Raw genomic sequence first — 121,896 nt, forward strand, 5'->3', positions numbered from 1 at the left:
ATAATGGTTAGAAATCCTTACAGTTAACCTTAACTCCCTTTTCCCACTCTAGGAATTAGGCCCAGTTTTCCTTTGGGCCAAGTCAGAAATCCACTTACATGTCATTGCCCCAGAATATGCTCAGAACCTCTTCTCCTGGTCAAGCCCTAGTCAGTATCTCTGAAAGTCTGCACAAAGTTATGCTCTCTGCTTATGGTGAATTCTTCATCCAGTCTAATTGAGTGCCTAGAAGTTGGTTTTTCGCTACTAAGGGATGCTTAAGGCAAGCCTTCAGCTTCAGGCATTTGCTCATTAGGTCCCAAACATCTTCCCTATTAGCCTCCCAGATATGTCTGAGTCCTTAGTGGGTGGCCATCATCTAGGTTCTTGTCGGGGGAGCTTCCTGTTCTTATCTGTGAAATGAGAATGGTTAAGCCATAGGGCAAAATGCTCAAGCTGGAAGATACCAGTACTAAAGCTTTCTTGTTCACTGTTTTTCAGACTGCTGTTCGTGGCCTTAGTCCCCCAGATCAATTTGGTGGCTGCCAACCAGCATTTCTAAAATAAATTATCTGGAGTTTAAAAACGAATGAACAAAAAAGACAGTACAAAGTACATTGTAAGGCAGCCTCAGTTATTATCTGGGAACTCATTACAAATACAAATTTGAGCCTAGTCCCAAGTGAATGGGAACCTCTAGAGGTGGGGTCTGGGTATCTGTGTTTTTAAAAGCCTCCGGGTAATTCTGAAACAACTGTTTGAAAACCACTGGGCTCTACGTAACTTAGTTTTTCTCAATCCCAAGAGAGTTTTGAGCACTGAGAAAACGATTTCAGTGACTCTTTTCTCATTTTTCCCAAGTATCGTACATTGATAGCTAGCATTTTAGATGCATAGGAGAGAACCTAATTATTACAGACAATGGATGCCTTAGGGCATTAGGGCTTAATTCTCTCTTGGAAGTGCCAAAAAGGGCTGGTCTAGAATAATGTCCCAAGGTTCTCTTCAGGGTCAAATTTATGGGACTTCCCAACTTCTCCAAAGAAAGTAATCCAACACAAGGATTTAAATACAATTGTTTCTGCTTGAAACATATTTTCTTTTTCTCTCTATTGTGTTTATAAACAATGATCCTATTGCAATAATACATAAATTAAGTATATAACTGTTACCAAGAATTGAAAACTAAGATTTGCTGAAGACATTCAAAATCCATCTAATCATAATGGTCCCATTGACAAGCTCTCCCTAGAACTGTGATTTACAGCCTTCACTCTGCTCAAGCCTGTGTTGTTCACAGCTCACTCCCAGTCAGTAGCATCTCTTGTCACACAATTCTATGCTTCTCATGGGGACCCTTGGAGGGTAGAGCTTGAAAAGTCTCCCCGAGGATTCTAACTGCCCACCATAAAGGATCACTGTGCTAGGATAAAATACAAAGTTGCTAAAAACAATCTAAGTCAGCAGAGAACGATCATCCTACCAAAATAGCCTAGTTTTAAATAGGCATTGACTGAGTTCCAGGATGATCCAAGAGCTCAAAGCATAGCTTGTTACTGTGTACTCATTCATTCCCTGCAAAGCATAGCTTTATTCTTTCAGAAGAAAACAAAGTCTGGTCAGGAGAAAGAGATTTTCTTGTCAATCAACTAATCATCATTTTTTACAGCTATTGTATAGGTATCAATGTACTAAGCAACATGTAGAAAATGCATGTTTTTATACCAACTGGATAGAAAAGATCAGAACATATTAAATAAGCAACATAAAAATACAACATTAATAAATATTAAATTATGGAGGGCTAATTATAGAACCATCTGAAGTGCTTTTAAGAAAAACAGATTCCTAAACTGAATCCCAGGAAGGTTAACATAAGACTTATCAGAGGCAGGGCCCAGGCACCTGAATTCCAGAAAAAAATTTTTTTTAAAATAATTTTTTTATTTAGAGAGGGGAAGTGTGGGAGAAAGGGAGAGAAACATCAATGTGTGGATGCCTTTCATGCTCCCCCGCACTGGGAACCTGGCCCGCAACCCAGGCTTGTGCCCTGACTGGGAATCGAACCAATGACCCTTGAATTCGCAGGCAGGCACTCAGCCCACTGAGCCACACCAGCCAGGGCACAGAAAATTAATTTTAACAGTACAGTCAGGGAACACCTTCTCTGTGGAGCAGTGAACTGAGCCAAGCCTTGAGGAAGGGCTAGAATGTAAACAAAGCTGAAGAGACAGCAGAAGGCATCTGTAGGCTTGTCTGGAGCAGGAATGTTATCTGGGACAAAGTGCTAAGGAAGCTTGGGGAGATAGAGAATGAGTACCCAAGGCAGTCAGAGAAGGCTTTTCTCCAAACTAACTCTTCAAGATTGGTCAATACGAATCTGCCAGATGGAGAATGAGGCAAAGGGGATTTCAAGTATAGAATAACTTGTACAAAATTATACAGGCATAAAAGGGCAAAGTGTGTTAAGTGAATTGAAGTTCTATGTGACTAGTGAAGGGGACCAGGATATCCATCCAAAACATATCACTTTGGCATGTAGATTTTGAGCTGGCGGTAACTGAAAATCAGCAGGTTCACAAAGGAGTCTCAGAGCTTCCTATCTGATTAAAAGCAGAAACTTCTAAGAGACAAGGAATGCCATCAATCCCCCTCCGGGGGAGTGATACGGCCATGAAGAAAAAAAAGGTAGTTGGTTTTGAAATAAGTCCAAACAGACAAACTTTACAAAAATAACCCTTATCTTCCATTATTTTCCAATATATTTACCTTCCCACAAATTACCACCCTTAGAAGCTCAAACCTCTTTCCCTTTATTTAGTCTCTTTTCCACAACTTATCACTGTTTGTTAAAATGGTTTATAAACTCTCAAGCCTAACTGACTCTGGGGTTTTCACATCGTTTCTGTGAAGTACCATAAACATAAAAAATCATAATAAAAACATCAATAAAAAATTGTATGCCTTTTCTTCAGTTAATCTGTCTCTGTCGGTTTAATTTGCAGGGCCCATTCATCAACCTAAGAGTGTAGATGAAAAATGCCCTTCCCCAACAGTAGACTAGGCAGAGGAGGAAGGAGGAGAAGCCTATGGGTGTTAAAGGAGAAGTGACCAACATGAACAAGAAGTAAAAGAATAGAAGAAATGGGAAATCTCAAATCCACAAGGGGTCAGAACAATTGCTGGCTGTACGTGCATATGATGTATGTATGGTATGAGTGACAGGATTCAGACACCACAGAGACCATGTCCTCTAGAAGAAGGCAGCCTTCTCAAACCAAGACAATCATTGCCTTGGCAGACAATAAGAGTTTTATGCTACCAAGTCATCTGATTTATTTCTTCAAGAAAACCCAATAATACCTCTGAACTTTTAAATGACTCAAATTTTTTAAAATTATATTTTATTGATTATGCGATTACAGTTGTCCTGAATTTTTCCCCCTTTGCCCCCCTCCATCCAGCACCCCTTACCCCTCCGGCAATCCCCCCAACATTGTTCATGTCCATGGGTCATGTGTATAAGTTCTTTGGCTACTCTATTTCCCACACTGTACTTTACATCCCCATGGCTATTCTATAACTACCTATTTGTACTTTTTTAATCCCCTTTCCTCTTTACCCATTCTTCTCCCCTCCCCTCTGACAACCATCTAGAAACTAACTTCTTTTCTCTTGCTGCTTTTAAGAGTCTCTCTTTATCTTTAACCTTTGGCCTTTTAATTATGATGTGTCTTGGTGTGGACCTCTTTGCATCCACCATAATTGGGACTTCCTCTGCTTCATGGATTTGCATGTTTATTTCCTTTACCAAATTAGGGAAGTTTTCTTTCACTATTTTTTCAGGTAGGTTCCCAATTTCTTGCTCTTTCTCTTCTCCTTCTGGCACCCCTATCATGTGGCTGTTGGATCTCTTGAAGTTGTCCCAGAGGCTATGTATACTATCCTCATTTTTTTTGGATTCTTTTTCTTCTTGTTGTTCTGCGTGGTTGTTTTTTGCCTCCTTATATTCCAAATCATTAATTTGATTCTTGGCTTCATCCATCCTACCGCTGTTTCCCTGTAAATTGTTCTTTATTTCAATAAGTGTATCCTTTGTTTCTGACTGGGTCTTTTTTATGCTGCTGAGGATCTCACTGAGTTCCTTGAGCATCCTTATAAACAGCGTTTTGAACTCTGCGTCTGATAGATTGCTTATCTCCATTTCATTTAGTTCTTTTTCTGGAGTTTTGATCTGTTCTTTCATTTGGACCGTGTTTCTTTGTCTCCTTGTTTTGGCAGTCTCCCTGTGTTTGTTTCTATGTATGAGGTAGAGCTGCTTTGACTCCATTTCTTGATAGTCACCTAATGTAGTAGGTGTCCTGTAGGGTCCAGTGACACAGCCTCCTCTATCACCCAACCTGGGTATTCAAGGTGTGTCCTTCATGTGGACTTGGTGCACCCTCCTCTTACAGATGACCCTTAGTTGCTGTTGGCAGATCAATGGGAGAGATTTACCCAAGCCAGTCTGCTGCAAGGATTAGCTATGACCACTGACCACTATCCTCCACTGTCCGTAGAGGATTAGCTGTGCAGGGGCAAGGTGGTGGTGTCCAACGTGGTCTGTAGCTGTCCACTGGGTGTGCTGGCCCTGGGGTTTCCTGGGAGATGCAGGCCAAGGCCAGCCCCAACCTGTGTTTTGCCTGGAGCCACCCTGCCTGAGCTTTAAGCAATCTGAGATGGCTGCTCCTTGTGCTGGGCTTGGAGATTCCCAGGTGAAGCCAAGCTATGAATCTAATCTGGCTGCCACTAGGGCTCTCTGAAGCCAGCTATTCCTTGTTTGATAGGATTTAGGAGCCAAGACCAGCCATTCTTACAGAAAAGCAACTCAGGTGAGCCCATAAGTTAGGTGGGGCAGAACCTCTGGGGATCTTGAAGGCCTGTCAAACTGTGTTAGCCTGGTTGTTGGAGTCTCAGATTTACCAACAGTTTACAGGCCCTGTGTGGGGAGGGGTTAGCAATGGGACAATAGCCTCTGCTCACCTTGGTGGCAGACACTCCAGTTTCTTCCTGTATGCCACTGGTGTCTTTCAAGCTGCTACCCTGGTGCTAGAGCTCAGAGAAAGTCTGAGTAGATAAGTCCACGTGTGAATTCTTTAAGAGGAACTTTTGGGGTTCTCCCAACTCAATCCCTGCTGGTTTTTGCAGCCAGAAGTTGTGGGGACTTTTCTTCCTGGCACTGGAATCCTAGGCTAGGGGGCCTGGTGTGGATCTAGGATTCCTCACTCCTGAGACATCCCTCCCAAATTTTTATCCACGTGGGTGTGGGACCAGCCCATTCTGTGTCTGGGCACCTCCTACCAGTCTGGATGGATGTGGTTTCTTTAATTCCGTAGTTGTGGCACTTCCATTCAGTTCAATTTCTGATGTTCCTGAGTGACGGTTGTTCCATAGTTTAGTTGTAATTTTGATGTGGTTGTGCGAAGAGGTGAGCCATGTCTGCCTACACCACCATCTTGAACCAGAAGTCCCCAAATTCTTTAAATTACTAGTTAGGCCAAATAAAACACAACTCTTGGCCTGACATGGATGCTAGCTTATCACCTCTGGGAGAGTCTAATAAACTCTTACTACATCCAAATTAAATCAGTGTCTATCTGGTTCATTATGTGTCTGATTCACAGGTTGGCAGATCATGGCAACTAGGCTTTAGCTGTCCTGAAAAACAACAGAAATCAAGTCTGGAGGTATTATCTTGGAAAGACATTTGTATCTATTTCCCATATCCATATCTATACCTCTTCCTCAATTTAAACATAGGCCAGATATTGTTGTCTAACTTTGTGCAAGTATCTAAAAATTGTCCTGGTTCAGAGATAATACTAACATAGCCAGGGGCATGATTTCAAAAAGAGCATTATTTAGTAATATGAGTATTTTAGATCCTACAAGATTAATTCTACATGTTCATATTTAGAGGAGAAAAAAGCAGTTTTCCCTATGCAAGCTGAAAAGAACTTTATTTAGTAGCATATATAATTATCATTTCATAAGCAACATGAGCAAATTTATGGTCTTTCTCATTTTCTCCTTGTTGGAGACATTCTGAATGCAAATTCATTAAAACTAGAAAATCTAGGCTCTTTTATTTGAGGAAAAAAAAGTATTTATTTTAGATGTTTAATCAAGCCTTAGAAACTGTTCTTTGGTAAATGACAAAACTTATATTCTTTTATACCTACTTCATTGCCATTATCAAAATTACCCTAATAAACACTTCGCCAAAGGGGACATGCACATGGCCAATAGACATAAGGAAAAGGTGCTCAATGTCATTAATCATCAGGGAAATGCAAATTAAAACCACAATGAGGTATCACCTCATACCTGTCAGAATGGCTATCATCAATAAATCAACAAACGACAACTGTTGGCAAAGATGTGGAGAAAAGGGAGCCCTCATGAGCTTTTGGAGGGAATGCAGATTGGTGCAGCTGCTGTGGAAAGCAGTATGGAGTTAGCTCAAAAAATTGGAAATGTCCCTGGTTGGTGTGGCTCAGGGGGTTGAGTGCCAGCCTGCAAACCAAAATGTCACCAGTTTGATTCCTGGTCAGGGCACAAGCCCAGGTTGCAGGCCAGGTCCCTGATTGGGAGTATGTGTGAGGCAATCAATCATTTTTTCACATATCAATTGTTTCTCTCTCTCTTGCTCGCTCTCTCCCTGAAAATAAACAAAATAAAAAAAATTAAAAACGGAACTGCTTTATGACCTAGCAATTCTACTTCTGCGAATTTATCCAAAGAAAACCAAAACACTAATTCAAAAGAATATATGCACCTCTGCGTTCATTGCAGCATTATACACAGCCAAGATCTAGAAGCAGCTCAGAGGATAAAAAAGCTGTGGTGTGCTTACACAATGGAATATTACTCAGCCGTAAAAAACAAACAAAAAAAAAACATGGAGGAAATCTTACCCTTTGCGATAGCTTGGATGGACCTGGAGACCATTATGCCAAGTGAAATAAGCCAGTCAGAAAAAGACAAGTACCATATGATTTCACTTGTAAGTAGAATCTAGAAAATAAACTAACAAAATACAAACAGACTCAGATACAGAGAACAGGCGGACAGCTGTAAGAGAGGAGGGGGATTGCGGGTCAAGGTGAAGGGATTAAGTCCCCCTCCCCTCCCCCCAAAAAACCTCATAGACACAGAAAACAGTATGATGATTACCAGAGGGAAAGGGGTGGGGTAAGTAAAAGAGGATAAAGGAGATGGAAGATGACTTCAAGTGGAACACCTTCTACACGGAAAACTCATCTCTCAAAAACACATGATGGACTTCAGACAACTGTGTTAGAAAATTCTTTTTTATCATGATCTGAGGAAAAAAACAGGATTCACTAACTCCCTAATCAGTGTTATTTTCATTTTATTGAATTTCATTTTGAATGAGGTCTTTAGATATTCAGGTTACAGTATAAACAATTGCAAAATAAAATGCAAAGATTTTTAGTTGGTCTCATAGAGAATATTTACTTTTAAAAAGCATTGTTTTTATTGGAGTAAAATCCATTATAGATTTATTTTAAATAATATATGAGGTCTGTCTGGGAAAAGTCCAGCCATTGTTAATAGTAAGTAGAGCAACGAATCTGCAACAAATTTTGTATTAACTACTTGGATGATTCAGAAGGCCACAGCTATGGGCAACTGGTGATTGGCAGCTTCATCACAACAATGCACCCACTCATTCATCACGTCTCATGCAGAGTTTTTTGGTGAAACATCAAATCACCCAGGTGACTCGGTCCCCCGACAGCCCAGATTTGGCACAATGCGACTTCTGGCTTTTTCCAAAACTAAAACCACCTTTGAAAAAGATTTCAGACCATCATTGAGATTCAGGAAAATATGACCAGGCAACTGATGACAATCAGGAGAATTGTCTGAGGTCCCAAGGTGCCCACTTTGAAGGGGACTGAGGCATCATTGTCCTATGTACAATGTTCTTGTATCTTGTATCTTCTTCAATAAATGTCTTCATTTTTCACAGTACATGGCTGGATAACTTCTGTACTGATCTTGTATTTTTAAAACCCTTTGTGTTGGTTACCCTCCATTTAATCTAACAATTTGCATTAGAAAAATAAATTTAGAGGAGCCATCTCTTGTTCACTAATTGTATGTATTACAACTTAAATGGAAACTGATTTTTGCATTAAGCATTACTTTTTATTTAGCACCTTCAACAACCCTAGGAGAGCAAATGATTATTCCATTTTTATCATAGTGTAATCATGCACCATGTATGCAAATTTAAATAAATCAAACTAGTTTGATCTTCCTATCTTTTCATGTCCTGCTTATAAGTTCTTATTTAAATAGGAAGGAGTATAGATTCAGAGATGCCTCAAAATCAAGTCCTCACTGTTTTAGCATTTTAACAGGTCATTAAGCCACTAAGCTCTAGAATCCTCATCTGTACAATAACAGTAATACACAGCCTTATGATGATTGCATAAAATAATACCAGGGGAGTAATACCATGTCAAGCACACATTAGCTGCATGATAAATGTTAACTTCTTTCCCCAAATCCAGATGATGCAAGTTAAGGAATTTAAAATAAAGTACAGGGGGCACTTATCCATTAAACACAAAAATGAGAACTACAAAATAAAATCTGTTACCAATTATAAAACTCCTTAATTAAATGCCTAGCCAATGCAACACTATGCCAATTTATTGTTAAATATAATTTTCAAAATATGCAATCATTTTGAAAACAACTTTTTTTATTTTTGAGTAATTTCTAAGCATATACCCAACCAATAACTGTCAAGAAATCATAGCCCATTGTGAACTGAATGGTACACTAAGCCAAATAATGTCAAAAGCCACTGCATTACAGCAAAAAAAAAAAAAAAGTTTCATTGCCTAAAGTGCTGGGATTTAAATATATTCGATTACTTTTGATACAGAGTGAAGCCTCCCTCTGCCCCACCCTTTAAAATAAGATTCTTGGTCTAGAAAGGGCTTAAAAAGTCTGAGAATGCGAAAGAGGAATGCAACAACTTGATCAGCATGCCCACGGCAAAGAAAAGTTGACTCCTCCCTAATCCTGAAATACACCTACGGCAGCCACAAGGAAATTGAAACGCATTTATCAGCATTTGTCCCGTCTATCCTTCAGGAGCTTACGAATTTCCCCTTTTTCCATGACCCAGGGCTATGGCTAGAACACGCTGGCAGGGTGCAGACAACCACTCCCGCCACTCCCTGGGATCCAGAGACTGTTACACAAGCAACCCCCCCCCCGCCCCCAAAATCTAGGGAGCACCCCCCTCTGCCAGCTCCTCCCTTGCCCGCCTCGCCCCAAGATTCGCAACTGCGTAAGCTGAATTAAGAAAGGGTAGAACGCTCCCCCACCCTCGCTGGGGCCCCACACCCAGCTGCCACGCAGCCAGTCCTCCTGCCCTTCTTTGGACTGCCGGCTTCACTATTCAGTAGTACGCATGTGCGAAACTGTGGCGCCCGGCAATCCTTCAGCCAGCAGGGGTGGAGCGGTAGGAGGGACCAAGTTTCTTGCGCACGCTCGGGACATGCGCAGTGCGGGGTCTGAGGCGCCAGACGTCGATTTGGAAGTTCCGGGGCAGCAGCGCATGCGCTAGTGTACGCGTTGCCGGCGAAGAGGGGACCCAGACGACTCGGAAATTTGAATACCACTAGCATGGAGTGCGACCTCATGGAGACTGACATCTTGGAGTCGTTGGAAGATCTAGGGTAAGAGTACCAGGGCTTGGGTCTCCCAGTTCGCACACTGCCAGTCCCCCGGGAACACCTCACAAGTCCCAGTCAGAGACACCTGCCTCTCCATGCCGCACCCCCTGGCTTTCGGCTGTCGCCTCCCTAAGGCTCCGGGACCCTAATGCCACATCCACTGTGTGCCCTACCCGGTCGGGACCCTCCAAATGGGATGCCCGTAGGCCTGCCCTGTGCTCTTTGCAGCCGAGTTACCCGCAGTGTTTGTCAGTCGTGCGTGTCATTGTCTGGGCATTGGTTCTCGCCAACCCCCTTTCTGAGCTTCTCTCCTTGCTCACCATCCTCCTGCCCTACCCCCTCATTCTAAAGGTTGCCAAAGTTGGTTCTCTGATTTCCTACGTGTCCTCCAAACTTTCTTCTCCCGTCTTGAGCCCCTACTCATACCCCACCCCACTTCTCTCAAAAAATCGCCTTTGCCCAGTCATCTCTGCACGCACCCCGGCTTCCCAAAGCCACATGTCTGTGCGCTGCGTCCGTTCCGCTAGCCAGCTCTCTTGTGCCCCTGGCCTGTCACTACCTCCATGGAACCCCCGGCAGTTTCTCTTGACTTTGACGCTCCTTTGAGTCATTATTAGCCCTTACTTACCTGTAGAATCACCTTCACCCACCAGATCCGTGCATGTTTGTTGTGCGTTTTGTCTCCCGTCCTGACAGTTAACGAATCATGATTCATCTTATCTACAAGTTGGAAATAAGGTTCGTACCTCACCGGGTCACCCAGATCAGTGTACTGTATTAAAACTGGAAAACTTAGAATCCCTTGGGCTAAATGTGGTTCCAGGAACAAATCATATGATTAAATATTTGCCTACAGGTACGGTGTCCAAAAATTTTTTTACAGATTTAGCTAACTGTATTTATAAAGAAACAAATCCTTTCTCAAAACCTTCCCCGAGGACTTTGTAACATGGAAACATCTGGAGAAAACCTTTCTTTAAAAAAGGACACCGTGAGGGTTCCCAGAGTCCGCCCACCTAAGTAACTTGCGGTCCTGACAGAAGTTTTTAGGGAAGAAAGTGGCAGTGCTTACCACCGTTCTTTGTCGAAGTGAATTACCGTTGTTTTTTTTTTCCCCCCCTTTTTCTTTTAACTTGCCGTGAATTTTCTTGAATACTCTAGACTTGAGGGGGCTTATTTATTTATGTTCCTTCAGTAGAGCATAAGTAAAAGTCGTTCAACAAAGTGGACTCCTTTGGTAGACATCTCACACGAAATCGCTTGCTCACACCTGAAGCCCTTCGTTCAGTAAACGTCGTTGAGAAACACTTGTCCCGGAGCAGGGTTGGGCTGAGCGCCTAAGGGTACAGAGTGAGGCGGAGGCCGAGTTCCCACTGTAAGAATAGGCTGTGAGGAGATACGTGGAGGGTCCCTGTGCTGCAGAAGGAAATGAAGTCCTAGGAGCCTTAGAAGTGACACTTCAGATCAGTGTTGAAGAGCAGTAGGATGAGAGGACAAGGTAGACCTTATTTAAACGTAGTTATTCTGCATGGATAGAGGTCACCTAAGAATTGGTGATGGATGCTGTTTCTTCCCTTTATTCTTTTACTCTCTCTTAGCTGTATTTTTGTTCATAAAAGGAATTGTTACTGTAATAATTGTAATCAAATAATTAAGATGGGCGGTAATGTAAACCATGGGATTTTCTGAAAACCTTGCATAAATTTCAACCATAACTGCTTAGTTTGGTGGCATTCAAACATTAAAATTTAACCTTGATTGAGGTATAGTTTTAAAGGATTCACTGAGAAATACTAGAATTAAAGGACTTTTATCTTTAATTTGACACATGGTAGGAATTCAGTAATTATTTGTATAATGAAAGAACAAAATCTGAAATTTCTAGGCCTAGTCTCCTTATTCGTGTCTAATATGTGGTTTTAAATCTAGATGCCAGAGTACATAGAGTCTCATTTTTTGTGTAACACTTCTTTCATTCCCTTCAATGTATATACATGTAATTGTATTTTAAAGGATGGAGTATTGTCATTTCTCTAAAATCTCTATGCCACTAAACATCAAATTATCTTAAGCATATTGTGCATATTTAATATACCATCTTTAATAATGGTTTTCATTAATATTTAAAGGAAGGTAAAATCTTCTGAAGAATATATATTTTAAAGTCAATTTGGGAATGACAAAATCTTTAATTCTAGCTATATTCTAGATTGGAGTTCATTATTACTATTGCCTTTTATGTTTGAACATTTAGTAATTTTTTAGAATTACATTTGCATCACTTACAAAGGATTATATTTCAGTTGTACATTTCATTCAAACAACTCACCAACAATTATTAAATTAAACTTGACATTTCACTGGTACTGGTAGGTCTTACCTGGTCTTAATTGTCATTAAATATATATAGAAAAAGAAAATAAATGATTAATTGGAAACATTTTTGCTTTGAAAGTCATTAAAAACCTAACCTAATTGATTTGTCGAAAAATATCTAGAAAAGATAACATAAGTTTCATTTATAAACTATAGTATAATAGCTATCACTTATTAGTCTGGTTTTAATACTCAAATCAGTGAAAGTAAGAAAATGTACAGTAAGTGATTTCAGAAATGTATAGAAGTTTATATAATTTAATAGCGTATTATATGTGATTCTATTAAATATTCACCTATACTTTGAATGTAGCTTAGTACTAATTTTATTTATATTTGCAAGTGTAGAAATTGGTCATCATAACTTATTTTTATTAATGTTTCATTATACAAATAATACATAAATCTAGTGTGTCCATAATACATTAGGTGTGATTTTATATTCTTCTGAAGTATGATTTCTTAACTCACCAGTTACAAGGGTCCATTGTTAGAAGATGGCGCTCTGTCTCAGGCAGTCTCTGCTGGAGCCACTTCCCCTGAGTTTACCAAACTCTGCGCTTGGCTGGTGTCTGAATTGAGAGTACTCTGTAAACTGGAGGAAAATGTGCAAGCAACTAACAGTAAGTAAACAGTTTTATGTGTGAAATAAGAAAAATAAAATCCAGGTATTGTCAGTTAAACATTATCAGTCCTAAAGCTAAAATTTTACGTTCTTTGTAAATAGAAAAAAAGTTTGTAAAGCAACTAAAGACTTTGACTCCATTGTTTTTAGAGAAAGGTGATGCAGAAGTTGGAAAACCAAAATGTAGTCATGCAACTATTAAAGATTTGTGGAAGTTGAAAAGACCCTATTACTAAGATTCAGAAAAATGGAGGCAACTAATAGTATACAAGGTCTGACCAGAAAGTATCCAGCCATGTAGCCAAAATAGAGGCATTTGTTGAAGAAGATACAAGAAACATTGTACATTGAGGACAATAACACCTCAGTCCCCTTCAAAGTAGACATCTTGGGACCTCACACAGTTCTCCCCATCAGTATCACCTGCCCCCTCATATTTTCCTGATTATCATCAGCAGTCTGAAATCTCCCTTTCAAAGCTGATTTTAGTTTTGGGAAAAGCCAGAAGTCACAGGGCGCCAAATCTGGGCTGTAGAGGGGCCAAGTCACCTGGGCAATTTGATGTTTCACCAAAAAACTCTGCACAAGACATGCTACCTGAGCAGGTGCATTGTCATGATGAAGCTGCCAAACACCAGCTGCCCATAGTTGTGGCTTTCTGAATTATCCCAGTAATTCATGCTTAACACAAAATTTTATTTTAAAGATTTTATTTATTTATCTTTTTTTAGAGAGAGAGAAAAGGAGGGAGAAAGAGGGAAAGAAACATCCGTGTGCAGTTGCCTCTTGCATGCCCGTTACTGGGGACCTGGCACACAAGCCAGGCATGTGCCCTGACTGGGAATTGAACCAGTGACCCTTTGCAGACTGGCACTCAGTCCAATGAGCCACACCAGCCAGGGCTTAACACAAAATTTGATGAAGGTTTGCTCTACTTGCTCAGTCATTTTGAGGGCAACAGCCAGACAGTACACATGCTCACTTAGAGGCATCTACTACCCCTACTTATTAGTACAGTGAAGTCATCATTGTTCACACACATGCATTCCAGTCTACTCTCCTTGGCTGCCAGGTTACATCAATGTTGCACTAACAGTTCTCATAGTATTAACAATGGCTTGTCTTTTTCCAGACAGACTCTACTATATGAACTTTCCATTCTTTGTAAAACATGACTTGTGAGATCATAAATAGGTGGCTAGCACTGGAATTTAGGATGTTTTTCTTTTTGGACTACCAGATTCCAGAAGCATGTATAGTATATACAGTAAAAGCTCTCTACTATGTAGGAAGAAAGAGAAGACTTTATTAAGAAGCTTTCTGTATAAGAATATACCATTAGGTATACCACAGCCAGATCCAGCATCATCAGATTTATGGCCTTGAGAGCTGTTTTATATTTACTAATTTTGTTATTGTTTTAGCACTAGTTTGTTGATTCTACAGAAGAGATAGGCTTGGAACCTGACACTCTACGATCTGTTTCCCTCCTGCCATAGGTAAACCTATAATAGGAGCCAAAAAAATGCCCACCTCTTAACCTACCCTTATGGAGAACTATACACATAATCCCATTTTCTTTTTCACAGAATCCTATTGTGAAGAACTCTTGCCAGTTTAGTATATTTAATACTATTACTACTGTTAATACTATTTAATATATTTAATGTGTACATGTTAGTTGCATTCAGTTCTAATTTTTGGAGAATATAGTACAACAGTAATGATAGCAGCAGCTTATGTTTATTGGGCACTTACTGTGTTCTAAGTACTTTACATGTGTTAACTCTTTAAACCTCAGGACAATCCTATAAGGCAGGTTTTATTACTCTTATGCATTAAACAAGGAAGCACAACGAGGTTAAATACATTTGCCTGAGATCACACAACCAGTAAATGATGAAGCCTGGATTCAACCACAGCAGTCAAATCTGGGAGCCAGTGCTCTTAACATTGCCCCTTGACCTAATGTTTCAGAGGTTGTAAGAACTTTGAACCAACACCTGTGCTAGATGCTAACTATTTACAACCTGGAACCCCTTTGTTCATATGAAAACATTTTATAGAAGCCAACACACACAACAGGTAAAAGCATAGCTCTTCTAGTTGAAGTTGAGAGGGAGTACTTTTAGCACAACTCTCGCCTCATCCTCTCAGCTGCCTCTAAAGGAGTTCTGTGAAACTCTGGAGCTCACAGAACACAGTTTTCAAAACCTTGGTTGTTCAGTCTGCCTGTTTCATAGGTGAGAAGGACAACTCAGGTCAAGTGACTCTCAGATATTGTTGGTCAATTTTTGCCCCTCTGTGATATTGAATAGAGAACCATCAAAATAGTAAGGAAGAAAGAGCATCGTTTTTCATTGGTTCACCTAGTGAACTCTGGATTTTACACATTATGGGAACTACAAGTCATGCTCACTACCTTCAGATTTTATTGGAAACTAGAAATATTTGGCACAAATGAAACAACTGGATATTAGTAGTAATTAAATGCTTCACTCTGTGGCTCACAGGGGAGGAAATCGGTTAGTGTGATAGTACTTGGGGATGGTTTCATCAAGGAGCTAGACCACAGGACTTTGATGGATGGGTGGGATTTGATAGAAAAGGAGAGGGTAGAGGACATATCCATCACAGGGAGTAATTTAAATGAAGGCACAGATTTGGAAATACGACTGACCTAGGACAGGAGGTAGATTGCCCCGGCACAAACAGAAGGAATATTTGTCGAAGTAGTCGATAGTTACTACAACAGTAACCTGCTGGGAAGGGCAAAGCAGAGAAGCTAGGGAGAATCTTTAAATATAGAAAAATTAGGTGAGGTAGAAATTAGAAAGCCATTAAAGAGTCTCAGGTAAAGGAATAACCTAATGAAAGTGTTAAAGAAAATTAGTGGTGTGAGACAGGAAGAATTAGAAAAAAAAGAAACTTGTATTTGGAAAATCTTACTATTTCAATTTTTATGTGTGTGTGCACATACACATATCTAGGTGCTGTGTGAAAAACAGTCACTTTTATTAAATGAGATTATTTTAATTCTTAAAAGGCCCAAATGAAGCTGAAGAATTCCAGCTTGAGGTGAGTGGGCTACTAGGGGAGATGAACTGTCCGTATCTCTCACTGACATCTGGGGATGTGACCAAGCGCCTTCTCGTTCAGAAGAACTGCCTCCTTTTGCTCAGTAAGTCCATGACTACTAGGATATAGCTATTATTTTCTATTTGTGTTTTCCATGACTAATAAACTAGTGATTGTTTTGTTTCATTATGGATTTAACTTAGAATACTGCTTATTTTAAAGAAAACTTTATTAAGTTTCCGACTTAGAAGCTATTGGTAGGTCTGTGCACTGGTAGCCTTGATGTTTTATAATTACTGCTCCTTCATCATTTAGCTGGTGGCACTCAGGCTGTTGTGCTTCACCTAATGTGACCAAAGGTGGTGCTGGTGTGTTGTTCAAATGTGTGGTCATTAAACCTTAGCATTCTAGACTGGAAGCACATTTTAAAATAGACTGGTTTTAATTAAAATATTTTGTCTTGTTGATGTTTCTTTGTGTGGGTAACTGTTTAGGGGTGTTGGTTTTGTTTGTAAATGTAAAATTTTCTGCAGAATATTTGCTTTGTTCCTATACTTACTGATCATTGTGGGGAATATTATTATAAAAAGTTCTTTCCTTCTATGTTTTTTCTGTACTAACTACTATTTCTCTCTTCACCTGAAGAACAGTAAGTAGACTTACAAATTTTGTTGCCTTAAATAAACTCTCTAATAAACTCAACTAGTAGTCTTAACTCAGACTTTTCGTAGCATTCTGAGACATTTAGATTAAGCTTTGGTTAATTGAATAGTATAGTTCTTATTATGACAAACATAATTCAGAATTTTAAAAACACTTGTTTTTACAACCTTACTGTGGTTTCTAGAAAATACTGCAACTCTAATTGTGAAGATTTAATTTTTTTTAAAAACTGTGTTCATACCCATTATACTTAGGTACTAATTATTCCAGAATCATTTTCTTAATTTCCCCTTTGTCAAATGATTGTTACTGGGGGATATGCTCATCAGATTAGATACTGCTTTAGATACTGATGTTGCTGCATATAGTTCTTGTGCATACATTCAGTAACCTTCAAATTGTACAGTTTCTGTAACTGGCTCAGCCACAGTGTACTCAGTGATTCTTCCTTGGTAGCACTGTTTATCTCGACCAATACCTCATATTTGGCACTTAGAATATGTTATCTTACTTAGGAAGACAACAGCTGTGTGGAAAGGTTAGCAATAACCTGAATAGCTAATTCTTCCAAAGAGCCTAGAGTTTTGCCGTTTTAGTGCTGATACTTACAAAAACTACTTTGAATATAAATATTTGTAAAATACCTTTAACTTTTTCTCTTTCTTAAGCAGACTGCACAGAACATGATTATTTTGGACTTGGGCAATATTAATAGATTATTTTATTTTAATGTGCTATTACCTCAAAAGCTCTTCAAGAATATGCAGCTATTAATATTTGCTCCTCAACTAAATGACTAAGTCAACTAAAGGTTACTCTGCTCTGAGTTCTTCGTACACACACACTGCTCACATCCCTCCTCTTTATCTTTGCTTTTTGCTGTTTCTCATTCCCTTAGCCTGTTTCCTCTCCTTCATGCTAATGTTTATGTACATGTACTCATCCTCTGCTCGTTCTGTATGGATATTTCTCATCCTTCAAGTATCAGTTGTCAGTCTTGATGTTATAATTTTACTTACTTTTTCCAGCACCCTTACCTTACTTATTTGAATCTTGTATAATACATCGTGTTTTGAGGGGGGAAAATAAACCAACCTCATCAGAATTGTTAGTAAAATAGACAAGCCTTTGAATGAATGGCTGAAAAACTCCATTATCAGGTTAAGAACTATTGTGGCTGTTCATTGGCCTTTCTGGTTGTCAGAATGTTTCCTTAGGTAAAAATAAGTTAGATATCTAAGTTTCTAGTAGCTGAAGAACTGTTGATCTTTTTATGCCTTTATTCCTCACTAGATTGTCAGTAGAGGTGATCTTTTCTGTTTTTGTATTTATAGCCAGTCAGTGCCTTTCCTAGTACTTTGAATACATCAGCTACAGTTAATGCTTTTTGATGGTAATTGTGTTGGTGAATTAATTCTGTGAGAATACCTGAGCTACATTGTCCTAAATTTAGAGAAAAATTTTATTAAATCATATAATATGTGATTTTCTAGAACAAGGGTTGGCAAATTCTTAAAGGGACAGATAATAAATACCCTTGGCTTCATGGGCCACAAAATCTCTGTCGCAGCTCTTAACTCCGGGGTTGTTTGTCAGCAGGCGTAGACTGTATGGAAACGGGTGAATGTGGCAATGTTCCGATAAAACCTTATTTATAAAAACAGTGACTATTTCCTAACAGTGGAGTTTTACTGGCTTCATCTTTCAGCTCATAAAATTTGCTGTATGGAACATGTTGAGATTTTATCAAACCCATATAGAATGGCCTTCCTGAAACTTAGCTATATTTATTGTTCTACAACAGGTGTTGGCAGCTTTTCAGAAATGATCTGCCAAAATTATAATCCCTATACTAATAGCATTACACCTTGGGTATAGGAAATGAGATATTCAAACTGATCATTGTTTTGTAATTGTAAACTTTAAGAGCCCAGAAAATGTCTTTTCAAAGCTATCTTTCTAACATTATCAGAAGTTTCTCGCTTTGTCACGTACCTGAAATCCTGAGATCCAAAGGATTACTAATCTTTTATGAAAATGTAAATGTCCTTGGGAAGGTTAAAGGAATAAGATTGAATATTTATACCTTCATCTTAATTACCTGAAGCAGATTGCATCCCTCACTATACCCAAGGAAAGCAGCACACACGAGATGAGACTGATAGAAAAGGGCTCTGCCAAGAAATTATTTGGAAGTTTTGTTATTGCTGTTTCCATAGGAGGGGAGGAGAAAGAAGAAAGTAGGGGAAAGGGAATACTGAGAAGAACATAGATGGAAGAGGGAGTGTTTTTTTTTAACAGGCAGAGGGTGACATTAGACTACGTGGAGATATAAGAAAGGAACTTTTAGGAAGTAGTTTAGTGCCTTCCCTCTTCTCCTGTACGTTAAACTTTGACTGCTTACAAATGTTTCACACCAGTTCTATACAGACTTCCTAAGTTTGAAAGGTAAGAGGAACAGATAGTTGTTATATCACTGGTGTATGTCAGTGGCGAGAAGTCTAAATAAATAAATAAATAAATAAGTAGCCAGCCAACCTTTTTAACTCACTAAAAATTTGCCACCTGCTACCTTTTGCAAATTTGGTAACAGATGCCAACCCCTGTTCTGTAGATTCCTTAATAATGGAACATAAGAATCCAGATTTTTAGATGTAATCTATCTTGATCTCTTGGTTTCAAATAGGATGGCTTATTTTTAAATCAACCTTTAAATATATATTGGTTAAATACCTGAATTACAGAACCCGTTTATATGTTATGTCATTTGAGGTAAAAATGGTTTTCCTTTCTTGTTTTTATCCATTCTTGCAGCTTTAAAACTTACATATCATTAGGTCTATAGAGTTGTGACTCCAGACTTATGACTATTAACTGTAGCTGTATCTCATTTTGAAATCTTATTTTGTTTACTTCAGCATACCTCATCTCAGAACTAGAAGCTGCCAGAATGCTCTGTGTGAATACTCCTCCAAAAAAAGCTCAAGAAGGAGGCGGTAGTGAGGTCTTTCAAGAGTTGAAAGGCATATGTATTGCTCTAGGAATGTCCAAACCTCCAGCCAATATAACTATGTTCCAATTCTTCAGCGGGATTGAAAAAAAAGTAAGACCTTTAGTACCAGATTGTAGTGTATTAAAGGCATAGTCCTACATTTGTTTGAAATGAAGCAAGTTAATTTCTCTTAATGGGAACCTAATGTGCATATTATTAAGTTATTGTTACTAAATGAGTTTTGGGTTTTAAATCCTAGATGCCTTAAACAGAAATTATTATTTTAGTGTTTTTTAACATGTTAACATGTTTCTTTTTCAAAAAGGAAACTACACTTTGATTTATAAGCTGAAATAAGATAGATGTAATGTAAAAAGAACTAAGTCCTTTTAAAAATTCTTTTATCATTGAAATTTAGTGCAATTAATTTTTAAAGTCTTTGTCATTAAATGTTACCTTCTCCCCATTGACTGGACAGAAAAAGACATTAATGTTCTTGGTTTTTAATCCAGTCACTTCAAATCTTGAAAGTTTGAATTGGCAAACTAGATTTGTTGACTGCTAACATAATCTAGTATGTGCAAATAATTCATGCCATACATTATCAACAATGAAGAGGGTTTTTTTAATCATTTGTTAGGAACGAGCAATTTTAATTTAAAAATTAAAAAAATTAATAGACAAGAATGATATTTGTTATAGCAGAGTTATTCTCTGTGTGCATATCTGGTGGACTCTAAGAATTGGTACATTTGCATTGTGGGGCAGGTGGACAGACACCATGATGCATAAATCTGGCTGAACTCTACAGGGGAGCAGCAGTATATCCATAGTCCCTATTTTTCTGTGTGTTCATTCATCCATTCAGCAAATACCCATTAAGTGCCTACCGTTGTCAGGCACTGTTGTAGGTGCACTGAAGGAATCATGCTTCCATAGGCACGTGAGGAATGGGCAAGTGAGTGTCTTTATTGTGTGGGTCTTGTACATTTCAAAACATCCTCCACCTTTGCCTCTGTCAGGAATCTTCTTTTGATGGCAAGATATGATGGGACTTGGGAAGATGAGGAGGCTATGTGTTACTTTTAGATTTGTTTATTCATTCATTTATGTTTTTGTGTCAGTTAAAGGAAACATTAGCAAAAGTTCCACCTAATCATGTGGGAAAGCCTTTATTGAAGAAGTCAATGGGACCAGCCCACTGGGTGAGTAGCAATCATCTGAAGTAAATTTGTAAGGAACCCCATCTATCTATCTTATATTTATATTGACACAGTTGGCACTTTGTGGACATCTTTAGAATCTACTCTGTGAATGTTAAGATTCATGCAACAGAATTTTATTTGCGTAAGAGTAGAAACACTTATCTCATAATTTATAAATATTTCACACAGCTGATTAAAGTAAACAGAAGTTCGATATGATGCATGTTTCTAATTGCCAAATGGGTTGTCTTCAAGCCAAAGACTTCATTGGGCTGAGCTTCACACAGTGAATTACGGAAAAGCTAAATGAATGACTTTTGTACTTTACATGTTTTTTATTATGTTTTGAGACACTGTTTGGCATATCATTTCCTTAATTTATTGTTACAACTTTTATTATTACATTTATTAAATAACTATTTTGTGCTAAGTTCTGGAATTCAGTTATGAAAGAAGCAGACACAGTTAATGCCCTTTTGGAACAGAGGTCAAACAGATTTAAATTCTAACTTTTTAAAAAAAATTTGTTTCAGGAAAAGATAGAAGCGATTAACCAAGCCATAGCCAACGAATATGAAGTTCGGAGAAAGCTGCTAATAAAACGTTTGGATGTCACTGTCCAGTCTTTTGGTTGGTCTGACCGAGCTAAGGTACACATTAAATAATTTAAAAGAGCAGGTTATTTATAGACTTGATCCTGAAGCATTCCTAGCGCAGCTTAGATACAGTGGAGACTACAAGAGATATACATAGTGAGTTGCTGAGTAGCAATTCTTTTAGCTATTCAGCAGTCATGAAAACATTTGTTTTTCAATTATTTAATATTGTTCAACAAAACTGTATGTTATGTTATAGACCCTACTGAAAGTACCCATTTGTGAGAGAGATGGACAAAGTATTTGAAAATTAATAAAATAAAATTTTAAATAATTTTACTATACTTCAAGCTAACCATTTAATTTGATTGGATTTAGGAAGACTAAATACTATGGACTATTTATAAAGAATTGGAGAATCTGGTAAGACTTACTATGTCAGCTTAAATGAGTCAGGTGAAGGTCTTGATCATTTAACAGATAATTATTAAGTATCTACTATATGATCATTAAGTGGGAATTAATAGGCACAATTGATTGATGTGACCTTCTTAAGACCCTGAAATGGAACTAAATATTGAGTTTGTGTGGAAGTTGGTCCAGATGTTACTATGAGATTTCCCTTAATAGTACATTCATTTTTGAAAATAGATTTTTCTCTGAATTTTAGTGAAGTGGCTCAGAAAATGTTTTTATTTAGTTCTGCAATAATCTTGCTACTAGGTTAGTTTCACAAAAATCTTTAAACCTCAGCAAAGTCCTATTTGACTACTAAATTGTTGGAGTAGATATTTACTAGGTTACAATATTTTTAGTGTTGGGAAGGGGTCTTAGAGATCAGTCCCAACTCCCCTCCTTTTGCAACTAAAAAAAATAGAGACCTAGGTAAATGGGAGACTTTACATAATATCTCACAGCTAGTCAATAGTAGCAGGAGTAAATTGTTCTCTTCTGTGATTGCTGTTTAAGAAATGTAAGTCTTCTCATAAATTATCTTCGATAAAAACTATTATTTCACCTTCAGCATAGTAGATATCATTCAAAAACAATAACGTGCAACTTTCAGCTAGAAAACACAATGATGGAAGTGCACTGACCCAGTCACGAGCACTGTGCTGCTGGCCTGCCTTGGCGTGCCATCAGTGGACTTCGCAGCCGGCGCCCTGATGCTCGGAGCCACCGTTTACCCTCATTGTTGTCATCTTTAAAGGGCCGTGTTTAATCTAGATGATGTTTAAGATTCTTTTGAACTATAATACACAATGATTGTATGAAATATATAAATATATTGAGGATAAGAAAGAACTATATATATTAGTTTGCACAAACCTATTTTTTCATTTAGTGAAATTTATGTAGTGATATCTTCCTTTGAAACTGTGTTTTAAATAAATTTATAGAAACTGCTTTCATATGCACAAAGTGAACTTTTATTTTACTCACAAAATTTATGCATTTATATCTCACTTTGAAATTGTATTTTCAATCAGTTTTATTTGAAACATATGAAACCATTTTCTCAAAGGTATTTGTTTTCAGTCAACAAACATTAGGCACTTATTTAGATGCAATAGTGACTCTAAAAAAAATAAATATAAAACAGATTCAGGAAACATTCCCCAAACTATGGAATGACCAAAATCACAGATCATGCCATTGTCTTAACCACAATGGCTGTTTTCGTTTTTAGTGTTGTTGTCTTCTTTTTGTGGGTATACAGAATCCTAGTAAACATGTCATTTCACATTCTATTTTATCGTGTAATGTAACCTAAACATTTAGCATCAGTGTTTGAGTACCTGCATGTAACCAAAAGACTTGCCAAATATTTCTTTTCTTGTGCCGATTTACTGTATATTGTAGTTGTAGCTGTTGCTTCCAGAATTTAGTAGCTAGGTGATTGCTGCTATTTCCCCAAATTTAGGTTACTTTAATTTGCATTTATTGATTTCTGTCTGGAATAATTGTTTTATATTTGTTCGAATTTATATTCTCTTTTGTGAACTTTATATTTTTTGTTTATCTTTTGTGGTCTGGTGTTTGAAATAGATTTAAATGACTAGGCCAAGTTTCTAATTTCCCAGTGATTTGTCTTTCTTGTTAGAGCTAACAACCTTAATTATTAACTTACACTTCTACTAAGTAGTTAAGGTAGACCCTTTGTTTTTATTTTTTATAATAATAGAGGAAAGTGTTAAATAGGGGATGACTTTTGTAAGAAATGTATCATATTATCATATTAAGAACATTTTAGTACAATTAGAGCTACTAACATTTTTGATCTCATAGTAAGCAAAAATAGGAAAATGAAAAAGCAAATGATCTGAGACCCATGGCGGAGGGACCGTCTTAGCTTTTTTTAGTAGCCCCACAGTCCAAAAGGGCCCCACTACCCGTGGGATCTCTCCTCCCCTTTACTTTGAAAACACAATCATTTCTTGCTGTGCTGTAATACAGTTCTTGACTAGGTAGGAGCAGTGGTGAGTATATATAACTTTCTCCCTCCCATCTAGAGCCTAGTAAATATCATTATCAGACATTTTGGAAATCTTTTAACTTATTTAATATAAGTGTTCCTGTGTCATTTTGAAAACTGACATTGTCTCTGAACACTTTCTTTCAACAGAGTCAGACAGAGAGATTAGCAAAGGTTTACCAACCAAAACGTTCAGTCTTATCTCCTAAAAGTACTATTTCTGTTGCCCATCTTTTGGCTGCAAGACAAGACTTGTCAAAGATTTTGAGAACAAGCAGTGGCTCTATAAGAGAAAAAACCGCCTGCGCCATTAATAAGGTGATTAGAGTACCTTTAATTTTCTTTCAAATACATTTATTTCTGTTTACAAAATAAAATAATTTAAAATGTCTCTCTTACCCCGCAGGTGTTGATGGGCAGGGTGCCTGACAGAGGCGGTAGACCCAATGAAATTGAGCCTCCACCCCCAGAGATGCCGCCATGGCAGAAAAGGCAAGACGGCCCCCAGCAACAGGCAGGGGGCCGAGGAGGAGGGAGAGGTGGCTATGAACATTCCTCATACGGAGGACGAGGAGGTCATGAACCAGGAGGAGGGAGAGGTGGACGTGGTGGCTACGACCACGGTGGCCGAGGGGGAGGAAGAGGAAATAAGCATCAAGGAGGCTGGACAGATGGAGGGAGTGGAGGAGGAGGTGGCTACCAAGATGGTGGTTATCGAGATTCGGGCTTCCAGCCAGGTGGCTATCACGGTGGCCACAGTGGTGGCTATCAAGGCAGTGGTTACAGTGGCTTCCAAACATCTACTTACACAGGAAGTGGCTACCAGGGTGGTGGATACCAGCAGGACAATAGGTACCAAGATGGTGGGCACCATGGCGATCGAGGCAGCGGTCGCGGAGGGAGAGGCGGTCGTGGAGGCCGAGGTGGACGCGGAGGGCAGGGAGGAGGTTGGGGAGGGAGGGGGGGCCAGAATTATCACCAAGGGGGGCAATTTGAACAGCACTTCCAGCAGGGAGGTTATCAGTATAACCACTCTGGATTTGGACAGGGAAGACATTACACTAGTTGAGGCTACAGAACCTTACATTTTGCTAGAGCTCAAGTAATAGAAACTTAGTTTCAGAACCCCGAGTCCAGTGTGGATTTTGAATGTGAGACCACAGGTGGCAAGCAGATCCCTGCTTGGCACAAGCATTGTGGGTCTTCATTCAATTCTGTTGGTTTTTTTTAAAATGGACTTACACAATGCTGTTTATTTGAGAAACACATACAACATCTCTCCTTTGTATGAAGAATTTTTAAAGGTAATTAAAATTGCCTTTAATTGACCAGTAGACTAATTCCACAGTCAGAACATGCATACTTTTTTGAAGAAATTACTTGAATAAGTAGTTTTCATATTTTCAATATACAGTTTGAAAATGAGGATTCTCCTAGATTTTTTTAGCTTTACAACTAGGAAGGTTTCCTCATAGTAACAACCCATTTATATGTGTTTTCCTTATACTATTCTAATGTCTATTTTCCAAGCACAGTTTCTGCCCTGACTGACTTTTTATTTGGAGAGGTTATGCCACATTTGCTTCATGACAGAACTTCTAAGTCAGTTCCTATTAAATGAGCTCTTCTGCAGATAGCACATTCAGTAGCCTTATCCTCTTGATGGAATATTATACCACAAGCTGAACTCTGAAAACCTTGAACATGGCCAAAATTCATCAAGATTATAAAAGCAAACTAAGTTGTGAATCTATAGTATATATATATATATATATGTAGGCATTTAGTTAAGTATAGCGATTCAAACTGACCTGCATTCATTCAAAACGAGTTCCTCCTTCAACCTTATTTTTACTTGAAATCTGCTAGAAGAAACAGCAAACTTAAATTTGTTTTATGCACGAGTTAATACCACTGGCTCAGCAAATACAAGTTAGTTTGCTTTGAGCAGGAGACTTTTTGTAACGGAAGAAATGCACTACAGAGAAAGAGGACAGATTTTTGCTTAGTGCAGGAGGCCCTTTATTATTGCTGCAGAAAACAAAAGCCTGGCTGAGTTGATGTTTTACATTCTCCTTTACTGAAATCTACATGATACTTCTTGCTGGGTTTTTGTATACTTACATTGTCAAGCTGTGAAAGAAAATGGCTGCAGGTGTGCTTTGTGTGAAAGGTGAGCAATAAAGTATCTGTACATTCTCTCTGGTTTGAGTTTTATTTTAGCTGCTTTTCAAATGAAATTATTTTGAATACTTGCTTCAAGCTTGTGAGCTGAGTCCGGTGTCTGCCCCACCCCGAAGATTCTTGAGTGTCCCCTTAAAACATAATTTGTAGTGCAAGATCGCCTTTACTCTAGAACCTTAAATAAATCGAAAAATAGCTTTTTCTAAATTTACCTTTTAGTATGTTATATACCTAGAAAAATTCCCTACTCATATGTGGCCACTGGGTGTAGCTGTTGCTACACAATGTATTAGGCAAAGGTAAATTATGGCCCCAGTCTTTTAGGGGTTTTGTGTTTTACATGCTTTCTCCATTCTTCCTATGAATGAGGGACATTTTTCTTAAAAGAATGGATTGAAAAATACATGTTTGTAAAAAGAGAAAAAGTTTTTTTCTACTAAATTGGGGTGTAGGAGGGGGCGGTTAGGGTGGGGAATCATCGTGTCATACCATTAAAAATACTACCGGTATTTGCTATTGAGATGAACACATTGTTTTGGAAGTTAAAATGATTTTTGAAAACCTTTGATCATTTTGTTAATTTTACATGTTCATTAGATTTTTTTGGCTAGCATTTGCCATTCTAAAATATTCAGACATGAAGGCAATTTGAAATACTTTTATCAAATTGTTAAAAAGATTTTGCCCTGACTGGTGTGGCTTAGCAGATTGGGCATCTGCAAACCAAAAGGTCATTGGTTTGATTCCCAATTGAGGCACATGCCTGGGTTGCAGGCTAGGTCCCCGATTTTGGGTGTGCAGTAGGCAACCGCTCACTGTTTCTCTCTCACATCCATGTTTGTCTCCCTCTCCCCAAATAACTAAAATCTTTTTTAAAAAATCATTAAAAACTTTTAAGTTCTGTCTTGAAAGTTTTAAGTTTTGGTCTTTTATGCTGTTACAAATTTTAGTATGTATAGCAGTTTCTTACTAAAAATAAAATTGTCAAGGTTTCATATCTTAAAATACCGCATTTACCTTAGCCTTTGCTTGAATTTGTTTTATAGCCTCCAACTCTATTCCTAGTGACTTTCATTCTTTTGACAAGTGATTTTTTACTTATTTTTATGGTTAATAGATTGCTCTTTAAATATGAGCATATAAGAAAGTAAGTGATACGTTTCTCCATGATGACTCTAAAATTTGTATCTTCATTTTCTGTTTGAAACTAGAAATTTTTCATATAACGAAACCATAAAAGAGTTGTCTCTTAGTTTCTGTGACACAGATACCATTCTCTAGAAATAGTATATTTCAAAACACCAGTTTTGTTATATTAAAATAATAAAGTTAATAGAGTTTTAAAATAGAGCATGTCTGTTGATCTTACACACATTCTTAACCTTGTAGTAAATTATGATTTCACCAGAATCTGGTATGTGGGAGTTCCTTGGAGAAATGAGAAACAAAGTTTTTAGGGGGAAATTTTTAATCTGAAATATGAAAATACTGTCTTATGCAGACACACTGAAACAAACAGTACCTTTTGTTAGTGTTTTGTTTCCTCCCTGTACCAGGAACCAGAACAGGATGTCAACACTATGAAAATTGTCAAGGATGTGCCACTGTCATTTTCATTTTCTTGCTCTAGATCCAAAAACCGAGCTCGTGTCGAACTGTGCAGGCATAGAGTTAAGTAAATCCCTGCTAATGCATTGGAAATCATTTCTATATACACTTTCCTCACTGCCCAATTCATTTATATTATTATACATGGATTTTTTTAATAAGTTGTGCCCATTCTACCTTTTTAGATACTTTACCTATTCTTTTGAAAATAAATTTTAAATGTACATAATCATTGCCCCTTTAAATAATTTGGATGGTATTTCATTTAATTTTTTAACAGAGAAGTCCTTTTATTTAGGTTTATCTAAAGAGAATAACAGTCATCACAAAATAACATTAAATAACACTTTTTCTGTGCTTGTTTCTCTTCAGTAATGTGATTCTAAGTCACTAGAAATGTTCATTGTATTCAGCACTGCATTTCTACATTTGTATACATTAAAGTGTTCTGAGGGTTCAAATGACTAACTGAAGCAGGTATGCATGTTTGAACTGACATTCACCTCAGTTCTTACTACAACTTCAAAACAGTCTAAAATATCTTGATTACTCACACATACAAAACCTATGATGGGCAATCTGTTATGCATAGTTTTGCTTTTTAACTCTAGGGTTTTTTCTAATATGAAAATCTTTCATTGTATTTAGTTGGCAAAATTATGTGGGTAAGAAAGGTATGCCCTGCCGGGTGGCTTAGTTGAAACATCATCCTATACAGCAAAAGGTTGTAGGTTCAATTCCCGATCAGGGCACATACCTAGGTTGCAGGTTCAATCCCCAGTTGGGTGGGTAGGGGGAGGGTACAGGAGCTGTATGGATGGAGGTACTGATCATTAAAGTTTCATAAATATAACTTGGCATGAGAACTTGCACAGTAAGTCATTCATTGCCCTATGTGTAAATGAAGAAGGCTTGAGTAGAAGTAGAAAAATGTAATATGTTCCCTAGAAATGGAGGGAAACTCTTGAAAAAAAAAGTGTATTGGAATGACCAGGATTTGTTAAATTACGTTATACTTTAAGGAGAAGATAAAAGTCCACAGTTCAGGTCAATAAACATGACTGCCTGTTATATTCCAGGCAGTGGCAGAGTCAGAAACAGATAATAATTGTAGCATAATATGATTAAATAAAGAAGAAAAGGAAGACACCAGGGCATTAGGATGGCACAGTGTTCAGTATTGCTTAAAACAATAGGCACTTACGGTTTCTGTGGATTAAATAAATGAACAAATTCATTTCTTAGAGAAAGTTTTCATATGCTCAGTAACAGTGTTTACTTGGGTTTTGTTGTGTGTTTTTTTTTCAGGTGAGAGGTCTGACATTTGTTTAACTGGTTTTTTTGGGGGGGGGGGTTCCCCCCTGGTATGCCCTGGGCTTTTGCTTTGTCTTCACTCTAATTTTGAGCTTTTGTCCAAAATTTGTGGGGAGCTTATTTAGTAAAGGAGCCAGGATAGTGTCTAAGACAAATGAAATTAATCTTATATCCTAACCTTTACATCTTGGCAGGATTTGCAACTGTAGGATATACCCACCACCCCCTACCCACCCCCCACCCCCCGCTGCCGCCACACCCATCAAAAAGACTCTGGCACTCTACTCTCCTAGAGACAGATCACTTCTTACAAAATATTCCCTGCCTGTGTGTTCTGACTCTTCTCAGAACCAAACCAGGGTCAGGAAGAGAGAGCCTGCGTCCAGCTAGGATCTCCATTCCTTCTGTTGTAAATAAAGGATTGAAGATACACACTTCAGAGTGTGCCCCTTTGCTCTGAGGAGGGTGATTGTCCTGCATGTATTTTGTTGGTTGTGTTGCAGCCAGCGAATCCCACTCTACTGCAGCAACTTCTCCATGCCCTCCTGCAAGCCTCTCTGAGCAATCTGATACTTCGGGCCATTTTCTGCCTGTTGGGCCTAGGGCTTCCGATCTCCCCTAGTTTCTGCAAATGGAATTGGTTTTGTTTTTATTCTCATTTTCACTTTTTAAGTGATTTCCAGTCAGAAAAGAAGTAATGGTTTCTTTTTTTCAACTTCTTTAAAAAGGATTTTATTTATTTTTAGAGAGACGGGAAGGGAGGGAGAAAGAAATGTTAATGTGTGGTTGCCTCTCATATGCCCCCAGCTGGAGACCTGGCCCATGACCCAGGCATGTGCCCTGACTGGAATTGAACCAGTGACCCTTTGGTTCTCAGGCCTGCTCTCAATCCACTAAGCCATACTAGCCAGGGCCCAACTTTTTTTTTAACAAAACTTCCGAAGAGTTTTAAAACTAGTATAACAATTATCCATGTACTCCACCTACGTTCAGAACTGTACATCTTGCTACATGTACTTTATGCAAAAAATAATTTTTTTAACCATTTGAAAGGACAGATATTGATGCTTCATTCCCTAACTACACCAACAGGCATCTCCTAAAAAATGCTCTCCTGAATAACCATGAAGTCACTATCAATGGAAGTGAATTAACATTCGTTCAATACATCATTTAATGTACAGACCATATTTAGATTTTCCCAATTGCTCCCGCAAAGTGTCTACTTTGTTTATTCCTCAATCCAGAATCCAATCAAGGTTTACAACATTGCATTTAGTGGTTGTGTTTCATTTGGTTAATATGTTTTATCTGATCCAAAATTGTTCTCTTTTCCTGGTTTTCATGACATTTTATTTTTGAAGTGTTCAGTCCAGCTGCCTCAGCAAAGCTTTCCTTATTTTATATATAAACTGCAAGTCACTAAATGTGAATTCCCACATGCTTGCCATTAACATTTCAAAAAGAAAATATTTTTGTTTGTGGTCCAAGTACTCGATAGACTTCAGCAAGCTGGTTTGGATGCAGCTGGAGAAAGCTATTTCCTGATGAACCTTAAATTCCAAGGTTTCCTATCATTACCACCTTGAATGGTTGTAAAATAAATGACGTACTTTTTATGTTAAAAGTTAATTTTTGTTTTCTTGTCTCCCTGTAGTAAACTAAGTTTTTTCAAGGGGCAGGCTCAACCAGATTTATGTTTTGCCCTATTTTTCTCTAAGCTCATTTACTTTTTATCCATTTGGTTTCTGTATCTTGCCTACCTGTTTTCAAACAGCGAGAATAACTGGTGTTAGAAAACAGACCAGAACTAACTCTATACTCTTGAATATTTTTCTTTGATACTTTGTTTAAATAAGCCTTATTTTACACAAAATTTACTTAAATGTATTTAGAGCCTCCAAAGTACGTAGTCATATAACACACAGAGTCTGAGATCTTAAAGACAACTTAGAGAATAACCCTGCTTAATTGCAAAATAATCTTCACTTACTTAAAAGGTCTTTACAATGTACTTTTACACATATTATTTGACTTGACTTGGCCTTTATAACAACTCTATACAATAGGTGGGGAAGATGGTGAGACCTTTTTTTCAAATAATGAAATTGAGGCTCAAATAGATGGGCTTGACTTGCCCAGGATCTCATGACTCTAACAGACAAAGATGGGATTTAAATCTGGTTGTGGACTGCATGCCAAAGGTATATTCTGGTGATCTCATTTAACTGAAATTTCTCCTCAGTCATACTAGAGTTTTGTATATTTTGGCAAAATCAATGTGTTTATGTTAGGAATACCACGCTCCTACCATCAATAACAGCTCCCTTCTGTAGGAGTCCTGTATTATTAAATAGCAAACACCTCTAACTTTGGGAAAAACTCTTACCATAGAAATCTGTGGATATTATTAATTTAGGAGGCAGCCACTCAACCTAAATCGTTCAAATACCAATTAGGGCCACCTTCTGGTTTAGGCAGATCTAAGAAAGCATCAACCCAATTTGTACATCCTTCAGTGAAGGTTCTATTGCATCCTCTAACATATCCCCTCCCGGTACCTAATAATATTCACCATCAAGAGGTTTGTTTTTGCTTTTCACCTAAAAGGTGACCATGATCAAAACCACAAAAGAAGGGTCTGGAGGGATGTATTTCTGCTCCATCATGGGTTTTCCTATTTTGTTTATTTTACTGATTATGGGAAATTGGTAGATTGGAAACATCAGTCACCATTGTCATGAATAAATGATATCAAAATTATAAACTTACTCATTATGGTCTCAAACTTCTGCAAGTAATAGTACTGTGTGTATATACATTTTTATATACATATACACATGTACCATATTTTGCCAGTATAATGCACACTTTTTTTTTGAGCAAAAAATAAGAATGTGCATTATACATGGGTATAATGATTACATACCATGGGTACAACAGTGGGCATAATAATCCTGTGTATAATGCACACAGAATGTGGGTGTACGTTATGCATGGCAAAATACAGCAGTTTAGAGGGGGGCAAGATGGCGGAGGAGTGAATAGAAGTAACACTGACCTCATCCCTGGACCAATCTGGAATTACAACTAAATTATGGAGAAATCACCTGAACCAAACAACTGAACAATAGCGACAGAGTAGCCTTATAACTTCTGACAGACAGAGGAATCAGCTTTAGCACAACCTAACTGGTAAGCAGTGTGGTGAGACTTGAGAAGGCTAGCTGGGCGCCTACAGGCAGCAGCTCCAGAGGGATATTGAAAAGCCCAGTCGGATCCCCCTGAGAAGAGGGGTTTAAACCATAAGCAGGGATCCCCAGACTACAGCACAGAGCCCAAAAAGTACACAGATATCAGCCAGCTGCAAAAAGTGGCAGGGTTACTCTCTATCGGAGACAGGTGGCTGGAGATGCAGAAATCTTTTTAAAGGACCAACACATAAATTTTTATTTGCAGCCACTTACCCTGGTCTCTGGCAAAGGCTGGGGCAGAGTGGGCTGGAGACGCCTGAGGAGAGACTGGGGAAGGAGGCTTTGGAGAAAGACCTGTGGGAATAGCTGGCAGGATCCTGGTGCTGACTCACCACCCAGGCGGCAGCAGCCATCTTGCTCAGACAGACCACTCCCTTGAGCTGCAGCAAAGTGAAAGGACACGATAGCCCCTCCCCCAAGAAGGACTTTGCCCTGCTCTCTGGTGCCTAAGCCTGACTGCTGAGTGCAGAGAGACTAGATTAACAACTGAAAAAGACAGCTACAGAGAGTAAATCCCTGGAAGTCTTGAGCAGACTGCCTAAGGTCAGACGGGGTCAACATCTGACATCACCAGAGGAGGATCCAGAAAGAAGAAACAGCTGTAAATACTAGAGGCTACTGAGACAAAATCTTCTGTGGTCTTCTCCATGATTTGTGATTCTTTCTTTCTTACATAGCTTTTTAAAGTTCATTTCAGGTCCATCAAATTTGTGCATATTAAGTCATTGGATTTTATACTAATAGTTTATTTCTCCTCTTTCTTATAATAGCCTTAATCTCTTTACAGCCTTATTAATACTGGTTCATTTGCTGTTGATAGTGGGATTGCAGGGGGAGTTATTTTTGTGGATGTGGGTTTGTTTCTTGGGCTTTATGGCTTTGTTCTAGCAGCACCTGCACAAAAAACATTAGACATGGTGGACAGAGTGACCCTCAGTTAGGATCCACCAAAGAATGACCAAACAACAATCAAAACCCAACTACTTCCAGAGAGCCAACATAAATGTCATAAAAAGCATCCAAAGAGCATCAAGTTCAGGAGATCAGGGAGACTGCACCACTGAATCTCACAGGTCTCCTACCATAGGAGTTCACACCATAAAGTCAGGTGTGAAGTCAAAACAGATGATTTTAAGAAGTAGAAGCGAAGAAGAAGAGTCTCACAAATAAGGGGAAGACAAAGAAACAACTCTCAATGAAAGGAAAGGAGGATTCCCCAAAAAGAGAACTAAATGAAATAGAGTGAAGTGAACTATTAGATATTGAGTTCAAAACAATGGTTATAAGAAAGCTCAATGTGCTCAGCGAGCTTAGGGAGAATTACCAAAAACTACAGGGAAACTATGAGGAACTTACTGCAAACTACATCAGCATCAAAAAGACATAGAAACTAACAACAAGGTACACCAGGAAATGAAGAATACAATTTCTGAACTGAAGAACACAGTAGAAGGAATCAAAAGCAGGCTAGATGAAGCAGAGGATTGAATAAACGACCTGGAAGACAAGGTAGAAAAAAGCTCCCAGAAAGAGCAAGAAACTGAAAAAAGACTCAAACAGAATGAAGAGGCATTTAGGGAAATGTAGGACAACCTGAAACATGATAATATCCATATAATAGAGACATCAGAAGGAGAAGGGGAGGAGCAAGGGATAGAGAACCTGTTTGAAAAAGTAGTGATGGAAAACTTCCCTACTTTGAGAGAAAAAGTCACGCAAGTTAAGAGGAACCCGATGAGGCCCACTCCAAGACACATCATAATTAAATGGCAAATATCAAAGACAAACAGAGAATCCTAAAGGAAACAAGGACGAAAGAGGCGGTAACATATAAGGGACCCCCAATAAGGCCAGCAGCAGACTTCTCAGCAGAAACACTGCAAGCCAGAAGGGAATGGCAAGAAATATTCCAAGTAATGAAAAGCAAAGGCCTGCAACCAAGACTGCTCTACCCGGCAAGGCTCTCAATTAAAATGGAAGGCGAAATAAGGAGTTTCCCAGACAAAAGAAGGCTAAAGAATATATCTCCACCAAACCAGCATTGCAAGATATGCTAAAGGGACTGCTCTGAGAAGACAAAGAGTCTATTAATACCCAGTTTCTTTCACAGTCATCAATACTTGATATTACCAATATTTTTAATACTTATTAATCTGATTGTGACAATGATGTGTTATTTTAATTGTTACTTTATTATTTGTTGAAACTAAACCTATTTTTGTATATTTCTTGCCTATTTCTATTATTTTTAAAAAACTTTAAATGACTTTTTGGTATTCTTTATCCATTTTTTGATTAAAGGTTTGTAGAATGTTTTCCCTAAAAGAAAACAACTACTAATGCTTTTTTTAGATGTGTTGCAAATACTTTCCTGTTCTATTACTTGTCCTTTAACTTATTTTATATGTATATTACTATATAGTCTTAAATGTTTAATATAGTCATATTGTCAATATTTACTTTATAACTTCTGGGTTTGAATATTTTACTTCAGGTAAGAAAAATATTATTTCGTATTTTCTCCTAAAACTCCTTAGATTTTGCATATTGATTTTTAACTCACCTCAATATTTTTTGTATAATGTGTGATATAGGGCTCTATATTTGTTTTATTTCAAGTAAAAGTGGTCCATGCACCTTTTTTGTTGAATAAGCCTTATTTTTTCCCATTGATTTGAAATATTAATTTAATCATATGTTAATTAGATATATACATTTGTTTCTAGAATGCTCATTTTATTTCATTGACCTACTTGATTATTTCTCTGCTGGTGTCATGTTGTTTCAGTTGCTGAGACTTTTTAATGTATTTAAATTTTTTAATATTTTATAATGGATTTTGACATTAAAAAAATAAATATATAAAATCAGTCTGCATTTATGAAAAAAAAAGGAAGGAACGCCTACCTTTTGTGACAACATGGATGGAACTGGAGAATATTATGCTAAGTGAAATAAGCAGTTGGTAAAAGACAAAAACCATATGATCTCACCTGAAAGTGAAATCTATTCAACAAAATAAACTAATGAACAAAATAAACCACAAGCATGGAAACATGGAGCAGACTGAAAGTGACCAGAGGGGATGGGGAACGGGGACAATGGTGGAAAGAATGAGAAAGGGCTAAACAAAGAACATGTGTGAATGACCCATGGACATTGACAACAGTGTGGGAACTGTCTGTGGGAGCAAGAGGTGAGATGGGCGGAGGAGGGCAAAGGGGGAAAAATTGAGACAACTGTAATAGAATAAACGATTTAAAAATAAAAAAATTATTCACAAAGCAAAAAAAAGAAGCAAAAACTGATAGTTACAAAATAGTCACAGGGATGTTAAGTACAGCATAAGAAATATAGTCAATAATATTCTAATAAATATGTATGGTGTGAAATGGGTACTATATTTATCAGGGTGATCATTTCATAGATTATGTAAATTTCTAATCACTGGGTTGTACACCTGAAATTAACATAATATTGTACATCAACTGTATTTGAAAAATAAAAAATTATTTTTTATAAAAAGGAAAAACAAAAATCACATGATCATATCAATAGATGGGAAAAAGCATTTGATCAGGTAAAGTATCCATTTATGATAAAAACACTCAGTAAAGTGGGAATAAAGGGGGCATACCTCAACATAATAAAGGCCATATATGAAAAACCTACAGCCAACATCATACTCAACTGGCAAAAACTAAAAGCTTTCCCACTAAGATCAGGAACAAGACAAGGATGTCTGCTTTCACCACTTCTATTCAACATAGTATTGGAAGTCTGAGCCTTAGTGATCAGACAAGAAAAAGAAATAAAAGGCATACAAATTGGAAAGGAGGAAATAAAACTGTCATTGTTTGCAGATGACATGATAGTGTACATAGAAAACCCTATAGACTCCACCAAAAAACTGCTTGACCTAATAAGTGAATTTGGCAAAATGGCAGGATAACACAGAAATCGAAGGCATTTTTGTACAACAATGAAATATTAGAATCAGAAATCAAGAAAATAATCCCATTTGCTATAGCAACAAGAAAAATAAAGTACCTAGGAATAAATTTAACCAAGGAAGTAAAAGGCCTGTACTCAGAAAACTATGTAACACTGAAGAAAGACATTAAAGAAGACAAAAATAAATGGAAGCATATTCCATGTTCATAGATTGGAAGGATTAACATCATCAAAATATCCATACAACCCAAAGCAATTTATAGATTCAACGCAATCCCTATTAAAACACCAATGATGTATTTCACAGATATAGAACAAACATTTCAAAAATTTATGTGGAACCATAAACAACCCCAAATAGCTGCAGCAATTTTGAGAAAGAACAAAGTAGCAGGGATCACAATACCTGACATCAAACTATATTACAAAACAGTCTGGTACTGGCATAAGAACAGACACATAGATCGATGGAACAGAATAGAGAGCCCAGAAGTAAACCCATGTCCCTATGGTCAATTAGTATTTGACAAAGGGGGCAGAAGCATAAAATGAAGTAAAAATAGCCTCTCTTTAACAAATGGTGTTGGGAGATCTGGACAGCTACATGCAAAAAAAAAAAAAAAAAAATGAAATTCAGCCATCAACTTGCACCATACACGAAAATAAACTCAAGATGGATAAAAGACTTCAATATAAGTCACGACACCATAAAAGTCATAGAAAAGAACATAGGCAGGAAAATCTCAGATATTCCATGCAGCAATATTTTCACTGATATGTCTCCTAGAGCAAGGGACATAAAGGAAAGAATATACAAATGGGACTTCATCAAAATAAGAAGCTTCTTCATGGCTAAAGAAAACATCAGCAAAATGAAAAGGGAATCAACCATATAGGAAAATATATTTGCCAATGATATATGCCCTTGGACAAGGACTTGATCTCCAAAATATATAAAGATCTCACATGACTACAGTCCAGGAAGACAAACAATCCACTTAAAAAATGGGCAAAGGACCCAAACAGACACTTCTCCAAGGAGGACATACAGAGGGCCCAGAGACATACGAAAAGATGCTCAGCATCACTAGCCATCAGAGAAATGCAAATTAAAACCACAATGAGGTATCCCTTCACACCAGTCAGAATGGCCATCATAAACAGATCAACAAACAACAAGTTCTGGCAAGGTTGTGGAGAAAAGGGAACCCTCGTGAACTGTTGGTGGGAATGCAGGCTGGGGCAGCCACTGCGGAAAACAGTTTGGAATTTCCTCAAAAAGCTAAAAATGGAACTGCCGTTTGACCCAGCAATTCCACTGCTGGGATTATACCCTAAGCAACCCAAAACACCAATTTGAAAGAACCTATACACCCCAATGTTCATAGCAGTGCAATTTACAATAGCCAAGTGCTGGAAGCAACCTAAGTACCCATCAGTAAATGAGAGGATCAAAAAACTATGGTACATTTACACAATGGAATAATACACAGCAGAAAGAAAGAAGAAACTCCTACCCTTTGCAACAGCATGGATGGAACTGGAGAGTATTATGCTAAGTATAATAAGCCCGGCAGTGAAAGACAAATACCATATGATCTCACTTGTAAGTGGAACCTAATCAACAAAACAAACAAGCAAGAAAAGTATAACCAGCAACATTGAAAGAAAAAACAAACTGACAGTAACCAGAGGGGAAGAGAGAGGAGGACAACGGGGAAAAGATGGGTAAGGGTCAAGTCAAGGACCATGTATAAAGGACGTGTATAATGGACAAAGCCAAAGTGGGGAAGGATTGAGGGTGGAAGGTGGGGGTGGGTGGGGCAGGGGAAAGTGGTGGCAGGAAAATGGGGACAACTGTACTTAAACAATAAAAATTTTTTTAAAAACAAAAAATGAAATAAAAATTAAAATAAGCAAATGACTGGAACTAGCCAGCAAGAGAAGAAAAAGTATATATACATTTTCAAAATATAACGATGCTAGTAATCAAGGAACTAACAAATTTAAAATATGATAGTATTTATCAAATGTTAAATTGTGAGACTAAAAGTGTTTATTTCCAATGTTATCAAAGATACAGTGAAACAGATACTCTTACACAATGTGCTGTGATAATGTTTTAAAACCATTCGATAATCTGTGTCAAGAACTTGCACATTAGGTGTCCCCTCAGGAGCATAAAATATTTGCCATTCAAAAAAATACAAAAAAAATACAGTGGTTTATAGACATATGTACACACAAATGTTTGTTTTATTTTCTTTTTTGTTTGCGTTTGGTTTTTATTCAAGATACATTTAGTATCTTTGTCACAAGAACTCTTCTTATACGTGAAAACTCAAAAATAACTCATACTGAGTGGCAAGTGGTAATTGCTCTGAAAAGAAAAAGAACGGTTCAGCATTTATTAACAAGTTTCTTCCCAAATTTTCTTAAATTAAAAAAAAACACAAGAAAAGTTGCTTGCACTTAAGTTGCCAGTTTGTTTTTAATTTTATTAACATGTATTTTCATTGCATTAATGAAAAGGAATAGATAATGTACATACATAGAACCAACGCTTGGGGGTGGCTGTTTGCCTTCTGAGGTGCTTCCATATGGTGAGTTCTCTTATTACCTGGCTTAATCACAGCTCTCTCAACTAATAACTTCATTTAATTTGCAATCTCTCTGCAAACTGATATCTGATTCACACAATTATGTCAGTTCGAGCAAATCTGGAACAGTATTTTAAGCGGCCATCTTGCCTAAATGCCCTCAGGCCCTCAGCTTCTGAGAGCAGAGATGAAGCATTGCTTCTCTGTGCACCTAGCAGGGGCCTGCCCAGAGCAGGTGCTCAACCAGTGTTTGCTGAGCCGAAGTGTCCTCGATTAGCTAACGGAAAAAAGAAAGGCATTTCTTTACTGAGATGACTGCCCAAAGTAGAAGTGAATTCAGCCTTGCATGGAATATATACACTTAAACTCCCACATGCAGACCAGTGCACCTCCCTGGGAACGGTTTCTGACCGGTCACTTGGGAGCAGGTCATTGTCCTCACCCACAGGCTCAATCCCATCTCTACTTTTAAACATCTTGAAGCAAGTTCTCTCTCCTCTCATCATGTAACAAACAGGCCCACGTGTAGTTGCTTTGGGTCAAAGGGAGATATTGAAAATATTGATACTTTAAATTTTTTAATGAAATATTAATCAAAGGTGGTTTGTGATTATTTGCTTTTTATGACTGTTCTTTAACTACGGATGGCAATTTCTTAGGAAGACCACAAGAGTGTTCTTTCACAAGCAAAATTTTCCTTTTTTAACAAACAAAATTCTTAGAACTATTGTGAATTTTTAAAAATTACTGCTTGTTTTGCATTTCCCTAAGTGTTTTTTTTCCTCCTAAATTTTATTTCCGAAGACGAATTGATCTTTTAATTGTTATTTGCATTTCTTGATAGCCGTCTTTTTATTTTTTAAGTACGTTCATTAAAACTGGGGACAGTGAAACCAGGAAGGGCTTAGGATAGCAATGGGAGGGAGCCCAGGCGGGGCTGCTTTGGCTCACTGGGAAGTCAGAGAAAAGGGGGCCTTGGGGACTGGTTCAGGGGGTCAGCCCGAGAGGAGCTGCTGCCGCCCACTGCTCCCCTGGTTGTGAGTCTCTTGGGGACCCTCAAGTTCAGGAGATGCACCTCTGAGATGGAAGAAAGGTATAGGCATGTTCTCAGGAGGAAGAGAGTCAATAGCCGTCTTAATAAAAGTCTTAAGAAGATGGCTAATCTATATCAGTTAGGACGAGGATAGTTAATTTTCAAATTATAACATTTATGATTTATGGCAATTATAAATATTAGGAGAGTTTTCATGGCTGAGTCCTAGCTTCTTAGTGACACAAAATTGGTAAGACTAATGTGATATATACATGTGTGACTTATTACACATCCTAATAACAATCATGTTATAAAAACAATGTAAACAGCTCCTTCTTGCAACAGATCATCGTTAGAAGAATCACTGCATTCCAGGATCTGAAGAGTGTCCTTATCCTTCAAGAAAATGTTAAGTCCTGGTCCCATCCAAAAATCCCACAAACAAACCCTCAAAATCAACTCCTCATTAAACACCCCCCCCAAAAAAAAGGTTTATGAAAATACTGAAATAACATTTTCACAAAAAAGCAAAGCCTGAGTTTAGAGAATAAGTATCAAGTACATGCAAAAAGCTTTCATTTCACCCCTATACGAATGACTCTAGAGAAAGATACATGAGAAAACCACCAACTACATAACACAGTCTTTGTGGCACCTATCCAGGGGCAGGGAAGGAGGAAATAAATAGTTCATAGGATAAATCTTCTGTCCCAGGGTCCAACCAGGGACATCCCACAGTGTCACAAGCCAACAAACGTCCGGATATCTTTTCAGGTAACTTCCTGAGAGTTGAGCTGTTCTGAGTTTTCATGTTGCTGTTCCAAATGCCAATACTATTGCCTTTGGTGCCCTCAGCCTGAAGTCAGCCATCCTGCAATATGAATCAGAGCCTGTTGTATGGTTGCATTTCATTTAACAAAACAAAACAAAACAGTGTTTCTAGAAAGTGGTTTATTTGATGGATCATCTCAAATAATTAGTACTTTCAAGATTTGGAGGATATGCCCTGGCTGGTGTGGCAGTGGACTGAGTGCCAGCCTGAGAACCAAAAGGTCACCAATTTGATTCCCATTCAGAGCACATGCCTAGGTTATGGGCCAGGTCCCCAGTTGGGGGCATGTGAGAGGCAATGGATGGATGTTTCTCTCTCACAATGATGTTTCTTTCCCTCTCTTTCTCTCTCCCTTCCCCCCTCTCTAAAAATAAATAAATAAAATCTATTAAAGATTTAGATGGTATTGAAAGATCATATGCACTGAATACATGAAATCTTAAAGATTCCCATACAAAGTCCAATAAGGATGCTTACTGCACTTCTCCCTAAAGGGTGATCCACAAAGCCTTGGTCCCTGAAATACCCATTGTTGAGGTTTCCCTCTTAGAAATTCACAATATAAATTAGTATAAGGACATTAAGAAAGGTTATAAAAGAAAACAATATATATCTATACTAGTATATATAGGTGTATATACAAGGAAAGTTTATACTAGTATATATAGGTGTATATATGAGGAAAAATTCCAGCTATGGTTAATATAACAAGAACAGTTTGTGTGTCATTGATGTAACCTGGCAGCCAAGGAGAGTGGACTGGAATGTGCATGAGTGAACAATGACGACTTCACTATATTAGTCAGTGGGTGCAGTAGATGCTATTGAGTGAGCATGTGTACTGTGTGGCCATCACATTCGAAATGACTGAGCAAGTAGAGCAAAGAATCTGCCTCAAATTTTGTGTTATGCTGGAGCATTCCTCCACAGAAACTATTCAGATGGTTCAGAAGGCCACAACTATGGACAACTAACTGGTGATTGGGCAGCTTCATCACAACAACGTGCTCACTCATGCATCACGTCTCATGCAGTTTTTTTTATGAAACATCTAATTACCCAGGTGACTGATCCCCCTACAGTCCAGATTTGGTGCCCTGTGACTTCTGGCTTTTCCCAAAATTGAAATCACCTTTGAAAGGGAAAAAATTTCAGACTGTCTATGAGATTTAGGAAAGTACAACAGGGCAGCTGATGGCTCTGGGAGAACTGTGTGAGGTCCCAAGGTGCCTATTTTGAAGAGGACTGAGGCATCATTGTCCTATGTACAATGTTTCTCCTTCAATAAATGTCTCTATTTTTCGTATTACATGGCTGGATACCTTCTGGACAGACCTTGTATAGATAAACATATTTAACTTTGTTTAGTCCAGCATTTCCCAGCCCTTCTATATTTGTCATTATTTTAAGTTAGCAAAAGATAATATGAAAAAAGAAGAATTATAAAGAAAATACACATCTTCTTACTGACAAGAGAGTGACCTTGACCTTTTCTTGCCATCCATGGGTTCACTGATCACTGGTGAAATGATATCCACCATGACAGAAGATGTCTCTGCCCTTATATTTTAAAATGAATGTAAATGCTGGAATTCCAAGGAAGGAAATACACAGATTGTAAACACAACCACCTTGTTTATTATTTTTAAGTATAGGACTCGTAAACATGATTTAAACCTAAATAATAAATGTGCAGATCCTTTCTCCTAAAGCCATTCACCGGTCTTGCCTGGCAGGAAAACTCTTAAATTTGAAAACTCCTTTGTCTACATTTTTAACTCTTGGAATAATTTTGTCACATTTTTTCCTTCTTGCCTTTTCCCTAACAAAGGGTAAATGTCTTCTCCTTTGCTGATTGATGGATGAGGGTAAAACTGTATACCATATGCATTTTACATAAGAACATATTGTCTTCTTTAATTAGCACAAATGAAATTGAATACTAATAGTCAGTGAACCACCTCTTTGACTTATGAGATCAGAAAATTGAAAGGTTAATGGAACACCTGAATATAAAGTTCCAATTTTTAGAGAATAAAATAAAATTTTAAACAACAGATCTTTGTTTTTATTTCTGTATAGAGATTTAAGATCAGGAACTCTTACCCATGGAAACGATTATCCTACACTAATAGCCTGTGAATTTCTCCTAACTTGGGGGCGAGGTTTAAGTAACTTGAACAGTGCTGGTCAACAGAAGTGAGCTCATGGCTAGTTTCACTATTTGTTCAACATGCACAGGTACTCATCCAAATTCAAAGATGGTGCATGAGGTATGCACCATCTGACAGCTCTCGTTGGACATCCTGTTACTCTGCCCATAGAAGCTCTTTTTCCGAGATTTCAGTGACAGCCACGTTGCTCATAGAAATCACCTCCGCAGGCTGAGCTGGTATTTGGGGTGACTAGCGCAATTTCAGGCATTGGACAAAAAAATCTAACACAGTGATTCCTCACTATTTTTGGTTTGCTAACCCCCTTAAGACAGTCTCCTCCCAAAATGAGTATATATGTCCATAAATAATTTTACAGAAAAGGGGATGTACTTTCATGAGCTCCCTGAAGCCCTTCTTTAGGCCCCAAGTTAAGATCCCTCGCCCTAGGATATCTTCCTTTGTCACCAAATCATGAAATTTTCTTATTCATCTTTATATTCCCAGCTTGAACTATGTTAGACCATTAAAAAATGTGGCGGATAGCACTAAGATATTTGCCTAGATGATCAGTAGGAGGAACATTAAAAATAAAGTTGGTATTGTAAATCTATAGGTACAGGAAATAGATTAGTCGGTTGCCTAGAGCTAGGGTAGGTGGGGGAAATGAAAAGTGACTTCCGGTGGGCACAGGGCGTGTTTTTTTTGGAATGATATAATGTTTTAAAGTGAGGTCATAGTCATGGTTGTGCAACAATGTGAATATACTAAAAACCATTGAATGATACATTTTAAAGGGGTAAATTTGCTAGTATATAAATTATATATGGATGAAGTTGTGTTTTAAAAGTTGGTGTTATAAGAAAGGGGAAAAGTGGCCCAGGAGGAACTTGCAATAAACCTCATATGACCGAAGATAATGTGTGGCCTCCTTATTAATTGTTTTCAATGACAAAAGAACTAGAGGAATTTCAGTTAAAGGTCATTGGAGTTTTTCTCATCATGGGAAACTATGGAGACTGAGCATTTAGGTCTCCTGAAGAGTGTGGAATGCAGAGGACCACCCACAAGAATAAAGGGCACTGGCCTGATCCAATAGGATCTCTGCCTAACCCAATATTTGTTTATGAGACTGATTCAGCAGGGAGACAATGGCTGCCCTCCATGACATTGCTTTGAAGGTCGGGAATATGACACCAATCTCCCCAAATCTTTTTCCTTAATACACTATGAACTGTTGACTAATAAATGCATCTAAGTCCATCTTGAATCAATTTATATTTTCCGCTTATTCTAACAAATTCCATATGCTTCCCAATTTGCTTTGGACGATTTGAGTGGAATTTTTGTGTGGAGGCAGAGCCTGGCGTATAGAACCTTGAGGTCCCCATGTCTCTGATTCTCACCACTCCCTTCTCCACAAGGCTGTCAAAGCCTCTTTTTTTAATAGGGAGGAAAGTTTCCAACTCCCCTTTATCTACCAGTCTTGTGCTTCCACTGCCTCCTGATTCTAACTTGGAAAACAAAGTAGATCGGTATAGCACACTGATATAATGAAGGCGCACGATGGTCATGGGTCCTTGGGACATCATTTCAGTACACCAACGTGGCCACCTTCACTAAGTTTTAGAACTTATCCAGTTTAATTTTATGATGGATAAAACTGAGGTCCAAAGAGAAAAAACCATTTTGCCCAGGGTCATGTCGCTAGCCAGTGGCAAAACTAAAAAAGTGGTATGTCTTGATTCCCGACCATTCTGCTTTCAAAGCTGCTTTTAAAATGCCTCCTGGACGCACTGTAACACTCATCTCAGTCCCTGTCAGCTTCTCTTCTGGTTTTATTCGCGGTTTGACCCAGCACTGACCTCACCATCCTGTCTGGTCTCACCCATGTCTGCTTCATCCTGGTCAGATTCAAACTCAGTGCCCCGGTCCACAACATCCACGCCAGCTTGGACCCTGGGCTTTTCATTTTCCCACTTGGCGAAGCCTTTGTCCTTTGCTGCTTTGTCATGGAACTTGGATTTCATTTTGGGGAAGGTGTGGGACCCTGAGTTCCCCCAGCCAGCCTCTGACCATACAGGCTCGGTCTGGGTGGCCTGGCTGGTGGTGGCCCGCTGCAGCCTCACGGAGATCTTGCGAGAGGAGCCTGTTACCAGTGTGATGGCTCTGCTGTCCAGGTCTCGGTGTCCAGCAGCAACGCTAGGGAACTCGAACACCTCATCCTGCACTGGAAGGGGAAAGATTATTGGGATGATTTGGCATCTGACTGCATCATAGCAAACCATCAGCCCTGACTGGTGTGTTTCAATTGGTTGGGCATTGTCCTGCAAAGCAAAAGGCCGCTGGTTCGATTCCCAGTCAGGGCACATGCCTGGGTTGCAGGGTCAGTCCCCAGTCCAGGCACCTACAAGAAGCAACCAATCGATGTTTCTCTTTCACATCAATGTGCTCCCACTCTCCTGCTCTCTCCCTTTCCCTCTCTCTAAAAATAAATAAATAAAATCCCTAAAAACGACCATCAAAGTTGGTGCAAACGGTAGGAGTCCCACAGGTAAGGTCCCAGAGAAAGAGGCCAAAGGCAGAATGAAATTGGCTGCAGGTGAGTTGTATGTTAGTGAGACCTGAAAGCAGAGAGAAGTGAAGGGAACTCAAGGGTGTATTCCAGCTCTTCACCCCGAGGTAGGCCTTCATGTTTATAATGACCCCGAGAAGGTTTAGATCCAGGACCCGGCAAATACCGCGTTAGGAAAGAAAGTAGAGGACATTACCTGGAGGCAAGGAGGGGCTTCCAGGCAGCGACCCGTTCCCATTGCCCAAGGAGGGGGCCCAGGCAAACCTCCTGCAGGCCAGAACCAGGAGGTCTTTGCACTGCTTGTGACAATTGGCTCCACAGTCTGAAAAATCCCAAAGTATGACAGGTGATTAGTGTGAACCACATGCCTCTGGGCTTCTGGGGTGGCGCTTGAGTGGTTTGCGCTCCTGGCCCCACCCCATCCTACATTCTGTATCGAATCTCAGAGCCCTGCTCAGGCCCACCGGGTGGGGCTCGGGGCTGGAGAAGGGCCCGTGGGACTCTCTTGCCTTTCGGGAGTTCCCAAAGTTCTCTTACATGTCTTCAGCTTCTTTATCTACACAATTTATTGATGTGCTGGGGAGCCAACAAGCAAGGGATGAGCTGAGGGGGAAGCTGCTTTTGCCCCAGGCTAAATGCAAGTCACATGGGTCTGGGGTTCTTTCCCAGGCCCAGATGGATTCCTCACAAATTCCCCTGAGCCTGAGTGAGGACGAGAAGCCTCAGCTTCTGTCTCCCCGAGGACCAACTGGCTAGGCTGATCATCCACAGCGAGGTGTCCCCCCATTCAGTATTTGTCTGCATTTCCTATTTTTCATTTCACAGCCCTTTTCCAGGGAAACCGATTAGATCTCCTGCCTTCTTTCTTTGCATAGAAACAAAAAACAAGGTGGGCAAAAGCTCACTAGACATGTTCCAAATTTGACTATGGCTCTGAAATGGCACACAGCAGATTCTGTGAAGTTTCCCACTAGGATGTTTTACTTTAGAAAGTAGATTGATTATTAATTGCTACTTGGCATAGAAAATGTTGGCCACTTTGGAAGACAGCCACATGATTGTTTCATCTGATGAGAGTCCTACATTTCCCTTAGGTTCCCTGTGCAGATATGATCATTTTAAAGAGTATATTCCTCTCTTATCATCGGAAGACCTAATAATTTCCAACACCTATTTTCCCTCAAATGGTCTTGTTTCAAATGGTTGTGTAATGACATCACAGAAAGGTCAAGTTACAATATGTTCAGTCTATTTTAGTTTTTCTTTTACTCTCTGTACCTTTAAGAGAAAATACCATATGTACAAAAATGATCCAAGAGTTTAATTGTTATACATCTTCATAAATTGTGTGTGTGTGTCTTTTAAGGTACAAGGGAGAGCAACCAGGATAAAACTAATGGGCAATAAGATATTGCAATGTTTGCTGCTTAAAAGTAAAAATCCAAGTTAGACTAAGACACTGGTACAAAGAACTACAAGGCAGAATCTAGTTTGGAGCACAAGAATGTAGCTCCCACTGAGACTCAGGAAAGTGTTCTATTCCTGCAAAATGGGCTTCAAACACTGAAAGGCCAGAGAACAAAAGGGATCCATGTTAATCTGAAGGCAGTTTCATGATATTTTTCAAGAGCATTATCAGATTCTTCAGAGAACCAGTATAAACAGTATAAAATATTCAGCCATTTCTTAAATCAACTAGGTGTAATAATCACATATGTACAAGTAGAAACACAGACCTAAGTACCTAATGATTCTCATGTGTATTGCATGCATCACATCTGTAATTATTTAGTTGTTTATAAATGTTAATGAAATAGGGAAGCTAGATGAATGAATTCATTGAAAGGGACAAGAGTAAGTTTTAAGGTTTCTCCTCTTTTCCCATCATCATCTGTGACTTAATAGGGAAAGGAATAGCGACGTGAGAGCAGAAAGCGATGCATATGTATTACAAAAAGAAGTATGTGTGTGTTTTTCCCCAAAGGATAAAGTTCTTATAATATAGCATTTTAGTTAGGCCTGTCCAACTTCAGAATTCCCACCTCCTCTGTGTGTTGATGATTATTTGCACGACATCTTAGAGAGTGGGGCTAGATATACGAGGGCTGATAGAGGTGATTTGCTTCCTCATCTAACAAGCTGTAAAAATCCAGTCTGGTATCTCAAAAACTCCAGGGAGTCCTCTCCGAACATGTTAACCCTTCAGTTGCCGGTGGCCCAAAAGACCCAAGTTCTTCATGATCCCAAGAACCTTTGCGGTTTCATCAGACAGATTTGGTTTTTGTCCCGAATGTCACATTTAAAAATTTTAACACAGTAACATTTATTTACCTTTGCATTTGTATCCTTGCTTGATTATTCCCCAGAGCTGTAACAAAAGACAAAGGGATGTCAGGGAATCTGAAGAAAAATCTGGAAAGAAAACAAGGCCACAGGAGAAGGAAGTCCTGGGAAGCTGATGACTAAGGGAGCACAAACAGGATGTAGCTGCTCCTGACACCCTTCCTGTCCTATAGAAGAGCCCTCCCCCAACCTCTTCCAGCTGCGGTGATAACAGGAATTTTGCTTCCCTTTTCTATCTGGGAGCCAAACGGGAGCTGGGATGGGACACAGACCGACATGGGTGCATTTATTGGACTTTAGCATCATGCCCTCTCAGCAAAATTCATAGAGGAGAGTTTCTCTCTCTTTGGTTTTATTTTTAATCACACACTGCTCCTGGTGCCCATGGCAGGAAATGAAGCAACCTCAGCGGCGTACTTCCCAGTACAGCATTCGTATTTTGCGGGGTTATTTTCTGAGTGGCATTAGTCTTAGAAAGCATACAGAAGAGGAAAGGATCTAGCATTTATTTGTGCACTCATTCTCCACATTCGCTCAGTGTTTTGAGCTGTGACAGGGCTTGCGGGGGACATAGAAGAGGTTCAGACTCTGCCAATCAAGGAGGAAGTAGGATGGAGGAAGTGACAAACGTCTCTGGAGAGATGTGAGGGTATTTGCCTGGGCGGTTCAGGGACACGGTCCTGGTGGTGGTGTCTTTGCACTCGTGACACAATGGAAACTGTGAAGAAGGGGCCTTCCCATGTCCTTTCTCATGCCTTTTGTAGCACTTACATGTGGGTACCAGGGACACCGGAAACATACAGTGTGGGTGAATTAAATGGGCTTAGCTCAAGTTGGAGAAGCTCCTCTCCTACCCTTTTGATGCTTAGGTTAGGTACCTGGTGTCTACTTAATGAAATAATTTTGAAAGATGCAGGTCTGGTGGCCTACTGGGGCTGACAGAGGTGTCATTCACAGTGCAATAGGGGAGCAACACCCGGAGTGTGGGCATTATGGCCGGAGGAGAAGAATAAGTAGCTGCCAGCATGAAGTGACTCAAGGACATTATAAAGGCTGCTCCTCGCCCTCCTTCTGATAAGAAAATTCCCCCAGGGAAGAGGGATTCCTTTGAGCCTTAAAAGTTATTGGGTTCTTCAGAATGCACTAGTAAGATGCAAATGCCTCCTCAGACAGGGCAATGTTTTACCTAGGGGACAAGAAGGATTATTAAGACAACTGACTGGAAGCCAGGCCTCAGGTGCCTCGGATGACTGGAAGAGGGGAGGGAAGTCCCAAGTCAGGGCAATGGCGTCATGTCAGAACCACAAGGGCCTTCAAGATAATCTTGTTTGCTGCTTTTTTTTCTTTCTTTTTTTTAAATAAAAAGTAAGTGTGATGATCCAGGAAATTAAATAATTTGGAAGGTCCCATGTCTGGGAAACTTTGTAGTGCTAAGAAATTGTTTCTTCACTGAGAACTTGGTAATAGTCATAACAATAATAACTGTGATAGCTAAGGTTTATTCAACTCTTGCAATGGGAGAAGCATGGTTTGAAGCTCTCTGTGTGCATTAACTCATTGAATCTTCACGATATCCTTATGGGATAGGAGATAATAATTTCCTCATTTTTTCAGATGAAGAGACTGAGGTACAGCGCAGTGGAGTCCCTTGGCAAGGCCTCATAGCGAATAAGTAGGGAGACACGAACATGTCACTTGAGATGAAGACAGGAAGCCATCGCTCCCGAGTGCGTGTGTGTGTGTGAGCAAAAGCCACTGATCTAAGACAAGAAAAGATAAGGTTTAGGGAGCATCCTAGTATCCAAATATGGCACATTATTAGCAAAGCAGCAGGAATTGCTGAAAAAGATATGGTCAAGCGAGAGTCTTCTGAGGAGGGGGAGCCAGGGCGCTGCCTGCGGAAGCTCACTGAGTAACGAGGAGACAACATGGGGCAGGAAGAGGCTGCCGGCCAAGGGCAGGGGAGGGTGGCCTCACGTAAATGTGTGTGCAGGAGGGCTTCCCACTGCCCTCTGTTTGGAAACCTGGGGTCACTGTAACACTTGGGGGGCCGACTGTGGTGTAAGGAGCACTGGACTGGGGGTCAGGAGACCTGAATATGAGTCACAGACCTGTTGCTAAAGATCCATGTGACCTTAGGGAAGTCGTTTAACTTCTCCTGACCTTGAAATAAGGGAATTAACAAAACTCTTTCAGTTCTGGAATTCTAATTTTAAAATAAATGTGTTTCACATAGTGTCTGTTTGTCTTCCTTATCCTTGAAATGGAATTTATTTCAAAAGCAGGTCGTCCAGGCACTGAAAAATGGTTCCTTGCATTCCCCTACAATGCCTTTCAATGATACATCTAGAGAGTTATATTTATAAATCCCTTTGAAACCAATGGACTTTTTTAAATGTTTGTGAGTAGTGATCAAAACAGAGTGTACCAATGATTAAATATATTGTGAGTAGTGATCAAAACAGAGTGTACCAATGATTAAATATATTTTACACAAAAAAGGGCTATTAAAACTTTAAGAGAGTTAATTTCCATTAAACTCCAAAAGTATCAAAGAACACTAAAAAAAGAAGAAATATTTACTCTGAGCTATGTGACGTGCAATATGTCTTATGTCATTTAATCATCATAACAACATGACAGGTAAGTATTAACCACCTTTACTGAAAACAGAGAGATGGTCAATAGCTTGGATCAGGACAAAGAGTTAGTATAGGGGGCAGAACTGAGATTCAAAGCCAGGGTTCCAGACTCCAAGCCCAGAGCTTTCTACCTCCGCAGAGCTGCACCAAGAGCCTAGTGCCAGCAAATGTGCTCTGATGAGTTGGGGAGAGGAGTATGGATGCTCCCCAGCAACACTGCCTTGCTGCTTCTATAGAGCAGATGCCTCCACAAAAGGGAGAGGCATCCAGAAGGCCTGGAGAGCAGAGATAAGCCCCTGAGATTTGATAATGGCCTTCCAACTCTCACAGCACAAGACAGGCGTTGCAACCGGACTTGCCCCTGGCTGTGCCATGGCCTGACGGGTTCGCTGGGCACCCCCCTCTGCAGTAGAGAGCTACCCCTGGCCTTGTCCCACCTCAGCGTTTTCAGGTCTGGATACATGCAAAAGTTCCCATCAGGAGACAGAAACATCGAAAAGGAGATATTTATTTTATGACAAAATGGTCAGGTGATGCAGTCCCAGTGGTGAAGCTGATAGAAGCAGCTCTCCTGCCCCAGGGCGGGCGAAGCGAGCCAGTGAGGCTGGCCTTGCCCCCCGACCACATCGGCTGCTGGGCGCACTGGGAGGGCAACCACTGGCTCTTCTTTACCCATTGCCGGAGGGGTGTGTGCTTAAACACAGACTCCTGCATTTGGGGCCCCTCGAAAGGAATGGAATGGGAAAAATTAATTTACGAGTAGCCTGGATTATCAGCAGTGAATTCAGTATGGGTCAAAGGTGGGACAGGACCACTGAATGAAGCTGACATGACTGAGCTCTGGCTTCCAGTAGGGAGCAGTAGTTATAGTCCCTTGGCCACTGGGCCACTCTCACCTGGAGTGCCACAGTCTCCATCTTATTATAACTTAGGTGTCAACTAGAAGATACCCAGGGCCCAAGAGTCTTTATTTAACACCAGGACCAAGCTGACCTTAGTCGCCAAAGAATTATCAAATGTGGGGAAATAAAGTGTGCAATCTTCGTTGTGGCAGTGGTGTAGGTAGAGCACAGGATTCAGAGTCAGGACGCCTGCATTTGAGTCCTGGCTCCGGCCACCGTTGGCTGTGTAATCCTGGGGAACTTGGGTTATCCTCCCTGGACCTCTGGGCCTTCACAGACAAATGGGGAGAGTAAAATGTTCATGAGGCTTCCATAGACATTAGTGTAATTAATCCCGATTACCAGCCTGTGATGTGTCAAATAAATGTTATTTATTATTATATCCATCTTCTCTCCAAAAAGATTTGTTTCCTTTTTGAGTTACGAACTATTGAGCCATGCCATGATGGATTTCCAGAGACTGATACCGTGTGAAATAAGAACTGGGAGGAACTGGCTAAGAGGAGCACTCTCCTTAATTGCACCACTTATGAGGATTAGTGATGGAGGCCATGGCTCATTGGGTGGAATGTTTCCCTGGGAAATTGCTCGCTTGAGTTAATAGGCTCACCAATCTTCCCTGTCTGTGCTGGCCCTGCATTCCTCGAAAAGACATAATTCAGCCTGGGGGTCTTGCTTTTGTTTGTAACTTAATCTTTATTTTCAGGGAGCCTTTGTGTGCTACTTCTGATCTAAGGCAGTCAATGGATTCTGCTTAGTGTATCATTTTCCTTCCTTCTCAGAATGCTGCACGAACAACTACAGACAAGAGGAAACAACGGAAGACAGACTTACAAATCCTGCACAGTGTTCGCAGAAGGTTGGCTTGAGATAGGTCACCTCCTGAAAATTATGGACAAATCCTGGTCCCATTTTACAGTGTAGTTGGGACTTGGCTCTCAGGAAGTAAGCCATCATTTCATCTTTACTAATCAGGCCATCCCTGTGAAGAGAATCAAAGACGGGAAGGATCTTTGAATACCATATTGCAAAGTGGTTGCCACACTTGAATCATTTACCTCCCAAACCTTTGTGACCAAAAGCCAGCGGGGAAGGTTCATTCACTTCTCTGTTACACCTGAAAGGAGGACCTCTCATAGGCTTGAAGTGCCAAAGGCTGTCTTAGCAAGCAGATGTGTGCATGTGTGTCTCCTTTATTACCAAATAGGGGCTTCCAGAAAGACATGTATCTCCTTTCTAGCCCTTGTCTCACAATAGCATTTGCAAGAATTAGAGTGCTAGAGGAAGGCAGAAAACTGATAACCGGTCCCACCATTCTCAGATTTATGCAGTATGATGTCATCCAGGTCACTGCCACCGGTAATCCTCTCTCAGAGTCATCCTTTCTCAGAGGCAGTCATGCTCCCATCCCCCATGCTCCAGCCTCCCAGGTTTTGCTCCCTCTCTTCACTTACTCCTCCTCTACAAATATGCTCAGAGCCTCCCTCCTAAAATGTCTTCCTCAATGCTGCCATCTCTGACACTCGTCTATTCTCTCTTTCTTCTCCTACACCAAAAATTTCCAAGAAGAGTATTTATTAGGTGTTTTTTTCCACTCCTTCTGTTACTCTTTACTCCATACAATCAGGCTTCTAACCCCACCATTCTACTGAAGATGCTACAAAGCCATCCTCAGTAGCCTTTTCTCATTCATTCCTTGAATCTGTTGACTTGCTGGTAGCATGTGGCATGGAGGCAGGTTGCCTCCTCTTTGGTACTATGTTCTCCATGGACTCCTGCGTTTCCCTGGTTTACCTCTCTTCTCAGGATCCTCTTTCTCTGGCTCCTCTACAAGATCCCCTTCTTCCTTTTAGCTTCTACACATGGGAGAGAGGAGCCCCCAAAGTCACATTCCTTAGGCCCCATCTGGGCTAACATGCCTGGGATGCCAGCTTCTGCCCCTGGGCTGAAGACTTCACACTGTACATCTCCAGCCCTGACTATTTTCCTGAGTCTTGGTGTCATATCTTCAGAGACTTTCTAGAATGCCTTCCTGGATGGTCCACTCTCCTCTCAAAATCAACATATCTGACTATCTGACCAAAGAAATCATGTAAGCTATGAATACTTCCAACTTTCATTTTTAGGAAAAAAATATATATCTGCTGGGCAGTCTCAGTTTCATCTAAAACACCAACAGAGAAAAGAAATAAAGACTGGGAAGTGATTTTACATTTATGTTCTGTGTACATGCCACTCATAGACACAAACAAAGGGGAGAAGTGGGCAGTTTGCAGGTCACTTAAATTTTATTTTGTAAAGGAAGTTTATATTTCTAGTGATTTAATTCATTTAAAGAGTATTCTATGTTCTATATATATAAGAAGAATTAAGGTTTTGAGACATTTATAATAAATTAGCAAGGCTTTCATTGGTATGTTGAATAATTTACAGATTTAATTTGTTAAAAAGTCTTACATCAACAAAAATACTAGAGGATTTTAATGTGATATATTTGGATATTACACCAATAGAAAATCCAGCACTTCATTACAGAAGATTTTTAAACTACAAACTAATCTTACATAGTTAAAAATTAATCAAATTATTAATGTCAGGCTTTCTTGGCCATTATATTTTATCATTTTTTAATGAGTTGGGTTTTAGCCTCTAAACTCACTCAATTTTTCAAGAATTTTTTGAGGATAAAGAGAAAGAAAATTTTTTTTTTCAAGACTACCACTGAGCTGGTAAGGAAAAAAAAAGCATGGATACTTCTTGGCTCTCTGCAGCCATAACCTGCTCTCATGAAGACCATAAGTAATCCAAATACACACACACACACACACACACACACACACACACACACTTTCTTGTTGAGTTTCAAGACTGCAGATTCACTGATGCTGAGGACTGCACCTGGTTAGCTCTAACACTATTTCTCCTCTACCTTTTTTGGCAGAGGTGTTTGGGTTGACAAACTAGCTAAGCAGTAGAAGCGATGTGGGGAATGGAGAGCTGGGCTAATTTGCAAGGGGGCACTTGTACTCAGCACTGATGATGTGGTCTGTCTTGCAGTTTCACCCAATGAGTCATGTTCATGGTCACCAAGAAAAAATTCAGTGAAAAGTTTGATTCATCAATGCACTAGGATTGAAGCTGTCAAGATGTAAATCAACAATTTCCTTGCTCTCCTCTGATAATAATTTCCTGCTCCAGGGCAGTTGCATTAAAATATAACAAATTAAAACTTACTGATCTTTGTCCAGCACACAGAAAGAATCCAAGAAGGGAAAATTGGCAGCTATACTTTCAAAGTCCTCCTGGGAGATGTACCCATCGTGGTCATGGTCATAGTTTCTAAACACGGACTGCAAAGGAAAGACAATTATTTATTTCATGACCACTTTTAAGTCAGGCTCTGAACTTATTGGGAACAATGATAACTAGCATATTATTCTTTCTATCAAGGGGCTTAGAATCTTGTGGGAGACAAGAAAATCAAGAGTTTTTATGATATAACACGGTAAGTGCAATGCTATTGATAAAAACAGTGCTATTGGGGAGGAGGCTTTAAAAAGGTTTCCTGGAGAAAATGAGATCTAAACTGAGACCTCAGGGTTGAGCAGGAGTTAGGCTTGGTGAATTCACAAATTCCAATACCACATCAAAAGAAAATGAAGCTATAAATGTGAAATTATCTCAAAACAAAATATACTTTTATTTTTTCTTGACCTGATTGATTTTAACCGTATTTTTTCCATTACCATTTATCCCCTTATACCCACCCCCAACACCCTCGCAATCACCACACTGTTGTCCATGTCTATGAGCATTTTTTCCTTTTTGCTCCATCGCTCTACCCCCCAACCTCCCCAGCCTTAGCTGTCAGCCTCCTCTCTCTGAGTCTGCCTCTATTTTGTTTGTTAATTCAGTTTATTCATTTTAAAGCAATTCCAGTCAAAATCCCTGTGGGAATTTGTTTCAAATGAACAAACTAATTCTAAAGATCAAACAGAAGTGAAGGCAAAAAGCCTAAAATTAGGTAAGTTAAGAAGTAATGAGGCTGCCACCATCTTGGTTCTGCAGTCACCGCGAAAACGCTGGGTGAAGCCACAGAAGCCGCCCATGCTACAGAGCAGGCATAGCCACAGCCCCAGGCTGAGACAGGGACTGGACAAAGTCTGAAAGTGATGAATCAGCACCAGAGCTCGAGGCACAACATTCCACACAGGCAACCACACAACAAGCCCAACTGGCAGCAGCCACTGAAATCGATGAAGAACCAGTCAGCAAAGCAAAACAGAGCCCAACTGAAAAGAGGGCACAGAAGGCCAAAACTGGGTCTTTGACCCATTACAGTGTTTACTAGGGTCACTATCTGAAGATATAAGAATATCCTCTTTGTCATCATAAAACCAGATGCCTACAAGAGCCCAGTTTCTGATACCTACATAGTTTTGAGGGGGAAACCAAAATCAAGGATTTATCTCAGTAAGCACAGTTAGCAGCTGCTAAGAAATTCGAAGTTCAAGGTGAAGCTCTCTCAAACGTTCAAGAAAACACAGACTCCAACTGTACAAGAGAAGAGTAAAGAGGAAGAGGCTGACGAGACAGGCATGGAGGTTAAGGACGTAGAATGGGTCATGTCACAGGCACGTCCGTTTTCCCCACATTGGTGCTGCTATCCCTCTTTCTATAGGGAAAACTCTGCCAGAGCCCTGCCCTTCGCTAAGCGGTGCTTCTTACCCACATGGCATCGTGCTGCTGGGTCACAGACCCCCAGAGGCACACAGCAAGGGCACCTATCCAACCCACAGGATTTTTCCCCTACTCTCAGGCAACCAATGTATTGGGCATGTTACTGTGACCTGGGTGGGTTTTGAATGAGAAGGTTCCCCAAGCAGTCACTCTAGTTGCAGGGGCAATGATGGAGGTGTCAGACATGGGAGACAGAAAGGAATTAAAAGTAGCTGAGAGTAGTTGGGCAAGTGAGAAGAGAATGGCAAGCAGGCGAAAGGCGGCCTTTCTTGGAGATTCTGCCCCAGAGGCTGATGCCAGACAGAGCTAAGTGTCTGCTAAATTGTCCCTACCTGCCAGGGGCTGTGTTCATGGACTCCATATGACTCCTGGGCAACCAAAGAATCTTCTGGAAAGAGAAAGGGGCCTTCTAGCACTCACTCTTAACGCTCCTTCCACCACTTACCTCAACTAATTTCCTTATGTGCTTGTTGATGACCGTGGGGTCTGGCTTTGGCATCACTGCCGATGCCCACTCCAGGGGCACCACGGGCTTGGTGGGCGTTGTAGGGGAGGTAGGCTGCTGACAGAAAGCACAACAGTTTTCAGCTTCATCTGGGCCTTGAACAATTAGGACCAGGGACACCAAGAAAGCCATATACATCTTGTATATTAATAATCCCAGTAAACATGCACACGTACATCGCACTTGAATGTTTTGAAAACATCTTTTGTCAGTGGAATCTAATCTGTAACTAAACACGTGTTGGAATAGTGCATTCTGCTTAGCAGCAACCTAGATTCCATTATGTTTAATGGAAAAAGAAAATAATTGCTGTCCGAGCCCATGCAAAAATCCTATCCAAGTCTCCCAGGTATTAGTAAAACACCCTTAAACCTCTATATAACAATCTATACAGATTTTTGTATAATGCAAAATATATAAAACACCAGTTACCTCATTCATTAATACTGGGTGTTAGTGATAAATTAGTAGATGTGCGCAGTACATGGGTACCAGTGTTCAGCCAAGTTTATGTCCTTATATCGGCCTCTCTCTGAATACACTTAATCACTTTAAATGTTTCATTGTTAGGTCTCTCTAGCCTTCTTTGGTGAAATTGCTTTCTACACAAGTTTTTCCACATTGTGGAAATGTCTTGCAAGACATTTTCACTTAATAATGTAAAGATGTTGGTGATAAAGCATAACGCAAGTGAAAAACACAATCCCATCAGGAGAGCAGCCAAGGGTGCTGTTTACTTGACATCCTCTCCCTGGGCCCCCACATAATGTAAATATTTTGGCTGGTGTACGAATGCACACTTGTATCAACAGGTGTTTTTTGTTTTTTTTTTTATTTGATACTAAATTAGGAACAAACATTTTTGCAAGAGGAATTGAGGAGTAACTGTACTAATTTAAGCCCTGAGGAATTTTGTGAGGTGGGTGTTGCTGGCACCCAAAAACACCAAAAAGTACCTGCCACCTGATTATGGTCGCTCTCACAGTCACTCACACACGTGCCTGCGCACATTACGTCTCTTTCTAACAAGATTTCCATTTTGTTGGCCTGATGAAGGATAAGCCTATGGTTCCCAAACTGTACAGCAACATGCCCTGCCCAGAGTACTGCAGAGAACTTAGAGGCGTACCAAAAGATATTGCAGACTTCCAAGGGAAATATAGTGAAACCCAATGTTTGTCAGATCCATGTAAACTATCAGCTTGAAGCAGTTCACTGGTCACCCATTAGATAGCGCTCCATTTCTTTCGATGATATTGTATATTTCTGAAGCAAAACATCAATGTGGAACAAGAAAAAAGGGTGACAGTAACCAATCTAATTTCAAGATAAAAGAAATTGTCCACTGGACAAATTGTCCACTGGACACCAGCCCTGGCTGGTGTGTCTCAGTGGACTGAGTGCCAGCGTGCAAACTGAAGGGTTGCTGGTTTGATTCCCTGTCAGGGCACCTGCCTGTGTTGCGGGCCAGGTCCCCAGTTGGGGGTGTGCAAGAGGCAACCGATTCATGTTTCTCTCACACATCAGTGTTTCCCTCCTTCTCTCTCTCTGTCCCTTCCCCTCTTTCTGAAAATAAATAAAATCTTTTTTTTAAAAAAAAGAAAGAAATTGCCCAGTGTCTAATAAGCACACACATTCATTAGTACATAACCGCGGTTATTTAATAGTGAAATAGAGAACATTTTTATTTCAATGTATGTGTATTATTTTTTCAATTGGATACTAAGTTGTTAGAACATAAATATTTATTACATTATTTGGACTTAACTATTTCATAAGTGGAACTGTTGAGTATTTTATTTGACCTACATGTCACGTGAAAAATCTAAGACACATAATAAAACATAAAGAACTAGTGAGGCATGAAGGGAGCCACTGTGAACATGTTATAAGAAGTTCACAGAGGGACTGGCTGCTTAGGCGAGGTTGGGCGCATTGAAGCTACAGGCTCTCAGGAGATAATTCTGACTGCAACTTGCTCTCCAGCGACCAGCACAGGTCAAACACTAAGCACAACATAATATGGCATTTCACTAGGAGAGGAGACAGAAAGGATTGGGGAATGTGTTTCATAGACTCGCAAGATTTTAGCACTTAGAAGAGGCTTTCAAGGTTTCTGTTTCTACAAAAAATAAGACGACTTTTCTCCTCGATGGAATCACGTTCCCAAATTGGCAAAAAAAAAAACCGATCCTGAAAATAAACTTAAGTAAATCTAAAGAGTACAGATCAGGCAAGTGTGCTAACATGATTGATCCGGCCCTGCTCCCACAAGAGGTGGTGGGAAAGCGACAGTCCTTCAGCAAACAACGCACAGGCGTTGCAGACAGGCTGAGGCTCAACCCCGGTTCTCCCACTTCCTGGAGACAGATGCTCACCAGACTCAGTTTCCTTTACAAAGTCAATGAGATAACATGAATAGGATGCCCCGCCAGGCATGCAAAAACTAACAGAGAGCAATGAAGGGACCTGGTTTTAGGTAAAGAAAAGTGTCGGATGTGGAAAGGCTGCCTGCACATGTGCAGTACAGCCGCCTAGGCCACGGCCAGACTCATGTCATCAAAGGTCTGGAACGAGGGCAGAGCTTACCAATTCCTTTATTTCCCCCTCCAAAAACTTTGCCTATCTCTCTAGCTCTCTCAGTCACGATAACTGTGAAGAATCTGGGCCCCCACTCCTCCCTTTGTGTCTGCTCTTTGTTCCCACACGGCTCTGTTCTCCCCAGGAGATGAGCCTCTGAGGACTGGCAGGAGGTGAACCTGCTGATGGAACCACCACACTCACTATTTTAAGAACGAATGATACCAGGTCAGCTGACTCTGACTCCTGCTGAGGCCCTCCCAGTGCCAGGGAACAGCACTCAGAGCCGTTCTGCCTCTTGCTGTTTCATGGTGCAGAGTCGTGGTCAGTGTTAACAGACAGGCAGACTTAGGGTCTAGAGCTGCTGGCAATGTGCCACAGAGTTTAACTGGTATGGTAATAAGCATGAGACCTTTATTTTAAAAAAAGCAAAAAACTGATCTCAGGATAAGAACGTAAGAAGCAAACATAGACACTTTTCTCTTCAACATGCAAACTTCATCCTCATTGTAAATTTCAAATTCACCCAGGTATTTTTTATTAGTGCAAAATATACCTAAGATACAGTCCACTTGCTAAAACTGATGAGTAGTGCATATTCAGTAATGCATTTTCCTCAATCTCATTACATAATGTTTCAGTAATAAAGAGCCAGCCATCAATTAAGTGAGGCACTACCTAATGTAATATTAAAACTCTGAGCCCCGTCAATCATTAGTAGAGGAATTCGTGAATTATGATCAGGGTAGTTAAAATTTACAAAATCTAATTTTATGTTGAATGGGATTTTTTTAAAAAGCCAGGAAGGCTCAGTGGTGTCCAAGCTGTGGCCTGCAGGCTGCATGTGGCCCAGGACAGCAACGAACATGGCCCAATACAAAATTGTAAATTTATTTAAAACATTATGAGGGTTTTCTTGTGATTATATGTCACAATGTATTTAATGGGTGGTCCAAGACAACTCTTCTTCCAGTGACCCAGAGATGCCAAAGGATACCCCTGGATGATCTTTAATGTGATGATGAGTTATGGTTCATTTTGGGGGGGGGCCTCTGTGTTGGCGAGTTTTCAGAGGCAGCACAATCCATAGAAGAGCAATAGTGAAATAGAACAATTACAAACAATGATCTTCTTCATTAGGCTATGTTAAGAAATAATTCTCTAACTGCCAGGGCTAAGCTGTTTCATTGCTAAAAAGGGAATAATAGAGATTTTTAAATTCTTCAGTCTTTACATCACAAAACACCACTGCAACAGCCAGTTGCTGTAAGTGACAACTCATGGGGTTTGACACCGATCCTCAGAGAGACAGCGATACCTACCGATTTAGAATTCCTAGGCTCCAGCACCAGTGACAGCTTATAAATATCGTCTTCTGTGTGATAGAGGTCCAGTGAAAGCTACAACAAATTAGAATGGATAAATAATTATGCTGGCTCATACTCATTTATTTGAATTGCTGAAACACTTTCCAACCTGAATGTTTTAGCCAATGTCTAATAATTTGATTGACTGCGGAACAGTACAAAGATGGCAAGCAGAGGTGGAAAATGAAATTAAAAAGAGAAAAAGTTAAGCTTCCCGTGGTCATCAGCATCAACAAGAACCATTGACTCAACTCCTCAATAATACTTTTGAGCATCTTCTAAGTACCAAGCAAGCAGGAGATAAGGCGTCTTTGATGTTAAAAAGCAGGAGCAAATGCATAAATTAAGACTTGTAAATATAATAAATGCTCTTAGAGGTTTGACTGAAGAACTGTATAAATTAAGGAGAAATTACTAGGTTTCTATCATTTTAGGGTATTGTGCTAAGTCCTGGTGATATAAAAAGGTATAAAATCATTCCTACCCTCAAGGGCCTGACAGTTTGTTGGAATAAATGAGACCCGAACACAAAAAGACATGTTCACATCAACAAAAGGCAACGCAAGCTAAATGTGAAATAAGTTGCCTCGTTCTAAGTGCTATATAAATCATTCAGGGAGGCAGGTGAAGCATGAGGGAGAAGTTTGGAGTTGGGGGGTCTGAGTTCAAATGCTGAGCCTACCACCAATTAGCTCTGTGACCTTGAGCCAATTATTTCCTTCTGACAATCCATTTTCGCATCTGTAAAATGTGCATCATCATAAAAGTCCCTACTGAATTGGATTTTTATCAGGATCAAATGTAAAAATGCATGTAAAGTACTTCACATAGGACCTGGGACATGGTAGAATCTAAGAAATGTAATTTAGAGTTGTTGATGTTATTGCTATTAATATAGCTATTACTGCTAATATTATTATTTTGTGTGGGGGCCACTGAAGACAGAAATGATAAGGACTGATCCACACAGCAACTTGTGGATTGAGGCGTCCTGGCGGGACTTGGACAAAGAAAGAGGGAGAAAAAGGTCAGGGTAGGCAAGGACAACAATGAATAATAATCTAGAAAACCTAAATGCGTGGTTCCATTCACCTGAAAAAGGAGAGTCATGAGACTTAAAATAAGCCTGGATAATTCTCACCATGTCCTTCAATGTTAAGACACTCAACTAACCACGCCACTTTATCAGCACTGAAGATAATCAAATGCCTGTCCTCTCTTTGATTGCTGCACAGAAAATTCACTCTCACATGTGTTGTCTAAAGGTAACAGCTTAATATGTATGTATGTGGAGAGATGGGGAGAGAAAGAAGCAAGCAAGAGACAATTCAGAGGCATTGTCTTCAAGGATTTATCTTCCTGTTCTAGCTCAATTAAAAAAGAATTTGACATTATAAACTGTCATTTTTTAATTATTCATTCAGTCGATATTTATTAATCACTTAGTATGTGCCAGGGACCATTCTAGTCACTGTTCAAGCTATTAAATAAAACATTTAAATGAAGAATTTCATATATCAGCCATGACTGGTGTGGCTCAGTGGGTTGGGTACTGTCCTGGGAACTAAAAGTCATCAGTTCGTTCAACTCCCGATCAGGGCACATGCCTGGGTTGCAGGTCAGCTCCCCAGTTGGGGGCGTGAGAGAGGCAACCAACCAATGTTTCTCTCCCTTTCTTTCTCCCTCCCTTCCCCTCTGCCCAAAAATAATTAGAAATTTTTAAAAAGTACTTTCCTCTATCAGGTCATATACTGCTTTTTTTAGACTTTGTCACCTAAAGGTTTTTCTGAACATAATAAAAAATTGACTTTACAATAAAATTGCTCCAGCATTACTTCTGATCATGAAAACCCTGCTCCCAAAGAATGTACCCTGTATCCATCTTCCCCTGAAAGAGCCACTCTTACCTCGAGGGCTTTGCCTTTTTGTAGAGAGAACCAGCCCCTTATCACAAACTTATACCTTAAGGAGCCGGCCATTATAAAAAAGTAGGATTCCTGAAAGGAATTTTTTTTTCCAAGAGGATATTAAATAGTTTATTGACTACGCACAATAACAGATGATCCACAAGCCTCATTCCCATCTATGATTTTCTCTGATACCATAATTCAGTTCCGATATATTGCACAGGATGGGCCAATAATCATTAATAACCCAGTAAACTCCATGGCTCTACTTGAATAATCCCAAAGGGGACATTTTGATAGCGATATCAGCATAACAATGTCTTATTAGAAATCCAGGTCTTTGCCAATGTAATTGACTGGGAGCGGGGGCGGGGTGGGGGGTGGCGGTTCCTGTTAGGTGGACAGCAAGGAGAATTTGTGTTACAGAGTGGAACCTGCCTCTGGGACAGAAAAGCAATAGGCAATGGCATGGTGCCTGATGAATGGCGGCCTGCCACGACTGAGCGAGGGCAAACCGTTGTCAGTGCGACAATTGCCGTCTTCTGATTGGTCAAAAGAAGTAAAAAACCTGGGGTTTTATATGAAACATCCCAATTTTTAAATGCTGGCTCTAATCACAAAAAAATTTTTATAATTCCATGTGAGCCCAATGAAACGCCTCTGCCGCGGGCAGGTGCTCACACGTTTGTCAGTCCCGCACGAGAAGACCGCGCCAGTCCCCGAGCCTCATGAAAGCAGGCAGTGCCTCTCGTTCTCCCGCCTCTGTCATCTCTGTCCCAGCGTGTTGCCTTGCACTGTGAATGCTCCATACATAGAAGCAACACCAAGTGACACCTTCCTTCTGAATTCCTTGTTTTTAAGAGTTATATAGTCAATAATATTGCAATAACTACGTGTGGTGCCAGTGGGGTACAGGAACTATCAGGGGGGACACTTTGTAAAGTATATGGCTATTTAACCACTATGCTGTACACCTGAAACTAGTACAAAATAACACTGAATGTAAACTGTAATTGAAAAAAATTAAAAAATAAAATAAGTAAACTATTCAAGAAAAGAAAAAAAGAGTTAATCTGGTCTTCGATGAGCACGTTCCTGTCCTCCTGACTCAGCCTCCGACTGGCACCAGCATCCTCTGGGGAGGAGTTGACAGCAGCACCAGACATCCAGCCAGAAATTCAAATAAGCCACACACTAAGTAGGGGAGATGCTTTCTCAAAAGTCACAGAACATCCTTGTGTTTTTTCATATGTCAAAGGGACAGATATTTGAGCCTATAATGGAAATGTTTTGATCTTCTCCCAGTGTTTGCTCTCCATTTCTCAGTGGTGCTGTGAACCTGGGCAAATCATCAGCCTTCTTGAGTCTCAGTCTCCTGATCTATAAAATGGGAATTACAAATAACAGCTCCCTCACAGGACTGAGGCAAAAATTCAATGAGCTAAAGCGTGTCCCGTGGGGCTTGTTTAGAGGGTCACGCAGGTGGGGACCGCAAGATTTGGTTTCCAGTCAACGCAGCAGCCAAACGCCACCGTGCTGCTCATCGGTGAACATGAAGCTGCCCTCTGGGCTCCTGCTGCCGACTCGCTGCTTTCCAGCCGTGATCCCACTTGCTTTTTTGGATCTCGTCGGGGTTTTGCGGCCCTGCACAAAATGACCTGTTCGACTTCCTATCCTGCTTTTGTAATATAGGCAGCTTGTCAACAGGATTATAAGAATATTTGCTGGTGTCAAACACACTTTCGGTTTGGTTGTTTCTGAAAAATGTTCTCAGTCACTGCTTCAGGTTGCTGCATTTATACCCAAACCTATTAGCAAAGATGGCTGTGGATTCGATGTGCACATTCAGACCTGCGTGGCCTGGAGCAGGGAACTGCAGTACAAAACACACTTGGTCATCACACTATCTCCACTCAGCATTTTTGCAATTCTTCTTCTATTTTTCTTATGAGACTGTAAAAAAAATACAGGGGCTTTCCAGTTATTTGCATATACTCAGAATGGTAAAAGTAACTGATAGATCTAAAAATATTATGAAAAGAATCAGACCATTTTGTATGCATGAAACGAGGAACCTTTACAGCTCCTGGCACGTGAATTGGGATCACAATGAAAAAAGCAGTGTTCTCCAGATCTTCCGTGAAGAGAGGAACAGTCGGAATCACAACAGTTCATTGGCGTGGGCCTGCTCCCTTCATGTGTGCAGGCCCATTCATGGGCTCACATGACAGTGATGAAAATGGCATCCGTAGTCCCTGCCCTCCCAGATTTTGTTCTGCGATCAACTCCTTTACACACCCATGAAGAAGGAGAGGGAGAGAGATTACTTAATTTTTACATGTGCAAAATGAATGCCAACAGTCTGGCCACATCACAGAGTAAGTGTCTGAGAAAGAGAGACCCGAGCTGGGATTTAGAACTTTGCCATTTGCGAGCCTTTTGTCCTTTATAAATCTCAATGTCTTCATATGTAAAATAGGAAGGGGCAGGGATAACGTTACACTCTCTGTCCTGCCCAAGCGCTACAGTAGCACAGGGTGCTTGTGAGAATCTACCAAGAAAATGTACGTGAAAAGTATTGTGAGAACTGTAATCGACTATTACAGCAAGTTCACGCATTGCCCTGCGGCATACTGCACGGAGCAGGCATTGGGTAATTGTTGATTAATTCGAGACTTTCCATTTTCTGTCTTCCAGGGCTCTCAATCATGTATCAGCCATGCAAACAGTCATTTCAGGCAGAAACTTAAGAATTGTCTTGCATAGTCCTCTGCTCCGTGACACTCTCCTCCAGACCATGAAGACAGCTTGGACACAGACATGTGAAATCTGGGTTGCTCTGCAGACATCACCTGTGTCTGTGGGTTTATAGTCTCTTTCAGGCTGCCAGTCTGGGCACTTATTCATGGAAACAGATTTACATGGCAAATGATCAATGAATCCAGGTGCCTGGATTATTGTAAGGTTCCCCACCCAGTAGAGAATGTGTGTTTATTGTTTGTCACATAAACTCAACCTCAAGAGATTTGCATTTTTATGTGTCGGCTACTTCTGCTTTATACTAAGGGTGCAGATGGCATCATTTTGCAGACACAGGGTTTCTCTTTTTTGGTAAACAAGGATGTGCTCTAGGAACAGTTCATGAGAAGGTCTAGGAGCCGCACTCTATTCCAGTGTGACAGTCCTAGGGGATTTAGGCTCTAAGAGTTTCAGAAAGGGCGTTGTTTTTATTTTCCATGGCCATTAAACAGTCAGTTCAGTGTTGCAGCCGAGTTTCCGATGCCACAGTGTTATAAACCTAAACAGGGAAGCTGCTTCTCCACTTGTTGAGCAAGGGTGAAAGAATCTGGTTCTGCTTCATCCCCCCGATCAAGAGGGAGCCAATTGGACAAGGTCTCTTCCACATACCTGTTATACCTAAAGGTGCTGAGATCGGGACGCCAGCTAAAGGTGTGTGTCACAAATGCCCCAAAATGTGAATGGTAGGTGAACTTCTGTCTGACTTCCATCATTCCTAAATGCAGCATTTAATTCACCTACTGAGCTCCTAAATATGCCATGTTTTGTGAGAGGTGCTAGGGACATGCAATGCATGTCAGGTAACAAAAAAAATCTCTTGCCGAGTGATACTTCCTATAGATAAGAAGGCACAGAGTGCAAAGGCAACACATGTGACGGGTGCATTTAGTGCTTTGGAGGGGAACAGGAAATGATCCAGAAAGACAGAGGCTTTTGAATTGGGACCAGTAACAGGCATGGGCAGGGAAGGGATTTTCCAAGAAAATGCAAGACCAGGAAGCAGAAGGCAGCGGTTCGTGGTGGAAACATAAGAAAGTCCGCTATTCCTCAAAGGCAGCTTTGATGTGGGGCCGGGCGATGACAAACAAGGCCCACCGGAGGGTCAGGGAGGGTCAGGGAGCGAGACCGACGGGCCTCCAGTGCCAGGCCGGGCACTGCCTCTCGGGGTGCGGCGAGACTGGCGGGGAGGGGCCGATCGCAAAGGAGGTTCTCGCATTACTTCAGGCCTCAACAACAGCGGCGCAGTGAGGATGAAGAGAAGCGGAGGAGTTGGGGACACACAGAAGGAGGCAATTAATCATGTGAGTGTGACGAAGGAGAATGAGGGGCTGAAGACAGCTCTGGAGGGCCTGTCTGAGAACTCTAGAAACGAGCTACTGGGGCGTGGAAACTGGGCTCCTCAAAGCAAAGGGAAATTTCTTTGCCCTAAGATTAGAGTCTTAAGTCATGTGTGGTTCTGGGTATGGAGTCCCCTCCCCTCAACCTTTGAGATTTCTCCTCATCTCCTGCCCCCGAATTCAACCTCCTCCCTGCGCCCGGTGAACTGCGGGCACAGATCCCCCTGCATCCCTTGGGATGTGAGGTGCAGAAGAGGAATTCGCCCAAACCCCAGTCCTCTAGACTCACCGTGAGCAGGTTGATCAAGTCCATGTTGGGCTCTAGGTGGTGGGAGGCGTTCTGCAGGGAGACCAGTTCACTCAGGGTGACGGAGAGCTGGTGCATTTTCACAATGTTCACTTTGTTCTCCTCCGTCCAGTCTGGGAAGATGACATGGACTGCTATCAAGTCTTTCAAGTGCACGCCAAGGATGGGGATTTTGAAGCCGTCGCAGTCGGCAAAGGCCTTGCGGTAATTGCAGTAATTGCCGTTGGAGGAGACCAGCTCTGTCATTTCATTCCAGTTCTGGGAACAGATGAAAAAGGAGAATTTTCAGACAGCCTCCCCATCTGCCCACCCCCAAGCCTGCAGTGTGTGTCTAGGAAATTCCTCGGCTACGGAGAGAAGTATCAATTGCCCTCATGTTGTTGCAAAGAAATATTCCACAGGGAAAAGCAAGAAACATGTACTAGGCCTGGCTATGAGTTAGACAGCCTGTTCCTTTCGGGTACAACATGCAAGTAGCCCACACCTCTGCCCTAGCTAATAGGGATGTTGAGATTTAAATATCACTGTGTGTTTATCTATGTTGCAATTAATGAAACTATTACAGTCCAAAAATGCAAACATGTATTGTATTATATTTAAGCATGCAGTGTATTAAAATGTCCTAGTTATTCCAAGAGAGTTGCCTTTGAGGTATTTTGTGGAGGTTAATCTGGGACAGTATGGGGTAGGAAAAGTGACACTGAGGTGTGAGACAGCTGTGGTTTTGAACTCTGCCACTAAGTAGAAGGGAGAACTTGAGCAAGTCACTTCACTTTTTAAGGGCTCAGTTTCCTTTTCCATAAGAAAGAGGAATTCAAATAAATAGTCTTTTAAGACACCGTGGTGGTTCCAAGCCTCTGTGAGCCTCTGTTGAATTCATATTCTTCACAACATTTAAAATGTGTTTTGCTCTTTACTTGAAGTTCACTACAAAGCTTAGGGAAAATGAAACCCATAATGAACCCCACCATACTTGGAATGAGTGCAGTGTTTGAGGTCAGACAGCAATGCTTCTGTGGTTTACATCCTCCTGTTTATATGGACAAGTTATTGCTGGTTACCTAATAGCAACCAGACCTTCCTAATAGAAACTAATTTTGATCAGTCTACTCTTTCCCAGAGCAGCCATGTAACTCAGATGGAGCTGTTTCCATCCCTAGGTCCAAGAATGGGTTCTGACTTACCATCATCATAATTCTGGTTTGTGATTGGTTCAGAAACACAGAATTAAGCCAATCAGTACATTGTATTCCTCTGGCAACTGTAACTGTTCCAGGAGTGGGCATGTTACTTGAGATGGTCCAATCTGTCTTTTTTTTTTTTTTTTTTTTTTTAAAGATCTTTAATTCGATAGGGGGAGGGATGAAGAGAGAATTTTTCTCTGTCTCTACCTTTCATGAACAAGAAAGCATAATTTTCTGTGGATAGCCCAGTCGGGAGGGAAACCAGTCTTATGAAACAAAACAAAACAAAAACTGATACTCAGAGGAAGGCAGGGCAACTGAGGCAGAGCTCTGATCAGACCATACCTGAAGCAGCCCTGCCTTTGAACTTCCGGGTATATGAGAAGATGATCCATCGTCTTATTGTTTAAACAATTTCAAGAGTCTTAAAAGATGGGTGAAATTGTCCTTACTGATACAGCAAAGTATACTCTTACTAGAAAGTCTTTTCATAAGGATGCAATATTTCTTTCTGTTCAGTAAGGAAAAATATTATTATAGTTGTCTGGAAATAAATATGGCAGAAAGCTTGATTTGGGAAACGACTGCTTTTTAAAAAATATATGTGTATTTATTCTGGACAAATCAGCGATAAATCTAAGGAATTTCTATAAAAGGCCTATGCTCCTCCTTCCCTTGTATCTTCTGCTGAGCTGAACACATTGCCATGAACAGAGCAGGTGTTCAAGGACTTCATTCAAGGAGGGGAAGACAGGAATGATTTCTGTCTTATTCACCTTATCCTCCCATGTGTATCATAGTGCCTATCACACAGGAAGCACCAAAAACATACCTGTTGAATATTTACAACTACAGTATGTAGTGGTATTCAAGGGATTCTTACCTGGGACACCTGCTGCTGCCTCCAACCTGTTTTCCAGGGGGCATGTCTACTCCCTCCCTACTTTATCTCCTCTGTGCCACCTGCTATTGCCTAAGAAGAAAACGCCCCCGCTGAGTGACGTTTGTGAAGTGCATCTTAACCTTAAGCAGTTTACTAATGAATTTTTTACTTGGGATTAGGATCCGACCCGCCGTACCTTCGTAACTTCTGAAGAAAGATGAGAGTGGGTCTCTTTGAGGCGTGAAATGGAACTGTGACTGAGGCCCCCCACCACTGCCATCAGGGTGTTAAAGTTTTTGAGCTGAAGGAGCTTCTGCAATTTAAAAAAAAAAAAAAGTTAACATTGCTACTTTGTAACAATTTTTGAATTATTCCAACCTTTCTGAATGTATTCGATGTATATGCAATTTAACAACAAGGAGGACCTAGGAAAAATAACATCAATTTAAAATGACGCACAAATAAAATCAACTGGGAAAACGTATCAACCATTTCACAGAAAAATAGCTACATTGAGTGCTTTTAGATATTGCCAATTAAAAGCAATCTTCCTGCATGAGAGAAGTATTTGTTCGTTAGACATTTATGAGTAGTTTAATTGTCCTTTATATTAAGAACCCCAAATTTCTTCAATGACTTTTCTCAATAGAGGGAATGAACATCTAAAATACTTTAAGAACCCCAGTTTAATACATACCTTGGCAACATTGATAAACTTCGTGATGACTTCTGCCCTTTGCTGAGGGGTTGGTTTGCTAAGAACCATCAACTGGACCCACTTAGAGATTCCATTAAATAAAGCAATAGATCTCTCCAAGGTTGGGTTATTCTCTAGGCATCCATGGATGACATAGCTTTGGTAATCGGTGAACTAGTGAAAGAAGGTTCAGAGAGTCTGAGTTATAATGAAGTATTTGCAAAATCAAAAATTAGAATGGTGCATGAAAGAGGTGACATATTGTTTCATCTCAGCCTAACAATTTCTTCATTTCACATTTTAATGGCATCTTAAAAGTTTAAATGTACCTTTAGCCTGTCGTTTTGTTGCATTTTACTCCCCAACACACACAGACATACACTTATTACACAAGACAACGTGGGTGGAGCAAGGAAGCGCTAAGACTCCAAGTGACATTCCACTGAAACCTAAATTGCTGGATGGCAATATCCACCTGGGGCGTTGGCTAAAATGGTGGTTTCTGGGAATACCCCAGACCTAAAGGATTGGTACCTCCAGAAGAAGAACCACGGTTAGTGATTCCAATGGTCAGGCTCATTTGAGATACAACAGCATACATTAAAAAAGAGGAAATGAATATAAATATAATGATTTCAAATTTTATCAAGTTGTTTTAAAAAACAGCAAGGGAAGTAAGACAGGTCTTTAGTAAAACAGACATATTTTCAGGAAGTCAGCATGGATGTCGTCCAATACATATGAGCCTTCTATCTTATAAACAATGGAGGGGGTTCCCTCTTACAGCTTGTAAGAGCCGGGAAGGACCTCTCCAAGTAGGATTACTTGGTTAAAAGAGTTACTTTCAGAAATCCAGACTTCTAGCCTCAATTTCTTCTTTGCAAGGAATAATGTAATTTATTCCCTGGCATCTTGGAAAAGCGGGAGGAAGAGCGACAGCCCCAGAGCTTGGTGAGGGAAAGACAAAGGCTGCTTGTGAGCCCTTGTGGAAACACTATCATAACAAGTGGGTAGTGAGTAGGTAGCTAGTGAGAGACCACAGGCAGAAGGAAGAAAAGGGATTAGAGAAGGAATGCTATCAAGACGCAGCAGGGAAGAAAAGTTTCATTCAGGATCTCTATCCCTGGGAAACAAACACTCTGATGTTGAGATTCCCCTCAAAGCCTACAATTCCTATTTTTAACCTACACCCATAATCCCAACCTAAATAAACGTTTCTTCCTCCAAACAAAGGGCCTAGCAAAACACGTTCACTTGGGAGAAGTCAATAGAGCTAAATAAGCCTCAAATGGTCAAACCTCCACTGCGTATTCAGAAAATCATGCTTGAATCGTATGAAAGGGGCCATTGAAAATACAGCGACAGAAATATAGCTCCTGAGCCATAATATAAAGGCAGGATAATATTTATTTTTGGTTGAAAGGGATTGTTCCTGTGAATTAAGGGCAGTTTTCCAATGGAGCACAGTGACAGAGGCTGCCAACACTTCAGAGTATGAAAATGCAGCTCTTGGGAAAGTTGGCATGGTGCTTGTTATCCTTGGAAGAATAAATGTCAAATTTCTTACTGAGATCCTTCTAAAAGATTTATGCTCCAGAAAAGTGAGGTGCTCAGCCAATTCAATGGGCTCCAGATGGTCAAACAGCAGACAGGCTTTTCCCTTCTTGGATACTTTTTTCCTCTGTGTGACTCTTCTCATCCAATCATAGGAAGGTCTATAAACGAAGAGTGAGTCTGGTCAGTTTGCCGAAAGCCTGTTTCACTCAATGGAAGTTATTAACCTACTGACTTTGTAACTCTTGGCCTGCCTCCAGGGGCTTGTGCAAAATATACACCCTGTGCTGCATATTTGAAGGGAAAACCACTGACCCATCGCCAAGAGAACATAAACTTCAGGTTGTTTTTCCAGACAGGGTGGGTTTGCACTGATCCATCCAGAATCCCTTACTTGGTGTTTCTTGTGGCCAGTAAGATTTGGATCAGAAGGAAGAGGTCCGGGATAGGTATATAAACCTGAAAGTTTGTCAATATGTAGATAGTGATTTAAGGCACATGGGAACCACCGGAAACTGGTAGTTCTCATACTTCAGCAACATACGGATAATCTGAAAGGTCTGTCATAAAGACAGAGGCCCAGACCTCACTGCTAGAGATTCTGATTTACTGAACCTGAATTATCTGTATTTTTAACAACATCCCTAATGACTCCGGGATCACTCACTGTTAATCACTCTTAAAGTACTATTATAGAAAAATCAACTAGAAAAGGAATGCCTAGGACACAAGGGCATATATTTGCAAGATGGAAACCCATACTTAGGGTCATAAAATAGTTTTCTCTGTGCAAAGTTAACTAGATGATATAAAACACTAGCCTAATTAGCACGACGTTCCTAATAACTGAGCTAACTAGTTAGTGGCACAACTATGATCAACATTTGTACAGCCTCAGGATGACCTCAGATGCACTGTGGAACAGGGCTTCTCAAACTTGAATGAGCATATGAATCATCTGGGGATCTTATTAAAATGCAGTTTTCAATTCAGCAGGTGTAGGGTGGAGACTGAGAGTCCAGATTTCTGTTGAGCTCCCAGGTGATGCCAACACTGCCTATCCATAGACCGCACTATGAGTGGCAATGGTGTAGGAGACATTAGCTAGATTTTAATAAATACTGGGCATCTATTATGTGCCAAAGGCTTCACATACTATTTTACGTACTTACTGGATGCTCACGATAACCCTGCGAGAAAGCTGCTATCCCCAGTTCACAAATAAAGGAATTGAAGCTCGGAGAGATGGACTTAGGTGCAATGGTGCTCACTGCAGCAAGACTTTCTCAAGAAGCCCACCTTGATTCTGAAATGGTATGGAGGGAGGTCTAGTGGGGTCATCACTATCCCCTCCCCCAAACAGCAGACTCATCATGTTTGAAAGAAGCTTGAGCCACTCTTACATGCTGGAAATGTCAATGAGGCTGATGTGTTTTTCATATCCTAGTTGGCTAGCTACTTCTCGGAATTCTTCAGTCATACGGATCAACCCAAGGTCCAAATTAAACTCCGCAGGAAATTTCAGAATCCAGTACCTGAAAGGCATCAAATATTTTTGACAACCAAATTTTAAGATGGACCTCTATGGAGGTTACAGTATCATTTTACAGATAAATTGAACAAAAAAATCCAGGGCCATGCTCCCAGTTAGCAATCTCCTATCTCCCACCCACCACATTGAGTTTCACTCTTTCCCTTCAATCAAGGACCCACGTCCACTTCCACACTGAGCCTCTCATTCCCACTCTCTCCAGAAGGAAACACTACTTTCAACTCAGGGCAAGTGGGTGGAAATGTGTACGGTGAGAGGGTGGAACAAAAGAATTTACCCTAACAGCTGGTTTCACCCCCTAATCCCATTTACCATTGCCTGAGGTCTAGTCCCAAAGAAAGAGAAATTCTACTCCCAAGAACAGAGGAGGGCCAACTTGAGCAAAATCAATAAAATGGAATCTGAAACAGTTCTATTGTCAAACCAGGTCTGTTGCTTGGGGAAAAGAGAGTGTCAACCATTCCAGAAACAGAAACTACCAGAAAATTAAATTAAGTATATTTACCTCATGAAGTAGCAGATCTTTAACCGAAATTCATCACAGCTTTCTCCACTGGCATTTCGATACGTACGCTAGTTAAAGAAAATCTCCTTGCACATTGTTTCCTGCAGACACCTGAAGCTGTTTGACCAGTATAGATGAATTCCTAATAAGAGGGCCATACTGGGGACTTTGGGATATGTGGATGTTCAAATGGGGAGAGAAGTGGGTTCTGATGATTTCAGCACTAAAAAATTTACTGCTCTGGGATATCCTGTTTTGATCTGGAAGAGAAGCTACTTAAAAAATTTGTTTGACCTTCCTGAGCACTTAGCAGGTGTTGACTGTCAACTGCAATTACAAATATACTACCAGCTAAAGATCATTTAAAATGAGCAGTACACAGAAGCACCATTTCAGCCCCCAAAAGTTTTGTGTTTAGGGTTAATGCCTTATGTATGTACTTTAATTCTTTACTATTTGAAAATGTCATTTGCCGGTATATTAATACACAGGGTGTGTTGCAATGTATTCTCATCTATTTATTCACACTCTTTTCAACAAATATTTACTGAGCTCCTGCTATAGGCCAGGCACTCTGGGTATGTGGTAGCGAATGATCTGAAGGGAGGGAAATCTAAAGAAATGTCAATTCACGGGCAGTTTCAACTGGTATACAGTCTGTACTTTCAGATATTCGACTTTACTGTGTCGAAATATCCACTTTAATTCGTGTTTCATATTGTCGGCAGACATACTAATGATGAGAACGCATTTGGGGCACACTCTTTAGACAGAGTTTGGATCTTGAGAAGGTCTGGGACCAGACTGAGTCCATTCCATCCCTCCTTCCCTATGCGCTACCCTCAGTAGGAGGACCCCGGGGTCCCTGAACCACTGTGAACCAGGATCTGGCTCACTTTCAGGGACCTCTGTTTAGGGCGAATGTCTCCTTACCCTCTCTGCTCTCCCCGTCTGCCCGGTGGCTGTGGGAGGATGGAGGGAAGAAGTAGAAAGTGGAGGAAGCTTGAAGTGAGCAGGTGGAAGCCCCTCTTGGCCCCAGAGACACCCCATGGGCCTGCCCCCCTCAGGCTCCCCTACCCTGTACAGCTTCTCAGTCAACTGCGGGGTCCCCTGGGCTTGAAGCAGGCAGAGACTGCAGGAGCCAACATTAGCGATTATATAATAAACATTAGATATTGGGCAATGAAACCTTCTTACAAATGTGATACTATTTTCCATTTTCAGTCATTTGGCTTTCAACCACCTTTTAGGACTGCATTATGTACAACGTTGATGAACTGCTAAAAGCCCTTAGAGAACGGGGTTTCTAACTTTTCTTCTTTTATGTCAGAAGGAAATCTAAAATTAACATCCATCTACAAATTATAACAAACCTGCTAGAATGTTCTTTGTGTCTTGCCAGTAAAAGGAAGATATAAAAACTTAGGTGGTGTTTGTACCTGAGCCAGATCATATTATTTTGGCTGGCATTTCTAAATGTCTAAATCATATCCGCTAGGTCCACCATTTTGCCATTCTAAAAGGAATGAATTAGGCCCTGAATTAATGTTAAATAGTCTTTTATTGTACTAAGAACAGAAATGTTTAAGATAGGTTAGAGACACCCAGCCTATGGCTCCTGTTACATTTTAACCTAGCGGTTATTTTCAAGTAGAGCCAAAACATCCAGATGGATAGTCAACTATTTGGTCCATCATCCAGATGTTTTGTCTAGACATCTAAATATATTTACAAAACAGCTGGATAACTGACTGAAGATTATTCATTCATTTTAATTTACTGGATTTGTTTGGTTAGATACTCTATCTGCATAAATACAGAACTTGATTTATGATTGTAAAAATTACACAGTAGTTGAAAAGATATATGCAGAGAAGTTTTTCTGCCAATTCAGTGGAAGATAAATACCATCGGTGCATCAGTAGAACTATTCTTGGCAAATAACTATTATTCAGCTCTCCATTGTCATCTGTTAAAAAATAAAATAAAATAAAGTAAGGAGTGAGGAGGTAACAGTACTACTCTTTTTCTAATATCAGTAGGGAAACATTAGCGTCCAAAATTTCTCATAGACTCAATTATCATTTTCCTCCTGTTTCTGCTGGCATTTTCTTGAAAGGTAGGTGGGTAGGTTTCACCCTTCTTCTGGATTAAGGTTGCCAGAATTCAGCACATAAAAATATAGGACCCTTAGTTCAATTTGAATTAAGGTAAACAACAAATAATTTTCCAGTATAAGTATGTTCCATGCATTGCTTAGGACATACTCATACTAAAACTGTGATTTATCTGAAACTCAAATATAACTGAACATCCTGTGTTTTATGTGGCAACCCTACTCCAGTTTAACTTTTCCTATAAAATCAGTTCAACAAACAACTCCTGTGTAACTCTGCGTGTTCAAGGAATAATCCAAAATGCTGAGTTGGATACATAAATAACAAAAGCAGTTAGCTGTGAAGTCTATAATGTAGTGGGAGATATAACACATACATGCAAATATAGAATGCAGCAGATTGCACAACCCACACTTGTCTAAGCCAAAAACCAAGAAACGATCACAGCAGCACATACCATGTGCCATATGAAAGCTGCAAAGGACTGTGGGAGGGTGGAGGGAACACTCATGACCGGGGAGATTAGGAATGGCATTTATGGACATTGTCATCTGAGAGAAACCCTGACGCTGCAATTCAGGGAAGCTGAAGTTCAGGGTATGATAAAGGCATGCAGGTAGGAAGGTGCAGGGAATGTTCCAGAAACATTAAGTGGACAGTCTGGCTAGTGCATTAGTTGTGGGCAGTAAAGGGAAGGAAATGCAGAGAGCACTGCTACTGGGGAGACAGACTGGGGTCAATCAAAAAGGCCTTAAACACCAAGGTACGAAGATGGAATTCTGTTCTACAGCAACACTTGCCTCTGAATACAAGGAAGTGATAGTAGCAAGACAGATGAAGAGGAAAAAAGGATCATACCAAACATCTCAATGCAAGTGCTCAGCAGTTCATCTAATGTTGCTGCTTTCCCAAGTCCACTTGACCCCATGGTTATTTAGCCGTTGTCAAAGAACTAGAAACATTTTCAGCATCAGACAGACCATCTCCATAATCATGCAGGTTGGTGAGGTTTGTTCCTAGTGGTATCCTCCGTCCTGAGTTATACTTCAAAGCTCTAAAAAAAAAACAAAAACAAAAAACAAAAAAAAAAGAAGGGAAAGTTAATCAGACCAGAGTTCAGGCCCTATTAAAGCATCACGTTCCTATCCAAAAAAGATAATGGCTTTCATTGACTGTATCTTCCTACAAGATGACAGAGACTGCATCAACCACTGTGATGGCTTCTTGAGCTGTCCCTTACCATGTGTGGTGCGCTGAGACCACAGGGACATTCTCAATGAAACACTATCCCGTTTTGCAGTTGAAATTTTTTGGAAATATTTCTTCACGTTCATAAGTGATAAAATATCTAAGAATACTATAAGCATTACTTGGGTTAATATTATTAAAGTATATAGAGAAAGATAAATTTTAAAGTGCAAATATATTATGACCATTTCCCTCTGTGATCATGTAAATGTTCAAAAACTGGTAAAAAACAACAAAACTTATTTGCCTATGTTCTCCAATAGTAACACTATGATATTTTTCCTTTTTTAAATTAAAAAATTTCTATTACAGTTGACATACAATTTTATATTCGTTTCAGGTGAACAATATAGTGATTAGACATTTATATACCTTATGAGTGACCACCCTAAGTCTAGTACCCCTCTAGAACCACACATAGTTATTACAATTGTATTGACTATATTCTTTTTGGCCGTACTCTACATCCCCATGATTGTTTTCATAACTGGCAATTTTTACATCTTAATCTCTTTCCCTTTTTCACCCATTCACCCAAACTCCCTCCCATCTGGCAACCATCAAAAATGGTCTCTGTATCTATGAGTTTGGTTCTGTTTTATTTGTTCATTTATTTTGTTGTGGTTTTTTTTTAGATTCTATATATAAGTGAAATCACTTATATTTGTCTTTCTCTGTCTGACTTATTTCACTTAGCATAACACCCTCTAGGTCCAACCACGTTGTCACAAATAGCAACATTTCATTCTTTTTTATGGCTGAGTAATATTCCATCAACACTGTTATTATTAGTAGGAAAAATATTAACAATCTATTAAACACCCACATTATATACTAGGCATCATACCAAATTCTTTACATATATTATCCAACTTGAACTTCATGATATTACTGTGAAGTTGTAATTATAATTCTCAGTTTACAGATGAGGTCATGGGATTCACAGAAGTTCAGCAACTTGTCCAAAATCATGCAATTATTATTAAGGCCTAGAATCAGGACTCTATATATTATAAAGCCAACTGTTTCCCCTTTTGTTATTTGCCCCAGTATACTTATCATAAGATCTCATAATTTTGGCCTCTGACCTGATATGGAAATATCACTCTTCCACACCATCTCTGAAAAAGGATATAAATCAGATTAACTGCCACAGAAATAGAAGAAAAATGTGGCGTCTGTCTCATTGTACAGCACTGTCATGGGGAAAATGAGATCGGAAAAAACTCTCAGAGCTGCTTATGCTAAACGTATCTTTCTGGGGGACGCACTCTCATTTTATTTCACAGAGTGAGTTCTTGATGCCAAGTCCATATAGGGCTTGGAAAAGACCAGAGGTCATCATGATGTAAGATGGTTTTACCCACTTTGGACAGTTTAGTATGTCAGCGTGGCTGGGGAGTCATCTTATGAACTTTTGGAAGTTAATGTCTACTTTCCTCTTGAAATTTATTTATTCAACCGGTAATAATCATTGAATACTTGACATGTACAAGGCCCTGGACTAAGCACTGGGGCTGATAAAATGAACAAATCATTGTCTCATTTCTGCCTTTTGGTGGGCTCATAGTCAATATCAGTAAGCAAACACGTGAATGAACAGAAAAAAAAACCTGATGTCCAAGTGTACGGTCGCATGAACTCCATGAGGCCACTGAAGAGCAGCATTTAAGTGAGTCTGCTCACCAGGCCTATAACTCCAGAGGAAACTTGTTTGCTGTGTATCATTTCTGTGTGAGAACCATATTCTGGTGCTGAGGGTCCCTCTCTTAGAGCATAAGAAGAAGGGTTATTTCACATGTGTAATAACAGTAACAGAAACACTAAATCAATATGCTCCTGCTTCTGCTGCTCAAATGATTTGCGAAAGGGGAATATGAAAGTTGTCTGGAACCCACTCTTACACTTCTTAACCAAGTTGCCTTACCAGTAAGGCCTTTCCTGGCCACCCTGTTTAAAACAACACCTCTTTCTCCACACCCACCTCCAAGTTGGTATGCCCTACCTCACTTCCTGGGTTTTTCTTCTTAACACGTATCTGCATTTGAAATATTACATATTTTACCTATTTGTTTGGTTTTTTAAAAATGTCTCTAATACTATAAATATAAGCTCCCTGAACTCAGGGATTTTTGTGTTTTTCCCCTGGTATATTCCTCAACTCCTAAGATTTTGCCTCTAACATGGAATATACTCAAAATAGCATTTGCTAAATTAATGAATGAGTGGATGAATAGATAAATTAATTTAAAAAGTGGAAAAAGTTTGTGGATGTGTATATATTTGTTTGAATGTGTACTACAAATTTTGAGAGGTTATTTTTTAGTTTGTTTTACTCATTTAAATGTGCTTTTAATAAACATCACCAGGATAGAAGTTCCTTCCAGCTCTGTGGACCTAATAGGATCTGCCTGCACTTATAATAAGAACTTAATGTCTCTTCCGGAGCATTCTGGGGCAGCGCTGCTCTGATTTCTCTAGTGTAAATCCTGCCAATCCCATTAAAAGTCCAGATTGGGCAACTGACAAATTTGACTACCTCTGTGTATATACGGGCATTTTTTATCTTGGTAACTCTTGTTGCTGAGTAGTACTTGTATTTCTTAGAACCAAATAGCATAGATTAACTAGACTAGTTTCTCAGGTCGAATCCAAATTACTCAGCCCAGCTATATATGGAGAAGGTGTTGACCTTTCCATAAGGGATTAGAAATAGCCCGGCACCAAACCCCGCCCCTGTATTTGGAGTTATACTAGCGATCTGCAAAGAAGCCAGCACAGGAGCCCTGGGGGGCTGGGCTAGCCCATCACTCTGTTTCTATGATCAGGGGCTGCATCTGTGCCCCTGCTTAGCATCCTGACGCCTGCACATTTACCTGATATCCTATTTCACGCACGTGGACACTAGTCTCTATAACCGCTTTTTCAAAAGTAAAGCTTCTTTACTGTAAAAACAATATACACTCATCATTTAAAATAGACAGTAAGAAAGAAAAGGGAAAAAAAGTTACCCATTATCTCACCATCCAAAGATAACTCTTGTTTATACCATGACATGTTTCTGTGAGTTTTTCTAGGTATGTCTGTGTTGTAGAGTTTCTTATATAATCTATAATTGTTTAAAGAAACACCTACCTATTGGTTCCACACAGATTTCCAGGTCAGTAACAATTTTAAGGGCCGTTGTCACCATTGGAAGTCGCATTGGGAACGTAGTCTGCAGTACTGGCTTATCCAACTTACGTAGTAAATACTTTGGAGAACCTGATAAAAGAACAGAAAAAAAAAATACCCAGACCGAGTTAAATAATAGAAACCCAAAAGAATCCACCTTGTGTTAAAGCACTTCCACAAACCTTGAATTATAAGTGGTTTTTGAGATTTTTGTCTGAACCTTACCAGAAAATTAATTAAATGAGGAAACATTCAAAATAGTTACTTCGTGACTTGATATTTTAAAAGTCAAGCAATTTTTTAAAAAATTCAGTCTATTAAAAGCCTACACGTTGCAAAGCCCAAATGTATATGCTTAGTATAAAATATTATTTTAGTCCAAATAGACTTATATCAGTGGGTTGCTGATTAAGAATTTCCAAACACTGACCTTGGGCTGTTAGTAAATCTCTAAAATGGTTTGTTGTGGGGATCCTCAAACCTCTGACTCTAAATCACTCCTGACTGTCTCAACGTGAATGTCAATGTTATTTTAGTCCAGGTTGTTTAGTCTCCCAATGGTGCAGGACTTGCTTTAGTGTTGATAGGAGCTCTCTGGCGGCAATGAAAATTATTGCTCCTCAGCATAGACTTTTTCTCACAAGTCTGCAAAGGATACAATAAGCCAAAATTTCCCCAGGGTTTAAATCATTTCTAATAAAGACATTCTCACTTCAAAAGGGCAATAGAGTTCTGTTGGTTGTGATTTCCAAAGGCTGTGATGTTTCATGCAGCAAAGAGACTTTTATTGACATGACTGGTTAAGCCTCTATCTTCCAAACAAAAAAAAAAAAATCCTTTTAAGGGTGTCTAGGACAATAAGAACTGTGCTCCCAATTTCAGAAATACTGAAAAGGTGCCAACTCCATGCAACTATCTATTAACAGATATAAATTAGCAACCCAGGCTCTTGACTCAGAATGTTTAGAGCTCTAAAAAATTGGATTTCAGCATTAAGATTGCCAAATGGGGAAAGTCTTACTTACGTCTGTGTAAAATGTTATTAATGCAGCTTACTGTACTAGATTGTTTAAGGAGTTAGTGAGGTAGCACATAAAATGCACCTGCCAGGTCGCCTGCACAACACTGTGTGCTCAGGTAAGGTGTCTCCCTTTGCCTACACCATCTCTTCCTTTCCAATATTTAAAGGCTTTGAAGTCTAGGACTTATGTTGTGGTAGAGGATTAATGTGTTGAAGTGGCAGGAAGAGAGATGTTAGTTTAGAGAAGGGAAAAGGAGATAGAAGAAAAAAACAGAGCATGCAGTAGTGGGGCAGGTGGCTTCATCGGCAATGGAATGCCGTTCCTGAAAGTTCTCCAGCCAAAGTAAGGTAGTGACTGTCAGGGATGCTGCAGACTAAATTCCCAGACAGTGTCTAGGAAGCATGCCAAGATGACAGCAAAGGTTCCTCCTGGCTCTGGTGTTGCAGAATTTATAAGGTGGAATGTTATATCTAATAAGTATTTAACAAATGGTCTTGAAATGATATTGGTCACAGAGGGACTACCCAAGATTGTCTTGTCTGTAGCATTATCACTGTTCCAAGAAAACAAACAAGCTAAAACCCTTGAAGACTTCCCCTATTGGCAGATATTGCCTTTATACGTAAATGACCACCTATGTGTCTTGACATTCATATGACCTACAAATGGAGACAAGGGGATTTCTCTAAATGCCTAAATCCTTAGGGATTAATAACTAAGGTGTCATAGCATTTGTTGTTCTGACAGCATTCAAGCTTAATTCCTCTTTCTAATCACAGACATGCAATTTAAAAAGTTTTCTAATTATATTTCTGAGACTCCATAGAAGAATCAAGATTATTGAGTTCAGAGAAATAATAACAAAACACTGAAAGGTAATTAATTTGACAATACTTACTGTGATTCTATTAAGCACCTGTTACTAAGCAAGGTACTAAAGCAGCTAGCAGAAGAGGTTGGGGGTGAGCAGGAAGAAGGCTAAGTTGGTGAGCAAGGCAGACACAATTCTTGCCCCTATACCTCAGCAAAGAATTAAGCAAGTAATTACAATAACAATCCTATGAAGAGGCAGGGCACTAATTTAGTCTAGAAGCCAAAGAAGTTTAAGCTAGGCAAAGAGTGGGTGGGAAGATGGCAATTAAGAAAAGTTTAAAGACATTTAGAATGATGGAAGTATTGAATGTGGCAAGAAATGAGACTAAAAAGTCAGTATGAGTAGCTCACGAACAGCACTGTAAGCTATGTTAAGGAATCTGGAGTTTATCTGAAGCACAATGGGAAACCATTGTTTTAAATGTAAGAAGAGTGGCATGATCATATTTGAATTTTTTAAAAGATCCCTCTAGCTGCAGTGTGGAAAGAGGGTAGTAAAGATCTGCACTAATGATGGGGAAACCAGTTAGTAGTCAATTAAAGCCATTTGGGCAAGACAGGATGGTTATCTCAGCCAGCGTGTGCCAATGGAAATGGGGAGGAATGGCTGGTTATTGAATACATTTTGAAGTTAGAGCCAACCAGATTTTCCGATGTGTTTGCTATGGGGGTTTATCAGAAAGGATGAATCAGGGATAACTTCCAGATTTCTAGCTAGACATCTGGTTGATTACAGAGCGATTCCTCTGAGATTGCAAAATTGGAAGTTCAAGTGAGGCAAGGGATGAGTTCACTCTTGGACTTGCTGAATTAGAGATGTCTAAGACATACAAGGGGAAATGCTGAGTTTGCTTCCAGATACCTGTTACAGACTTCTGAGTTGACACTGAGTATGTGTAAGTGCTAAGAATTAGTGGAAAGGGAAATTTAAGGGACAGGAAAAAGAGAATTTAATCCTGTTACAAGGTCCATAGGAGGACAGGAGCGATGGGCCTAAGCACAGATGGCGGGATTTACTTAAGGTAAAGTAGAGGGTCACCCCTTTTGATGCAATAATAGGGAAGAGAAAAAATTGGTACAGATATGCGATTTGTCATTTTGATAGCAGGAAGTCAAGGAAGTTTCTGTCTAAGCAACTTTCATTTACTCTAAAAAGAAGACAAGGTCACCTGCTGGAAGAGCTGATGGGGACAGTTCTGAGGTGTATCAAGAGGAGAAAATATGCAAAAGATGTTGTGAAGAACAGAAAAAGGAAACCAGAAGTACTGGGATTATTCCCATCTAGGGCAGAAGGCTAATGTTTCTGTTCCAGAGTTTGTTCTGAGGAGTTCAGTGTTCCACGTTCCTTGGGTAACATCACTCCCGCATGTCAAGTGTCTGAAATCACTTAAGGTGACTTTTCTGAAATAACTTATTTGGCAAGTTTCTCCTGTATGGAGCAGGCAACCCTGAGTTTCTGCTCTTTTGGTCTAGTTCCCATAAGTATAAACACCTGGTTTCCAGAAGGATGGAGTTCAGAGCTAAAGCCTGGCTCACATTTGCTAGGTTGTTTCCTCAGAAGGGCCTGGGTCCCTGCTCCGACTTCCCCCACCTTTACTTGAAAGGGTGAAGAGGACGACAGACACTACTGAAAGTGAAAATACAAAGAAGTCATTTTCTTCCCACCCTTTGCTGTGATCCAGGATACTTCATTCTGGCAACGACAACCTCAGCCACCAGGCCATGTGCTCCGCCTTCCCAGGCAGGCAGTCTGCAGCTCTGCCCACCCCTCACCCTCTCCCATGCCCTCATCTGCAGTCTTGAAAAAGATCATAAAATCACAAGGTACATTACTGCTTTTTCTCAGTTCATTCTCCACATTTGGTATTCTTATATTGTTTCTGCAATGGTCTTATTTCAGTCTTGATTTCCCTTCTCATTTCTTTCAATGGCACCTCTCAGTTCTTTGGATTTGTCTTTCTGTTTTATTCCCTGAGGTGCCTTTCTCAGCACACTCTGTCACCGTCTCATTGTCATCGCTATTGAAGGTGTTTCAGTCACAAACCAACTGGAATAGCATGAACTTAGGAAATGAGTCTGATGGTCACAGCAAAGCGAAAATGCTATAAATAGGTCATAATGATCACCAAGTGGATAAGCTATTATTTATGGATAGTGGAGCAATATCCCGAAAGGTTAGTTAACAATTACAATATGGGATAGTCATGAATAATATCATATTTCTCAACTCTAAATGTAATTTTTTTTCATTCTTGCCTTGGATGGGTTTGTTAAATGTGGTTTTCCCAGGTTTTTTTTTTTTTTTTTCCTGCCAAGAGCTTTTACCAAATAAATGGGGCATTGATAATCAATGTTGTCCTGAATTTTAGAAAGTGAAGAAATAATAGTCTCTAAAAATGCTTGCGGGTAGCATGTAATATGATAGACATAATGCTGGAAAAATTAGCTCCCTTTTGTTTAAATCTTATAACACCCAGAAAGCTTAGCATTATTCTATTTCATGGGTAAGCAAATTAAGGCCCACAGAAGTTAAATTACTTGTTCATATCATGTTCCTTGTTTTCAAACCTGGTCTATCTGACGCCAAAAATTTAAACTTTTTCAACTATCCCCACAAATTTTAGCTGTTATTAAGGCTTGCCTATTAGATCAATTTCTAGGCATTGTCTGCAACAAATGTTTACTATTCCCTGTGTTTGACATTTAAGCAGCCTATCACTGGCCCTATTGTCTAAAAATGAATAACCATCATTATTATAGCAAGCTTGGCAATACAAGGACTCACTGGTACCAAATACTGAACAGAAGTCAGTAACCAGCTCAGAGCTCTTCTCACAAGACCCCCTTGCATTTTTTGGTTAACAATTGAGTAACAAAGTTAGGCTACATTTTATTTACTTTTTTCTTTTTTTAAAAAAAGATTTTATTTATTTTTAGAGAGAGGGGAAGGGAGGGAGAAAGACAAGGAGAGAAACATTGATCAGTTGCCTCTCACGCGCACCCAACCCGTGACTTAGCCTGCAGCCCAGGCATGTCCCCTGACCAGGAATCGAACTGGCAACTTTTCAGTTTGCAGGATGATGCCCAACTGAGCCACACCAGTCAGGGCAAAAGAAAAGTCTTGAAGAGCTCTAGTAATAAATATGGAATTCCAAAGTCCTACCAAAGAAATATTTTCCTAGCATCTGGCTGTAGCCTGACAGGGAAGAAAACCAAGGTATGTACAATGAGACATTTATAATCAGGTGGTTTGCAGATGGACATATTCAACCACATGGAAAAGTTATGACCTACTATGGAGACTTCAGTGTTCAAATTGTAAGTAATCCCCCAAAACTAAGACATGTTCGGCTCAGAAGTTGATGATGATGGAGGAGGGAGAGGAAGGGGGTGTAGTCATCTTTATGAGTGCTCCTGTGCCAGTTACTGTGCTGAGCACTTTACCCAATGAACTCTGAGAGTCCAGACGCCACCCCAGATATCCAGCAATAAATAAAATGTGGCTAACCCATGTTACTTAATTGTCACCCCCAAAATGCAAGGAGGCCTTGTGAGATGAGCTCTGAAAGCGGTTACTGACTCCCGCGCAGCACTCGGTACCAGCATGAATATGCTCATGCCTTCTGTGCCCACCATGAGCAAAAGAACATTTTCAATAACTGTCATAAGTAAATAAAACCCTTAGGCGCCACTCCCACTGGGGCCAGATGACAGTCTCAGAGGACAGAGTCGACACAAAGAGGCTCCACGGGAATGTGCACTCTACAGAGAAAGCCTCTAAGAATGTGAACAGAAGGCAGAGCATAGACTACAAATCTCTCTCCAACCCACCATCACTCCACGCTGGGGGTAGAAGCTGCCTGTCACTGAAAATACCAGGAAAAGATTTAAAAACCTGCGTTCTAAGTTGCTACCTAGGAATGCAGCTCTAAGAAGCACTAACCATGAAAGATTGCCTTCAAAGGTTTCTCCCTGCTCTCAGAGAAAGACCTTTATTTGGTCAAAGACCAGTGAATACTGAGTATCTATTAAATGTTAAGCGCTGTGCTATGGGCTGGAGACGTAAAGAGCCCACCCTCAAGGGCCCGCATCACCATGTGGGAGACAGATTTTAAACCCGTTATTACAAAACAGTGAGTCTGTTAAGTCCAGGGTCATAGACACATACCCAGGGTGTTATGAGAGCACAGACATGGGACCGAATCCAACCAAAGAGATTTATGAAGGCTTCCTGCATGAGAAGACAGCTAAGAGTGTTATGTTTTTTGGATCGCATAACTAATACCAGCTAAATTCAGTGATATCGGCCAATGAAGTGGTTGGAAATACCTAAGCATGACTCCAGAATTGGGCATAAAATAGATATCATCAATTTGCTGTCAAAAAAACTTATCAACACATGAAAAAAAAATAAAAATACACATTAGATAATATTTAGAACAAGAACTGATGACAGTAAAATGATTGGGGTCAGGTGAGACCATATAAATTCTGACCTGTCTTGGGATTAGATAAAAGAAAAGCATAAGTAAATGAATGCACTATGAAAAGCTTAGAAGCTATTTGATACTGCTTTATTATTATAATTATTATGCATTTTATGATGCAATTTCATTATTGATAGTGATAAGCTTTAAAAGCTAAATTTCTTACAGTATTTTCAGGCTAATTTTTGTAGACATAGCTACAGACCTACTTGAAGATGTAATATTAAATTCCCTTTTAAGTTATCATCTAAGTTAAAATATTTTGCTATTGTTTAGAGACCAGTGTGTTTACAGCACTCTTTTATGGTATGGTAAAGTCTCAATTTGAAATTACTTCTGAAGCTGGGAATTTAGAGCTAGACTTTTTATTGGAACCCATCAAAAGTGAAGTATAAGAACAAAAAAGGGTTTTAAAAATTATTTCTGTACTCCCAATTACATTTATGCAACTTGAAGCCCCTGATTAGAAGGCTCCACTTAATGGCTTTGTCATTTTCTTTTATTTCAGATGTCTCTCCTACAGTAAATATGTCTTTCTTTCTCAAAAAGATAAACAACCCTGGCTGGTAGGGCTCAGTGGATAGAGTGTTGGCCTGCAAACCAAAGGGTCCCTGGTTCGATTCCCAGTCAGGGCACAAGCCTGGATTGTGGGCCAGGTCCCCAGTTGGAGGTGCGCAAGAGGCAACCACACACTGATGTTTCTCTCCCTTTCTTTCCCCCTCCCTTCCCCTCTCTCTAAAAATAAATAAATAAAATCTTTAAATCTTTTTTAAAAAAAGAAAAGAAAAACAAATCTCACAGGTGGTGATATTTCTCTTCCTTCCATCTAAGACATTAATCTCACCTTACTCCTGAAAAGGAAACATAGCACATACCACCAAAAGAGAAAACATAAGTGACTAGAAAATTTCAGTAGTATCTTAGGTCCCATTTAACTTCTCTAAAGTTTACTTTCATCATTTCTAACATGAGAGAAATAATATTACTATGCCTTCCTCATCAGAACCAAAAAAATTCATCTGTAAAAGGTTTTAAGAGCATAAAACACAGTGAAAAAAAGGAAGTCCTAAAATTATGAACTGTTCCAGACTATATTTGTAAAGTGGTTATTCAGAATTTAGAATAATACAGGGTGGGGTGAAAGTAGGTTTACAGTTGTTTGTATGGAAAGTGATACAATAATTAATGAATAATAATACAAGAATAAACCCCATGTTTTGCATTCTCACAATTGTAAACTGACTTTTACTCCACCCTGTCCATTTCCCAATTAAAACAATAAAATGGATTAATAGCAGATATACATTTATGGAGGACACAGAAATCTGTAAGGCTCTGTCAAAAATGCTGAAAAGAACTTTAGGAATTCTCCAGAAGTTTAGATGTTGCTAGTACAGGTTCTTTATAAGACATAGTAGCTTTCAGAAATTGTGTAACTCCTAGAAACATGAATCCAATGGGCTTTTTTTTTTCTTTTTTTTTTTTTTACTCATTGGAGGGTCTAGGGAGACAAAGGCGGGAAAGGAAGACAGAGGGAGAGAAAGAGAGTTTCTCATCCAGTCACTGTTGAGTTAGGGGAGGTAAAGGACCTCCAACATGGCTTTTGTTGGTGGAGTTAGAAAAGAAGGGAGGAATTAACTTATTGGAACTAAATTGTTAGCAATTTAGGGAAACATGAGGTATCTTTCCTGGACAAACACAAAAACAAACAAAACCACCAGCTCTCCCCTGGCCATCTCTCCTATGTCCCCACCCTCCACAGCCGGTTAAAGTTCTAACAGTTGCTGGCTCATTCATTCTCTCTTCAGACCACCCAGACCAGACTCTGTCCAGTTCTCCCTTCACGCCCCACCCCACACTTGACCAAAATGACTCTGGCGGAAGTCCTGCTAATGCTCCGCAGCCATATGTTGCTCTTGACCACACTCTTGCTAAAATTTTCCCCTTGGATGGTTTTCCTGGCAACATCTCTTCGTGGACTTTCCTCCTGTGCTTCTGGTTACGCTTTCTCAGTCTCTGTGCCAACTCCTCTCCCACTGCTAGGGGGTTGCAGGTCTCTGCGCCTGGTCTCTTCTCCTCACCTCACACTCTCTACTAGAAATTCATCCACAGCTGCTTCAACTGACATTTCTTTGTCAGTGACGCCCAAACAAACAGGCCAGCTGCAAGGTGTACCGAAGAGGACAGGGCGGGGTCTGGAGACAGGCAAACTGGGGATTGTGTCCTACGTCTGTTACTACTGGGGTGTGACTTTGGGCAACTTTGCTTAACTTTTGGGTAACTTTTCATATCGTACCATGATTTGTTGCTAATGGAAATGTAAAAATGATACAGCCACTTTGGAAAAACAGTTCGGCAGTTCCTCAAAACCCTAAACATCGAGTTACCATATGATCCAGCAAATTCACTGCTAGGTACATATGCAAGAAAATTGAAAACTTACGTTCACACAAAAACTTGTATGTAAGTGTTCACTGCAGTACTGTTCACAATAGCTAAAAAGTGGAGACAATCCAAATGCACATGAACTGATGAGAAGATAAACAAAACGAGGTACAGCTATACAATGGAGTCGTGTTCGACCATGAAATGGATCCAGTACCAACACACGCTGCTACGTCTATAAACTTTGAAACCATGATGCTAAATGAAAGAAGCTAGACACAAAAGGCCATATCATAAATTGTATGATTCTATTTATAGGAAATATTCAGAATAGTTAGATCTATAGAGACAGAAAATAAATCAGTGGTTGCCAGGGGCTAAAGGAAAGGAGATACAGGCAGTGACTACAGAGTTCAGGGTTTCTTTTGGGGGTGATAAAATGTTCCAAAAATTGATAGAGGTAGCTGTACAACCTTGCGAAGATGCTTAAAATCGCTGAGCTATATACTTTAAAAGGGTATGGTATATGAATTATATCTCAATTTAAATTTTTTATTTAATAAAAAAATACACCCTCTTTACTTTCCTGAACTGCTGTGTCTCCCATACTCCATCCTTGGTTCCTCAACCTGCCTCCCAATATTCTACACCAGAAACTTGCGACTCACCCTAGATTTCCTAACACCTACTTTCACAGTCTCTCCAAATCCAAGTCTGATCATCTCCCTCCCAACTGCCCCTCCTCTGCCTCCACTTCCGTGCGCCTCCACTCCTCGTCCTCCTCACTGCCACTCCTGGGTTCAGAACGGCCGTCATTACCTTTCCCCTGGTCCACTGCAATGCTTGCTTATAAGGTTCTGTTAATCTCTACTCTCTGTTGGTGCCAAATCAATCTTTTCTGTTCATCAGATTGATTACATGACTCCCCTTTTCAAAATTCTTCCACTGTTCCCTATTGTGGCTTCTTTAAATCTGAAGTCCTCAGATGGCATCGTGAGCCCGTCATGAGCAGCCCTCACTGCCTGTGCACCCACACCCTAACTCGTCTCTATTCGCCTTTGCTTTACTCCACCACGTTATATTGTTGTAAAACGAACTTCTTTTCCATAGCGCCCACAAATTTGGAGTGAATATTATATCCCCTTCAAAATTCATATGTTAAAATCCTAATCCCTGCTCTGACTGGTGCCGCTCAGTGGGTTGGGCATCGTCCTGCAACCCAAAGGTTGCTGGTTCGATTCCCAGTCAGGGCACATGCCTGGGTTGTCGGCCAGGTCCCCAGTTGGGGTTGTGCAAGAGGCAACCAATCGGTGTTTCTCTGGTATATCAATGTTTCTCTCCCTCTCTTTCGCCTTCCTTTCCCCCTCTCTCTGAAAATGAGTAAATAAAATCTTTAAAAAAAATTTTAATCCCTGATGTTATGGTATTTGGAGACGGACCCTTGGGAGGTAATTAAATCATAAAGGTGGCTTGTTGTTGAAGACACCCAGTCTATGATATTTTTGTTCTAACAGTCTGAATTAAGACATCGTGCTCTGAACACATTGTCTCTTTGCACAGATTTCTCTCGCCCCCGCAATATGCCTGCTTGGCAATAACATTCTCACTTCTCAAACACCTTCGTGAATTCTCCCCCTCCCTCCCAATTCTTTCCAGCAGACTTCGGCACTCAAGGTACTGACTTCCTTTAGACTTTGTGTGATTTGTATTACAAAGTGGTTCTGCCTCCCCAATAGTTCCTTGACAATCAGCCCCCAATACGAAGTGTGTCTGACCTACACGGTTATCTTTCCCTGCCACCTCATTCTTCCAACAGGGTCGTCAAACTTCACATATGTCTCTTTTCCAATTTTCTCCTCTAATCTTTTCTTGTCTTGATTTTTTTTCCTTTTGATAATTGAATGAATTTACTTTGTTTATATTAGCATGCCCATAATGGAGTCCCATCGCTTGCTTCCAGATTTTTAGCATTACAGATTTATGTTAAAGAAAATAAAAATACATTGAGTCATTTTTCCAGTCATTTTATCTTCTATTTCATAAACACTTTTTTCCGTGCCAGACACTGTGCTTAACACCATGGCAGAGGGACAAGTATACACCAGGCACACATAATGATCTCAGAAGCCTCAGGATCTACAGAGGGGACACGCATGAGCAGAAATTAGGGTAAAGGGCATTGTGAAAGAGTCATGAGAGAAGTAAAAACAGCTTCTGAGTCATAGAACTGAGATGTGTGTTGGAGCATGGGCGAGGGTGCGCTGAGCAGAGAAAAGAAGAAGAAGGCTGCACACAGGGAACGTGACACAGACCCGGCGCGCAGGTGTGCAGAGGCAGGAGTGCTGCCGTGGGGTAAAGTCTTAAAACCGGAGTAAGACTAGGCATGTGTCGTCCTTTTACTAACCAACACTGAGAGAGAGAGAGAGAGAGAGAGAGAGAAACTACCGTGTTCTAAGCACCCCAACTAAAAGCTTCTGCGAAGGTCCGTGTGACCTCATCCAATGCAGCCCATTGTGCGGGTTTGCATAGGCTTTACACATTTGTCTCACTTAATGAGTTCTTCTCTAAGTTCGGCTGAAGGTTAAGTGCCTGGACTCCAGAGCCAGACCATTGGGATCCAGTTCAGCTCTTGCACTTTTCAGCTGTGTGGCAAGTTATTTGATCTGTGTCTTTTTATCGTTAGCTACGTAGTAGGACAATAATAGAATCTATGTTATAGGGTTGGTATGAGAACGAAATGAGTTAACACAGATAAGCTGCTTATTCACTGGCACATAGCATATTCTCAAAAAAATGTTAGCTACCATTCTCATTTTCCCAGTTAAGTGACCCAGAACTGCCCTCTATGTAACAGATGAAATAATTGCTATTTATGTCATCTCTCTCAAACTCATAAGCAACATATATTTTATCTACACATACACCCAAAAGCCAGAAGAAAAGAAGAGTGGGAGAAAGAGAGGGAGGGAGGGAAAGAGCGAAGGGGAAAAGGCAGGTAGCATAAGCTGAAAATTTGAGCTATAAAATGAGAACTAACTGAAATCCCATTTCTACTAACTGTGTCTTGGTACTATGTTTTCTTAAATAAAGATTCTGTACTCAGCTTCATACTCTGTAGTGTTCATCATTTTGGGAGGCTAAAACTAGTGGTCTCTATACATACAATTCAACCTGTTCAATTATATTCATAATGATCAGTTGCAAGCTATTTTTTTTATCATAAGCACCCAAAGGGATACAAAGACACATACGTGGCCCCAAAGAGAAGGCAAGAGATGGCAGCAGATACATATGGAAATGCCAGTGGTATCTCATGTGTCCCAATGAGTCATGAATTGCATCTAAGTCTTGAAAATGGCATTCCTTTTTCTGCGGAACGGAAATAAACCCATGTCATGTGATTAATATCCCTATAAAACAATGCTTGACAGTGGATATTCCACAAAAACACTTCCAAGGAAATTTTCTGCTCATGGATCTACTAGTCACAATAAGGATGTTGAAAAGTTGAAATAGTAAGTGAAACCGAGCTGGGCACTAAAATTAGAACAAGAGCCTCAGAGATTTCTGTGGTAATTCGTGGGGATTTCACAAATCTGCATAGCCACACTGTTTTAAACATTTGCCAGCCTTTATCTCACCACAATATCTCATTTTCAGTGGCTTATTTTCAACACAATTCTAATTTCTAGTCCAGGAAACAGAGTGTGTATTTGTTTGTTTAATTACCCAGGCACACTTTAACTACTAATCACACAAAACCTGAATGTATTTCAAAACCACACATTTAGGTAAAAAGATACTTCCTCATTATGAAATACAATACACATTATTTATTGCATTTTTAAAAGAGGAAAATCTAAATGAAAATGCTTACACCTCTAAGTTATCACTACGTAATGTAGTAGTAATATTGGTTTGAGAGATAAAGGCAAAAAGCCACCATAAAAACGTTAGGACTGGGAAAAAGGACTGAACTCTCTGAAGGCAGTACGCAGACTGAAAAGTCAAGGAATGCTCAAGACCCAAAATGTATCACCTTCATGCAGCCAACGCAGCATGAAGGGCGCCCAGGTTTTGTAAGAGTGTTTTTGTTTTTCAGGGATTATAGTTTATTTTCCAAAGTTTAATTTTACTTTTAAATATGGGAGTCTTTACTGCGATAATGTGCTGTCTAAAAAGTGCCAAATGTCTATTTTATAAAAACTAGAAAACACCTTATGTCATCTAGATGTATACAAAGCTCCATATCCCTGTTATAATGTGGAGGAATCTGAATCATTCCCATGAGTGTTCTGTTGAGGATCACGTTCACAGCAAGATGACTGCACAGACGCCATATGCTTGGTATTGGCAATACCTCACATAGATATGCTTATGGGCCCTAACGCAAAATCATGCTTTCCATAACACCCCAAGAACTCTGGCTCTGACGTTATAGCAATTAGACATAAAAATACAGTCAGTGGCAGTTTAAACATTATAAATATTGTTTTCAAATGCCCTTTTCTCTGTACATTTTTCTCTTTATGTGAGAAAGCCTATTTGAAGACACATATATAATAAGCCAGAAGTCTTGGGGTTTTTTCCCCTCCAGATTGAAGATGGTGCAAGTTAACAGGTTCTTCCTCACTCAACACCCACAGGTTACAAAATGGTGACCTCTTGGACAGGGAACTAGCCCATGGACATACTTTTTTGTTAGGCTCACATAGAATTGGCTCTCACAGGGTTTCAAAAATTTTTAAGTACTTGCAAAAATATACAAATCTAGTCTTTTAGAGTAAAAATCGGGTTTCCTAGATTCTTGTGGAAAAGTCTTATCTGCCGATTCTAGGACTACATCCCAATGAAGCAGCTAAAACTTAGTAGCAACTACCTCCCTGTTCCCCAAAGTCCCCACTATGCTCTATTGTCTCCCCAAACGGAGGCCAAGTGTCACTGCCATTTTTCATCCCACGATGTACCTTTTCTTTCTTAGTAGATTTAAGGGGAAAGTGCAATACGACTTGTTGCAGATAGAGAACTTTCTTATCTCTAATCCATGTTAGCCATTGTCATTATCCTCTTGGCCTTGCAGATGTGTACATTTAGGAGCCCCACCCTCAGATTTATCAGGCTGCTTGCTGACATCACAGATGTCAAACAAAAGCGGAGGAGGACTCTCCAATGTGCCAGCCCTCAGCGTTACTATTCGTGGATTGGTCAAAGAAGAATCACAAGACAGCTACCATGCTTTCTGGCGTGTTTTCATTCCAAAAGTAGGTTTGAATGGCTAGACAAACATCACCTCTTGCCTAAGCAAGAAAGTAAGTTTGGGGATTCCTCTAGCATTTGTCAAGCTCAATTAGGCTAAGGACATTACTACTTATTTCCATTTATGATATGCTTAAACTGTCTAGATTACCTCCAAGTTTTGCAATTTCCTCTGATTTTTGTGTTCTGCTTTTACGGAAGAGTTCTTGTAATCAATAAAATAGGTGTTCACTAATGACTCTCAAAGGGAATGGGATGTGGTGCCAATACATCCACAGCACTTTAACTTGTGCATTCTGGAAAGATGAGGAAAAAATAGGGTGCACACAGGGCAATCTATTAAAAAAATATGTGCCTACTCATGCTTAGAGGCAAATACATTTTCAGTTTCCAAGCACTGCAGTATCTAGTTTCACTCTACTCTCCCCTACTTCCTCTCTCTGCAGCTTTGGATTTGTAGACTACAACTAGTAACAGCTTACTCCTTGTCAGACTGGAATAAATCACAGGTAGCAATCGCGGTGGACTTTTCTTTTTAATCTTCACCAGAGGATATGCGATGTGCTTGTATTGATTTTTAGAGAGCAGGGGAGGGGGAGAGAAAGGGAGAGAGTAGCATCAATGTGAGAAAGAAATATTGATCAGCTGTCTCCTGTATGCACCCCAGCCGGCGATTGCACCCACAGCTTCCTTATGTGTCCTGATGGGGGGTGGAACCCACAACCTTTCGGAGCACAGGATGACGCTGAGCCACACAGCCAGGGTGCATCACTGTGGACTTTTCAGAATAATTTTCAGTGTAATACCAGCACTTAGGTAATGAGCCACTTGGGTATTTAGTGACAATAAATGTTGAGCTGGTATTCTTCCTTTGTTCTTGATTATTATGATAAAAGGAGAACCTAGAAACCAGGAAACGGTTTCTTACTGGTCAGAGCAGCTGCAAAGATTGGTCTTTAAACACCTGGTTTCATCAGCTCACTCATTCAAGTCTTCTGATAGTGATTTTTTTTTGGGGGGGGGGGTCTATTGTAGTTCTAACAGAGAAAGAGATCGTGGTACAGGGGAGAACATTTCCACTTCTCAGGAGGACCCTTTATTTACTAGGATTCCTCATTTTATAAAGAAGAGCCTCAGGGCCAAAAATATAACATAACTTGTCCAAATTTAAACAGTGAGTTAACAGAAGAAAAGGAAACATCCCATCGCCCTGTGCTTCCGTGGAATCCAGGCTCATACTGAGCTCCCTGAGACATGAAAAGTACCTGGGTCAGAAGGCTGATTTTGAACTAATGCATCTGCTTAAAAAAGTGTGAGTTTGGGGACATGAAGTGGCTCCTTTGCCATTTAGATATGGAGAAATGAAGCAGCAAAACAGCTGTCAGTCATGGAATTGCTGCTCACCAGTCTGATTTCAAAGGAATTTAGTTCTATGGCTTTGCAAAAACTATTTCAACCTAATCGTTTACCTGTGTCAAAATGGTTTTTGTATTCAGAGGCCTCAAATGATAGCAAGAGGCCAAAATTCCTGGTTGGGGAGTGCAGGGCATCGGAAGCAGCCCGGAGACCCTTGAGATGGGCAAAGACCTGTTGGTGCAGATGAGCTTGGGCAGGCGGAGCCTTGGAACTCAAAGAGGCTCTGGGCACAAATGGCTGACTCTCTGGCTCTGACCTTGAGTCCCGAACCCTGTCCATTCATTTATTTACTCTTGTCACAGAGGACCCTACATATGTTGTTAGTTACCTTCAGTCACTCACTTTGACTTTTATTTTTAAAGCTTCCAGAAAAGACTCACACATGTTCCAATGCCCCAATCTAAACCCACGCCTACATCACCGAGAGGCTCCCAGACCCTGGCCCTGGTCTCCAAGGTTTGGGAACAAAGGTTACAGATTACAGCTCCCATTGTCTTTGTCTTCAAATTCCACCTACATCAGAGAGCAACAGCTTCTTAAAGAGGGATAAGGATGGGGTACATGGATTTTTAAGGAGCAAATACTTTCCACATTCTCAGTGGCTTGTTTAGGGCTTGGGTGGCTGTAATCTTAACACTGGAGAGAGACTGCTCTACTTCATAAGATGGGATTATTGTCTTCAGGAGGCTATCTGCCTTTTAATAAATATTTGAGAGAAATTCAAGATGCCCCCTGGGTTCAGATGGACCACTTGCCCAGGGTCTCAAAGAGCATGTGGACCACTACTCAAATGCACAAAGACCGATCGATGACCCCAGAAGATTTCAGATGAAGACAAATGGAAATCAGTATTCCAGAGATTCCTCCATCCTATGTCATTGTTTATACCTTAAAACAGAAAGACTTGCCAAATGTGAAAGGAGAGGGAAAAAAATATCATTCCTTGTTTTGTACCGCCAGCTTTTTTGAGTCACAAAAATTTGAGATACTAAAGATTTCACCCCCTCCCCAGAGCCCATGAGCAACCCCAAACTGAATATTCAATTTAAACACAAGGTTTTCCTTTTCCAGAGGCATCTGTGACCCTGTCAAGATCTAGAGGTACTTCCCTTTACTACTCCCCTTGAAGTTGCTACCTGTGCCTTTTGGTTCACCTCCGTTACCCTTCAGTACCTTGGCCAGATGCCAGCAGCAGCGTCTCTGTTCTGTGCTTCACAGGGCACTTCCCATGGGGCAGGGCAGCAGAGAAGGGTGCTCCAAGGCTGCATAGACCATTACATAATGCTGTCCACTTCACAGAAACACTCTCATATGGTTGGTGTTCTTCAAATAGGGCTTATAACAATTGAGACTAATGACACTTTGTTGGCTCATAAACCATAAGACAGGAGGGCAGTGTACTCTTCAGACTAAGGAAGTTGATAGTACATGTGATCTCTGCATCATCTTGAGTGAAGCTTTTTAGGTATTGAATGTTATTCTTCAGAGGAGATTAGACAACAATAATCTAAATTCATCCTATAAATTCTGTAAATAGAGTTAATAGTATTGTTTCTGTTATCAATAAACAAATTGAAATATGAAGAAATTTAGTGTATTTTCAATTGGTTAGTCAATCAACAAGCACTTATTAAACATTATCTTTTTCTGTTGTGTTTGTCTAGGTGATATTTAAATGTTTTCTTTTAAACTAATTAAAATTATGATTTTTAACAGCAAAAGGACCCAATTCTGATCTTGGCAGGAGTGGCGTGGGGTGGGGGTAGTGTCTTTTTTAGGCCCAGTATCCAAATAGTCCTTTACAGACTCAACAAATATTCACTGAGCACACACCTATACCTCCCAAGCATTGTGCCAGGGCCTGGATATCCAGTGGTGAATGAAACAGACTTTGTCCCTGTCCAGGGAAGAAGTATAGTACTTAAAAAAGAAAAATAGACAGATGAATCCATATCAAATAAGTACACAGACAAATCAATGCATAATTATAAATCTCTATAATACCTATGAATGAAAACCCACACAGGCTTCTAGGACAGAGAATGACAGGAGGGATTATTTTAGGTTAGTGATAGGAAAAGTATCTTTGAAGAGGTGATATTTAAGCCAAAGACCTGAACCTTTGAGATTAACTTAGTGAAAGACATGAGGAAATGAAAAGCTTGTAAAACTGGCTGGATCTTCACTCCACTCTCGGAGTTGGAGGAGGCTGGCAGGATGGTGGGATGTTGGAAGGAATCTAGAATTGTGCTTAAGGCATTTAAGCGTTGCGATGCCTGTGAAACACCTGCGCACGGGCCTCAAGATGCAGTTACTGATTCAAATACGGCTCTCCAAGGAAACACTTGAGATGGGATTTAAAATTGGGGGTTATATCCATGTGAACAGCACTGAAAGCCATAGGAATGGTGTACATCACTTGGGAAGAAAGTATAAAGAAAAAGGATAAGGAGGCTCACCCTTAAGTCTTGGGAATTCCAACCTCTAGAGATCAGAGAGAGGTGATGAAGCAGCAACGCATCTTGAGTAGTTGTCGGGGACACAGAAGGAAAACTTAAAGCAAGTCATGTCAGGAGGCCAAGAGAAGAATGAGGTCATGGAAGATGAAACCATCAAATGTATTGAATGTTATCAAGAGGAAAATAAGAGGAGGATGGAAAATTATCTGCTTTTAAAATTTTTGTTACAAGGGAGTCATAGGTAACCTTGACAAGAGCAGCTTCAGTGGAGCTGTGGGCAGAAGCCAGGCTGGTGTGGATTGAAGAATAAATAGGAGGTAAAGAAACAAAGACAATGTGTGTGGAATACGACTTTAATGAGTTTGTGTAGGATTGCAGGGAAGAGAAACTGGTAGAGGATGTGGGGATGAAGGGATAGTTTTATAAGATGAGAGTCATTGGAGCAAACCTGTGCACTAATGGGGATGGTCTAGTAGAAGAGAAGAAGTTAAAGGCTCAGGAGGAAGAGGGCAAAACCAAAAATGAGGGGATCGGTACGAGATGGTAACAAGAATAAAGAAAGAAGGCGAGTATCATTGTAAATGCAGAAAGAGCACATATTATTATAGGAGGAAGGGGAAGATGAAGGAGAATACCATAAATCAGAGGCATATAATCATCAGTTTGGCTGAGGGGTTTATCTAATCCACCTGCTTCCAATACCTTCAGTTCTTTAGTTTTTGAAGAGAAAAAAAAAGGAAAAGAGAAATGAGCTCTCCAAGTCCCAAAGAGAGATGTCCCAGGATGAACAATTCCTTGACTTAGGATCCAATGATCCTTTTCCCAGCCCAGATAAACAAAGTATTCTAATTCCTTTGAACACTCTTCTGCTAGCTAAATACCTGTATTCTTGCCTACCGAAATTTGATGCTCTTGCACATCCAAGAGTGCTGTTAACTTATGTTGTTCAGCTTGGCTTTTTGTGAACCTTATTCTGAGGGACCAATCATTTTCCATCTCATTTTTGACCTGGTGCTGAGGCAGCAGTATTTCATTAAGTGTATTAGGGGATCACTATTTACTGTTCATCAGCACTTTCAAGAAGAAATGGCACATGTAAATCATCTAAAGTGTTCTGAAAGCATATTAGAGTGAAATTTGTAATTGATTCACATGGGTCAAGGTTTCTGGACCCCAGTACTATTGGTATTTCAAATAGATAATGATTTGTTGGGGGTGCCCATCCTTGCTATGCCTTGGAGAATGTTTAGCAGCATCCTTGGCCCCTGCCTCATTAGCTGCCAGTAGCACTCCGCTCCAGCCCCGAGTAGGTACAGCCAACAATGTATCCACATGCTGTCAAATGTCCTCTGGAGGGTAAAATTGCCTCCAGTGGAGAACCGCTGATACTGACTGATGTCATAACATCATACTGGAGCTGCAGAAGTCTATCAAACACCTACCATTTTTTTCTAGGATCAGAATGTCTACCTTTTGTGCAGTCGAATGCCTGGTGATTTGACTAAATTTTTCAGTTTTCAAATAACTACAAGCTATCTTCATCAAGAACAAAGGTTTGAACAAATCTACCCTCCCAGATATCACCTCAGTTTGATTTTTGATACTTGAGCCAACTGGCAGGATTAACCAGTGAAGAATATGACTTCATTTAAAATATTTCAAAGCTTTCTAAATCTAAACTTATTCCACACTCTACTAACTGACATATGTTGACCCTTGTTTTATTCCTGTGTCAGTCTCTTTCAGTTTTATTTTATTTTTTCTGTTTATCATAAACTGCTTTAATCTTTTTGGGAGGAAGTCACAGGATAAATATTTATGAATGTAGAATCTTTCTTTCTCTCTTTTTTCTTTTTCTTCTTTTCTTTCTTCCTTCCATCCTTCCTCCCTTTTTCTTTCTTTTCTTCTTCTTCTTTTTTTTTTTTTTTGCAATACATGAATAAACAGTTCTTTTGTGAGAACATTTTACCTCCTTCCCTATTGCCCAAGTATTGGTTCCTCAAATCTCAGGATGACTTCTGTAGGGAGTGCATTGCCTGTTACAGTTTTTATTTTTAAACCATCCACTCGTTACATTGCACTCTCACTCTGCAGAGAGGTTGCATCAAGGAGTGATGCTTAATGCAAAACTATTAGAAGTGATTTGTTCTCATATCAGCTCTACCACTTGCCACAAGAAAGCTTACACTTTGGGGTGTCAATTTCTTTTCAATGAAATTCACTTAACATTTACTGAGAGGTGCATGGCTTTGACAGGTAAATGCTTGACACTGTGGCAAAGGCTGTTTTGTTGTAGGTGTGGCTTCTCTATATGGCAGTGACCTTTCAGGATCAAGAGGTTCCTAAATAGCTTCTCATGATTATAAATAACCCAGTAAGAATCAGGCATGAACTGTAATCCTTCTTGAATCACAGCCTTTCCTTTTAGCAAAATAAATGTATAGGTGTAATTTCTCTTACACAAAATACAAGTTAAGCATACACAAACATGGAACTCCAGTTAATAATATACAAGGTTTGTCCACAAGGTATTCAGCTATGTAATATGAAAAATAGAGACATTTATTGAAGAAGATACAGGATACAAGAAATATTGTACATAGGACAGTGACGCCTTAATCCCCTTCAAGGTAGCCTCCTTGGGACCTCACATGTTTCTCCCAGTCACCACCAGCTGTCCCATCACATTTTCCTGAATCTCATCGATGGTCTCAAATCTCTTCCATTTCAAAGGTGATTTTAGTTTTGGGAAAAGCCAGAAGTAGCAGGGCGCCAAATCTGGGCTATAGGGGGACTGAGTCATTTGAGTGATTTGATGTTTCATCAAAAAATTCTGTACGAGACATGATGCATGAGCAGGTGCGTTGTTGTGATGAAGCTGCCAATCACCAGCTGCCCATGGCTGTGGCCTTCTGAATCATCCAAATAGTTTCCAAGGAGGAATGTTCAAGCTTACCACAAACTTTGGTGCAGATTCTTTGCTCTACTCTCTCGGTCATTTTGAATGTGACGGCCACACAGTATATGCTCATTCAACAGTGTCTACTGCCCCCACTGACTAGTACAAGGAACGCATCACTATTTACACGTGCACATTCCAGTCCACTGTCCTTGGCTGCCAGGTTACATTAATGTCGCACAAATTGTTCTCTTTATATTAACAATGGCTGGACTTTTTCCGGACAGACCTTGTATATGATGTTATGTTTAGGAACAATGTATACTGCTGACTGCAACTTATTTTGAAAGAAAAGAAAGATGAACAATGGATGGATAGAGAAATGGATAAATGGATACATGTGTGAAAAAGCAAATAGGATACATTGTTAATGGTAAAATCAAATATGGATAGACTCTATACATTTACTCTACAGTTCTTCCAAAGGTTTTGTTTGTTCAAACATTTTTATCATATATTGTGAAAAAAATTCTTCTGTTATTTTAAATTTACCTCTCTCAAACTTTCACTGTTTGGGGATTTTGGTGAACAAATCATATTTATTAGCCTTTATGGTTTTATAACTATCAATTACACATAACCTGAAGAGGTCTCAGCTATCCATCCATCCAACTGGCTTCTCTGTCTCCTTTAGCATTTTAGATGCTATTCTCTCAACGTTTTCCAATTTTTGTTAATAACTTTGTTCAGGTGAAGAGATCAAAACTACTTTATAAATATTCCAAGTTTCAAAGTGTTGTCTGAGGGTAAGAAGAAAATGTTTTGGATTTGTTTCTAATAGTCTCTGGCGAATGAAGGACCAGGCTAAATTGCTTTTCAAGGAATCCTCCAGTATCTCAATTAATGGCATATTCATATGTTGATGACACAAGCTAAGACTTCCAAGTTTTTCTCAGCTCTCTCCTCTCTTTCATGCCCATATCCAATTGATTTGAAAAACTATTAACTCCTCTTTTTAAATATTCTAAAAATTCTTCCACCCTCTCCACCACCACTGACTTGATTCAAGCTCCAGCTCTGGAGTCTTCCATTGATCTTTGGTAGCTTTCCTCTCCCACCTGTCTTTCTCATTGCCTCCAGAGTTTTCTGTCCAGAATTCAAGGATATTCATATCACTCCTTTACTTGACAAGCTTCAATCATAGTTAAGGATTATTGTTAATTATTTTAAATGTACTAGTGATATTGAGGACTTCTAAAAAGAGAACTTATCTTTTAGGAATACATAATAAAATATCTATAGATGGAATGATGAAATGTCTGAGATTTGCTTCCAAACTCTTTTGGAAGAGAGGGAACATGTGTGGGGACATAGGAAAACAAGATTGGCCATTGAAAGTTGTTCAAGTTGAGTATTGAACATATGGGGTTCCTTATATTGTCAACTTCTGTATATGTTGAAAATTTTCTATAATAAAAGGTGTTTTCTTAAACTCTAAGTGGTTCTCAGAAATATCTAAGTGCTTCAGAGAGGCAAATGCTACCTTTAACCCTGGAGCTACCTCATCTTTTGGGACTTTTCTCTGGTTTCTCCTCTAACATATACCCATGATTCAGATCTACCAAATTACACGATATTCCTGGAATGGATTCTTTCAAAACACAGGTGTTTTTTTTTTCTTTTTGAGTAATGACTACTAATCCTTTTATACTCAGTTCAAACATCACCAACCCTAGAGAACCTGCCCTCACTCACCCTGACATAGTCATCTTCATAGACTGACTTCCATAGAACTCTGTACAAACCTCTTTTACAGAACAAATATATGTAAACTGTAAGATGATTGATGTAATAATTTTTTAAATATTGATGTGCTTAACTAGGTGGTAAGATCCTGTAGGGTAAGGTCTGTGCCATTATTCACGTTTGCACAACATGTAGTACAAAACATCTGTTTAAAAATACTTGCCAAATGAATCAAATAAAAACATATTATAGACTTTTTATTTTACCTCATTACCCATAAACTAGATTGTAGTTACTGAAGTATTAATAACTTTTGGTGTAGCAGAGCTACCAAACCAAATCTGAGAATTAAAACTCAAAACAATTTGTCAAATATATTAGCTTCCAAATGATTGCAGAATTCTATGCATGACACATTTCTCACTCATCCTTATAGGTGGAAAAAAATAAAGCCTCAATTCTCACACAATAATACCACCATCACTGGCTTAAGTCAAGCAAAGTTCCTGCAGCTTCCAAAGAGAGGATGAAAGCGGTATTTCTTCAAAGACATAGAGAATTAAAATAGTATGAAATACGTTCTGCTGGTCCTGCTTCAAGGTCTGCTTGGCCCTTTTATCTACTTGTAATCATGGTGCCAAGAAACAATTTACGAAGTAAGGATGACTGCCCCACTTGGTGCCAATATTAAGTCATTTCTCATAAAAACCAAATATAACTTAAAGCAAACTGCCACTGCTGGTTAATCAGCCAGGTCTTGCAGTCATGATCTCTTTTATACATGTCATCATGTGAAGTGGGATAATGATTTTTGAGTGTTGCCAGAGGCCTGGCTTTGCGAGAACACCCTGCCCACGGTGCAGAGCATCACAGCTGATGGAACAGCTCAACAATGAGAGCAGGATGGGTGTTGTCTGGATAGGGGCTGAAAGGAGAGTGCAAGATACAGTCATGGCTCCATAGAGTCCTAGGGTGTTGCTTTGTCCTGCAGAATCCTTCTAATGGAAATGGCCATATATTGGGCATGACATAATGTCAGTTGCTTGACAGGGACAGCCGGCTCCTGACTCCATACCATGGCTTCCCTTTGCATAGTGAGCATCAGTTTTGAACATAAACATAGTGAGAGACAGTGTGATTGGAATAGAAAAGACATGTACTTTGTTTCCAGGCAGACTAGGACGAGAACCCTGGCTTCTCTACTCCCTGGCTTGTGGCTCAAACCTCTCAGACATTTACTTAGTGCTTCTGCAGCAGCATCAACAATAATGGCTGCCTCTGGGAGGCATGAGGATAAGCATCAGTTTCTTTCCTCTCCCAGTAGCAGACTCGGTTTAAATGCCTACCACGGGAGGAAAATCATCATAGAATCAGGGTGACTGTGAAGAAAAAGGGATGAGAAAATCTCGAGTGCCACCATTTAGACTGAGCACTGTCCTTGCCATAAAAAAAAAAATAATGATTTCTAAAACACCCTGTCAACTCATGTGATTTTGAATAGCAGGCATTCCATAGATAAATGAAATACTTTCTACTTTTAAAAAGCAGAACTGAAGTAGAGCAGAATCCAAAGTCAGTCAAAGTGAACTTATGATATGAGTTTTTTCAGAACGAAATATGGAAATTATACTCAGTTCTTCTATTTTAAAATCATTTTATATTCTTAAGTAGTTTCTGAGTTCCAGAAATCTATAGGAACCTGTGATCTGAGAACATTCATCCTTGATAGTCAGAGGGGAAGTTGTTAAAGTGTGGCTGGAAAAGGACATTTGTCCTTTTTAGATCCTTGGTTCCAGGCCTATGGAGGTTTGGAAAACCAGGTCAGTTTTCCAAAATCCCTCATGCTATCTTCCCAAAGGGAACTTTCAAAAAAGACTCAAAAAAACCCAAAACCAAAACCCTTTGCTCAGTCCATTATGAATTGTTGAATGAAAGGAAAAATATTACTTTCTCAAAACAAAATAGAGCAGAGACTCAACAGTTTCTTTCCTCCCTCCTTCCCTCCCTCCCTTCCTTCCTTCCCTCTCTCCTTCCTTCCTTTCTTCCTTTCTTTCTAATATGAAGTTTGAGTCCAAAGCAGATTCACAGCCTCTTTGCCTGTGTTCTCCAGCTCATTGCCTTCCTTTTGGCCAGTTCATCAGTTGCTAAGCTCTCCACTACAATATAGATCCCTCACAGGGGAAAAAGAGACACAATCAAATCACGCTTTCAAATGCAGTTGCTTGTCTGCAATTTTTGAATTAAGCAGCAGCTAAAACAGTTATGAAAATGAACTTCTGGAATTCACTGTGCAGTTAACTTTTTTCATGTTATTTTCCCCCATTACCAGATCTCTATCAAAGACTGTACCAGAACATGTTCAAAGATGAAACTCTATAATACTAAAGCAAACTAACGCCATTATGATCCATGAAGGAGCCTTAGAATATTTTGTGGGGTAGGGATAGCTCCACCTAAACCAATACGAAGTTAAGTATAAAATTAAGACACCACTGGAGAAATAGAGAAGCTTTCAGAAAAAAATACCTGATCACATAGAAACTTAAAAGGTATGTTGGGATACCTGTAGCTACCTAAATCACCCATATATTTAGTTGAATTCTCCTCTTACTATAGAGACTTCACATTCTACAGATTGTTATCTGGGTAGGTAAGCCTTTAACCCACCATCTCATTTTCTTTTCTTTTCCAAAACTTTCTTTCCCCTTTTGTCCTTTTGAAAGGTATAGATTATTACAGCAGTCACTAAGGAAAAATGCTCTGTGGGTCAGTTCATCAATTAAATGTTTTTCAGGGTTTTTCAAATTCAAAGAATCCTACCTTTCCCATTCATACTCTAAAAAGGTGATTTTAGAAAGACGTACTATAATAGCCACTGCTATCACAAAGCTGTTCACTTGCTTCCATCCCACGCTCCCCCGCCCCTGTGCCTATAAGCCCTGGCCGTGATAACATGCAGCTGCACTGTAAAATCATTGGCATCACACGCTGTCATTTTTATGACCTTGCCAACATCCTGATAATGCTTTTCTACAATGAACCAGATTGCCATAACAGAGAGTTGACCAGTAGTAAAGGTTCTCAATTATGCCGGCAAGTTAAACCTCTCTCAGCTGCAGGCCGATGACTCCACAGAGGAAAAGAGTTGCAGTGGACACTTTTCCCAGTGGTCAGAGTACACTATTTCCCATGGGCATAAGGTACTGTAACCAGGCAGAACTTCCAAGGACACTGATGGTTTGTTTCGTTGGATACGAGAAATGCTGGACATCCGACTGCATTTTTGTATCTAAAAAACAAACAGATTTTTCTAAAGCTGAATATTACATCATGCCATAATTGGTATGACTCCCACTTAATCACATGGCATCTGCAGGGGGAGAAAATGACCATTAAGTTCCTTTAAAAAATATTACCCTAAACAAATACGATTATGCCTATAACTAAGCCAACAGTTTCCAACGCTAAGTATCCATAGGCTTGGAAACAGCATGACAGTACATCCTGGAAATGGCATATGATAAAATCAGTCCCCATTTAGCTTTTGTCTGTCAGAAGATAATACAAATTATAGCACCTGTGATCACAAAGGACAAGTTCATGGATATCATTCAGAGTCAGAAGACTGGGCATTTAGCAGAACTCTGCCAGTTACTGGTTCCATGACCATGGACAACTCAACTCACTTTCATTCTCAGTTTTCTCACTATTGTAGACAATAGTGGTGATGGCCCCTTTCTTTCATAGGATTGCAGCAAAGTGCAAAACAAATGCCTTATAGCAGAAAATTCCCGTATAAATAGTAGGAATTTGCTCGATACCATATATGAACTCAAAGAAGACCAAAGCACAGCAAGCCTACACACCACAGGCTCCAGAGAGACTACTGCAATCATTTAAAACAGCAGATAAAACCAAACTTCCAAATCCATAAAACAATGGAAATGTGAAATGCCAAGAGCTGAACAACTCCGAGAACTATAAATGAGCAATTTATGTAAAGGGAAAGAGGGACCATAGGGAGTTAACTCTTTGGGACCAGGTTTTCTGGAACACACAATCTGGCAAAACAAAGAAACAAAACGATCCCTGCATCACTAAGTTTGTTTCCTTATCCTAAAAGGTCCAGAGAAAATAAACACAATTTTGCTTCAAACAAGCTCTGCAGTGCAAGTTTGGAGTCTTTTCTAATTTCGAGTTCATCTTATGTGTCTCCATATAATACCCATTGGACTACATCAACTGCTATGGAAATAAGCACAACCAAGCAAGAATTGGAGGTAATTTCCAGTGGTTTTGGTTCAGCAGACTATATTACTGATCTCTCTTGAGTTCTTAGTTTTAGAAACATCAGGCAAGTGAGAAGCGGGTTAAAAATTCCCTTTTCTTGCTATCAATAGCTTAATCTTCAAAATGTGTCATCTTGTCATAACAGCCTTGAAAAAAAACATTGGTAACTTTCTCAAAGACATCCATAAATGGTCTACTTACTTCATTTTCCTCCTGATTAACCAAAGGTCCCTTCTGTTACTTATGAATTCCTCGGCGCTCTTTCTCAACACCAGCCCTAATTTGGACATTTAACCACATGGGGGAATAGGGAGAGCCCAGTTACGTTTTTTTGAAGGGTTCAAGAAGTAGGATTCTCTACGGGCTCTGTATCTGGCTGATGACCCAGAAAAGCCTCAGGTTCATGGTTCAGTGGTTGGAGGGCCAGTCCTGAGATGTGCAGCAGGTAGACGGGTGAAACTTGCAACTGTCAAAGGCAGGTGCAGGCAGCATCTCAGTCACCAGAGAAGAGCACTCTCCCCCTCCCCTGACACAGCCAGTCTCCGGGCCAGCAACCCTCCCCAACAGCCCAGAACAAACAGAAGGAGCAAACAGAGGGAAAGACCGTATGGCTTCTTCTGTTCATAAACAACAACCTATGTGGACAAGCGACCTTCCAGGTTGAGTCACACGAAACAGGTCCGATAATAGTTTTATCACCACTCAGCAGGCTATTTGGGGTGGGGCATGGGTGGAGTGACTGTCCTCCAAAGGAAAGGAGTGACAGGAAAAACTGAGGCAAGGGCCAAAAGGGGCAGCCACAGCAGGGTGTTCCAGGGTAATAATAAGGCTCTCAGTGGCTGTTCTCACCAATGTGAGGGCTATCACTGAACTGCTGTTAAAGGCAAAACAGACCACCAGTCACTGATCCTGTACAGCTTGGGCTTAGTCTGTCACAAGGGGAAACCTCACCCTTCCTGTGGTGGAGAGTTCAAAAGGGCCTTAGCGTGCACCACTTTGTGTGTCTCATTGTGTTGTGCCAAAAGAGTCTCATTTGCATTTCATTAGCTTTTACATTTAAATATGTGAGATTAGCATATGCGTTCCACTTTTATTTTGTAATTTATGCAGGTCTGGAGTCTGACCTGGGTGCCACTTCTGCTTGTGCCAAATACAGCCGAGCAGCGAAAGGGGTCTCTGAGCTTCAGCTTCTCCAGCTATAAAGCTGGAATAACAATATATAACACACACATATGGGAGGGGGATATAAAAATAAAGACACTTGATCAGTATGGCATCTGGCATGGTCAATGCACAAAAAATGTAAGTTAAAATTATTAGTATTAATATTATGATGGTAAAAGTAGCCGAAGGCTTGAGCTCTCTTTTCGGGCTCTGCCACTAACTGGCACTGTGACCCAGATAAATCTGCTACAATTTCCTCATCTTTATAAGAAGGCATTAAATTGTACATTCTATAATTCCTATCCGGACATATACAAGTCGTTGACTCCACATACTATCCCCATGTAAAATAATTATTTTCATTATTCTGCTATTAATATTTTGAAAGTCAAAGGATCATTGAGTTTTTCAAAAGAATTGGCAGGCTTTCAAAAATTTAGCACTTGAATAATTCAAAGGATACTCTGCCATTTAGACCCCCCCCCCATTTTATTTGTGGGTGGCTCTATTATTCCAGAGACACCATTTTTCCAGAAAGTTCTTTTCCTCTATCAGCCTGTGGAAAAGGTAAAACTATACCAGAAGCAAACTCCCTACAGGAGGGCCCAATGCGCACTGTAGCCCTGCAGTCAGACAGGAAAGTCACTGGGTCACATGGCCACAGGCTGACCCAGTCACCTCACACAAATAGCCAAAAGAAGAACAAAGAAGTTGGAAATATTTCTTCTTATTGAGTATTCTTGGTTTTGCAGATTCTTCTACATTTTAAGGAAAAGAAGGGAGGGAGCTTCCCAGTGCCCGACAGCCATTTTTCCAGACAGGATATCTGAAATGGTTCCCTTCCCAGATCCTTGGCTGATGTGGGACTCTAGACCTACTGTGTTGGGGTGACCTGCCGCAGAAGCAGCATGCTCTAGGTTGTTTTCCATCCACTCATCACCTACAAGAGGAGGTGGTGGGGAAGCAGCCAGGTCCTCCCAGCAGGAGACAGGAGTGGCAAGAAAATTGTACAACCTGAGCATGTCGGACAAGCCGTTGGTCACCTGGGGAAACACTTCAGAGTGCCCTGGGCTTGTCACAAGCCACATAGCTGTGTGGTGAGAATTTACCCTAAGACAACCACTCTCTGGCCTCTTCCTCAATATCTAGGCGATCCAGAAAAAGGAACTCGTTGGGTTATCTCTCCCCACAACACTCTGGTTCCAAGGCTTGTCACTGCCAGAGGTTTACATCATCAGTTCGGGATTCTGCCCTCTCCCCTCTTCCTTTTCCTTTCTTCGTAAGCATCCTTTCTGTGATGACAGCAACAGGACACAAGTCCCCGAACAGCAGCTCTGTTCCAGGGTGGGGCCTGCTTTGCGGCTCTCCCTGAAAGCGATCTCCACTGCTGCCCAGTGACCCAGAGAAAGAACAGGTCCCCTCAGTTATTTGGGTGCCGGGGCCCACCCCCCCACCCCCACTGTTGGTTATCAGCTTCGGGCAGCACTTTTATAATCCAGGGAAAAAACAAGGAAGCAAGACTCTGAGCATTATAAAAACCCTAACTTTCCTTTATAAGGTCTACCAGAGGCCAAAACTTTTAGCTTTAAAGTAAGGAAGGTGAGTTAACTTGTTGAAGAAAAGAGCTATAAACTGTATCTTCCAATGAGTTAGAAAGCACGCCTGAAATCTAAATCTACATTATTATCTTGTCAGTTTTCGGTATTGCAGATTTTAATACACAGTTAAATGAGATAGTCTTCAAAAGGGACTAGGAATGGTCAAGTGAGACATATAATAAACTCACAAGTTATTTCTGAAAACACTGCTTTTCAAGTTTCAATGGTAAAACTGATTAAATCAAATTTCAACTTAAACTTCTCTCATTCATGACCTGAATCTTGGCTTTGAACTGAAACCCCACAAACGATTGAAATCCCGGACACCAGGAAATAAACTTGCTGTGTTCTAGATAGGAATCAAGAAAGATGCCCCATTCATCCTTAAAATTAGAAAACAACATTGTTGAAAATAACAGGTTCTTTAAAAAAAAGAGAGAGAGCGCGATGGAAATGGCTATGAATCACCGGTACAAACAAAATACCTCCTTTAGTGCCAGAGGGAAACAAAAATCAAAATGAAAAATTGTCAGTGGTTTGCAGCGCGCACGCACACACACACACACACACGCGCGCGCGCGCACACACACACGCACACACACACGCGCGCGCACACATACACACGAAGTTCTCCCGTTACTTACTGGCCAGTGTTGCCTCCGCGGTGCGCCCTGCCTGCCCAGCTGCCAAGTGTCGAGCAAGCCTCAAGCAGCTGTTTCCTTCAAGCTGGGGCTCTGTGTCTTAACCAGTCACATGCGCCTCCTGATAAATGCTGCCGCCGTGCCAGGAGGTCAGAAACTGAAGATCATTATTCTTCTAATTCACAAACCTTCTCTTAACCCCTGAGCTGGCTCAGCCCTTTCATTAAGCATGCAGAGCAGTACATCCCACAGTGTGTTTTCTTTTAGCTTCCAACCCCAAACAGCTGATAAGTCATACTCGGGGGCAGGTCACTGCAAGTGGAAAGCTGATGTGTTTGGGGAGGGAAGTAGGGGTTGCAGGGGGCGCCTGGCAGTCCCTATGTTCTCTCCTCTCACTCGGGTTTTCTCTGGGGCTCTGGAAGAGCAAGAAGGAACCACAGCCTGGCAGGCGTGAGCTGCTCTACCTTCCCGGTGCCCCTGGAGAACATCAATCTGTCGCTCCATCTTGGTTTCTTTTTCTCAGCATCCCAGGGTCCAGTGTGTTAGACGAGCCACAGGACCGAGTGGACTGTCCTGAGGAAGGCAGACTAACAGTTTAAGAATGCCTAGGTTTACGAGCAAGTATAAATGACCTACGGATACAAACAACAGGGTGGGGATTGACGGTGGGAGTGGGGGCGGGGCAGGGGGAAACAGGGGAAAATTGGGACAACTGTAATGAACAGCAATAAAAAAAAATGCTTAGGTTTACTGTCAACACAGCTTGGGCTGCTGTGGTGATGCGGAGGAACAAACGTGTGAGGGGGTTAATGCCAGTTTAACTTAAGAACTAATGGAAATGATTTCAGGTCATTTAAAACAAACTTCTGCATCATTATCTGTTGCATTGTGTCAACACTGGGGGGCGGGTGGGGGGGGAGGGACAGCAGAGCTGTTGAGATTATCCCGAGGCAGGGGAGAGAAAACAAACAATCGTGAAGTTGACAACGTGCTTTACAGGTGTGCTGCTGCCCCCTTTGGTGCGCTAGGAAGTCGGACCGCCTGCCGCTTCCCCCGCTATTGACAAAGCTGGCAAGCCATCCCAGGGGCTTTGCTGAATGTGTACTTCTCACCTAAGCTGATGTTCCCCCTCTCCGAGGAAAGCTCTTAAACTCTCTGACTTTGGATAGTATCTGATCGTGGGCAGTATCTGCCTTCTTGGTATAGTAACAGTGATACCTCCCCAAATCAGTGCCTGAGCAGGGCAGCGCGCAGATATGACAGTCAGCTCATTTGGCAACCTGAACATCTGAACAGTTTTTAAAAGGTTAAAATGCCCCAGGGGATTTCTGAGCCATAATGAACCTGTTAAACTGTCAACCTTGATTTTTAATAAGTGAGATCTTACTCAATAAAGGAGCCTGTGTGGGCAATTTTTCATATCTGGGCTTTGTCCTATAATTATTTACAGGGTTAATCAAACCAGAAGTTTTTCCAAAATAACAGAAAAAGACCCAAAAAACTCCATCTAGCCATTCTTTCAGGGGACTAATTTGCTATTAACACATGAGAGCCCAATGTGCAAATGGAAATTTTTTTTTTTTTTGCAAGCTTCAAAATACATCCCTTTTTAAGGGTTTAAAGTTAGTAACAGAAATAAACAACCAATATTAAAATACAATGTGCTGAAATGCATGTTATCATCATACACATTTCTCCTCCTGTGTTGGTGAGCCCAATCATTCAAAAACAAAGAAGGAGGACTACTGAGGATTTGAAATATTATTTTGATTTCTGTATACTTTGCATTTACAGTAACAGAAACTTTTGTGATCTTATGACACCCATCCATCATTTTATTTGCCACTGCCTGTGTTAATTATTCTCACAAACCATTTCATGCCACATGACGAAAGAGAGACTTCTTGAAATCCTTCGATGACCCCAAGGAAAAACAGCCTCGGGAAGAGTAAGCACAGAGAGCCTCTCGTTTTATTGGCAGAGAGGCAGGGATGGATCCTGATCACACCTACAGAGCAAACTGCCAAAGCAGGCCAAGACCGCGGACCCTTCCAACAGGCCCAAGAGGGCTGCTGAAGGCTGTACAGTGACCTCCTTCCAGCAAAATAATGGGAGATCCCACCTCTCAGCCCAAAAGGCCTACAGGTCTGAATCATTTCCATCACCTCAAAAAGAGGGTCTCTCCTCCTGTGACAGGCCCACACCCCTGGGCTGGCATCTCACCTGTGACTTCCACCTGCTGAGGACCCTGTGTCCAACAACGTCTTCTCTCCCTGTCCCCTTACCCTCCTCATTTTGTAATCATGCTCACGTTGTTTTTATATCCTAAAAACAATCCTTTTTGCTCCTTTGCTCATATAATTACCACCCTAACCCATTCATTCCCTTTACAACTGTGCTTCTGGAAAAACGGTTCTGGTCTCCATTGTCTCTCATCTTAGTGAAGCCTCAGCCTCCTTACGGTCTGCCTTCTTCTTTCCACTTCACTAAACTCCAACTCAACAAAGACCAAGGTTTTTGGACCCTTTTTGGCCGTTCTCTCCCCCATCCTCTAGGCTACATTGGACCCACCTCACCAAGCAGTCCTTAAATGTCCTCTTGTGGCTTCTTAAAATCTTACTCCTACGTCCTTCGGCTTCCTATGTGGACTTTTCTTTTTTCTGCCCTTATATTTGAAAATCCCCTCTCTTCTTTCTCTTCTCTAACACCTCTTATATGTCTTAACTTATTACTGAATGACTATAGTGGTTTCCTAATTGGTCGCCTTGCCTCCAAAAAGACCTGTCTCTGCCTTCAATTTATCTTTTTCTTTCCTTTCCTTTCCTTTCCTTTTCTCTTCTTTTCTTTTCTTTTCCTTAACACTTTTGTAATGAAAGCTCCTAGGGGGGGCGTGGTGGTATCTTAGGCACCTTTGTATTCCCAGAATGTATTACAGGGTTAGAACACATTCCATGGCTGTTGCATTTCTTACTCTGTATTATAAGTAGGTATTCATGCATCTGTGTTCCATCTAAACTTTGACAATCTTAGGGAAAGTTTATGACTTACTCATTTTATATCTCAGAATGGCTCATATAGTGCCTGAGGTGCAAGAAACATTTGGCTGAAACAATACTGAATAAAAAAGTGAATGATTGACTAGAAGGCTCTTCTATCTATTCCTTTAGGAAAACATACAATTTTGCAAAAACTGATTTTATATTAGGCCACCAAAATATCTTAAGTAATTCCTCCCCCAAAAGAAATTATGGCCTCCTTCTATGATCACACTGTAATAAAACTATAAAATAATTACAAAAGAATAAGTCAAAAAAGAGCCAAGCTCTCAGAAAATTATTATAGCACTTCTTTTTAAAAAATTCATTGAATGGAGAAGAAATCAAAAAGACAATTACAGGATGTTTAGAAGTTTCTTAATAATGAGAAAATCACATATCAAATACTGTGGGGAGAGCCAAAAGAGTTAATTAAAGGCAAGCTGACCCAAGAAGAAGCTGAAAAACAACAGATCAATAATCATGGGAACATGTAAAAGTTATTGAGAAATTGTTTCCAAGAAATGTTTTTAAGTCCAAATTACTTGCACAATCAAGTTCTTCCTGATCTTCAAGCCACAGATAATTTCCAAGCTATGTAAAATGTTCAAGTGGACAAAAGTTACAAAAAGCTAACATAATACCTATGATTTGAAACAAACTGGTATAGTATAGTAAAGGAAACCACAGAATAACTTCAGGTATAAACATAGTTTTCCTTAGAGGTGTAAAAAGATCTTCATATTAAGGAATACATTAGCATAATGACACAAGACACTTGAAAAAATATTTGGATTAGCATAATAGGTAATCTTGAAAAGTCTTTTGATAAAATTCAACATTAATTTTTAAAAATTAATAAAATGGAGTTAGAAGGATTTTTCTTAGCACGCTAAAGTTATATATAGCAAACTGAACACAAAATCAGAAACAAGAAAAGGATGCTCCTTGTTGCTACCACCACTTAGCGTCATTCTGGGCATTGGAGCCATTGCAACCAGACAAGAAAAACAAACTAGAGAAAAATTATGAGAAAGCAGGAGACAAAATCATCCAAATTGTACATGTTACAATCACTTATTCAATAGAATCAACTGTTTTTAAGTGTTTTTTAAAAAAGTCATTAGAAATGTCAGTGAGATGAAGTTACAAAATAAACACACAGAATTCATAGAGTTTTCCATATAACAGCCAAAAACTGTTTAAAAACATAATGGAAAAAATCTCATTAATAATGGCAACAATAATAACAAAATTTCTAGGAATAACAAAAAAGTGAATAAAGTATTTTAAAAATGTATAAAACTCTACTGAGAAAATATTCCGTAAACGTAGAGTTATATAATTTTCCAGGATTGAAAGCCTCAACCTTGTGAAGGTGTCAATTCTCCCCTATTAATTTATAAATATAATTGAATTTTGGTTGAAATCTCAAAGAGATTTTTTTAAACAGGCCAAAAAAAAAATTTCTGAAGTTTATTTGAAAGAATTTTTAAAAACTGAGAATGGTAAAGAAAATTTTAGAAAACAACAAGGAGGGGATTCTAGGTATTAATAGGCTAAAACCATCAAAAAATAAAAGTTTGATACTGGTGCCAAAAGAGGCAGAACAATGGAACAGAACAGAAAGCCCAGAAATATAGATACAGGAAAATGTTTACTTGTTAAATATGGTATTTAAGCCCAGTGGGGAAAAAGGGATTATTCAATAACTGGTTGAATGGTTACTTACTATGAAAAATAAAGATGGAATTATAACTCATACTATACACAAAGTAAATGCCTGATGGACTAAAGAGTTAAATGTGAAATAAAACCACATGCAAACTTGAAGAAAATCATGTAAATGTTTCTATAATCTTCAAATTTTTAATAATGATTATTTTTGCCATGAAATTTATTTTAATGATGATCATAGAAGCAGAAACCATAAAGGAAAATTTTAAATATTTAAATAAATAAAATGTAAAAAGTGTATCAGAAATAACCCCACTGTAACCAATATTAAATCACAAATGACAAAGATTTAAAAATGAAACCTATATGGTAAAAGATTAATAGTCTTACCATATAAGTATTATTTATAATTAACAACTGGACAAAAAATATTAGGAGAAATGTAATTGACCAGTATACATATGAAAAAGAGTTTAGCACCTTAAAAATACTATGTTACACAATAGGATACCATTTATTACCTCCAAACTTGACAGAGATAAAAAATTGATAATTCCCAATGTTTGCAGCAGGTTTGGAAAAAGGTAACTTCATATTCTGCTAGCAAGAGCCTAAATTGGTACAACACATAAGGAAGATAATTTTGTAATATGTTAGTAAGAGCTTTCTAAAATATGCATACCCTTCGGTTCATAAGTTTTTGTTCTAGAAATATACCCCAAGAATATAATATGGGTTTTTCATGTGTATAAGAATATTTCTCACAGCATTGTTTATACTACTTAAAAATTAGAAACAATCTGTGTGTGTGCCAAAAGTAATGGAATGGATTATGACATATTTATAAGAGGTGACATTTTATAATTATTATAAAATAATGTTTGAACTATATTAACATGGAAAAATATTCAGCATAGATTAAGTGAAAAACACAAGTTATAAAACAGTTAATTCACTATGATCTCATTTTTCTAAGAAAATATGTCAACATATGTAAAAGTTCGAAACCTTTTATATATCAAATTTTTAATAGTGGTTATCTTTGGCAGTTAGAGTCACATACAGGTTTTTCCACTTTTTTTGTGTGTTTATCAGTTTTTTTCCTACTGTTGCTATGATAAATGGGTATCAGTTGTTCAATTTTGAATGAGATTCTTTTTATGTAAGAAAAGCAGTACTAGACCTACTTGAACCATCTACACAGAGGAATAAGACATGGAAAAGAAATGTGATCAAGAAAAAAGGACCCAGAGCAGAAAAATCTGGCCACCCATTAACAAAACCAGATGCCACACTGTCTCGATTTTCTAATTTTCTGGTCCTGGACCAGTATTTGAGAGCAAGCCACCAGAATTGGTAAAACTATCCATTTAAAAGGATGCAGGACATCGGGGGAATCATGGTCTTGCTTGAGCACCCTGAATTCAGTTTCTCGGAGACGTCCCAATGGGCCTCCGTGCCTATCTGGGGTATTCCCTTGAGTAGAAATTCTGAAATCATATCTAACCATCCCATGCACACATGTTCAGACAGCCAACAGCCCATCCATCCATCCACCTTGTCCCAAACTCCAAGCAAGCTGCTCCAAATCGGTGACATGCCACCTGCTGTCCAATTTGAGGTACTAACTGCCATATCACATTGCGACCCATACCTTCCTTTTCTTTCAGGGGACATTTTACACAACATTACTCTCTTACTGCTCGTGTTCAGCAAATTCTGCCCAGTTATCTCTTTCTCAGATACATACACTTTTTTTTTTATTCTTTCTCCTCTTTCTTCTTTCAACATCTAAGTATCAGGGAGAATTTTCTCTTCCCTTCCTTCCCCTTTCCATCCCCTTGAACCATGTATGAGCCCAAATAAATACCCTGTTACAAGCATTAGTGACATGTCTGTAACAAATAGAAAGAAAAAATTCTGAAATAATCAGAGAGTAGAGTTTTTCATCTTTAAAGCCCTTGAACAAAGCAAATCATTGTCAATACATGAAAAAATATAATATCTATGTTTGATGTACATTGCATTTGGGAATTTACCAAAGTAGGTGACAAAAATCTCTGCTCTCCAAGTTTATCATCTCCCTAAAAGTGCAAAAAGTGGGACAGGTCAAAAGCCATGCATAAGGAATGATAATGATTATATTTTATATGTTATTATATATTACACAATAATTAGTATACCTATTAATATTATAATGGATTACATTATGATCCATTATAGGAAGAGGAAGGAGCCTGCCCACGACTACTAAGCAGCTTCAAAAGAGAGAAATATGGAGGTCGACCAGGTCTGCCTGCCCCTGAACCCTGCACATTTACCCCCAGAATGATTTAGTAGCCACAAAAGTTTTCAAAAGCCTGCCTCATCCTTTTCTAATTGAACCTGCTTACCCTCAAGCACAACAGCCAAGTCAATTGTATTCCATTTTGGGCTTTGATTATTGGTACGACTTTTAAAAAACAAGTTACATATTAGTATAAATTGCATTTACTTAATCTAGTTCGTTTCAATTCACCTTTATGACAGCATTTTTTCCCTCCACCTAATCAGCTTTTTAGATTAGGCTAGATTTCTAGAGGGAGTTTCATTTGGTAAATGTGAGAAGGAACATTTAGCTGTCATGGAGCAAAGCACGTTACTTAGCATAATTACTTACGTAATAACTTATTCCCCTAATAGTTTTATTTTAGCACCTTGATTTGACAGCAATTTTTATTAATCTGTGAGGATCTCACCCCTATAAACGGTAGACTAGTGGTAAAGTTAATCTGAATCTAAATCTTCTAAAATGCCACTTCTGTTTCCAGAAGTCTTCTAGTTCTTGAAAAAAGTTGCTTAGGAAAAAAAAAAATCTCCAAGACTGCCTCTGTGCATTTTTCTGAGAATTATTTAGTGTTCAGAAGATAATAGAAGGACAGTTTCCCTCTCTACTCAAGTTTCAGCATCATTACTATTTCAAAGCTGAAAATGCAAAGCTGATTCAGAAATAAATGAGGCAAAGAAAATATTTAAATTTATTTCTTCCCTAGAAAAGTGTGATAGCTAAATGCAGGAGGTGGGGCGCAGTTAAGTCTGATAGGACTCCTTGGCAAGGTGCAGTTAGAAACTAAATCCTCTTATTTGCATTTGGGAATGATAGGCCCCTCCCTTTTCTCCATCCCTCACTGCTGCTTTCCTCAGGACCGGCCTGCCAAGTCTGCTCCACTGGTCTGGGTTCACACACAGCCCACTGGCCTTGGCTGGAAGATGATGCTCAGTGTGCATTTTTTGGAATGAATGAAGGACTGAATGAATTTTTACACCATGCTTGTAATTAGAAAATAGCCATATTATTTTGAGACCAAATCCATCCATTCAAAACCGTGCATAATTCTACATGTTCTGCCTAATCATTCTGCTTTTCACTTTACCATATTATCCAAACCCAGCAAGTTGACTACAAGTCCTATGTTTCTGTCCTTAATGCCAAACTGCTTGCTCAAGTTTTCATCCAACCATTACTGTCTTTAGATTTTAAGTCTGTAAGACCTGAGCTTCTGATCTCATTTCCATGTCCTTTAAATATACTTCATTAAACACCGCCATGATTTACTCACACTGTAGTTGCTCAAGCTTCTGGCCACAGCCTTGGGATTACTTATACCCCTGTGTGTAGAAAGCCTTTGGATGAGGTCTTCCTTTTTATGATTTCCCAGGAACACAAAGACAACCACAAGCCTGAGGAACAAGAATCTTACATTCTTGCAACAGGATTTTCTCATTTGCAGATCAGCAGGAGGTAAACGAAGAAACACTTTTAGCAGCACATTTTTAAAGAATGGTAGGGAAATTTCCAATTTTTTTTCATGTTCTAATTAAACAAGGAGTGCTTATTCTCGGGCTCATCTTTGTGATTGCCATCCTTATCAGCAAAAGGCCATCGATTGATTGAGGCTGTGCTAAAACTCTCAAATTGAGGGGCCAGTGGCAGAGAGGGGTCAGAACTGAGAAGCGGGTGCTCTTCCTTTAATATAACCACAGGAAGCCAGAAGCTCAACAAAGCTTCTTGGCTGGTGGAGTTAAAAACATGTAGTGAGAAATCAGTGCAGGGAACGTAGGCTTATACAACTGAAAAATACCATCCTAAATGGCGAGGCTTCAATAGGTATTTAAATACCTATAAATTGTCTTTAAACATATATCCTACTGATCAGAATAACTACACTATCCCATTGAAGTATAGTCTTGTTTCCTGTTACAAAACAAAAAAAGGAAGACTCCTGTGCGTGTGTGTTTTTTTCACTTTATAAGATATTTAAATTTAAAAACTAATAATGCTCATTAGAGTAAGTCAAACAAGACAGATATACATATGGAAAAAATATTAACCCCTCTTTCCCATTCATTCTTGCTGGGATAACACACACCTATGAGAAATGTGTCTCATATATACTTATATGTATGAGGTTCTATTTTCCCATTTAAAAAATTAATCTATTATTAGAGTTTTCCCATTAAACAATGTATCACAGTCTCATATATTGGCTCCGAGATCAATAACATAGATTTAATTTATTTGTTTTATTAGTTGTGTGCACCTACACAGTGTAGTGATGTACACTTAAGATTCTCCCAGTGTTTTGCCTCCATGAAGAGTGTTGCACTAAACATCTTCACACATACTTCTTTAGTTTCTAGTGTTTTTATTTCCATTGAATAAATCTCCAAAACAGGGGTTAATAGGATTGCAACATTATTCATTTTACTATACATTTTCAGTTATTTTTCCAAAACTAAACTAAGAGCAATGCAAGGGTCATGGCCTCAAAAAGACAGATAAATATCAACTTAGAGGATCAAGATTATAGTATGAGACACACTAAAAATTCATTTCAGAAGGCTATCCCACTAGGTATATTAACTGAATTGTGTTGAATCTTGCTTGCTTCTCATGTAGAATAATAATATTTTCCAAAATCAAAGCATCTTAAGCCAAACTGATTAAAATTTGTCAAAGTTAAAAGTAGGTCCATTTTCCCCCAGCCAATCTTTATGATCGGCACATGCCAGAAATTTCATGAACTCTAAAGGCCATTCCAGCTGTAGAATTAATGATTGATTAATTTTTTTAAATGTATAAGCACATGCAAACCAATATAATAAAGCACAAAATGGTAATATTGCACTATAAATATTTTATCGTGCTTTCTGAGCATGCAACTGTGCTAGTGCAAAAGAGAGTTGGTCACAGCCTCCCCTGTTTCCATCTATTTTCTGGACTGTGGATTTAGTAACCAAAGAGCCCGCTCTTCCCCATGCCACCTCAGTGAAGCAGGAATGGGTCCCGCAATCCAAACAGAGGGATAAGGAGCGCCCTGTGTCCACAGCTGCAGTCCTCCTGGCTTGGGGTATTTGTCTAAAACCACCTCCTCTAAATTATACTGTTTGGTTTGAAACTTTGGAGTGAGAGGCTGGACTCTATTTGCCTATATTTTTTAACAACATACATATTCCACCTCACTGTTAACTAATATGGCTAAACCAGCCAACATACTCTAAGACACAAATGACTGAGCACAGGGCTTGCCGCCTTAAAAAAAAAAGAGGAAAAACAAGTTATGTTCAACATAAAGGAAATTTGTTCACATTATCAAAGCATTCTTTGTTTTATAAAGCCACTCGTTGCAAGATTACAAGAAATGTGTGCACCTCCGAGTGCATTAAAAGTGGCGTTCAACCAACCAAAATTCAACTCATATTATTCAAGAACACATTTGTTAAATAAAATAAACATGAGTCCAATTCTGGACCCAACTTACTGGCCCAGATGGTCTGTGTCCTTTCCTTCGGAACAAAACAGTGGGCAAGCAATCCCTAGCTGCCTGGGTTAGCGCAAGGCAATTTCACACCCTCCCAGGGTGCTGAGACCTAACCTGCTAAAAATAGCCCCTCAACTTTCACGTTACTGTCCTCAGCTGAGGGGCCAGGTGAAAATAGAAATTGCCTGAAATATGTCCCCAGCATTCTAATTCCATTGGGCTACTATCAGCTGAAAAATCTCCAGTAATCCTCCTGACAATTGCAACATTAATGACCTTTTTTTAAAAACCACTCTCCAAACTGGTGGGAGAAGCAGTGTGGTGAGTGGTGTGGTTGTTGGCACATTGGAAAATGGGGAAATCAGGACTCGCTTTCCCCAGGCAGCCACTCAGGAGCTGAGTAAGTCACTTAACCCTTTAGGTACAAAATCCTCAAATGTAAAAGGGAATGATAATACCCAAATCAAAGAGAGGCTATGTGGGTTGGAAATAATGCATTGCATTTCAAGGTTTTATCCTACAAAAATACTCCATAAGTGCCTGAAGATATAAGATGAATTGAATGTGTCACTTGTAATAACAACAAAAAACAGAAACACCCTAAACATAAGGGAAGATTGATCAAAATAATTATAATGCATTAATTCAATGCTATGTAGCTGAAAAATGATGAAATAAGAAAATGACCGATGTAGTAAGTGAAGAAAACAAGCTGCAAAAACACTGCAAAATGATTGTTTTAAACCAAAAAAAAAAAAATCCACTGAGCATTTAGCTCCATTTTTATTACAATCATGTATGTTTTCAAATGCACAGAAAATGCCTGCCATGTATTTCAGGGCAGAAATAAACAAGCTATAAATATATGTCTACTCGGAAGAAAAGAAGAAGGAGGCAAGGGGTACAAGTCCTTCCTTTTTTACCTATTCATTTTGGTATTGAGTGTATACATTTATACTAAACCTGTATTGTTTTTATAATTAAAAATTAAGGACAATAGAGAAATAATTAATGGAAACCACTTAGCACATTGCCCGATGGGCTTTGATAAATGATTATCAGTTACTTCTGCCCAGAAGCTATAAAACTTCTTAAATAAAATGAGTTTGCAGAACACTAGCAGACCTCAGAAATGTGCAGCCAGTTATGTTCCTGTGTGAAGTGGATCTGCTTTTTTTTACATGGTTGTTTTTATCATGACTGTAGTGATGACTTCATGGGTGCATATGTATGCCAAGACATCCAAACGTATATGTTTAATATGTGCCATTTAGTATATGTCAGTTGTACCTCAACAAAATTGTGTTTAAAAAGTGGAGCTAAGTTTTTCAACAGTGATAGCACGAAAGATGGGAGAATGAGGTCAGAATTAAAGGGTTCTAAGGTCTTTATGTTATTTAGATGATGTCAATACAAAGAGGTTAATATTAGATGTTGTTAAATAAAACTCACATTTTAACTGTAGCCACTAAAAGAAAAGAAATAGATTACATAACTTCCAAAACACTATAGAAAAGAAACTAGAATAAAGGAAACTTGAAAA

The 121,896-nt window shown here is 39.7% G+C and overlaps 2 protein-coding genes, 1 long non-coding RNA gene and 1 pseudogene across 8 annotated transcripts; 2 read left to right on the forward strand and 2 right to left on the reverse strand.

Annotated features, from left to right (window-relative positions):
* Nucleotides 1–6,129: 6,129 nt before the first annotated feature.
* On the reverse strand, nt 6,130–32,466 carry LOC129066397 (uncharacterized). Its single transcript, XR_008528700.1, has 4 exons — nt 32,328–32,466; nt 12,591–12,714; nt 6,936–7,047; nt 6,130–6,679 (listed from the first exon to the last, which is right to left on the reverse strand). It is a non-coding gene; the product is annotated as an uncharacterized LOC129066397 (long non-coding RNA).
* On the forward strand, nt 9,583–26,085 carry FAM98A (family with sequence similarity 98 member A). Its single transcript, XM_054567930.1, has 8 exons — nt 9,583–9,746; nt 12,594–12,742; nt 15,791–15,925; nt 19,404–19,588; nt 20,602–20,682; nt 21,216–21,332; nt 23,905–24,072; nt 24,161–26,085. Exons 1-8 carry the CDS (start codon nt 9,694–9,696, stop codon nt 24,821–24,823), a joined length of 1,551 nt encoding a protein of 516 aa, XP_054423905.1. The 5' UTR covers nt 9,583–9,693; the 3' UTR covers nt 24,824–26,085.
* Nucleotides 32,467–38,545: 6,079 nt separating the features above from the next.
* On the reverse strand, nt 38,546–120,467 carry RASGRP3 (RAS guanyl releasing protein 3). Of its 6 annotated transcripts, XM_054567918.1 has the most exons (17): nt 120,354–120,467; nt 79,566–79,694; nt 76,041–76,236; nt 74,932–75,034; nt 73,066–73,128; nt 72,412–72,543; nt 71,022–71,169; nt 69,455–69,628; nt 68,954–69,070; nt 66,673–66,948; nt 60,296–60,373; nt 56,334–56,450; nt 54,383–54,498; nt 51,983–52,130; nt 47,593–47,629; nt 45,458–45,583; nt 42,601–44,916 (listed from the first exon to the last, which is right to left on the reverse strand). In XM_054567918.1, the coding sequence occupies exons 3-17, from the start codon at nt 76,108–76,110 to the stop codon at nt 44,525–44,527; spliced, it is 2,097 nt and encodes a 698-aa protein (XP_054423893.1). In that variant the 5' UTR covers nt 76,111–76,236; nt 79,566–79,694; nt 120,354–120,467; the 3' UTR covers nt 42,601–44,524. The 6 variants fall into 6 exon arrangements, with proteins under 6 accessions (XP_054423861.1, XP_054423885.1, XP_054423869.1 ...); XM_054567886.1 differs by lacking the exons at nt 74,932–75,034; nt 76,041–76,236; nt 79,566–79,694; nt 120,354–120,467 and adding an exon at nt 38,546–40,572 and having other exon boundaries at nt 44,552–44,916; nt 73,066–73,137; XM_054567894.1 differs by lacking the exons at nt 74,932–75,034; nt 76,041–76,236; nt 79,566–79,694; nt 120,354–120,467 and adding an exon at nt 40,558–40,572 and having other exon boundaries at nt 44,843–44,916; nt 73,066–73,137.
* LOC129067831 (nascent polypeptide-associated complex subunit alpha-like) lies at nt 54,723–55,862 on the forward strand (annotated as a pseudogene).
* Nucleotides 120,468–121,896: the final 1,429 nt, after the last annotated feature.

This window comes from Pteronotus mesoamericanus, unplaced genomic scaffold, assembly GCF_021234165.1.
Source record: "Pteronotus mesoamericanus isolate MK-2021 breed Mesoamerican mustached bat unplaced genomic scaffold, CSHL_Meso_final contig_101, whole genome shotgun sequence".
Classification (NCBI taxonomy): domain Eukaryota; kingdom Metazoa; phylum Chordata; class Mammalia; order Chiroptera; family Mormoopidae; genus Pteronotus; species Pteronotus mesoamericanus.

Coding starts and splice junctions, on each gene's coding strand:
- RASGRP3 (XM_054567918.1), bottom strand. CDS start 76,110: ATGGGGTCAAGTGGACTTGGGAAAGCAGCAACATTAGATGAACTGCTG. Junction 71,170..72,411: donor CTCATTGACATTTCCAGCAT/GTAAGAGTGGCT, acceptor CTTCGTTTATAG/ACCTTCCTATGATTGGATGA. Junction 69,629..71,021: donor AATCTTTTAGAAGGATCTCA/GTAAGAAATTTG, acceptor TTCTTTCACTAG/TTCACCGATTACCAAAGCTA.
- FAM98A (XM_054567930.1), top strand. CDS start 9,694: ATGGAGTGCGACCTCATGGAGACTGACATCTTGGAGTCGTTGGAAGAT. Junction 12,743..15,790: donor AAATGTGCAAGCAACTAACA/GTAAGTAAACAG, acceptor AATTCTTAAAAG/GCCCAAATGAAGCTGAAGAA. Junction 15,926..19,403: donor GAACTGCCTCCTTTTGCTCA/GTAAGTCCATGA, acceptor TGTTTACTTCAG/CATACCTCATCTCAGAACTA.